The sequence below is a fragment of the Sus scrofa genome, chromosome 1, assembly GCF_054392235.1.
Source record: "Sus scrofa isolate SSC_HxYL_T2T_F1_AM1 chromosome 1, Sscrofa_HxYL_maternal_Yorkshire_Landrace_v2.0, whole genome shotgun sequence".
NCBI classification, from domain to species: Eukaryota; Metazoa; Chordata; class Mammalia; order Artiodactyla; family Suidae; genus Sus; species Sus scrofa.
The window spans coordinates 100,916,124-101,060,302 of record NC_139383.1 but is presented as its reverse complement, the minus strand read 5'-3'; the positions used below and the strand labels follow the sequence as shown (position 1 = coordinate 101,060,302).

The 144,179-nt window shown below is 36.0% G+C and overlaps 8 protein-coding genes and 6 pseudogenes across 8 annotated transcripts; 13 read left to right on the top strand and 1 right to left on the bottom strand.

The window, feature by feature from the left end:
* Positions 1-11,366: 11,366 nt before the first annotated feature.
* On the top strand, positions 11,367-12,323 carry LOC146406237 (olfactory receptor 8K3-like). Its single transcript, XM_085013515.1, has one exon. It carries the CDS (start codon positions 11,367-11,369, stop codon positions 12,321-12,323), a length of 957 nt encoding a protein of 318 aa, XP_084869641.1.
* Positions 12,324-22,903: 10,580 nt separating this feature from the next.
* LOC146406236 (olfactory receptor 8K3-like) lies at positions 22,904-23,875 on the top strand. The gene has a single exon (XM_085013510.1). The coding sequence runs from the start codon at positions 22,904-22,906 to the stop codon at positions 23,873-23,875; it is 972 nt and encodes a 323-aa protein (XP_084869636.1).
* Positions 23,876-27,901: 4,026 nt separating this feature from the next.
* LOC146406235 (olfactory receptor 8K3-like) lies at positions 27,902-28,869 on the top strand (annotated as a pseudogene).
* Positions 28,870-36,152: 7,283 nt separating this feature from the next.
* LOC146406234 (olfactory receptor 8K3-like) lies at positions 36,153-37,091 on the top strand (annotated as a pseudogene).
* Positions 37,092-51,887: 14,796 nt separating this feature from the next.
* Positions 51,888-52,829, top strand: LOC146406233 (olfactory receptor 8K3-like). The gene has a single exon (XM_085002955.1). The coding sequence runs from the start codon at positions 51,888-51,890 to the stop codon at positions 52,827-52,829; it is 942 nt and encodes a 313-aa protein (XP_084859081.1).
* A 6,920-nt stretch (positions 52,830-59,749) lies between these two features.
* LOC100152938 (olfactory receptor 8K3-like) lies at positions 59,750-60,690 on the top strand (annotated as a pseudogene).
* A 21,526-nt stretch (positions 60,691-82,216) lies between these two features.
* Positions 82,217-83,158, top strand: LOC146406232 (olfactory receptor 8K3-like). Its single transcript, XM_085002938.1, has one exon. It carries the CDS (start codon positions 82,217-82,219, stop codon positions 83,156-83,158), a length of 942 nt encoding a protein of 313 aa, XP_084859064.1.
* Positions 83,159-93,952: 10,794 nt separating this feature from the next.
* On the top strand, positions 93,953-94,897 carry LOC146406231 (olfactory receptor 8K5-like). The gene has a single exon (XM_085002925.1). The coding sequence runs from the start codon at positions 93,956-93,958 to the stop codon at positions 94,895-94,897; it is 942 nt and encodes a 313-aa protein (XP_084859051.1). The 5' UTR covers positions 93,953-93,955.
* A 3,717-nt stretch (positions 94,898-98,614) lies between these two features.
* On the top strand, positions 98,615-99,574 carry LOC146406230 (olfactory receptor 8K1). The gene has a single exon (XM_085013499.1). It carries the CDS (start codon positions 98,615-98,617, stop codon positions 99,572-99,574), a length of 960 nt encoding a protein of 319 aa, XP_084869625.1.
* A 5,375-nt stretch (positions 99,575-104,949) lies between these two features.
* Positions 104,950-105,741, top strand: LOC146406229 (olfactory receptor 8J1-like). The gene has a single exon (XM_085013490.1). It carries the CDS (start codon positions 104,950-104,952, stop codon positions 105,739-105,741), a length of 792 nt encoding a protein of 263 aa, XP_084869616.1.
* An 8,514-nt stretch (positions 105,742-114,255) lies between these two features.
* LOC146406228 (olfactory receptor 8U8-like) lies at positions 114,256-115,214 on the top strand (annotated as a pseudogene).
* Positions 115,215-123,445: 8,231 nt separating this feature from the next.
* LOC146406227 (olfactory receptor 8U9-like) lies at positions 123,446-124,403 on the top strand (annotated as a pseudogene).
* A 6,252-nt stretch (positions 124,404-130,655) lies between these two features.
* Positions 130,656-131,636, top strand: LOC146406226 (olfactory receptor 5AL1-like). Its single transcript, XM_085002901.1, has one exon. It carries the CDS (start codon positions 130,695-130,697, stop codon positions 131,634-131,636), a length of 942 nt encoding a protein of 313 aa, XP_084859027.1. The 5' UTR covers positions 130,656-130,694.
* A 7,170-nt stretch (positions 131,637-138,806) lies between these two features.
* Positions 138,807-140,048, bottom strand: LOC146406225 (olfactory receptor 8U3-like; annotated as a pseudogene).
* Between the last annotated feature and the right edge of the window lie 4,131 nt (positions 140,049-144,179).

Genomic DNA, 144,179 nt, shown 5'->3' with positions numbered 1-144,179 from the left:
GAAAATGACTTGAACATATTTCCTAAAATATTTGGAAAATGACCTCTTACCTGTGGAACAACAAATGCAGGCTTAAGTACATTGTGAATATGGTTCATTTAGATTGCTTATATCCATTTACTTAACTGTTGTTAAAACCCACAGGGAATGCCCCAAAGGGAATACTCCCCAATTATCTTCCTGCTCAAAATAGTGACATGGTAATTTAACAATAAAAATAAATAAATTATTTTGGAATAATGTACTACAGGTTGAGGTGTATAAAATGAATAAAGTTTGAGATAAGAAATCTCAAGCTATGAGACATATTCTTATACCATACCTCTGTAACTGGGTAAGCAGTAATTTTTTTGATAACCAGTATCCTCACTCTGGCAATATATGTTCTTTCATATCACAACAAGTCTATATGGTAAGCTACAACAATGTAAAACCACAGGAGTTCCTGTCGTGGTTCAGCAGGTTAAAAACCCAGCATAATTTCAGCGAGGATGTGGGTTTCATCCCTGGCCTCGTTCATTGGGTTAAGGGTACAGCGTTGCTGCGGCTGTGGTGTAGCCAGCAGCTGCAGCTCAGATTTAATCCCTAGTCTGGAACTTCCATATGCCTCAAGTGTGTCTCTAAAAAAAAAAAAAAAAAATACAGTGTATCTCTTGCAGAATCTAACAGATAAGTTTACAGTCAATCATATTCATTACACATTTGCTCTGTTCAAAATACAATGTGCTGTGGTTTCAATGAATAAAGCAAACATTTTGAGCTCATCAGAATATTACTATTTAAGGTAATAAGAAAAGTAAAAAAAAATTCCTGGAAATGTGGAGGAGACATCAAAAGTTTAAAGCCCTACAGTACTTTATAAGCCATGTAATTTGTGAATCCGGAATATTCACTTATAGTTCACTTAAATTAAATAAAAAAAGATCTACTATACACACATACAATAAGTACACATACACATACAATAAATACACACACACATCTAGAAGAAAGAGAGGGGAATTTAACATTTATGGACAATGGAGATCCAGTAGAATTCATATCTTTCTTCAATATTCCACATGCTCTCAACTCTTACCCAGGCTCAGAGTGTTACAAAGGGACTGTGGAAGACTAATACAGTTTTAAGGGTCATTGAGGATTTCATAAATAAGCAGCACATATTCCATCTGAAAAGGACAGGGTTTTACCTAGAGAAAGACAGTGCTGAGAAGAGTACCAATTGAATGGGGTGAGGACAGTAGGAAGGAAAGTTTCAACAGGGAGGGGCTTCTGGAAGATTCAGGACTCAGAAAGTAGTGTTAAAGCAACATACATGCTGCTTGGTTCATTTGACTTGGAAACAAACAAACAAACAAAAAACAAACAAACAAACAAAAAAGCAACATACAATGTCTAAAACCCAAGGTCCATGTTTGGAAAGCAAAATCTGTTCAGCCATGAGAAACAATAGGTAGACAGTACTTTTGAAATAAACTTAGCTCTGAGAATTAAAGTAGCTATGCAATAATATTCTAAGGCCATCAAAACACAAACAAAAAATGCAAGAGTAATTTCTTAAACATGAACCTAGAAAAGCTACCTTGATGTAATCTCCAACTTCCTGTGTCCCTCCTCTGATAGTCAAAATGCCCATTCTATTCAGACACTGAGAGAACAAAGGGATTGCTATTGAACTTCATACAAGGATATTTTATTTGCAAAATGTGGGGAAAAATTTACATCCCAATGTTACTAAAATCAGAGCATAAAATAAGGCTGTAAAACAATATAGAAGCAATATGTGGATTTAAAATAATATAAAGTGATTTTTAAAATGACTAAGCACTGGAGAGTTCCCTTCATGGCTCAGCAAAAACGAATCTAACTAGTATCCATGAGGATACAGTTTTGTCCCCTGGCCTTGCTCAGTGGGTTAAGGATCTGGTGTTGCCGTGAGCTGTGGTGTAGGTTGCAGATGTGGCTTGGATCTGACATTGCTGTAGTTGTGACGTAGGCCAGCAGCTACAGTTCTGATTTAACCCCTAGCCTGGGAACCTCCATATGCTGCAGGCATGGCCCTAAAAAGAGAAAAAAAAAAAAAAAGACTAAGCTTCAAGGAAATCAAAATGAGATAATGAGACACCAGGAGTATGGCAGAAGATGATTCAGAGTATTCAGTATAGTCATTCAAAAAATAGAAGATAAAAATTTAGAAATCAAGTATAAAGTGTTAAAATGCAACAGTGCCTAGTCACTATAGAACGCATATTTAATGAAAGAGAAGACAGAGAGATACAAAAAATACTGATTCCAAGAGAAGAAAAAATTAAATTGATATAAACTGCCATAACTAAATGTACTAAATTACAATTTTCAAAACAATTAAAACATGGCTCATAAAGGGTAATATTAACACATAGCAATAATTTATAGCCATCTCATTAATGGGCCTTTCATAAATATCATAGACTTAAATAAAGAGCATTGAAATAAGAGGCTTTCATAGAGTTTATTAGCAAAGTAACAACAAAATTATTTCAATTACTTTTTAATTTTATTAAAGAGAATATGGAGAAAAAAGTCCACCCGTGCATAGAATAAGTGTCAGTTTGAAGAATTTTTTCAAACTGAACATTACTCTACAAATGAGACCAAGTTTAAGTAGAACATTGGAACACATAATAATTCTCTCCTTTTGTCTTTGAGTTCCAATCTCCCCTGCAAAGATAACCCTATTCTGCAGCAAAGATTAACTTTAACAGTTCTTTTTTTTAAAGCCAAAGCTACTGAGTTTTCATATTAATATTAATTGCTACCAGTTATATGGATTTTAACAGACACATACAATTGTGTAACCATATTCATGAAATAGAATATTTCTATCATCCTTAAAAAAGTTCCATCTTAACCAATTTATAGTCAGTTATCTCCCTCCCCTCACCTCAGAATTTTCAGGTGTATTCCGCATTACTGCAATTTCATCTTGTCCACAATGTGATAAAGGTAGAATCACATTTATACATCCTTTTAGTTTGACTTCTTTCACTTAAAAAGATCCATCCTTGTACTCAGGTAATACGAGCCCTTGTTCCTATTAGTTGCTGAATTATATTCCATCCTAAAGAGGTACCACAGTTGCCTTATCCATGCAATAATTAATGGACATTTGGAATAAAGTATTTCTAGTTTTAGAATGTGGTGACTAGAACTGCTCTAAGCATTGGCATACAGATCTCTTTGTAGAAATGTTTTCTTTCCTCTTGGGTAAATAACACAGTGAGATTACTGGGTGGGCTGCACAACCTTGCTTTCCTACCTGCAGTGGATGAGAGCTTCAGTTGCTCTGCATCACTGTGAGTACTTTCTATTATCATTTAAAGCTATATTTTTAAAATTCTAGCTGTTCTATTAGATGCTATGGAATCACATTGCAGTTTTAAATTTTGTTTCCCTGATCACAAATGGTGTTGAAAGTTATTTTTTATCAGCTTATTTGCTATCTGTATATCTTCTCTGGGGAAGAGTCTGTTCAAATTTATGCTCAATTTTATTGCTTATCTTTCATTTTCATATTGTTGAGTTTTTAAAGTTCTGTGCTCTGGATTCAAACAGTTTTTCAAATAGCGGTTTAGCAAACATTTTACATAAATCTGTGGTTTCCTCATTTTCTCAAAAGTGTCTTTTACAATGCATATTTTAAATGTGATGATATATAATTTATCATTTTCCCCTAGGTTTCATGAACTTCGTGTTTTATACAAAAGTTTCTGACCAACCCACAGCTGCAAAACTGTTGTCCTATTTTTTTCTCTAGAAATATTATTATATTGAGGTCTAAGTTTCCTGCAAGGATTTTCCTGAACAACTTTGTCAAAGATAAATTGACTATATTAGGTGAATCTATCACTGACTCTTTTCTGTTCCATTGACCTGGATATTTATCTTTTCACTAACACCACACTCGCTTGATTGTTTTAATTTTGTGGCAATTCTTGAAATCAGATCATGTGCATATTACTTTATTCTTCTTTTTCAAAATTGCTCAGACCCCCTTAGATTCTTTGTCTTTTTTATAAATCATAAATCACCATGACAATTTTTGCAGAAATGCTTGCATTGCATATATAGATCATTTGGGATTACATTTAATGGATATATCCCTTGTCACAAATGGGCTGTGTATCAATATTATCTTTATTTCTTCCTTCTTTCTTTTCTTTCTCTCTTTCTTTCTTTCTTTCTTTATTTCTAAAATGAGATTCCATGGCCAACATTCCCTGTCTTCTAATTTAGAATCACTGGGTGTGAAGCTGATGTATCTATGTATTCTTCACAAGTTTTTAAAGATTCCCTTTAAGTATATACCCTAGTACTAGTCTATGGATAAGTCTAAAGGGTCTTTAAGACATGATGGTACACAGCTCAAATGCTGACCTTTATCTCTACTAGGTATTTAATATTCTAATGTCTTGTTACATAGAATATGACAATCATCTGTATAATGTCCCATTGCTATTGTCAGCACTTTTCTGTTCATCTATGTATATATTATTTACTCCATTAATTACAGAATGTTTTAAAATGTCTTTACTATCATTTAGCAGTGTAGCACCTTTACAGTTAAATGAGTATAGATATGTTTATTAAATGATTATGAATCCTTCATAGCTTATCATTTTGTATTTCCTTATGTATATGTTTATAGAAGTTTGAAGGAGGTAAACAGGTAATATCCCCAGGAAAAAGAAACTGAATTTCAGAGAATTTAAACTATCAATACATTGGCACATGCTTTTTAGTATCAGAGCTAGAAATGTGTCCCATATCATATTTTTTTTGTCTTTTTAGGGCTGTACTCACAGCATGTGAAGTTTCCCAAGCTAGGGGTCTAATTGGAGCTATAGCTGCTGGCCTACACCACAGCCACAGCAACGCAGGATCCTTAATCCACTGAGCGAGGCAAGGGATCGAATCCCCAGTCTCATGGTTCCCAGTCAGATTTGTTTCCCCTGAGCCATAACAGGAACTCCTGTCCCATATCATTAAATTTATTTTCCAGTCTAATGCATATACTTTTTCCAGTGAAAATCATTTTATACTGGAGGCCAAAGTGAATTCACGTAATAATTTTTATCATGAAGTTCCTTGCTTCAGAAACATTCTCTTGTTTATCATGGAAAAAAAAAATCCTCTGTTTCTTTTTGGTCCCAGGAGGGAATTAGTGTGTTCTCTCCTTGGGCCATCCTTGTACATTTCAGGAACTTGAGAACCTGGTATAAAACTCCAAAGGTTTAGTATCCATAGCACAGCTTAATTAAATGAGCAGTTCATTTCCACAGGTAAGATAAAATGTTATTCATTACTTACAAAATATATCAGAAGTTACAACCACGAATCTCAACCTAGATTATGTGTTTTAGTCTATAAATCAAGATCAAAAATTTTAGTTTACTCAGCATTTAATAAAAATTAAATGAGAAAACTCCAGGGAACCTAACAGGGAACATAGGAAAGACTCTTTACATGTTTAGGTCAATAGGTTTGTAAGTTAGACATTTTATTTAATTTCTTTGTTGGAAGATAATTTAAGTCAGAATAAAAGCAGTGAAAATAAACAGTTGAATTTCAAATTTAGAAAAGCTATTAAATGGAGAGAAAATGAACTATCAACCAACCACTGGGTATATGACCTTTAGGGATAATAATAATAATAATAATTTTTTTTTATTTTACTAGCTTGATAATTGATCTAGAAGCTATTCCAGGGTTTTATTTCTTTGTTTGCTTTTGTTTTGTTTCATATGACATGATACTATACATAGAAAACACTAAGGACTCAACCCCAAAACTACTTGAACTGATTAATAAACTCAGCAAAGTAGCAGGATATAAGATTAACATTCAGAAGTCAGTTGCATTTCTGTATACCAGCAATGAAACTTTAGAAAAGGAATACAAAAATATGATACCTTTTAAAATTGCACCTCACAAAATCAAATACCTTCCACCTGACCAAGGAGGTAAAGACCTATATGCCGAGAACTATAAAACTTTAATCAAAGAAATCAAAGAAGATGTAAAGAAAAGGAAAGATATTCCATGTCCCTGGATTGGGAAAATCCATATTGTAAAAATGGCCATACTACCCAAAGCAATCTACAGATTCAATGCAATCCCTATCAAATTACCCAGGACATTTTTCACAGAGCTAGAACAAACAATCCAAACATTTATATGGAACCACAAAAGACCCAGAATCGCCAAAGCAATCCTGAGAAACAAAAACCAAGCAGGAGGCATCACTCTCCCAGACTTCAAGAAATACTACAAAGCCACAGTCATCAAAAACAGTGTGGTACTGGTATCAAAATAGACAGACAGACCAATGGAACAGAAGAGAGAACCCAGAAATAAACCCGGACACCTATGGTCAATTAATCTTTGACAAGGGAGGCAAGAACATAAAATGGGAAAAAGAAAGTCTATTCAGCAAGCATTGCTGGGAAACCTGGACAGCTGCATGCAAAGCAATAAAATTAGAACACACCCTCACACCACGTACAAAAATAAACTCAAAATGGCTGAAAGACTTAAATATACGACAGGACACCATCAAACTCCTAGAAGAAAACATAGGCAAAACACTCTCTGACATCAACATCATGAATATTTTCTCAGGTCAGTCTCCCAAAGCAATAGAAATTAGAGCAAAAATAAACCCCTGGGACTTAATCAAACTGATAAGCTTTTGCACAGCAAAGGAAACCCAAAAGAAAACAAAAAGACAACTTTCAGAATGGGAGAAAATAGTTTCAAATGATGCAACCGACAAGGGCTTAATCTCTAGAATGTATAAACAACTTATACAACCCAACAGCAAAAAAGCCAATCAACCAATGGAAAAATGGGCAAAAGACCTGAATAGACATTTCTCCAAAGAAGATATACAGATGGCCAACAAACACATGAAAAAATGCTCAACATCGCTGATTATAAGAGAAATGCAAATCAAAACTACCATGAGATACCACCTCACATCAGTCAGAATGGCCATCATTAATAAATCTACAAATAACAAGTGCTGGAGGGGGTGTGGAGAAAAGGGAACCCTCCTGCACTGTTGGTGGGAATGTAAACTAGTTTATATTTTAGACTTTAATCCAGGCTCTGCTAGTAGCTATGTCTCCTAGAACAAGTTATAGATCAGGTGATTCTTAGATTTCTTATCTAGAAAAAGATAGAGAATTAGTTTGAGGTTTGCTGTGTATATCACATAAGATAATGTACACAAAATTTCTTATACATAGTGGCTACTTAATGGTTGCTGCTATCACAGCTTTCTGTCTTAGGCTTAGTGTTGGTGGCACTCTTCTTGTGGATGTATCATACTTTGTTTCCTGACTGTATGAGGGTTGAGGAACTAATTTGATTGTAGTTTTTCAGAATGATCATGTTTTGCTAAAAATCTGAGATCTCTGTTTTGATCTTTCTAGCCTCTCTTTCCTAAAGTGAAAAAGTAAGGCACAAACACAATCAGCTCCTTAATTACTGACAGAAATTCTTGCTTAAAGAGTTGTCTTCAAATGAGTAAATAAACCTCATAGTTTTAGCTATTATCCTTCAGGTTCCTTGAGTAAAGTACGTAATTGTTTAATGGGACATACTTTGGATTAAAATATACCTTCATTCATAAATCACCATCTTGAACTATAGATAAATCAGAGAAATTAAGGAAATTATCAAGGGTGAAATTTCCAGAGGAATTTAGGCAAACACACTATTATTTTACTGTCATCCCAAAGTCAGAATGCCAGGACAAAGCTGTATTTTTAAGGTTCTTGATACCGTAGAATATTAAGGTTCAGTGGGTTTAATCTCATGAGAAAGGTATTTTAATACAATTTAATATCATGTAACAACAATGATTAAAACAAGAAAAACTTCGGTTTGGTGCTCATTTGTTGTTCAATGATTTGATGAAAAACTTTTTTAATTCTTATTAATATTTTGTAGGTAATAAAATTTAGAAGTCTTATTTCACATGTATTCATCCTTCACATAAATGAAAACAATTTAATTTTACAAAACATATTTAATGCGATTCGTAAATAAGCACTCTGCAATCACACTATATTCATGTAGCTGATTAAGACATGCACAAAATTTTGGTCTATCTTGGTTATTCTTTAGTTTGAAGCATAAGGTTACCTTTGCAAGGTAATACTAGATGCTAAATCTGATATTTTAATATAAGGTATTAGAGCCAAAATTAACGTTCTTTATCTTCTACAATTGTGCTATCTCAGACACATCAGTTAAATAAAGGTTAGAATTGTAGTGAGGCTAAAAATACGGCCTCTATGTTGTAAAAACATGTTTTTTGATGAATACCTTTAGTAGATTACTCATTTATATATTTTTAAAAAATCGTTTGTATATTTTTACTTGTTTGCCCTGTGCTTATTCCTAGCTGCCTAATTTCTTCTTAGTTCCTGATACTTTTTCATAAATAACCCTTTTTTTTTTTTGTTATGTAACCCATCACTTGAAAACAAGAATGAGAAATGGACAAAGAGAGTGAGAAACTTTTTATAAATGATGTGACTATTTTAGGACACCAAAATAATACTTTGATACTAATTTGTATTATTACTTGATGATTTTATATTATTGTATTTAAACAGATCTAGAAATTATATTTGTGTTTATGTGTGTTAATGTGTGAGTTGTTTTTAAGTATACAGAAGTCAAAATTTAAATTTATTATTTTTTTACTCTAGAATTCTCTAAGAATTAAATGATGATTTTTTTTTTCATTTGATACTCCCACTTTTAAAAAAGTATGTATTCTTTGTATTAAAAAAAAATCATCCACATGGATCTGGGAAGATTTTTTTGGGAAAACAAAGACAAGTAGCTGCTTTCTTTTTCTTCTAAGAATAGTTTTAAGCTGATTTTCTGATTCCTTCTTGATGTATGTAAAATCTAAATTTGATAAAAATATAACGTTTCATGTCATGAATGTAAACTACTTATACTCCTTTAAATACATTTTGGTCTTTGACATACCATAGGGAAAATTAAGCTCACAGTGCTGAAATCTTGCTCCTAAATATGGTAGGTGCAATATTTATTATTTTTTCAATGATGAAGACTTTCAGTCCAGGTGCAGGAGACTCCTCAGTTTCTTTCTCTTTTTTCATCCACACTCATGGCACATCAATGTTTCCTGACCAGGGATTAAATCTGAGCTGCAAGGGCAACCTAAGCTGTAGCTGTGTGACAATGCCAGAGACTTAACCCACTGCACCTTAACCAGGCTAGGGGTTGAATCAGAGCTACAGCTGCCAGCCTGACCACAGCTACAGCAACATGGGATCTGCACCGTGATGAGACCTACACCATAGCTCATGGCAACCCTGAATCCTTAACACACTAATGCCAGGAAATGAAGTTGCAATGTCATAAATACTAGTCAGGTTCATAACTCGCTGAGCCACAAAGGGAACTACTCCTTCTGAATCTTTGAACCACTTCTAGGGTATGTTTAAAATGGTTTATCTTTATCTTTGGACATAAAACTTGGGAAGAAGCCATTGTGGAAAACACTGAATGTTGAAATAATTTGTGGGTGGCTTAGGCCTCTATCCAACAAACAATAAAGTCAAAACCAGATATTCGAGGAAGCGCAGTAAAACTAATAACAAAAGAAAGCATGCGAATTGTATTTAAAAGAAAGTTTCCTCAATTGGGAAATCAAAGATACCCTGAATAATTAGCAAAGATCAGATATCATTTCCTGTGCTCAGATGCTTTGGGAATAACCAAGACATTACATTCAAGTTCCCAGGGTACTGTCTCCAAGGGGAGAGCCACTCATAAATTCCTCTGACTGCAGTCAGGCTAGGAATCACATGGAGGAACACGAAGGCATCCCTTGTTTTAGGTGAGTAGATGGCACTGATTAGCATAATGACTAGGAGAGCTCCAGTGACAATTTTCAACCTCTGTCTTCAATTTAAAATTATAGTTATGAGTTTTAGTTGCTGATGCCAAACTGAACACACTATACCATTAATGTGATTTATCTTTTCATAACTATAATTCTGGAGAAAGCACATATTTTTACCACTGGTATTGTATACTTTGAAGGGAGTAAACAACCTTGTTTCTATATGTTATGAATTAAATGCAGGGATTCTAGCTCATAACCATTCTGAAGTTGGAATAAGTATTTCTTGAAAGCTCCACCCAAGATCTTGGCTAAGCAAAGATGCTGATAGTTAGGGAAGAGTTATTGATACTGTGTCTATGCCTTAGATTGTAACAGTTTCTGGTAGGGCTTTCAGTTATTCAGGAACATGACCTTACTATTAACTCTTTACATCATGCATTCATAGTTTTATTTGTGATGTAGATATCCGTGGCCTCTTTTTGTTATTCGTAAAAGAGACTGTATTTTCAGAGTGTAAATTTCCCCAAGACAAGACTTAGTCAAGGAGTATATAAGATTTATGTCATATATAATGTTTTTTGGTAAATGATTCTACCAAATATATGTATGTACATACTTGCTTTTTGGTACATGATACTTATTTGGTAATATATGCTTATTTGGTAAGTGATTCTAGGAAGAAAAGTGTGGGAAAAGGGTGTGTGAGATTGAGAATGGAGAAACCTAATAAAGGGTGCAAAAAAAGGAGTCAATTCCTATTGTATTTTTTTTTCACTTTTTAAAGTTTAATTGAAGCATAGTCAGTTTACAAGGTAGTGATAATTTCTGCTGTACAACAAAGCAATTTCATCAAACATATACACATCCATTCTTTTTCAGATTCTTTTCCCATATGGATTATCACAGAATATTGAGTAGAGTTTCTCTGTGCTATACAGCAGGTCCCCATTGGCCAGTCATCCCATATACCACAGTGTACATATGCCTATTCCAAACTCCCAGTCACCCTTCCTAGTCCCCCACAGCAGTGACAACACCAGTTCCTTAATCTGCTAGGCCACCAAGAAACTCACAATTATATATTTTAAATAAAAAACATTTTGAAAGATATCAATATTCCCACACTGATCATATATTTTTAATGATATTTTGCTGACAATCCATAAAAGGACTTTATAGACCTTGTAATGACAACCAGGACATCACAAAAATAAATAAATAAAATGGCTATTATAAATCTCAGGTTGCAAAGGTTTCTAAATTTGACTACAGGTTCAACAATGGAGGTGAGTCTTGTTTTAAATGGTTCTATGTACAATTATTGGATTTATCTTACACAAAATGGCTTTGAATACTAAACTTTTAACAGATGAGATCTCCTGAAACCCACCATCTCTTCCAATGGTTCTTCCCACAGTTATTGTCCTTAATGGCTTGGATGGACAAGTGGAATCAAACTGTGCTGAGTGAATTCATCCTCATGGGAATCACAGACCTGCGTGAGCTGCAGGCTCCCTTCTTTGGGCTGTTCCTCAGCATCTATGCCATATCGGTAGTGAGCAACTTGGGCATGATCATCCTCACCAAGGTGGACTCAGGTCTGCAGACACCCATGTACTTCTTTCTCAGACACCTGGCTTTCATTGATCTTGGTTATTCAACAGCGGTGGGACCCAAAATGTTGGTAAACTTTGTAGCTGATCGAAATACAATCTCGTATCATTGGTGTGCTATACAGCTGACTTTCTTCATCTTGTTCATCATCAGTGAACTTTTCATTCTGTCGGCAATGGCCTATGACCGCTACGTGGCCATCTGTCACCCTCTGCGCTACACAGCAGTTATGTCACAAAGAGTCTGCTGGGTGCTGGTAGCAGTCCCCTATCTTTACAGTGTCTTTCCTTCTCTGATAACCACCATAAAGATATTCATTTCGTCCTTCTGTGGCTATAACATCATCCGTCATTTCTACTGTGACAGTCTCCCCTTGTTAGCTTTGCTGTGCTCAAGCACACTGGAAATCGAGCTGTTCATACAGATCTGTTCAGTGTTTAATTTGGTTTCATCTCTTCTGATCGTGCTTGTATCCTACATATTGATCCTTAAGGCCATCCTCAGGATGAATACCGCCCAGGGCAGGCACAAGGCTTTCTCCACCTGTGGATCTCACCTGACAGTGGTCATTGTATTATATGCAACTCTATCCTTTATGTACATGCAGCCCAAGTCCAGCCACTCCTTTGACACTGATAAAATGGCCTCTGTGTTTTACACGTTGGTAATCCCCATGCTGAATCCCATGATCTACAGCTTGAGGAACAAAGAAGTAAAAGGTGCTTTGCGCAGGATATGGAAAAATCTGCACAAACACCCAATACGAAACTAAATTTGAATGTGTGCACAATACATTCAACTATACAGAATGGTTTGTTATATGTGATTAACTATTAGAAAGCTGTCTTGTGTCAAAACATGAAAAATAGAGACTTTTGTTTTCGTCTTTTAGATGTGCAGGTAGTGATGATCCCTTTTAATAATCAAATTAGTATTAAAATTTATGTGGAAATGCAAATGATCTAGAACAGCCAGGAGCAATATGTTAGTAGAAGAAAGATTCCAGAGGATTTCTAATAGCAGATACCAGTTCCTTAAATAAGACTAAATTATGTTCACAATTGTGTCACCAGTGCATATGTGGACAGAGATACCAATAAAATAAATGAAAATAAATTCAATAGACTCACCCATATAAATTCACTTGACTTAAACCAATAGCTCCATTGAAATATAAGAAGGAAAAAAGAGTTTTTTCAGTAAATTGACCTAGTTCAATTAGGTTTCCTATGAAAAACATGGACCATAGTCATTTGCTTGCTTCCTATGTAAAAATTAAATGAGATGTATAAACAGAAATGTGCAAGCTAAAATCACAAAGTTCCTTGAAGAAAGTAAAATAATATTTTTATCATTTGGGACAAGCAAAGATTTCTAATACAGGGTATAGAAAATGATAATACCAAAAGATAGATCATATCACTCTTTCCAAAATTAAATATTTTTTTAATCAAAATACGCAGTTCAAGGGGTTCCCATTGTGGCACAGTGAAAAAGAATCCAACTAGAAACCATGAGGTTGCGGGTTCAATCCCTGGCCTTGCTCACTGGGTTAAGGGTCTGGTATTGCCATGAGCTGTGGTGTAGGTTGCAGATACGGCTCGGATCTTGCATTGCTGTGACTGTGGGGTAGGCTGGCAGCTCCAATTAGACCCCTAGACTGGGAACCTCCATATGCCATGGATGTGGCCCTAAAAAACAAACAATACAAAAAAAACAAAACAAAATACACCATATGAGAGTGAAAAAGGAAATCCCAAGACAATGTATTTGAAACACATGAACCCCACAAACAAAGCACTGCTATGAGTAGTTTGTAAAAAATGAATCCAGAAGACATTAAATGTCTAACTTCTAAAATCAGTATGATCCAGGAAGTCAACTTATTAAGGAGAAAAAGGGCAAGGTATCTGAAGAAACACTTCACAAAAGAGTGTGTCAAACCATCCAAACAATACATGAATATGTTTCAAAAAATTATTGATTATTAGCTAAGTGCAATTTAAGATTATAATCTCATATCACTATACACCCATCAGGATCACTAAAACTCAAAAATTCTTTGAACAATTTAAAATTGCATATGAACATAAAGAAACTAATATTTTTCATTGCTTGATGGAGTGTTGCTATAAAATCTTTAGAAAAATAAAGAACAGTAAATACTAAATTTTAGTTGTGTATTCTCTGTGGTGTAGCAATTCCATTTCTAAGTGGTTAGGTCTGCTGGAAGATAAGTATTAGCTTATCTTGGCAGATATTTTCATTATAGATGTTAGGTAAAAACATCCCAGATATTATGGGTCAATATATAATGACACATTCAGTGTTCAAATGTCTTCCACCTAACAATGCAAGAAGGAGTAAGGGGAAGGGAGGGGCCGGGGGGGGGACAGTTTGAGGACAAGGAAGAGTGGGAGACAAATAAATAGATACAATATTAAGCAAAAGATAGCAGACTCTCTTGAAGATTACCAATATAAACAAATATGAAGGATACTGAACTCTACTCATAAGATACCAACTTTGTATGTTAAATATTTTTTTTGTTTTCATAATATGTGATACACTTAAAGGAGATATGTAAGCAAGAATGTCAGATTGATTTCACACTTAGAATTCAAGTAATGCAATTAATATCATTATACAATAAAAAATAAAGCAGGTTAATGAGAAAATTCAATACCCATTTGTAGTAAACTGGCTAGCAGGTCAGAAAAGCAAAAAAAAAAAGTTTATAATGATACTCTACAAAATTTCTACATATAGGGATAGGGTGAATAGGAAGAACACAGAAATTTTAAGGTAGTGAGAATACACTATATGACATTACAATGATGGTTATATATCATTACATTTTTTAAAATCTACATGAAATATCTAATGTAATAATGAAACACTGTAATCTGCTTCTCTGAAATTGATCTCAGGACTAGGAGAGCCAGTCTCACTATTTATAGTCAGTATATATAAAACACAGTAATTGGTTCACTATAATAAGGAAATAAAGGTACAAAATCAAGAAATCCCAAAGAGCCATTTAAAAAAATTGATGACTGTTACAATTAACAACAGAATGATCTCTACATAATGTATTAACAATAATAGATGCATTTAGCAAAGTTGCTGGATACAAAAATTTAGAAAAATCAATTTTATTTCTACATCCTACTCACAAAAATTTGAAAATAAAATTGAAGGTTTTTAGCACTTACAAAACTGTAAAAAAGAAACCTAATTTAGTCTAATTTAGGAATAAATATAGCAACAAAATTGAAACTCTCAGAAATCACAATTTAACACTTTTTTTTGGCCATTCTCCCACGTATGGAATTATCCTGGAATTGAACCACAGCAGAGACATAAAATCCTTAAACTGTTAAGCCAATGGGGAATGGTAAAACAATTTGACAAACATTAAATAAATACATATATGAAAACTGATACCAAAGTTGTCCATGAAGTGGAAGACATTACTGCAACAAAGTATAAAATCTTCAGATTGATCCATAGGTTCAATATTATGCCAACACATATCCTCCCTCCTTTTCCTCCCTCCTTTCTTTCCTTCCCTCCTTCTTTCCTCCCCTCCTCCCTCCCTTCCTTCCTTCCCTTCGTCTTCCTTTTAGAACTGTGAAGGCTTATTGTAAAATTGATTCAGAAAGTAAATCACCATAAATATCAAAGAGAATCTTGAAGAAAGAGAAGACATTTACAAAAGTTACATGTGACATGGCCAGATATTATGGCCTACTATAAAGGTTTTGTAATGAAGAAAACATTTTTGTGAGGAAAGACCAATCAATAAAATAAGTAAATCCAGAAATACATCCACACATCTACTGTTACCTGACTTATGCCATTTTCCAAAACAGAAGGAAATATTTTTTCAATAAATGTTATTAGGAAAGTTGCATGTTAATTTTGAGAAAAACGTAAAAGAATTGGACGTCTACACAAGATCCTGTACAGAATCAATCTACCTAGATTAAAGACCCAAATGTGAACTGCAAACAACAAACATTTGAGAGGACAACATGGTGGGAAATCTTTCTGATATTGGAATATGCACATTTTTTTAACCAGAACACACAAAGCAATAACGATATGAGATTTTTTAAAGATTAGTTAGACTATTTTAAGTAATAGAGTAGAATAAAAGAGAATGAATAATCTAGAACTACACATTACAACTTATTTAGTATATTAAGTAAAATAACCCAGATACACCCAAAAATAACATATTGTATTTCCTTTATAACAAATAATAAAAATAGGTGAAAATAATTTGTTGTTAAAAGTCAGAATATTATATTTGTGTGTGTGTTTGCATGAGTGTATGAATGTGTGTATAAATATAAGGGGACAGGGAGGATTAAGATGGCGGAATAGAAGGACTGGAGCTCAACCTCTCTCCTAAAAACAACAAAATTCACAACTAAAGACTGAGCAATCTCCACCCAAATGGACTGGAAACCTTAAAAAAGATATCCTACTCCAGAAGAAAAAGAGGAGGCCACATCAAGAGGTAGGAGGGGCGATTTCATGATAGAAACAACCCCATACCTCCCAGGTGGGAAGCTCCATAGACTAAAAACTAACTGGTTCACAGAGATTCACCTACAGGAGTGAGAGTTCTGAGCCCCACATCAAACTCTCACCTGCAGGGATCTGGCACTAGGAGAAAGAGCCCCTGGAGAATCTGGCATTGAAGGCCAGTGGGACTTGTGCGCAGGAGCTTCACAGGACTGGGGGAAATGGAGACCCCATTCTTAAAAGGCACACATGGACTTCCAAGTGCACTGGATCCCAGGGCAGAGCAAGGTCTCCATAGGAATCTGGGTCAAAGCTGACTGCAGTTCTTTAAAGTCATCCTGTGAAAACAGGGGTGAATGTGGCTTGTCTTGAGGGATGGACATTGAAAGCAAAGCTCTTGGGAATATTCAACAGCTGCCTTCCTCTGGAGGTGGCCATTTTGGGATAATCTGGCCCCATCCTTCAGTCAGCTTGAGAAGCCCCAGGGCAAACAACAACCCAGGTGGGATCACAGCCCCACTCCTCAGTAAACAGGCTGCCTAAAGACCCCTCAGGCACACAGCTGCCTCTAATCCCATCCATAGACAAAACCCCACCCACCAGAGGGATTAGAATCTGCTCCACCTACCAGTGGGAAAGCATCAGCCCCTCCCATGAGAAAGCCTACAGCAAGCCCCCATACAGACTTCAGTTACAAGGGGGGCAGATGCCCGAAGTAAGAGAGGCTACAACTCTATTATCTGTAAAAAAAGGTCACCACACAAAAAACCTATAAAAATGAAAGGACGGAGAACTATAATTCCGATGAGGGAGAAAGGAAAAACCCCAGAAAATCAGCTAAGTGATGAGGAGATTCTCAGCATCCAGGAAAATATCTTTAGATTGTTGATGCTAAAGATGATGCAAGACATTGGAAATAAACTGGAGGCAAAGATGGATAACTTACAGGAAACACTGAACAAAGAGATACAAGATATAAAACTTAAGAAGAGATGCAAAATACAATAACTGAAATAAAAAATTCACTAGAAGCAGCTAACAGCAGAATACAGGAGGAAGAAAAATGAATAAGTGAGTTGGAGGAGAGATTAGTGGAAATTATGGATGGAGAACAGAAAAGAGAAAGAAGATTGACAACAAATGAAGAGAGTCTCAGAGAACTCTGGGGCAACGTTAAGCGCACCAACATCTGTATTACAGGGGTGCCAGGAGGAGAAGAGAGAGAGAAGAGGGCAGAAAAAATATTCCAAGAGATAATAGCCGAAAACTTCCCTAACATGGGAAAGAAACTACTCACTCAAATCCAGGAAGCACAACTAGTACCATATAAAATAAACCCAAGGAGGAATACACTGAGACACATATTAATCAAACTGACCAAAATTAAAGACGAAGAAAATCTTGTCTTTACAACAAATACTAAAGGAACTTCTCTAGGCAGAAAAGAAAAGGCAGCAGCAGGAAACAAAAATTCCACAAATGACAAGGTTCACCAGTAAAGGTATATATACAGTAAAGATAGGAAATCGTCCATGCACAATTATACCACCAAAATCAGAAATCATGAGAAGAGGTGGGTACCAATGCAGCATACTGGAGATGAACTTGCAATTAGGAGAACAACTTGAAACAATCTCATATACATATAGACTCTTATATCAAAACTTCAGAATAACTGCAGACCAAATATCTACAATTGATACACAAACTAGGAATCTCTGGAAAAGAAATATATGTCATAGTAAATAAGTGTATAATCCACCATGAAAGGGGTCATTTGACATCATTCTTGGAATGCTGAAGTCTTCTTACATCTGATTCTGATTTCCTCTCCATCAAACAATTTATGATAATTATAGTTAAATAATGCAACTGTATGATTAAATAATACAGTTATACAACTGTATTATTAAAAACCATTTCTCTCCATGGTACAATGTAAGGTCTATAATGTCTCATTTATCACATCACCTAGAATGGTGTAATGCCTATATTGAAGAATCAATAAAATGTATCAAATTGTGAGGACATATTTATATAATTACACTGTTTTTTAACCAATTTATGCATTTTATATTTTACTTATTTTTGTTATTCTTACCAGCTAAATTATTCATTTTATTATGCTATATAAAATATTTAATGGTATATAAGGCTTTCTTCTTTGTGAAATTTAGTTGCATAATATACATGATTTTAATATAATGCTAATTTTTAAAGAAAAATTGAAATGTAATAGATAATACTAAATACTAAAAATGAAAGCCATACAAAATGGGATAAAGTATAGCATAAATTTCCTTTTTGTTTCAGCATATTTCCCACTCCATTTCTCCAGAGGGAGTCACTTAATCTGTTTACTAAGATCCATGATATAATAATCTGTGTGAATGTAATTGTGTTTAAATATATGTATTTAAAAAAAAAGAAAAGAAAAAAAATGTAAGGGGACAGTTCATGGGAGAAAGGAGAATAAAGTATTCTGGGGTCTTGATAATGTTTTAGTTTATTTTTTAATTGTTATCGCTGTTTAATCTGGATTCTGCTTACACAGCTCTATTATGTTTGTAAAAATTTATTTATTATGTATATGTTAGTGAATATGTATATTATACTCCACTAATATATTTAAAATATTACAAATAAGGGGAAAGCAGATACACATATATATAATTTTTCCCTTGTGAATTTTTAAAATAATGCCATAAGCATTGTTTAAACATTTCTCCATCATGTCCTTAGCTATAAAGTCATTAAAAGACAGTGTATTAAGAGGAGAACATTAGGGGGTGCAAGAAAAACTAAAATGCCTGTCCTACAGATACAGTGTTTTGATTCCAGATCTCTGGTTTGTGGTAAAGACTTAATGGAGAGAAACTGGAAAAATATCTAACCTACCTTTATTTGTATACAAATAGAAAGATCTCCTAAATAATTCCCAGATATCTCACGGGCTTTGTCTGAAACTTTAAAAGCCTTCAGGCATCATTAACAAATTGTGTTCTTTCTCCACAGGGGGAGTCTCATAGGAGTAAAGAAACCCATATATTCTTCTCATTGGGTTGTTAGGAACATACTGGGAACACACGGAGATTCCTCATTTGAGTTGGGAGTAAGCTGTACCTTTTCTGTGACACTGAATCCAGCGACTCTTCACGGCCCCACCTTCGACTTAAACCATTAGTCTCTAATGCCCCACCTTGGTGATTCAGCCATAGCTTTACCAATCTGCTTTGATAACAGCATTTGCTGGGCTAGTACAGTGTTCTAACCATCTTTATGATGATGCTTGCTGAAAGCTAGACATTTACTGTGAGGTAGTAAGATGTACTCTTTGAATAATAAAAAATAAACACACAATCTCTGGGAAGGGAGTTAGTATTAAGAAATCTCACCCTTAAGACCTTAAGCTTTTCATGATTCTCTTCTTTCAATTGGACCCTTAATCAAGGTGTCAAATATGATATTGCCATTGGATTTTTTTAGAATTTTTAACACCAAATTGTAACAGATTTCCAGAGGGTTTTCCAGCTACCTCCAAATTAAAGGGATTATTTCAGTGTGTTTATAGTTCTTGCAATTCCCCTGCTTCAAATATGCCATGTGTTTTCCAGATTTACCAATATCATTGAAAGGATCAGTGTCATTGGAAAGTTGCCACCTTTTGTTGGAGGTAATATCAAAATAAAAAAATGTTTTTGTTGTTTTTTTAGGACTGCACCCGTGAGATATGGAAGTTCCCAGGCTAGGGGTTGAATCAGAACTTCAGCTGACAGCCTACACTGCAACCACAGAAGCCTGGGATCTGAGCCACATCTGCAACCTATACCACAGCTCATGGCAATGCCGGATCTTTAACCCAATGAGCAGAGCCAGGGAAGGAAAGTGCATCCTCATGGATACTAGTCTGGTTCACTGGGCCAGGACAGGAACTCCTCTAAGTTAAATATTAAGGCATCTATTTGACTATATAGTGACTTCATCCCACCACAAGATCTGATTAGTAAGAAGACTGCTTCTCCCTCCTACCTACACATCTTTGATGCCATCAAATTGTCCCATGAATGGCAAAATGCGCATCTAATGGAGACTGAAACAAAATTAAAATCTGTACAGGAGTTCCCTGGTGTTGCAGTGGGTTAAGACTGTGTTGACACTCTAGCAGCTGGAGTTGCTGCTGTGGTGTGGCTTCCATCCCTGGTCTGGGAACTTCCACATGCTGCAGGCATGACCACAAATATCTGTACAAATACAAATTTAGGCAAAGGTCAGTCTTTGCAAAATTATAAAGCGGAAATATGTATTCTGCCTCAAATTAAGGTGTCATTCTCATTTCTCATTGATTTAGTAGCTCCTATTAAAAACTCTATGCTTGTCAAAAATGACTTTGGTGTTAAAAAAAATGTATGAATTGAAATGCGTATATATATATATATTTTTTTTTGCTTATTTATTTATTTATTTATTTAGGGCCTCACATGCAGCACATGGAAGCTCCCAGGCTAGAGGTCAAATCAGAGCTATAGCTGCCAGCCTACACCACAGCAACAGTTGGAACTGAGCTGCATCTATGACTTACACCACAGCTTACAGCAATATCGGATCCTTAATCCACTGAATGAGGCCTGGGATCGAATTTGCATCCTCATGGATACTAGTTGGGTTCATTACGACTGAGCCGTAATGGGAACTATGGAACGTGTATGTATATGTGTATATATATATATTTTTTCGAAATGTATATTTTTGATCACTCATTATAGAATACCTTTATTGTTACTTATTTTAGTGTTGAAAGGTATACTTGGGGGTGGAGGGGGTGCTGGGAATGATTCCATTTCTCTAACCTCTGGACTTACGATATTTTTATAGCGAAGGTCAATGTTAACTCTTGTCCATTGTATTTTGTACATGTTTTGAGAGTCTTCAGAGGAAAAAAAAAGATTTAAAAGTTCAGAACTGCAATTCTCATCATGGTTCAGTGGTAACAAACCCGACAAATATCCACAAGGACACGGGTTCAATCGCTGTCCTCACTCAGTGGGTTAAGGATCTGGTGTTGCCTTGAGCTGTGGTATAAGTCACAGAAGCAGACTGGATCCCTAGAGGCTGTGGCTGTGTTGTATGCCGGCAGTTCCAGCTCTGATTCAACCCCTGTCCTGGAAACTTCCACATGCCATGGGTGCATCCCTAAAACTGATCAAAAAAAAAATTCAGAACTAAGTCATCTTCAATAATCATATAAAATAATGTAAATATAAGTAGAATTTAAAAAATGTTTAATGCTGGAGTTCCCATTATGGCTCAGATTAAACAAATCCTACTAGTGTCCGTGAGGACTCAGGTTCGATCCCTGGCCTTGCTTGGTGGGTTAAGGTTCCAGCATTGCTGTGGCTGTGGTTGCAGACATGGAATGGATCCTGTATTTCTGTGGCTGTGGAAAAGACCAGCAGCTACAGCTCTGATTTGACCCCTAGCCTGGGAACTTCCATATGCTGCAAGTGTGGCCCTAAAAAGACAAAGGACAAGTTAAACAAATAAATAAATAAATTTTAAAACATAAAAAATGTTTAATGATAAGGATGGTGAGAAAATATTTCATGATGTTTCTCACATACAAGGAGACTAGCATTTATTCACACAGATTTAGAAAACAACACACTTTTTAACCTCATTTATTCAGTTAGGTGAGATCCATAATGCTTTCTCTACATATTGAAATCTGCCCCTAAAAGTATTGTCTCTTGATAATTAATTTCGTGTTCCTGAACAAGCCACAATAACTTGCTTTCTATCTCTGTGGATTTTCTATTTGGGGTATTTCATAGGATGGAGTTGTACAATATGTACAATATGCAGCCTTTCGTGTCTAGCTTCTTTCACTTGGCATAATGTTTCAAAGACTCACCACTGTTGTAGCATATATCAATACTTCTTTCCCTTTATGGCTTTTTAACATTGTATTTTATGGATATTCCACACTTGTTACCCATTCATCAGTGGATAGATGTTTATATTGTTTCTACCTTTTGACTATTACAAAAAAAATGCTCCTGTGAACACTTATGTACAAGGTTGTGTATGGACATTCAAGCTTTTTAATACTTGGAGGTTATATCTTAGAGTGGAAATGCTGGATTATAATGGTAATTCTATGATTAATTTACAGAGTAACCATCAAATTGTTTTCATAGTGGCTATACCATTTTATATTCCCTAAAAAATAGATCAAAGTTCTAATCACGCCACAATTTTACCAGCATTTGTACTTTTACTTTTTTCATAGCCACCCTAGGGGGTGTGAAGTGATACTTCACTGAGGTTTTGGTTTGCATTTCCTTAGTGACTAATGATGTAGAACATATTTTCATGAGCTTATTGGCCTTTTATTATCTTCTGTGAGAAATTTTTATTCATGTTCTTTGCCTGTTTTTAATTTGGGTTGTCTTTTTGTTGTATTACATCTTTACCAGATATATGGTTTTTACGTTTTCCATTGGGTGGGTCACATTTTTAATTCTTTGAGAATGTCCTTTGATGAACAAAATTTTATTTTTAATTTTGATAAAGTCTAATGTATCTATTTTGACTTCTATTGTTCATGCTTTTTGGTGTCATATCTAAGAAACCTTGTCAAGAGCTTATTTGACCTGGGAGAGAAAGATCTGAGCTTCCAGGTGCTGGTGTAGCCAATTCCATCAACAGCCATAAACAAAAAAATTAAGATTTTAATCACTTATAACAATGGTAATCTCATAATATCTTATGACAGTTAATAATTATTTTTTGTATTTATTCTCAGCTTGTGTTTCCCAAATGGTCTGGGTGGACAAATACAATCTGACCCTGTTGAATAAATTCATCCTAATGGGAATCATGGACATCCCTAAGCTGAAGGCTCCACTGTTTGGACTCTTCCTCATTGTTTACCTGATCTCAGTGATGGGTAACCTGGGCTTGAGCATCCTCATCAAGATAGACCATAGGCTACAAACACTCATGTACTTTTTCCTCAGACATCTGGCTTTCACTGATTTTGGTTACTCAACAGCTGTGGGACCCAAAATGCTAGCAAATTTTGCTGTAGATAAACCTACAATATCTTATCATTGGTGTGCTACTCAACTCATGTTCTTCAGTATGTTTATCACTAGTGAAATTTTCATTCTGTCAGCAATGGCCTATGACCGCTATATGGCCATCTGTCACCCTCTGCTCTACATGGGCCTCACGTCACCAAGATTATGTCAGGTACTAGTGACAATCCCCTACCTATACAGCCTCTTTTTGTCCTTGCTGACCATCATAAAAATTTTCTGTTCATCATTTTGTGGCTATTATGTCATTAGGCATTTCTACTGTGATAGTCTGCCTTTGATAGCTTTGCTCTGCTCAGATACACAGGAAATTAAATTGATAATTCTGATCTTTTCAGCTTTTAATTTGCTGTCATCTGTTCTGATAGTCCTTGGGTCCTATATTTTTATCCTTGCCACCATTCTCAGGATGAATTCTGCAGAAAGAAGGCTCAAGGCTTTCTCCACGTGTGGATCTCATTTGACAGTGATAGTCATATTCTATGGGACTCTATTCTTTATGTATGTGAAGCCCAATTCCAGTGATTCCTTTGATGTTGATCAAGTGGCCTCCTTATTTTATACTTTAGTGATACCCATGCTGAATCCTATGATCTACAGTTGGAGGAACAAAGAGGTAAAAAATGCACTACCTAGAGCCTGGAGAATGTGTGCAAATATTCTTTTTAAAACTCACTGTAGGATACACTAACAATAAAGCATGTATTAATCAAGGTATACTATCACTGGGATTGTTTTAGCCCTATGGGATTAACAAGAATCAATGTATGATAAATATAGAAATAAAATGTCTCACTATTTTAAACCAAAATCTATCACTAAGATATGGCTAATTCCTGCTCATATTTCAGATGTTTACCCACATCTAGTTTCATGTCCAGATAAGCTTCCATTCCTACCTATTTTCAGATGTAGCTTATTTGCATGTCTCCTACATTAAATTTTTCTTTCCTTCTTTTTCTTTTTCTTTTGTCTTTTTAGGTCCTCACATGTGGCTTATGGAAGTTCCCAGGCTAGGGGTCGAATTGGACTACAGCTGCTGGCCTACACACAGCCACAGCAACGCTGAATCTGAGCCACTTCTGTGACCTACGCCACAGCTCAAAGCAACACCATATCCTTAAACTCACTGAGCAAAGCCAAGGATTGAACCCACATCCTCATGGATACTAATCATTTATTTCTGCTGAGCCACAAGGGGAACTCCAAATATTTATTTTTATAAAGCCAGGGAATACATATTACATTAACAGCTTTATCTGTAGTATATAGCTCAGTAAAAGGCACAAAATAGAATGCTTGATAAATGTTGCATAAAAAGAATGTATATATCTGTATGACTGGGTCACTTTGCAGTACAGCAGAAATTGGCACAACAGTGTAAATCAAATATACTTTAATAAAAAGAAGGAAGGAAATGATGTCTTCCAGGGAAAAAAATATGTTTACAACATAAATGGATTTATTCAAGAAAATAGACAGGCATTGTTATTTTAACAACCAAAAATTCCCTCTGTGGGGCTTAGAGAAAATTCAGAAAATAAGAAGAATGAGAAGGGAGCCATAAAGTATTGAGGTTGATGGTATTGAGCAATATGAGAATTAAAAAGAGTAAGTATCCAAGATGGAGTTTAAATTTTTCTGGGAGTTGTCAGGGAGCTTTCTGTTAAGAATGATGTTTAAATAAACACTTGTGAAGTTGAGTGAGTGGAATAAGTGTATATCTAGGAGACTGTTCAGGGGAGAGATAACTGTCAATACAAATGTTTTTAAATGACAACAGGACTCTTGTGCTGAAGAACATCAGACTCAAAGGACAGGATGTTAGGTCCATAAAATGTTCTTAGGAAATAAAAGAGAGGATGATCTTTGGTTAAATGACAGTTATGACTGCTATGCAAATAACTGTAGGATGCTAAGATTTGGAAATGGAAAGTCCTAAGGGGGATTAATGTGATACTTATGGGAGAAAACAGGAGCTTAAGCCAGGATCAGAACTGTCAGAGGAAGAGAAGTGATTATATTTTTGACATTTTTTAAAATAAAATTTCGATAGTATACCTCATTTTCTGTGAAGATATAAAAGGCATTTAAAAAGATGAATAATGTTAAAATAATGGGAAGCCTAGTGGCAGCATTCTCCCTCAAGCATGTTAGATACCCTTTTCTGCCTTCAACTAATATGAGTAATAGAAACTGGATTTGTCCTCCCATTAAAATAAGAGGGGGAAAAAAAAAGCAAAGACAAGACAAGATATATGAAAGAACAGTTTTCAAAATCTTGACTTCAGGAAACCAAGGATAGTTTTCCTAGCAGATGAGGAAAAAATGAGGTAAATACTGAAGTCCTCGTAGACAAAAGTTTGCCTCCAGACTGAAATATAAAAACTTTACCTGTTTCTTATTTTTGTCCTCAAGACTGCAGTATCAACTCCACAGTGCCAGTATCCCCACAGATGTCTGCCTTATCCATCCAAACCACCCCAAGAGCCAATTCCTAAATCTCCATCTGTCTCTCTGTCTCTCTCTCTCTGTCTCTCTTTGTCTTTTATATATATAGAAAAGAGAAATTACATGTAAGTCATTACATCATAAGGGTTCATTGTGGCTTAATGTGCAGACTTAACATCCCAGAATCATATATATTTCTGTTTATAATTTGTATTTTATTTTCCCAGAATGATATTGTGTAATATAATGATTTTAAAGTTTTCTTTTTCTGTAGAGCATCTCTTTAAACTAAGAAAATGTTTATTAGACTTCATTTCATAAAGCCAGTTCCAGTTACATCACTTGCTCTCATTTTGCTCAATTTCCTTATACTATCTGAGGTCCTTCCATGACAAGATGTACCTTACATGTTACAAAGTACCTAGTAATGTCTGTTTTAATGAAAATACACTTGGAGAGGAGAAAATACTTTAAGTCTGAGGTAATTAAATATCACATATTTTTAAGCTCTAACTTAAAGCTAGGGCACATTGATGGTCCCGGTTGTAGTAATGAGTCATGGTGGGAGCCCAGGGGGTCTGTTACCTGGATAACACAGTAATCAATCTATTCAGAAGTTAAGTTACATAAAAAAATGCATATGTATACATGAAAAGATGACTCATTTCAAGTAACATATTGTCTTCATGAAGAAATTAAAAATAAACATATACAAAATTTTCTATGTATTTGATATTTGAGAGACATTTTCAGGTACCATAAATACATATATATGCTTAATTCACATTTATCTTACCAACACTCCTACAAAAAAACAGTTGATTTTGCCGATATGTGTAAAGACATGATAACTTGTATTTGTCCTACGTGCTCCTTTGTATATACAAAAAGTATAATTATAGGAGCGATTATATCAACCTATGTACTTTTCATAGGATATTTCCCTGTATAGACAAATTAAGTGTACTATGATCTGCTAAAATTTCTTTTTTTTTTTTGGTCTTCTTGTCTCTCTTTAGGGCCGCACCTGTGGCATATGGAGGTTCTCAGGTTATGGGTCAAATGCGAGCTGTTGCTGCCAGCCTACGCCACAGACACAGAAATGCCAGATCCAAGCCATGTCTGTGACCTACACCACAGTTCACGGCAACACTGGAACCTTAACCCACAGAGCGAGGCCAGGGATCGAACCCACAAACTCATGGTTACTAGTAGGATTTGTTTCTGCTGCGCCAGGACAGGAAGTCCAAAATTTCATTTTTTTACACCTCTATCTAATATGGTTTAAGTGCATTAAGCCTTTTGTGCGGTACTGCCTACAGACACAAGGGCTTTCAGATGAGTGTGTTTTAAATCAGGGGCTTCTAAATGTTCCCACACATAATTGGAATTTGGATTTTAATTTTTATGATGTGATTAGAATGTGCATTATGAGATTTTTAATTTTCTAAATTTTATTATGTGATTCTCATTTTATAAAAGAGGATACAATAGTGTACCTTCACCTATAAAACAACATTTACAATTTATGACACTATTTTTATTTATTTATTTATTTTATTTTTTTTTGGTCTTTTTGCTATTTCTTGGGCTGCTCCCATGGCATATGGAGGTTCCCAGCCTAGGGGTCCAATCAGAGCTGTAGCCACTGGCCTACACCAGAGCCACAGCAACGTGGGATCCGAGCCGTGTCTGCAACCTACACCACAGCTCACGGCAATGCCAGATCCCCAACCCACTGAGCAAGGGCAGGGATCAAACCCGCAAACTCCTGGTTCCTAGTTGGATTCGTTAATCACTGCACCATGATGGGAACTCTGACACTATTTTTAGACATGCTTCCTTCATTGACATTTTTATTAATCCATATCTATATCTGAATACATTTCAATCAGAGTTTGCAAATCTTGGCCATTTGGTTTTGGAGCTGTATAATTCTTTGTAGTTGTGAGTTGCCCTAATAAATTATAATCACCAGCCTCACTGGACTCTAACCACCTCCAGAGGTGACAACCAAAATACCTCCAAACATTATTGAATACTCTTTAGGGGATTAATCTCCCCCAGGGGAAAGCTACAACTCTCTCTCTTTCCCAAATATATTTTTATCTCTCTTTTTTATTTGTATATTTTTATTTTTTATTTACAGGAGATGGTGATTTTTTTCATTGTGCTTAAAAATATATTTAGATTTGCATATTTTTTGTCCGCTGATTTTATACATGATGCTATTGACTATGCTGACCAGGTTTCCTTATAAATCTTGATGGGAAAACACAATGGAATGGTGCTGAGTGAATTCATCCTCATGGGAATCACAGACCACCCTGAGCTGCAGACTCCATTATTTGGGCTGTTCCTGCTCAACTATGTGATCTCAGGGGTGGGCAATTTGGGCATGGTAATCCTCACCAAGGTGGATGCCAGCCTCCAAACGCCCATGTACTTCTTTCTCAGACACCTGTCTCTTACAGATTTTGGTTATTCCACAACTGTTAGTTGTGGACCCAAGATGCTAGTAAGTTTTGTCGTGGATGAAAATAAAATCCCCTATTATTTTGTGCCACACAGCTGGCTTTTTTCATCATGTTCTTTATCAGTGAACTTTTCATTCTGTCGGCAATGGCCTAAGACCGCTACGTGGCCATTGGTCACCCTCTGCTCTACACTGTCATAATGTCACCAAGGTTGTGTTGTGTACTAGTGGTGATCCCTTATAACTATAGTGTCATTTTGTCTTCTCTGAACATCCTAAAAATTTTAACTTCATTGTTCTGTGACTCTAATGTCATTAGGCATTTCTACTGCAGCAGTCTGTCCTTGATAGCTTTGCTATGCTCAGACACACAGGAAATTCGACTGATAATTCTGATGTTTTCTACTTTTAATCTGGTGTCCTCTCTTTTGATAGTCGTTGTGTTCTACACTCTGATCCTTGTCATCATCCTTAGGATGAACTCTGCAGAAAGCAGGAACAAGGCTCTCTCCACCTTTGGCTCTCACCTGACAGTGATACCTGTATTCTATGGGACTCTCTTCTTTATGTATGTGCAGCCCAAATCCAGTGAGTCCTTTGATACTGATAAAGTGGCCTCTTTATTTTATACTCTTGTAATACCCATGCTGAATCCTATGATCTACAGTTTAAGAAAAAAAGAGGTGAAAAATGCTGTATGCAGAACTTGGAATATGTGTGCAAATGTTCTGCTTAAAATTCACTGTAGGGTATACTAACGATCAATACCATATTTTCCAAGGTTATTATAACTAACATTGTTTTAGCCTTGTACATCTTCATAGGATGGACAAGAATCAATGTGACATTAACAATGAAACAAAGAAATATATCCATTATTTTCAAGCTAAAATTGATCACTGACAGATTGCTAATTCAACCTCATACTTCAGATGTTAACGTATTTACTTTCAGGTACAAATTAGGTGTCATTCCCACATGCAGTCGAAAGTACCCAGTTTTTATGTCTTCTGCAATAAACATTTATTTCCATAAAGCCAGAGACTCTGCTTATTACATTCATAATTTCATCTATGTCTTCTAGCACAGTGAAAGGCACAAAAAACTGCCTGATATATATTATGTAAATGGATTCATTCAAGGAAATAAACATATATTATTGAGTTTAACAACCAAAATTCCTCTCTTTTTAAGACTAACAGAAAGTACAGACAATAGGCAAATAAATATTGGGCTCTAAAGTATGATATTGAACATTATGATAATGCAATTGAGCATGATCAAATAGATACTCACATAAAAGTCCAATTAAATTTACATGAGGTACATAAGCAATTCAAAGAAAGAGTGCCCATTTAACAAATTGTGCTAGAACAATTAATTCATTGTCCACAGGAAAAGAAAGAAGACATAAAGGAAAGAAAAAAAGAAAGAGAAAGAGAGGAGAGAGGGAAGGAGGGAGTAAGGAAGGAAGGGAAGAAGGAAGAATGCTGAACTAAAATTAGTACAAAAATTAACTCACAATGAAACATGACAAATATAAAATGTGCAACTAAAATTTTAGAGCAAAACGTAAGAGAATATTCACTTAAAGGACCTAATTCTAGGTGAAAAGTCCATCAATATGACATAAAAAGATTCATAAAAATAAAAAAATTCTTAAATAGGACTTTTTTATTTTTTATTTTTATTTTTTGTGTCTTTAGGGCTGCACCAGCAGCATATGGAGTTTACCAGGCCAAGGGTCAATTCAGAGCTACATCTGCCGGCCTACACTACAGTCACAGTAACACCAGATCTGAGTCACATCTGCAACCTATACCACAGCCCAAGACAATACTGGATCCTTAACCCACTGAGCAAGGCCAGGAATCAACCCAGCATCCTCATGGATACTAGTCAGATATGCTTCCTCTGAGCATGATGGGAACTCCATAAATTAGACTTTCAATGAAGTATAGGTTTAGAAAGTCACCTTAGAGAACTGAGGATGATGTTTTGAGCTCAAACAATCACCTTTGTACAGAAGTTGATAGAACGCTATCTGTAATAGGTGAAAGTTGGAAACAACTCAAATATATTTCAGAGTGAATAACTGAACAAACTGTATGATCAATATCATGGAATAATAATGAACATAGTAATAAACTAATGATAAAGCACTAATAACTGATACATGAAAAAACATGATGAACCTCATGAAAATTACTGTGCAAAAGGTTACAAACGGTATTTCCTCATAAAATGTTTTTCAGAGATAAAATTATTGGGATGAAAAACAGATTTGTGGTTGAATAGGTTTAAAATTAAGGATTAAAGAAGGAAAGGGGCTCAGGTTATAAAGGAATGTCATAAGAAATATTTGTGGTGGTGAAATAGGTTGGTATGTTGACTTTTGTGGTAGTTATACAAATGTACACGTATGATGAAGTTGCATAATATGATATAAATACACAAAGGCATAGCTGCAGTACTGGTGAAATCTGAACAAAGTCAGTGGATTATATCAGTGTTGATGTGGTTGGGATATTGTAAAATATTTATGTAAGTTGTAACCACTAGAAAAACTAAGGACACTGGAACTCTCTGTTCTCTCTTTTGAAGTTTCTTATAACTTTATACTTACTTCAACATAAAATTTAAAAAAAAATCAAGTCTAGAGCTTCCCAGGAGAGCATGGGGTAAGGAAAGGGTAGAAAGTAAGTACTACCTGGACATTAAGATAATTTAGGGGTGATAGATAATGTTCATTATCTAGAAAGTTTTCATTCTTTCTCAGGTGCATATGTATGTTAAAAACCTAAAGTCTTACACTTTATATATGTCCGGTTCATTGAATTCAATGACACCTCAAAAAGGTGATCATTTACTCCTAAACAAGCCAAAAATCAAAGCATAAACAAGGGGGAGATACACCTTATAAAAATAAGACTTACCAAGAGAGAATATGATTTAGGTACCAGTCAGAGAGGTGATGATCCAGGAAACCTCATATATGATGGGTGAAAAAGTGTAGTTGTACAACCAATCTGAAATAGTTCACAAAAGAGTATTATCCATGTTATTATCAGGAGATCTCTCTACTATGTGAGTGGCTGAGCATGGAAATATGTATAGGAGGAAGTATAGATTTGTCTATTTCTTTATCTATACAGGAACACTCACAGAGGTGGATATGTGATATGTGTATCATGGAGAATTTGTTCACAACCTATTAATGTGGCAAAGTCAAGGCTTTTCATTAGGTTGTAGTAGAGTTAGTGATAGCTGAGGATGGAGAAAAACAAAATACTAAGGAAGAAAAGATCCCTTAATTTTAAATGTATTTTGACAGTAATGAATAAAAAAGCAGAGAAAAATAGTCACGATGTGGTATATCACAAATAGTGAAACAATTTTACAGCTCAATAGTGTACAAGAACAGTAAAATATATGCATATAAACATTGCCTTGTTGCAGAATATATCATGTAAGACATATATGAACTAGAGCAGAATCTGTGAATGTACAAGAAGAACTGGAGCAGGTACTGGACCTGATGGGGAAAAAATATTGAAACTTAATGAAGGTAAATATAATGAAAGAGAAATCTGAAATAAAAAGATGATGGTTCTGTGTGAAATGAGAATGAGAAATAGGAGTCACTAATTCCTCACCCAAGAGTTAAAAAAAGAAACAGAGAAGGAATCAGGATCTTTTCTAGATGCAACATATTACTCTGTTGGTGCATTTAAATATTTTCAATAATGCAATAAGACAGATTAAACCCGTTTCTATTGTGTCACCCACTTGAGGAGACCATGGCGGAGTTAGAGGAACACTGACACACTTGTTGTACAGATGAAATATATTACTTCAGATACCTAGATGGTTATATTTGACTATATCAGAAGACCAGTCTGTAAGAAACTAATCAACAGTAAAAGCTGGAATGAAACACACACAAGTAAACCTAACTCATTGGTGAATATAATTGTTTTGAACTGCTAATAAACACATTCCATCCCTTGTTTCTGTGAAGATTTCAATGCTTTGGAGACATTAAGGAAATTGTCTGGTATCTCCTAAGGAGGCCTCAGAGGGTGGAAAATAACCCATAAATAGTTCTCACTGTGCATGTCATGAAGCACATGGGGAAGCTGAGACAGACATTTTATGACAGGTAAATGGAATATTTCATGCAGTGTTGTACTGTACCAATATCCAGATGTTTTGGTGATTTTCAATGTAGTATTTCTTCTATGACAAAACATAGTAAAACATGAGAATTTCAGGTTCATTTCCATGAGCATCCTGCTATTGGTAATTCATCAACGTATCAGTATGGAGTTCCCTGGTGGCTTACTGGGTTAAGGATCTGGCGGCATCTCTGCTGTGGCGCGGGTTGAATGCCTGTCCTGGATGCTGCTGCTGCAGGTGTGGAAAAAAAAAAAGAAAGAAAAGAGGGAGAATAGGACTGTTCCTCTTTTCTTTGAGATTAATTATTCAAATATTTTCACAAATGCTAATGACGACTTTGGAAATGGCAGTGCCAAATTTTATGTAATATTTGTGTTTTCTACAAATACTTAATCACATCAATAAGAAGGGACAAAATTGAGAGGGAAGACGCTAACTAAAGAGTCAGGAATAAAAAAAGAAAAGTTATGGCAGAATTATGAAGATGCTGCCCGTGGTCAATTTCTAACTTAATGTTTTTCCAAATTCTTAGCCAGTTAGTGACTTTAAGATCTTCTTATTACCTTCTCACAAATATTGTATACTTAGTGAACATTAAATCAATGTATACTTGTGAATTTTTGTGATCTCTTGATGAATGAAAAGGGGGTTTCTATCTTGCACTGAGATGCGAAAAGCGATTTTTGGAGGCTAGGGATTTTGAGTACCCAGTGTTATTGGTACAATATACAGTATGTTTTGTGTCCAGTGAAAAATATTAGTGGATAATAAGCTATGAAAAAGGTAACCTAATGCCTTCCTCACAACTCAGAAACCGGTAAGAAACAGTTCTTCAATCCTCCATTATCTTATGGAAAAATCAGCACTTACCAATGTAATTTCTTTTCTGCAGCACGGTTGCGCTATTTCATCAGTGCATCAAAACAAGATGTATATTACTCTTCCATTTATTTAAAATGTCTCTTTAGAGCTCCTGCTGTGGTGCAGTGCGTTGAGAATCTGACTACTGTGGCTCAGGTCCTTGTGGAGGTGCTGATATGATCCCCAGACTGGCCTGGCCCAGTGTGTTAAAGGATCTGGCGTTGCCGTGGCTGTGGCTCAGATTCAGTCCCTGATCCAGGAACTTCCATTGTCCGTGGATGTGGCCATAAAATATTTTAAATAAATTGTTTTTCCTAATTGTAGTTCAGTATTACTGACAAGAAATTTATGTACATGGGGACAAGGTAAGATCTCAGAAGCTCATAACCTTATAAATAAGGTTTATGTGACATGTATTTCCTGTAAACTTATCTATAAAGTAATATGATAAATGCATTTTTTTTTTACTTTCTTACAACTTGGAGACTCCCAGCATTGCTATTTTTTTATACTTATGACCAGTTCTATTTTTTCATTTATTATTCTCTTTTTAAGTACACAGTAACACAAATTTTTAACTACCAATTCTTTACTTTAGCCTAATATCCTCATTCTAGTCTGGTATAACTGGTGTTGTTTAAATTGATAGCTTATTAGTGATATTCATATATATCTTTATTTCACAGGATTATATTTGCCATCCTTATATGCTGTACCATAGTATGGAGGAGTTCTTTATGGCCTTAATATAGAGATAGACAACCTTTATATGTTATACAGGGAAAATAAAGATATTATATATAACATACATAGATAATAAATATGTTTCTATATTAAAATATAAAACTGTCAGAGTTCCTGTCGTGGCGCAGTGGTTAACAGATCTGACTGGGAACCATGAGGTTGCAGGTTCGATCCCTGGCCTTGCTCAGTAGATTAAGTATACAGCATTGCCTTGAGCTGTGGTGTAGGTCGCAGACACAGCTCAGATCCCACGTTGCTGTGGCTGTGGTGTAGGCTGGCAGCTAGAGCTCCGATTAGACCCCTAGCCTGGGGACCTCCATGTGCCCTGGGAGCGGCCCTAGAAAAAGGCAAAAAAAGACAAAAAAAAAAAAATTAAATAAATAAATAAATAAATATAAAATTGTCTATGGATTTTATTTTGCCAGTATCCTATTGTCATATAATTATTTTAAACCTTATTTCCTGTAAAGTAGAAAATCTCTTTATCCCCCCCCAAAAAAAAATGTTTAAAAGACTTCGTTATATAAAACCAATTCCACTGACACATTTTTCTCTGAATTTGCTCCATGTTCCCATACTGGCTTAGGTTCCTCCTTGACAAAATATACTTTACCTGTTATACACACTTAGAATATACCAATTAAAATATATATAAACTTGGAGGGAAGAAATATGTTACATTTTAGGTAAATACATATTTCATATTTGAGGTAAGGCAGAAGATAAATTATCCACAAGAATTGCACAGTGATGATCCATCCTAAATTGTCCTAAATTTGAGTCATGTTTGAGGAACTGAGGTCTATTAGGTGAACATGGCAATCCATCTACTCATCATGATACCCTGCCAAAAAAAAAAATTGTCACACAAAAAGAATTTATCTATAAAGGTGTGAGGATAATCCATTTTAGGTAACATGTTTTCTCTACTAAGAAATTAAAAACAAAAACCACAGAAAAATCCTATGTAATTGATATCTGAAGGTATTTCTAGATACCATGAATCTATTGAAAGTTTTAATTCTTATCTTTCCTACAATCTTATAAGAAACAGCTATTTTAGCTGATGTGTATAAAGCGATTAAGACAGCTTACTTTTTCCAAAGTACTCCTTGGTATATACCAAAATGTAGGTATAACGGAGGTTATATAGACCTAAGTACAATTCTTGGAATGTTCCTTGTATAAAGACAAATAATATCTAATATGATCTGATAGTTTCTTTGCTTTGACACTTCTCTCCAATATTAGTCAAATGTGTTAATCATTTCATCCAGTGCTACCAACAGGAATAAGATCTTTCCAAAAAAAAATTTAAAAAGGGCTTTTATTTTAAAGCAAGGGCTTCTAAATGTTTCCATCCACAACTGGAATTTGGATTTTAAAATTTTTACAATGCAGTTAGAACATGAATTATGTCATATTATGGGATTATAATTATGTAGATATTATTACTTAAAAGACAATTAAAATTTATCTTCACCTGCTTAGGTAATTTCTTTTTATTTCTGCTACCTTTACATACCTTTATATCAGTCTATATACATGGGTAGATATATCAGGGTTTGCCAACCTTAGAGCTTTGGCTTTTGGGCTGTATAATTCTTTCTTGTTTGGGGCTACCCTAATAGAATACCATAATTAGCAGCCTTACTGGAATATAACCATTTGAAGGCAGAAGCACCCCTTCTCCAGCGGTGACAACCAAAATGCTTCAAAACATTATCTAATGTTCCCTGGGAGACTAAATTTCCAGTGGAAAATGTAAATTTCTCCCATCTCCAACTTTGTCTCTATTTCTATTTCTATTTCTATATATGCATGCTTTATTTCCAGAATGTAGATTTTTTTCTCTTTTCTTCTTTTTTTTTGTATTTTTAGGGCTGCATCTGTGGCATATGGAAGTTCCTAGGCTAGGGGTTGAATCAGAGTTGTAGCTGCTGGCCTACACCACAGTCATAGCAATGCCAGATCTGATCCACATCTGTGACCTACACCACAGTTCACGGCAACACCAGATCCTTAACCTACTGAGCAAGACCAGGGGTCAAACCTGCATTGTCATGGATGCTAGTCAGATTCATTCTCTCTGAGCTATGATGGGAACTCTGGTAGAGTATTTTAATAAAACCTAAAAGATAATTTTGGATTTATTTTGTTTATGCTCATTTTGAATACTAATACGTTACCAGAATTTATGCCATATTATTGACTATGCTGATGTCTCTATCCAGGATAGGTTTTCTGATAAGTTTCGATGGAAAAACACAATTGGACAGTGCTGGGTGAATTCATTCTCTTGGGAATCACAGATAGCCCTGAATTGCAGGCTCTGCTTTTTGGCCTGTTCCTGCTCATCTACATGATCTCAGTGGTGGGCAACTTGGGCATGGTCATCCTCACCAAGGTGGACGCCAGGCTCCAAACACCCATGTACTTTCTCAGACCCTGGCTTTTACTGACCTTGGTTATTCAACAACCGTGGGCCCCAAACTGTTGGTAAATTTTGTTGCAGATCAAAATAAAATTTCCTATTGTTTTTGTGCCACACAGATGTCTTTCTTCATCATGTTCATTATCAGTGAACTTTTTATTCTGGCCGCAACGTAGCCTATGACCGCTATGTAGCCATCTGTAAGCCTCTGCTCTATACTGTAATCATGTCAGAAAGGAGGTGCTGGGTGCTGGTGGCAATCCCTTATCTCTACAGCACATTTGCGTCTCTGCTAGTCACCAAAAGCTTTTTAATATATCCTTCTGTGGCTATAACATCATCAATCATTTCTACTGTGACAATTTCCCGTTGTTATCTTTGCTTTGCTTGAACACACATGAAATTGAATTTATGATAATGATTTTCTCAGCTTTTAATTTGATTTTCACCCTTGTGGTAGTTCTTGTGTCTTACCTGCTCATCTTTGCAGCCATTCTCAGGATGAACTCTGCTGAAGGTAGATGGAAGGCTTTTTCTACCTGTGGATCCCACCTGACTGTGGTAACAGTGTTCTATGGGACTTTGACATTTATGTATGTGAAGCCTGAGTCCAGTTATTCCTTTGACACTGATAAAGTGGCTTCCATATTGTATACCCTTTTTATCCCCATGTTGAATCCCTTGATTTATAGCTTGGGAAACAAAAATGTAAAACATGCACTACGGAGGATGTGGAATAAATTATGCAATGTTTTTTCTTAGAGATCACTGTCACTATGAGTCCTACAAGTTAGGTTAAGAAATTTCCACCTCATTGTGTGTGTTTTCAGAGAAGAAAAATAGAAATAAGTTTGTCATATATTTAGGGAATACCTTATACATGCTGGTCATACTTCCAAGTGCTATAAATCCATTAGTATAAGAAAAACAGAAAAAATTCTTTATCATCTCTGAAAAAAAAAAGATATGAAACATAAGCAAAATAATTCAGTTAGTTTTCAAGTACACTATAGTGAGTTAGGACACTGTAGACCATAGCAGCAATTATGGAGAGTGGGTATGCTACGTGGGTGTGAAGAATTGTAGGTACAAATGGGAATTTCAATGACTCTGTGGTATTTTCCATTTTTAGAATAAACTCTCAAGTATCAGTGTGTGTTTGTACACATGTGTGTTTGTGTTAGCTCATCCATTCTGTTTTTGTCTCCATATTTTTCCATGTGGTGTGTTAAGAGCAAACTTGTCTGTAGTTTCAAGGAGGCTCATTGGGGTGGGGCGATTTAAATCCAGCATTCATCTGAATTTGCTCAAACATCCCTCTTTCCAATGGGAATCTTAGGATCTTACTCTTTTCTCCTCACTGCCATTATTTTCACATACGAGTCCTAGAGGGCCTATGAACTCGATGTCATGGTATTTCAGACACTCAAAAGTTCAGCACAGCATCTAATTCTATCTAAATTACTACATTTGTCTACATTAGTGAGCATATCTATTATGGTAAATTCCTTAAAAACAAAAATGATTATAGTTTTAAAGTAAATATCTTATTGTATCTATTTGTGTAAAAAGTCTACTCTAAGATAAATTAGGTTTGTTGCTTCTCTTTCATGTTGCTGACTTTCCTCAAACTTGTGTCATTGAATGTGTATTGTATTTTGATTAGAAGCCTCTGTTTCACTGCATTGATTTGATAATTGCTCCTTTAAGAAGTTAAGGGGAAAAAATGGAGTTTCCATCGTGGCTCAGTGGAAACTAATCTGACTAGCATCCATGAGGACTCAGGTTTGATCCATGGCCTCATTCAGTGGGTTAAGGATCTGACATTGCTGTGAGCTGTGATGTAGGTCACAGACATGTCTCAGATCCCACATTGCTATGGCTGGTTGCTGTGGCTGTTGCATACAGCAGTGGCTACAGTTCCAATTTGACCCCTAGCCTGGGAAATTCCATATGCTGTGGTGTGGCCCTAAAAAGACCAAAAAAAAAAAAAAAAGGGGAGAAGTTAAAGGAGATAATCTCATTATTTGGACAATGCAATATTTCTAGTGAAATTGTAGCATCATATGTAGAAATTGATGCACATGTTATGGCTTGGACAAACTTCTTCCAAACCTCCATCAATTCCTCTATATTTTGGTTTATTTTTAACATTTTTAACCTTCATGACACTTTAATTTATACCATAGAGGGACTGGACTTGTTTATTTGTTCACAGTCAAGGACTAAATTATTTTTGCAGGCTAATATTTGAATCAACAAAAATTTATTGGAATAAAATATGTATAGTATATTGTCATAAAAAGATAAATATTATTAGTTGATTTTTAATTACTAAAAATAATATATCTAAGTGTGAACTATGCATATATATAATATAAGAAACTTTTTTGTTTTTAAAAAATCATAATGGACAGAGGTACAGTACAATGTTAATATTAGTGGTGGTTGCTGAAATTATAAAAGTGCTTAATTTAATGTTTTTGCTTATATGTTATCCCCTAAATATATTCAATAAATAATTATAACTTTTATAATAAAGAAGGTAAAAATCTTTAATACTGGATTTGAAAAAAAAATCTGTGGCCAAACATAACCCAATATCTCATTTCTAAAACAAATCTAAGTGTACCTTAAAATGACAGTCCCTAAAATGATGTACAAAAAGTAAACAGAATTCATTGAGATTTTACAACTGTTTATAATCTACTTCAAACATTTTTAGTAGACATACAATTTATCTAGGAAATTATCTAATTTTCCATGGAACACAAATATTTAAAAAAAGGAATTTGTACATAAATGAATCACTTTATAGGATATTTGTTGTTGTTTTTTGCCACACTCTCAACATTGAATGTTGCCAGGCATGGTATAGAAACCTAGCCACAGAAGTGATATCACTGGATCCTTAAATGCTAGGTAACCAAGGGAACACATTTTGAATGTCAATGAAATTTAATGCATAATACAATGATGATTTTTGAAAATCAATAGAAATTAGCAAAAGAAAAATATAAAAGAAATGTTACCAACACTAATATTGTCTTTAAAATAGCACTCTGTCCTTAAATCAGAATAATAAGAGGGGGTTTAATTTAAATATAGATAGATATATGATCGATAGATAGATAGATAGATAGATAGGTAGATATTCATATGTATGGACACGAAGAAACACACTATAATAAATTCAGATGATCTCGAAAATGAAAAATGAAAAAATCCCATTAAAAAATGAAGATGGGGAGAGAGGACAAGATAGCGGAGGAGTAGGGGGACATGCTCACCCTCTCCCACAAACACAACCAAAAAAGCACATCTACAGAAGAAATGACTCGCACAGAACAGCAACCAATCGCTGGCAGAGGAACCTAAACTCCAATAACGGCAAGAAGTTCGTGACATTATTGGGCAGAACGGGAGAAAAGAGGAGAGTGAGAGAAGGTGAATCCCAGCGGGACGGGCACTCCCGAAAGGGAACTGCAGAGGAGAAAGGGATCCCGCACCCTGGAAAGTCACCTACCGGGCGAAAGATCAAATGAACCGGAGGAATCCCCAGATGCAGAGAAGAGTGTAGCAGTAAGTCGGAGTACGGAAAAACGATCAAGAACCTAACGGACCATCTGAACTACGGGCACAGTCACCAAAAATTGAGACGCCTGGGTGGGGGCTGGGCACCGAGACCTCGCCTCTGAAGGTTAGTCCCCGAGAGGGGGCCGGGGGGTGCCTGGGTGGGGGCTGGGCACCGAAACTTCGCTTCTGAAGGTTGGTCCCCGAGAGGGGGCCGGGGGACGCCTGGGTGGGGGCTGGACACTGAGACCTCGCCTCCAAAGGTTAATCCCTGAGAAAGGGCCGGGGGACGCCTGGGGGGGGGGCTGGGACCGAGACCTCGGCTCCAGAGATTAGTCCCCGGGCTAGGGGGGCGGGGAAGAGCAGAAACTGCTTGGGAGATCTCTAAACCATTTGACGGGGCAGAGACTGCCTGGGAGACTAGAAAACAAAGCTGTTGCAGAGGAAGGGAGCAATACTCTAGGAGCGGGGAAGTGGAAAGCTGCATCAGAGGGAACCTGGGAGAAGAGCCTGGTCTGTGCCCATGCTGGGGAGGGGAGAGAAGAAGGGGTGGGTCCCCTTAGAATACCCCCCACACCACAGCAAGCTTACAGGCCCGCTAGCTAGCAGAAAGCTGTGCTTCCTAGTGCATTCCCTCCCCCCACCCCCACCACCCCCTACCCTCTCGCTGAACCTGGGGCTGCCTGCCATCCAGGAGGGCTGGCCTCAACAATTGCCTGAAGCCTACCACCGCAGGGGCTCTCCCTGCACAGGCCTGCTTGCCCTTTGGAGGGGCTACACTTCCACAGAGCAGCACCAAACACCACCAGCCCCCTAGAAAAGGCCTGCAGCCCAGAAAAGCTAGAACAAGCCTAGCCAGGCTGTGAATAGATCGGCCTAATTCTCCGACGGTTTTTCTGAAAAGGGCTGCCCTGGGGAGGAGCCTCTTGAGTCTCCAAGGGCCCTGCTACCCGCCCAAGCCCCCAGGGGGTGCCTGAGACCTAGTGGACCAGCTGCATAGGACTGCCAGCTCCAGGCAGGACCCCCTGCAGCCCAGAAAAGCTGCAACAAGCCTGGCCGAATCGGGAAAAGATCTCAGACGGTCTTTCTGAATTGGGCTGCCCTGGGGAGGAGCCTGTTGAGTCTTCAAGGGCCCTGCTACCTGCCCAAGAACCCAGGGGGTGCTGAGAACCAAGTGAAATCTGCTACCATCGTGGGGTAGACCTCCCAGTCCTGTCTGCCCTCAGGAAGTCCTCCTTTGCTTCAAAGAAACACTGTTAGTCCCATCAACCTCCAGAAAAGCCACACTGCCTCAAAAAAGATTGACCAACAACGCCAGCCCTCAGGAAATATTCCACGGCAGTGACAAGGCAAACACTACCCGATAACAGAGAGTACAACTCCCTCAGGAGAAAGAAGACAACAAGCAAGATGAAGAAGCTGAGAAACCACCCCCAGTCAAACCAACAGGAGAACTCACCTAAAACAGTCAACAATGAAACAGATCTCGGCAGTCAGACAGACCTGGAGTTCAAAAGAGAAATACTGAAAATACTGAAGGAATTAAGAGAAGATATGAACAGTAATGCAGATACCCTCAGAAAGGAGCTAGAAAAGATAAGGAGGAGCCAAGAAAAACTAGAACATTCATTTGCAGAGATGCAAACTGAACTAGGGGCAGTAAAAACCAGAATGAATAATGCAGAAGAACGAATCAGTGATATGGAAGATAGAATAATGGAAATCACTCAATCTCGTCAACAGACAGAAAACCAAATCAAAAAACTGGAAAGCAATATAAGAGACCTATGGGATAATATAAAACGGGCCAATCTACCCATAATAGGAATTCCAGGAGGAGTAGAAAATGATAAGGGGGTGGAAAATATATTTGAAGAAATTATCGATGGAAACTTCCCAAATCTAAAGGATACTGGGTTCAAGATACAAGAAGCACAGAGGGCCCCAAACAAATTGAACCCAAACAGACCCACACCAAGACACATCATGATAAAAATGGCAAAAGTTAGTGATAAAGAGAGGATCCTAAAGGCAGCAAGAGAAAAGCAGAACGTTACCTACAAGGGAACCCCCATAAGAATATCAGCTGATTTCTGTACAGAAACACTACAGGCCAGGAGGGAATGGCAAGAGATATTTAAAGTGCTCAAAGGAAAAAATATGCAACCTAGAATACTTTATCCAGCAAGAATATCATTTAAAAGAGAAGGGGAAATAAAAATTTTTCCCAACAAAAAAAACTTAAAGAATACAGCAACACAAAACCCAGGTTAAAGGAAATATTGAAAGGGTTTCTCTAAACCAAAAAGAAAGGAAGGAAAGGGAAGAAAAAAGAAAAGAAAAAAAAAAGAAGAAGAAGAGGAAGAACTAGGACTGAGGAAACTGCAATCAGAGAGCAGTCACTCAAGCCAGCATACAGATTTAATCATGAACGTGCTTCAAACAAAATAAAATTAAAAAGAAAAAAATAAAAAAGAGTCATCAAAACCATAAAACGTGGGCAAGGGATGTTAGGAGGTAAATAACCCTTTTTGTTTGTATGTATGTCTCTCTTCTTAATTTTAATATAATAATGAAGTGTTTGAACTTACAGAACCATCAGGCTAAAACACACAATTATGGGAAGGGGTTAGCATACTTAAAAAACAGGGCAACCACAAGCCAAAACCAAATATTGCATTTGCAAAAAATGAAAAAAAAATACACTCAAGCAGATAATAACAGGAGACCATCCAACCAAAAAAAAAAAAAAAAGAAAGGAAGAATGGAGAACCATAGAATCAACTGGAACACGAGGATCAAATAGCAATAAATAATCATCTCTCAATTATCACCTTAAATGTCAATGGACTGAATGCCCCAATCAAAAGACACAGAATGGCTGAGTGGATAAAAAGGCAAAAACCTTCAATATGCTGCCTACAAGAAACTCACCTTAGGACAAAAGATACATATAGATTGAAAGTGAAAGGGTGGGGGAAAGTATTTCATGCCAATAGACATGACAGAAAAGCAGGAGTCGCAACGCTCATATCAGACAAAATAGACTTTAAAACAAAAGACATAAAGAAAGACAAAGAAGGACACTACTTAATGATTAAGGGATCCATCCAAGGAGAGGATGTTACTATCATCAACATATATGCCGCAAACATAGGAGCACCCAGATACATACAACAAATATTAACAGACATAAAGGGAGATACTGATGAGAATACAATCATAATAGGAGACCTTAATACCCCCCTCACATCAATGGACAGATCCTCTAGACAGAAAACCAATAAAGCAACAGAGATCCTAAAGGAAACAATAGAAAAGTTACACTTAATTGATATCTTCAGGACACTACATCCAAAAAAAGCAGAATACACATTCTTCTCAAATGCTCATGGAACATTCTCAAGAATCGACCACATATTGGGACATAAAGCGAATCTCAATAAATTTAGGAGCATAGAAATTATCTCAAGTATCTTCTCTGACCACAATGCCATGAAATTAGAAATCAACCATGGGAAAAGCAAAGAAAAAAAACCTACTCCATGGAGACTAAACAACATGCTACTAAAAAACCAATGGGTCAATGAGGAAATCAAGAAGGAAATTAAAAACTTCCTTGAAACAAATGATAATGAAGACACAACCTCTCAGAATCTATGGGATGCTGTGAAAGCAGTGTTCAGAGGGAAATTTATAGCAATACAGGCCTTTCTTAAAAAAGAAGAAGGATCCCAAATGGACAACTTAACCCTCCACCTAAATGAATTAGAAAAAGAAGAACAAAAAAGTCCTAAAGTCAGCAGAAGGAAGGAAATTGTAAAGATCAAAGAAGAAATCAATAAAATAGAGACTCAAAAAGCAATAGAGAAAATTAATAAAACCCAGAGCTGGTTCTTTGAAAAGGTGAACAAAATTGATAAACCCCTGGCCAGACTCACTAAAAAGAGGAGAGAAAGAACCCAAATCACCAAAATTAGAAATGAAAAAGGAGAAATCACAACGGATACAGCAGAAATACAAAAAACCATAAGAGAATACTATGAACAACTGTATGGCAACAAGTTTGACAATCTGGAAGAAATGGACAATTTTCTAGAATCTTACAGCCTGTCAAAACTGAATCAAGCACAAACAGACCAACTGAACAGACCGATCACTAGAAATGAAATTGAAGAGGTCATAAAATCACTCCCTACAAATAAAAGCCCAAGACCAGATGGCTTCACAGGCGAATTCTATCAAACATATAAAGAGGAATTGGTGCCCATCCTCCTGAAACTCTTTCAAAAGGTTGAAGAAGAAGGAATACTCCCAAAGACATTCTATGATGCCACCCTCACCCTCATTCCAAAACCAGGCAGAGATACCACCAAAAAAGAAAACTATCACCCAATATCATTGATGAATATAGATGCAAAAATTCTCAACAAAATCTTAGCCAACCGAATCCAACAACATACCAAAAAAATTATACACCATGACCAGGTTGGGTTCATCCCAGGTTCACAAGGATGGTTCAACATACGCAAATCAATCAGCATCATACACCACATTAACAAAAGAAAAGTCAAAAATCATATGATCATCTCAATAGACGCAGAAAAAGCGTTTGACAAACTCCAACATCCATTCATGATCAAGATCGTCGCCAAAGTGGGTATAGAGGGAACATTCCTGAATAGAATCAAAGCCATTTATGATAAACCCACAGCAAATATAATACTCAATGGGGAAACACTGAAAGCCTTCTCACTCAAATCTGGAACAAGACAGGGATGCCCACTCTCACCACTGCTCTTCAACATAGTTTTGGAAGTCCTAGCCACAGCAATTAGACAAACAAAAGAAATCGAAGGCATCCATATAGGAAGAGAAGAGATCAAACTGTCACTGTATGCAGATGACATGATTCTATACCTAGAAAACCCTAAGGAATCAACCCCAAAACTACTTGAACTGATTAATAAATTCAGCAAAGTGGCAGGATATAAGATTAACATTCAGAAGTCAGTTGCATTTCTGTATACCAGCAATGAAACATTAGAAAAGGAATACAAAAATATGATACCATTTAAAATTGTACCACACAATATCAAATACCTCGGAATACACCTGACCAAAAAGGTAAAGGACCTATATGCCGAGAACTATAAAACCTTAATCAAAGAAATCAAAGAAGATGTAAAGAAATGGAAAGATATTCCATGTTCCTGGATTGGGAAAATCAATATTGTGAAAATGGCCATCCTACCCAAAGCAATCTACAGATTCAATGCAATCCCTATCAAATTACCCAGGACATTTTTCACAGAACTAGAACAAACAATCCAAACATTTATATGGAACCACAAAAGACCCAGAATCGCCAAAGCAATCCTGAGAAACAAAAACCAAGCAGGAGGCATCACTCTCCCAGACTTCAAGAAATACTACAAAGCCACAGTCATCAAAACAGTGTGGTACTGGTATCAAAACAGACAGACAGACCAATGGGACAGAATAGAGAATCCGGAAATTAACCCTGACACCTATGGTCAATTAATCTTTGACAAGGGAGGCAAGAACATAAAATGGGAAAAAGAAAGTCTATTCAGCAAGCATTGCTGGGAAACCTGGACAGCAACATTCAAAGCAATGAAACTAGAACACACCCTCACACCATGCACAAAAATAAACTCAAAATGGCTGAAAGACTTAAATATACGACAGGACACCATCAAACTCCTAGAAGAAAACATAGGCAAAACACTCTCTGACATCAACATCATGAATATTTTCTCAGGTCAGTCTCCCAAAGCAATAGAAATTAGAGCAAAAATAAACCCATGGGACCTCATCAAACTGAAAAGCTTTGGCACAGCAAAGGAAACCCAAAAGAAAACAAAAAGACAACTTACAGAATGGGAGAAAATAGTTTCAAATGATGCAATGGACAAGAGCTTAATCTCTAGAATATATAAGCAACTTATACAACTCAACAGCAAAAAAACCAATCAATCAATGGAAAAATGGGCAAAAGACCTGAATAGACATTTCTCCAAAGAAGATACACAGATGGCCAGCAAACACATGAAAAAATGCTCAACATCGCTGAATATAAGAGAAATGCAAATCAAAACTACCATGAGATACCATCTCACACCAGTCAGAATGGCCATCATTCATAAATCCACAAATAACAAGTGCTGGAGGGGCTGTGGAGAAAAGGGAACCCTCCTGCACTGCTGGTGGGAATGTAAACTGGTACAGCCACTATGGAGAACAGTTTGGAGATACCTTAGAAATCTATACATAGAACTTCCATATGACCCCGCAATCACACTCTTGGGCATCTATCCAGACAAAGCTCTACTTAAAAGAGACACATGCACCCGCATGTTCATTGCAGCACCATTCACAATAGCCAGGACATGGAAACAATCCAAATGTCCATCGACAGATGATTGGATTCGGAAGAGGTGGTATATATACACAATGGAATACTACTCAGCCATAAAAAAGAACGACATAATGCCATTTGCAGCAACATGGATGGAACTAGAGAATCTCATACTGAGTGAAATGAGCCAGAAAGACAAAGACAAATACCATATGATATCACTTATAATTGGAATCTAATATCCAGCACAAATGAACATCTCCTCAGAAGAGAAAATCATGGACTTGGAGAAGAGACTTGTGGTTGCCTGATGGGAGGGGAAGGGAGTGGGAGGGATCGGGAGCTTGGGCTTATCAGACACAACTTAGAATAGATTTACAAGGAGATCCTGCTGAATAGCATTGAGAACTATGTCTAGATACTCATGTTGCAACAGAAGAAATGGTGGGGGAAAAACTGTAATTGTAATGTATGCATGTAAGGATAACCTGACCCCCTTGCTGTACAGTGGGAAAATAAAATAAAAAATAAAATAAAGTAAAATAAAATAAAAATGAAGATCTCAAAAGAAATTTTTAGTAAAAATATCTCCATCGCAATATCAGGTCCAGGTGGCTTGACTAGAACACTATGTAACGTTTAGGGTAAAAGAAGTAATTATCATCTTATTCACTCAAAAAACTAAAAAGAAGGTGCATTTCCCAATTTTATTTGGAAAGATTTCTCCTAGTATTAAATGAAGAAGAAAGTATTATAAAATATAGTCTTGTTATAGCTCAATGGGTCACAAACTTGACCAGTATCCCTGAGGGTATGTGTTCAATCCCTGGACTTGGGCAGTGCTTTAATGACCCAACATTGCTCTGAGCTGTGGTATAGATCTTGGACGTGGCTTGGATCCCACATTACTGTGAGGCTGGCAGTTGCAGCTCCAATTCAACCCCTAGCCTAGGAAATTCTGTTTGCCTTGAGTGTGGCCCTAAAAAGCAATAAATAAATAATAAGAAAAAAAAACAAAACAGCAATACCAGGCAATATATATTCCAGAATTTTAAACAAAATTCTAACAAATCAAATCTGGCAATATATAAAAACAATAATGCACAGATGAGGGCCTGCAAACCTAGTGAAATCTGAATCAAGTCAGGGGATTGTTATCTATGTTAATTTCACTGCTGTGATATCCTGCTGCATTAATGCAAATTTCTACCTTTGTTACCACTAGAAAAAGGAAGTAAGGTACAAGAGCTCTCTGGGCTTTTTTTATTTATTTTTTTGCTCTTTAGGGCTGCGCCTGAAGCACATGGAAGTCCCCAGGTTAGGGGTCAAATTGGAGCTATAGCTGCTGGCCTACACCACAGCCACAAAAACACCAGATTTGGGTCACATCTGCAAACTACAGTACAGTTCATGGCAATGCCAGATCCTTAACTGACTAAGCGAGGCCAAGGATTAGACCAGCATCTTCATGGATGCTAGTCAAGTTCATAACCCCTGAGCCACAACGGGAACTCCCTGGACTTATTTTTTGAAACTCCTTGTAATTCTATAATTACCTCAACATAAAATGTTGAAACAAAACAAAACAAAGCAAAAACTCTCAAGTATAAGTTTGCCTGAGCCAGTCCAGTGTAAGAAAACGTGGAATGGGAGTTCCCGTCGTGGAGCAGTGGTTAACAAATCTGACTAGGAACCATGAGGTTGTGGGTTCGGTCCCTGCCCTTGCTCAGTGGGTTAGCGATCCGGTGTTGCCGTGAGCTGTGGTGTAGGTTGCAGACACGGCTCGGATCCCGCATTGCTGTGGCTCTGGCGTAGGCCGGTGGCTACAGCTCCGATTTGACCCCTAGCCTGGGAACCTCCATATACCACGGGAGCGGCCCAAGAAATAGCAACAACAACAACAACAACAACAACAACAAAAAAAAAAAAAGAAAACGTGGAATGGAAGTACTATATTGACACTCAGGAACTTTAGAGGTGAATATATGTTTATTACGTATATTGTTTTCACTGTTTCACATAAGTATACATATTGAAAAGTCATTAAATTTAATACATAACATACACACACTATATTTATTTCAGTGATGCCTCAATGCAGTGTTTTACTTCATTATTAAACATGCCAAGAATCAAACCATAAACAAAAGGAAAATTCAATAATAGATACACACGTCTTATAGTAATAACTAACAAGAAAGAACATAGTTTAGGCACCTGTCATAGAGGTGAAGATCCAGGAAACCTCTGAAATATTTTAAAAAATGAATTGACATATTTTATGTGTTTTTATCAAGACCATTCTTGGCTGTGTGAACAGGTAATCAAGGGAATATGTATAGTTCTGAGCATAGATGTATTTTCATCAATATCCACACAGGAACATACACGGGGGATATACATGATGTGTGTATCATGGAGAATTTGTTCACAGCATATAAAGGCTGTAAGCTCAACCTTTAATTGGACTATATGTTGTGGTAGTGTTAGTGATAGCTGATGTAGGAGAAAAACAAAGTATCTATAAATAAAGAAAAGATCCATGTTTTTAATGTATTTTTGAGTACAATGAAGACAGAAGCAAAAGTAAAATGTCACAACATGGATATACCACCAAAAACTGCTAAATGACACTCAACAATGCACATTTACAGCTCAATAACATTCAACAATGCACATTTACAGCTCAATAACATATATGCCTAGTAAAACTGATACCCACAATATAATACATTGTTGGAGAGTCAATGGATTCTACAGGGTACTTGAGAATATTTGCCAGGGCAACGAGAGGAATTGGAAAGGGTATTGGATACGATGGGAAAACAAGACAAAGTGAAATGCAATGAAGGCAAATAAAATGAAAGAAAAGCCCTCAACAGACAGAAGGCGACTATTCAGTATGAACTAAGAATGAGAAATAGGTGTCACTAATTCCTTGCCTTAGAGTTAATAAATGAATGGAAGAAGCAACATATTACATATACACAATATTATTTTAGTTCATTTAAGTATTTTAGGCAAACCAATAGGACAGTGATTGAACGAATCTCCATTGTGTCAGACACATGAGGAACCATTGCAGAGCTAGAGGAGTACTGATAGGCCTGTTATGTGGATAAACTATATTAATCCAGACATCTAAATGGTTGAATTAGTGTACAACAGAGAAAAAAATATATATAGGGGTATAGAGAGAGAGATATTAAGAAATTAGGTAATGTGATTGTGGGAGCTGCAAGGCAGAAATCTGTGGAGCAGGCTGGAAAACAGCAAAACTTGATGATGATGTCTGAATTACAGTGGTGGAAAACTCAGGCAGAATTTCTTTGAGGCAATCTGGAAGCACAATTTTTTTTTTTTTTTTTTGCATTGGGGTTCACTAGTCTTTACTCTTGATTGAAAGAGGCCCACCCACATTCTGGAGGGAAATCAGCTCTACCAAATCTCTCCTGATGTAAAGGATAATGGGATCTAAAAAAGGATATCCTCACAGCTACATCTTGACTGATGTTTGAGCAAACAATTGGCAGCATAGTCTAGCCACATAAACTCACAAAAGAAGCATCAAGTCAGGGGAAAAAGAAAGTTAATCGAGTAAAAAGTAGAAATTAAAGTAAAAAAAAAAAACATTTATTTTTGGTGTGATTTAAAGTAAAAAAAAAAAGTAGAAATGTAATACACAAAACTCATATATGTCCAATTCAGTGGGCAACACTGTACAAATTGTTCTGGACTACTAATAAACACAGCCCCCCCCCTTTGCATTCAGTGAAGCTTTCAAATTCTTCATGGACAATTAGGAAATTGCTTGGCATCTCTTCAGGGAGCATCTCTGAGGGTAGAAGAGATCCATAAATGGTTCACACTCTATGTGTTATGAAGCACATGAGGAGACTAGACAGAGATTTCATGACAGGTAAACAGACAATTCCATGTGGTGCTATATTTTGCCAATACCCAGATACTTTTTAGTATTAGCAATTAGCATGTTTATTCTATGACAAAGCACCACAGAATATGAGGATTTCTGATCATTTCTGCCTACATCCTGCCTTTGATAATGCATGAGCAGAAGAGAACTTCTCCCCTTTTTGTTGAGACCAATTTTGTTCAAGTATTTTCACAGACACAATGAGCATCTTTGAAATGTCAATGCCATATTGTTAATGTAATATTTGTATTTTGCATAAATGCTTAGCCTTTTTTTTTTTTTTTTTGTCTTTTCTAGGGAAGCACCTGAAGCATGGGTGGTTCCCAGGCCAGAGGTCAAATCAGAGGTGTAATTGCTGGCCTATGCCACAGGCACAGCAACACGGGATCTGAGCTGCATCTGAAGCCTATACCACAGTTCATTGCAACACTGGATCCTTAACCCACTGAGCAAGGCCACGGATGGAACATGCATCCTCATGTATGCTAGTCAGATTCATTTCCACTGAGCCTTGATGGGCCCTCCCAAAATACTTAATCTTACGTATAAGAAAGTTCCAGCTATGGGACAAGAAAGGCTAGCAGAAGAGTCAGGAACAAAAAATTACAATTATGGCAGAATTATGAAGCTGCAGGTGTTTGGTTTCTAATCTTATATCCTTGCAAATTTTCAGTCTGTTATTTACTCTTGGCTCTTAGGAAGAGCTCTCTAGCCTCCTTAGTTCCATCTCAAAAATATTCAATAATGCAGATTTAAAACAAACTATAAAGGTGCTTTCTTTTTTCCTCAGAAATTTTGATTAATGGAAAATCTTTCCACCTTAACTGATTGATAAACAATTTTTGGTCGTCAGGATACTTTTTAAGTACTCAGTTTTATGTGATGGTACAGAGTAGAGCATGTTCAGTTTCCAGTGGAATCTGAAGTAAACACATACAATTTTCCTGAAATGTATATCCTTAAAACATAAAAATCAGGTAATCAACACAGATAGTAAACTGTGAAAAATTAATTTTATGCTGGCCCCTGTTGTCTTAAGTTGGGGAGAGAAAGCTCTAATGTCTCTCATTTTATAATGAAATCAGTACTTAATAGAAATGTTTTAGCCTTTCATCACTGCCTGTACACAAGACATATTGCTTCTTATACCTTTGATTTAAAATATTTTTCATAAGAGTTTTTTAGTATTTCTAACCTAGAAAGATAAGCACATGTGGAAAAATATCAGAAGCTTATAATTTTATAAGCAACATTTTATGTGAGATAAATGTGTATTTCCTATAAATGCACACACACACACACACACAGTTTAATGCAATAAATATTGTATTTTTTAATTTGCTTTCTTAACTCAACAAAAGATTCCTGACACAGGTATATTCCTTGAAACCAGGTTCAATTCTTTCTCTCTTTCATCCTCTTTCTCTCTCTCTCTCTCTCTCTCTCTCTCTCTCTTGCATCACTAATTCTCTATCTATTATCTATCTATTGATTATTGTTATTATGTTTATGTTGCAGGTGGATTTATTTTAAAATACTCTGAATTGGAAATTTGGATGTATCATATTTGTTCTGGTTTTGAGTACTAAGACACTACCAAATGACATTACATGACAGCTATTGACGCTGCTGGTGTCTTTATCCAGAATAGGTTTTTTGATAAACCTGCATGGAAAAACACAATCAAACAGTGATGAGTGAATTTATCCTTATGGGAATCACAGACCACCCTGAGCCGCAGGCTCCATTATTTGGGCTGTTCCTGCTCATCTACATGATCTCAGTGGGGGGCAACTTGGGCATGGTCATCCTCACCAAGGTGGACGCCAGGCTCCAAACACCCATGTACTTCTTTCTCAGACATCTGTCTCTCACTGATCTTGGTTATTCAACCACCGTGGGACCCAAAATGTTAGAAAGTTTTGTTGTTGCTCAAAATACAATCTCCTATTATTTTTGTGCCATCCAGGGAGCTTTCTACATTATGTTTATTGTTAGTGAGTTATATATTTTGTCAGCAATGTCCTATGACCGCTATGTGGCCATTTGTCACCCTCTGCTCTACACCATCATGATGTCCCAAAGGGTTTGTCACATGCTGTTGGCATTCCCCTATTTCTATAGCATAGTTGTGTCTCTTTCCATCACTGTAAAGATATTTAATTCATCATTCTGTGGCTACAATGTTGTCAGTCATTTCTACTGTGACTGTCTTTCCTTGTTGTCTCTGCTCTGCTCTAATACATATGACATTGAAATGATTATTCTGGTTTTCTCAGTTTTTAACTTGATTTTGTCATTTCCGATGGTCCTTGTGTCCTACTTCCTCATCCTTGTGACCATTTTCAGGATGAACTCTGCTGGGGGTAGGCACAAGGCTTTGTCCACTTGTGGATCCCACCTGTCAGCAATCACAGTGTTCTATGGGACTTTACTGTTCATGTATTTGCAGCCCAAGTCCCATCATTCCTTTGACACTGATAAAGTGGCTTCTATATTTTACACCCTCATTACCCCCATGTTAAATCCTTTGATCTACAGCTTGAGGAACAAAGATATAAAATATGCTCTTCATAAGATATGGACAAAAATTCACCATATCTTTTCTTAAGTACCTTTTACTATGTGCTTCCTTTGAATCACATTATCATGTGTTCTCTCAGAGGGAGAAGGAAGGGTTAATGTATCCAACATATACTTAGAGATAGATTTCTATGCACCTGTCACACTTCTTAGGGCTCTAAATACATTAGTTAATGCACAATAAGTATCTTTGTGTTCCTGGAGTGGGTAAGAGATGAATTATAAATACACTAATTCATTATTTTCTAGTGCAGTAGAGTGATTTAGGGGTCTGCAAACTATTACACAGGAAAACATTTTGGGTATGCTGTGGTAGTGACAAACAGTATAGAAAGGGAATTAAAATGACTTGCGCTATTCTCATCTACTAGAATAAACTTTCTGGAGACTGTATTTGTGTGTATGTGTGTGTGTGTGTCTCTAGAGTTTATGTATTTGTGTGTGTTTCTGTAAGCACATTCTTTCTATTTTGGCTTCATATATTTCTATGGGGTGTGTTAAAACACACTTGATTGTGGTTTCTGGGAGACTTAGCGTATGATGCTAATTAAAGTAATCAGTTGTATGAATTTGCTCAAATGTTTCCTTTCCATGAGGGGGGATGTTTGCAATCTTGCATATGAGCTTTAGAGATTCTTTTAACTCAACAAACTTGGCACTTGAGTAGACCAGACAAACAGAGTATCTATTTTTTTCTAAATTGGTCTACTTGTCTGTAACAATGAGTATTTCAATTGAATTAATTTTCTTGTGGTTTACTTTTTTTTTCTCCCTTCCACCTTGATCTTGATTCTAACCTGCTTATTTTTATTGAATGCATTGTCACTACTTCTTATCTCTGTGAGAAGAAAAGAAAAATTTTTGTTTAAAAGTCATATTCTAATTGTTTTTGTCTCCTTGCATATGATGCCCACTCTATGAAAAATTGGGTTGTTGCCTCTCTTTCCATGAAATTGGTTCAAATGAGTATATACTGTGTTTCAGTTAAGATAATGTTTGACTGTATCTATTTGATGATCCTACTTGGAGGAAGCAAAAATGAGGTGATTCTATGATTCGGATGATGTTATACTCCTAGGAATGTGTAGTATTTTATAAATTTGTCATCTCTTTTGGACATACTTCCTATACAACCTTCCTCAAATTCTCTAATTTTTAAAAAAATTTTGTTACTTCTTAACACTCAGTAGACTTATTTACATCATAGAGATACTGGAATATTTTCTGAGTCCACCATCATGGAATAAAATAATCTATAAAGCCATTAACTTTGAATAAAATAATTTATAAGACTATATTTGGGTATAAATATTACTGGTATTTTATAGTTTATTTTTTATTTTTTTTATTAAAAAATATTTTGGCAACATTTGTGGCATGCAGAAGTTCATGAGGCAGGGACTGAAGCCATACCACAGCATCGACCTGAGCCACTGCAGTGACAACATGGGATTCTTAGCCCACTGAGCCACCAGCAACCTCTGATAGCTTATTTCTTAACTATTGAAACAATTAAATACCTACATATGAGCTATGTATATATAAATATAGAAATATATTTCTGAGATTATGCATAATGGTCATGGAAACAGTGGAATGTTAATAGCACATTGATTTGAAAACACAAACTGTCAATAAACTTAATCTAATATCCCAATTCTAAAATAAATCTTGGAGTATCTTTGATTATTCCTCAGCTTATAAAGCAAAAAGAAAAAAAAATTAGAGTTATGGGTTTTGATAATATTTTTCATTCATTTAGAAAATTAGTCCCTATTTCATTTTTAAGTAAATACAAAATTTGTATCAGAAAGTATTTTATTTCCATAGAATACACAAATGCAATTATTAGAAACCCCAACATAACAGACAAGTTTTCTGAGACATTAGTCATTAAATAATTTCAATTTCAATTTCAATGTGATAACACTGTAAATTAACTAGAATATCTAGCTGCTTGTGAGTATGTGGAGGAAATAAAAATTTCATACATTGTTTATAAAAAATAAAATACTATAAAGAGTTTAAAACCATTTGGTTTGTGATTCATTGTCTTAAATATTAAACACTGCCCTGTACTTACCCCAAAGAAATGACAACACATTTCATTGCCTATCCATGTGTGTAAATGTCCATAGGAGCCAGACACTAGAAACACTCAAACCTTAGAGTAGCCAGACATCAGACACACTCAAACATTCCTCCACTTGAGAAAGTATAGATAAATTAAGAGGTATCCAGGTACGTGAAGACCACCCAGAGACAAGGAGTAATACATTATTGGTACACACAATACGAATGACTCAAAATTTATATGCACAGAGGGCAGACTTAAAAGAATAAATAAAATGAAATTAAATGCAAAAATTTCTAAAATTCAAATCTTAAAGGAGATTGAACAGGAAAATCACAGAAATTTAAACAAACAAACAAAAAGGCATTCAAGGCATATAGTTTGGAGAAGAAATTAGACTGTCTCTAAACTGTAAAGGGCATGTTGCTAATAGAAAACCTTAGGTATCTCCCCACAAATGTGAGTTCCACAAGATCACAGGATAAAAAACAACAAACAAGTATCAATCTGTATATTTGTGTCTGTGTGTATATGTGTGTGTGTATATATGAATTAACATGCAGAAACCAAAAAAAAAGTATATATAATATGCATATATATATACATTTTTTATCACAAATTATAATGAAATAAATACTTAGTAAGAAATTCAGAAAATGTTAGGATATATATGTTGAAAAGTGTACTGATTAAGAAATCAAAGAAGATCTGAATAAATTGTAAGACATACTGAATTCGTAGATCAGTAGAATAGGTTGCTAGGAAGCAAAGAATAATTGGAGTGGGAATTGGATAGAATGGAATAAAAAATGTTTCAATATAGAAGTTGTAACTAATGAAAGATGGCCACATATTACGCAATTGGAAAAATGAGTAACAAATGTCCACCTCTGAAGGGGAGGAAAACAGCAAAAACTGTAGCTAAAGTCAAAGGAATAACAGGTCGTATTTGCTAGTACATAATTTTTACTCCATTTAAATTTTTACAAATAATGTAATAGGACAGAATTTCGACATTTCTCTACTGTGTCACCCCCTTAAGGAGATACTGTGGAAAAAGGGGACTCCTGATAAACCTGTCCTAAACAAATAAGATTTTAATCAACAGTCTCCTGTGGTACAAATGGAAAGTTAACTAAGAGTGAAAAATAGGTATACTATTTTATGAAAAAAAGCACATGCTCTCATATGTCATATGAATAATAAACACATTGCTTGGCATCTCCTCAGGGAGCATCTCAAAATGTGAAAAAAAAATATAAATTGTTCCCAATATACCATGTTAAGAAACACATAAGGGAGTCAGGACAGAGGCTTCAATACAGGTAAAAATGATAGCATATTTCATTCTGTAACACAAGCTATGAATATCCACAATGTTTCAGTGATGTTTGCAACATTCCACTTGAATTCCATGGTGAAGCATAGCAAAATGTGGCCATTTCTGATTCAATCCTCTTTTATTTCTTATAATTGTAAAGCCCAAGCAATAATAGGAATTCTCTCCTTTTTTCTTTATTGTCCTTTTTTGTTTGTTTTTCTTTTTGCCATTTCTTGGGCCACTCCCGGGCATATGGAGGTTCCCAGGCTGGGGGTCGAATTGGAGCCATAACCACTGGCCTACGCCAGAGCCACAGCAATGTAGGATCTGAGCGCATCTGACCTACACCACAGCTCACAGCAATTCCGGATCCTTACCCCACTGAGCAAGGCCAGGGATTGAGCCTGCAACCTCCTGGTTCCTAGTCGGATTCGTTAACCACTGCGCCATGACGGGAACTCCCATTGTCATTTTTTAATACTTTCACTTGGGTTGAGAGGCTAAATGCTCACATGCCTCTTTGAAATATCATTGTCATGTTTATAAAATATTTGTTTCAGAGAAATAATGTTATCTCAAGACCAAAACAAAGAGAAATAAAGCATGATGATAGAAATATAATTTTTTAATTGGAAAAATTAAGAAACTACAGGTATTCACTCTCATTTTGATTTCCAGTCAAATATTCATTTGGTGACTCTGAGATATTTCTGTTATCATCTCAAAAATACTAATTGATTTTTTAAATATTTAATTATTTAATGATTATTTAAATAAATATATCAAGATGATTCTCACCTGACATCTTAATGAGGAAAAAAGAGATTTACACCTCACATTGAGGTAAGGAAAGAACTGTTAGGAGACTGTTAAGTAACCAGGTCTATGATAACAAGCTACAATGTTCAGCATCCTCTTCATTGTCTCATGGGATGATCTCAAAGAGTATAGCTTTGAAAAACTAACAATTGAGTGTTAAATAGAGATAGTAAACCATGAAAAATAAATTTGTTTTTTCCCATAGAACTCCAAAGCTGGTAAGAGAAAATTATTTTATCTTTCCTTACCTTACAGGAAGGTTAGTACTCAACACATGCTATTTATTTATTTTTTATCCATCTGTGATAGTGAAGGAAAACCAAACAAAAGAAACAAACAAAATAAAAGATAAGAAAACAAGCAAACCTCAAGATTTATACTTCTCTTTATTGCATTGACTATTTCTCTAATATTATTGTCTCCTCGTACACATTTCCACATTTCTAATATAAAAGGGGTATATGCGTTCAATGAAGTCTAGAATGTCCAGAGGTCACAAACTTACAAGCAAAATTTTAAGTCATTTAAGTGTAAATTGCATGTGATTACCTTTTAATTTAATGTGCTGAAATTATATGATTGCATCTGCTTAGAGCCCACTCGGAGCCTCTTGACTTGCTATTTTATTGAAAAAGTAAAATTTTATTCCGTTTTCAAAATTTTTTATTAGAGTCAATTCATAATGTTCTGTCAATTTCTGCTGTACAGTAAAGTGGCTTTTTTTAACAGAGTGTTGATGCTTGAAATTTTTAGACTAAAAACAATTATCTTACTTTACATGTGATCCACCTCTTAGTCTGTTATCATTTTTATCTGTGATCTTTTGGGATATTTTAGATACATTTTATGTCATTAAAAAATGATTTTCTGCATTATGTGCTCTACTATGGTTTGAAGGAGTTCTTCGGGGCTTAGTGTTCAGTAGGATTTCAAATATAATTCTGGAATCCACATATATCTCATCTTTGGTGCATTTTATTTTGTCTCTAAGGTATTGTGTATCATCATGATTTTTAATATATTTTTAAAGTACTGTAGCCCTTAATCCAATGGGAATTTTTATGAAATCTTGTATGTAAAACAACTGCCAGTGAGCTCTTTTTCTCCCAATTGGCCCAGATTTTATACTAGTTTATTGCATAGCATAGTGTATCTGATTGGTTACATACAAGTTAGTGTCTTTCAATTTTAATGAAAATGCTGTAAGTGGAAAATATTTTAAGCCAATTTACATCAACAAACTTATATTAGGATTTCCTGTCGTGGCTCAGTGATTAACAAATATGACAAGGAACCATGGGTTGCAGGTTCGATCCCTGGCCTTGCTCAGTCGGTTGAGGATCCAGCGTTGCCATGAACTGTGGTGTAGGTTGCAGATGTGGCTCATATCCCGCATTGCTGTGGCTCTGACATAGGCCAGCGGCCACGGCTCTGTCAACCCCTAGTTTGGGAACCTCCATATACCACAGGAGCAGCCCAAGAAATGGCAGAAAGACAAACAAAACTTCTATTAAAGTTCTATTAAAATAGATTTAAAAATTACAAGATAAGCAATCCCCAAAACAAAAATTTATCATTCCAGTTTAATCGTGGAATAGGAGGTATAGCAGTGACCGAAATAAATCACATGTATTACATTCTGCTTGACCCATTCCTCCCCATTCCATCGCTATAGCACTAACAACGAAGTTAAGTCACAGTTCAGAGAGTGCATGTGTACTTGATATTTGAGAAGTATTTCCAGGTAAGATAACCTCAATGAATCATTGAATCTTCATTTATCTTTCCCCCAAATCCGCACAACGTTTTGCACTATATATGAGAATAAGAGTTTTAGATGACTTACATTATTTGCCCAAATTAACACTTTGTATAGATCATAAATGAAGGTACTACAGAAACTGTACGTATATATATTTATCTCCTAGTATACTTTGCCACATGAACAAAAATAATTCCCACAGTGATCCATTATAGTTTCCTATTTATTCATATCTGCCAGTTGTGCTACCTTTTCAGCCAATAGCACCTGAAGGCATAAAGTATTTCATAGCATAATTATTTGAGTAGCGGATATGAATTTATGGAGTTTTTGTTTGAAATTTTTATTATATAATTGGCATATGATTTATGCCCAAATATTGAGGTATTTTATAAATCTCATTATGTGATTGTATCATATAAATTGTAAAAAAAATTAAGCAATAGTAAAATAATTACCCATAAACTTAATATCTGCAGTTTTAATATTGTTTTAACTCATTTTGATTTTGCTTTGTTTTCCATGTTTATGAATTGTTTTTCTAGTCATCTATATCTATATCTTCAGGGTTTCTCAATGTGATATTCTTGTGACTACTAGCTGAATAATTTTATGGTTTGAATATTTGATATGGTAAGATACTGAGCTGACCTTTAATTGTTAGAAGTCAATAGAACCTCAATTCCTGATTGTGACAACCAAAATGGTTTTAGACAGTGGGAAACTATTCTTTGGAGAGTAAAATAATTCCAATTTAGAGAACCACAGATCTATTTTGATATCTCTTTCTATCTCTATGTATATTTTAATATGAGGCTGATGGTTTTATTTTCAAATATTCTAAATTGGAAGGTTTAAATGAATCTTCTTTATGTGAGCTTTGCATACTAAGACATCTCTGAGGAAAGAATACACAAAATCAATTGACTATACTGATGTGTCCATCCAGAATAGGTTTTGCAGCAAACCTGGATGGAAAAACACAGTGGAACAGTGCTGAATGAATTCATCCTTATGGGAATCACAGACCACCCTGAGCCGCAGGCTCCATTATTTGGGCTGTTCCTGCTCATCTACATGATCTCAGTGGGGGGCAACTTGGGCATGGTCATCCTCACCAAGGTGGACGCCAGACTCCAAACACCCATGTACTTCTTTCTCAGACACCTGTCTCTCACTGATCTTGGTTATTCAACCACCGTGGGACCCAAAATGTTAGAAAGTTTTGTTGTTGCTCAAAATACAATCTCCTATTATTTTTGTGCTCTGCAACTAGCATTCTTTCTTGTGTTCATTATTAGTGAACTTTTTTTCTGTCAGCAATGTCCTATGACCGCTATGTGGCCATTTTTCACCCTCTGCTCTATACTGTCATCGTGTCACAAAGGGTACGTTGGGTCCTGGTGGCAATCCCCTATCTCTATAGCACATTTGTGTCTCTTCTAGTCACTGTCAAGATTTTTAATTTATCCTTCTGTGGCTACAATGTCATAAGGCATTTCTACTGTGACAATCTCCCTTTGTTATCTTTGCTCTGATCAAATACACAAGAAATTGAACTAATTATTCTGATCTTAGCAGGTTTTAATTTGATTTCATCCCTCCTGATAGTGCTTGTGTCTTACCTATTTATTCTTGAAGCCATTCTCAGGATGAACTCTGCTGAAGGTAGGCACAAGGCTTTTTCAATCAGTGGATCCCACCTGACAGTGGTCACCATGTTCTATGGGACTCTGATATTTATGTATGTGCAACCAGAGTCCAGCCATTCCTTCGACACTGATAAAGTGGCTTCTATATTTTACACCCTCATTATCCCCATGTTAAACCCCTTGATCTATAGCTTGAGAAACAAAGATATAAAATATGAGCTACAAAGGATGTGGAAAAAACTATGCAATTTTTTCTCTTAAAGCTTATGCACAATAAGACTACTATAAATTAGCTTATGGGTTTAAAACTTTGAGTGTTTCTAAAAAGAATAGCATGCAAAAATGCATTTGCATATGTTTCAAGATTGTCTTCTATATGCTAGTCACACTTTTGTGTACACTACCTACATGACCACACACACACACACACACACACACACACACACACACACACACAAGAAAAAGCCTGTGCTTCTCTGAGAGGGAGAAGTGAATTATAAAAATAAAGTAAATGTCATCATAACTTAGAATGACTTAGGACATTAATGAGTACGTCAGGAGAGTGGGTATGCTGTGTGGAGTGGGGAATAAGAGTAGATCCCAAAGGGGAGTTCAAATGAGTCTCATTTCAACTCATCATCATCTGAATTTTTTCAAATGCTCCCATACCACATGGATGATCTTAGGATACTGCTTTATTCTTATCAGCACTGTTACTTTTATATAGGAACCCTAGGAAACATATTAACTCAACATACTTAGAAATTCAGTAGCTCACAACATCAGCATATCTTATTTATCTAAATCAATCTGTTCCTCTATACCAGTGGATGTACCAACTAAGATGTGTCTTTGATTGTAGTTAACAATATTATACTGCATATTTGAAAGTTGCTCAGAGTGTAGGTCTTAAAGAGTCTCACCACAAAAAGAGAAATTGTATTCATATGATATGGAGATGTTAGCTAATGCTAAATTATAATCATATTGCACTATATAAATGTATCAAATCAACATGCAGACCTCAAACTTACACTGTATTATCTGTCAATTATGTCACAGTAAAGCTGGAGAGGGGAAAACAGATAAATTTTTTGAGTCTCTTTTGGAAGCTTCCAATTTTTGATTTATATTTTATCATCTCTCTATAGGTAGCAAAGAAGATTATGTCATGATTTGGTCTATATTATATTTCTAGTGAAAATGTAATAAGATATGTAGCAACTGTATGTATGCTATGTTTTCTGAAAAAAAAAATCCTCCTACCCCTTCTAAATTTCCACTTTTTTGTTTGAGTATTTTTAACATGAAACTTATAAAGACTAAACTGGAGAGAGGACAAGATGGTGGAGGAGTAGGGGGACACGCTCACCCTCTCCCACAAACACAACAAAAAAAGCACATCTACAGAATAAATGACTCACACAGAACAGCAACCAATCGCTGGCAGAGGAACCTAAACTCCAATAATGGCAAGAAGTTCGTGACATTACTGGGCAGATCGGGAGAAAAGAGGAGAGTGAGAGAAGGTGAATCTGAGCGGGACGGGTGCTCCTGAAAGGGAACTGCAGAGGAGAAAGGGATCCCACACCCTGGAAAGTCACCTACATGGGGGAAAGATCAAATGAACTGGAGGAATCCCCAGATGCAGAGAAGAGTGTAGCAGTAAGTTGGAGTACGGAAAAGCCGATCAAGAACCGAACTGACCATCTGAACTACTGTCACAGTCGCCAAAAATTGAGATGCCTGGGTGGGGGCTGGGCACCGAATCCTTGGCTCCAGAAGTTAGTCTCCAGGAAAGGGCCAGGGGATGCCTAGGTGGGGGCTGGGACCGAGACCTCGCCTCCGAAGGTTAGTCCTCAAGAAAGGGACTGGGGATGCCTGGATGTGGGCTGGGCACCGAGATCTTGGCTCCAGAAGTTAGACCCTGAGAATGGGCTGGGGGGCGGGGCGGAGTGGAAACTGCTTGGGAGGTCTAGAAACCATTTGATGGGGCAGAGACTGCCTGGGAGACTAGAAAACAAAGCTGTTGCAGAGGAAGGGAGCAATACGCTAGGGGCGGGGAAGTGGAAAGCTGCATCAGAGGGAACCTGGGAGAAGAGCCTGGTCTGCGCCCATGCTGGGGAGGGGAGAGAAGAAGGGGTGGGTCCCCATAGAATACCCCCCACGCCACAGCAAGCTTACAGGCCCGCTAGCTAGCTGAAAGCTGTGCTTCCCAGTGCATCCCCTCCCCCCACCCCCACCACCCCCTATGCTCTCGCCGAACCTGGGGCTGCCTGCCATCCAGGAGGGCTGGCCTCAACAATTGCCTGAAGCCTACCACCGCAGGGGCTCTCCCTGCACAGGCCTGCTTGCCCTTTGGAGGGGCTACACTTCCACAGAGCAGCACCAAACACCACCAGCCCCCAAGAAAATGCTTGCAGCCCAGAAAAGCTAGAACAAGCCTAGCCAGGCCGTGAATAGATCTGACTAATTCTCGGACAGTTTTTCTGAGTTGGGCTGCCCTGGGGAGGAGCCTCTTGGATTTCCAGCAGCCCTGCTACCAGCCCAAGCCCCCAGGGGGTGCCAAGCTCTAGAGGATCAGCTGCATAGGACTGCCAGCTCCAGGCAGGAACCCCTGCAGCCCAGAAAAGCTGCAACAAGCCTGGCCGAGTCGGGAAAAGATCTCAGACGGTTTTTCTGAGTAAGGCTGCCCTGGGGAGGAGCCTCTTGGGTTTCCAGTGGCCCTGCTACCCGTCCAAGCCCCCAGGGGTGCCCTATTCGATCAGCTGCATAGGACTGCCAGCTCCCGGCAGGACCCCCTGCAGCCCAGAAAAGCTGCAACAAGCCTGGCTGAGTCAGGAAAAGATCTCAGACAGTATTTCTGAGTTGGGCTGCCCTGGGGATGAGCCGCTTGGGTCTGCAACGACCCTGCTACCCGCCCAAGCCCCCAGGGGGGTGCCGAGACCTAGTGGAGCAGCTGCATAGGACTGCCAGCTCCAAGCATGAACCCCTGCAGCCCAGAAAAGCTGCAACAAGCTTGGCCAAGCCGGGAAAAAATCTCAGACGGTCTTTCTGAATCGGGCTGCCCTGGGGAGGAGCCTCTTGGGTTTCCAGTGGCCCTGCTACCCGCACAAGCCCCCAGGGGGTGCCCCACTCCCGCGGAATAGCTGCTCAGCACCACCAGCCCCCTGGAAGAGCCCCTGCTGCCCAGAAAAGCTGCAACAAGCTCGGCCAGACTGTGAAAAGATCCGACTACATTCTCAGGCCGTCCTTCTGAGTTGGGCTGCCCTAGGGAAGAGCCTCTTAGGTTCTCAGTGACCCAGATAGCTGTTCCAGCCCCCAGGGGGGGGCTGCACTCCTGAGGAACAGCTGCACAACACCGCCAATCTCCTGCAAGAACCCCACAGCCTAAAAACACCAGAGCAAGCTCTGCATGACCAAGCGAAATCTGCTACCATCGAGGTGTGGAGCTCCCACTCCTGTCTGCCCTCAGGAAGTCCTCCTTTGCTTCAACGAAACACTGTTAGCACCATCAACACTCCAGAAAAGCCAAACTGCCTCAAAAACGATTGACCAACAACGCCAGCCCTCAGGAAATATTCCACGGCAGTGAAAAGGCAAACACTGCCCAACAACGGAGAGGACAACTCCCTCAGGAGAGAGAAAACAACAAGCAAGATAAAGAAGCTGAGAAACCACCCCCAGTCAAACCAACAGGAGAACTCACCTAAAACAGTCAACAATGAAACAGATCTCGGCAGTCTGACAGACCTGGAATTCAAAAGAGAAATACTGAAAATACTGAAGGAATTAAGAGAAGATATGAACAGTAATGCAGATACCCTCAGAAAGGAGCTAGAAAATATAAGGAGGAGCCAAGAAAAACTAGAACATTCATTTGCAGAGATGCAAACTGAACTAAGGGCCGTAAAAACCAGAATGAATAATGCAGAAGAACGAATCAGTGATATGGAAGATGGAATAATGGAAATCACCCAATCCGGTCAGCAGACAGAAATCGGAATCAAAAAACTGGAAAGCAATATAAGAGACCTATGGGATAATATAAAGCGGGCCAATCTACGCATAAAAGGAATTCCAGAAGAAGTAGAAAAAGATAAGGGAGTAAAAGATAAGGGGGTAGAAAATATATTTGAAGAAATTATCGCTGGAAACTTCCCATATCTAAAGGATCCTGGGTTCAAGATACAAGAAGCACAGAGGGCCCCAAACAACCTGAAAACAAACAGAACCACACCAAGACACATCATAATAAAAATGGCAAAAGTTAGTGATAAAGAGAGGATCCTAAAGGCAGCAAGAGAAAAACAGAACGTTACCTACAAGGGAACCCCCATAAGAATATCAGCTGATTTCTCTACAGAAACACTACAGGCCAGGAGGGAATGGCAAGAGATATTTAAAGTGCTAAAAGGAAAAATATGCAACCTAGAATACTCTATCCAGCAAGAATATCATTTAAAATAGAAGGGGAAATAAAATTTTTTCCCAACAAACAAAAACTTAAAGAATACAGCAACACAAAACCCAGGTTAAAGGAAATATTGAAAGGGCTTCTCTAAACCAAAAAGAAAGGAAGGAAAGGGAAGAAAAAAGAAAAGAAAAAAAAAAAAAGAAGAAGAGGAAGAACTAGGACTGAGGAAACCGCAATCAAAGAGCAGTCACTCAAATAAGCCAGCATAGAGATTTAATCATGAACATGCTTCAATCAAAATAAAATTAAAAAGAAAAAAATAAAAAAGAGTCATCAAAACCATAAAATGTGGGCAAGGTATGTTAGGAAGTAAATAACCCTATTTGTTTGTTTGTTTGTATGTTTCTCTTCTTAATTTTAATATAGTAATGAAGTGTTTGAACTTACAGGACCATCAGGCTAAAACACACAATTATAGCAAGGGGTTAACATACTGAAAAAACAGGGCAACCACAAGCCAAAAGCAAATATTGCATTTGCAAAAAATGAAAAAAAATACACTCAAGCAGATAATAACAGGAGACCATCCAACCAAAAAAAAAAAAAAAAAGATAGGAAGAATGGAGAACCATAGAATCAACTGGAACACAAGGTTCAAATGGCAATAAATAATCATCTATCAATTATCACCTTAAATATCAATGGACTGAATGCCCCAATCAATAGACACACACAGAGGGGCTGAGTGGATAAAAAGGCAAAAACCTTCAATATGCTGCCTACATTAAACTCACCTTAGGACAAAAGATACATATAGATTGAAAGTGAAAGGGTGGGGAAAAACATTTCACGCCATTAGACATGACAGATTAGCAGGAGTCACAATGTTCATATCAGACAAAATAGACTTTAAAACAAAGGACAAAAAGAAAGACAAAGAAGGACACTACTTAATGATTAAGGGATCCATCCAAGGAGAGGATGTTACTATCGTCAACATATATGCCACAAATACAGGAGCACCCAGATACATACAACAAATATTAACAGATATAAAGGGAGAAATTGATGAGAATACAATCATAGTAGGAGACCTTAATACGCCCCTCACATCAATGGACAGATCCTCTAGACAGAAAACCAATAAAGCAACAGAGATCCTAAAGGAAACAATAGAAACGTTAGACTTCATTGATATCTTCAGGACACTACTTCCAAAAAAGTCAGAATACGCATTCTTCTCAAATGCTCATGGAACATTCTCAAGAATCGACCACATATTGGGACACAAAGCTAACCTCAACAAATTTAGGAGCATAGAAATTATCTCAAGTATCTTCTCTGACCACAATGCCATGAAATTAGAAATCAACCATGGGAAAAGGAAAGAGAAAAAACCTACTACATGGAGACTAAACAACATGCTACTAAAAAACCAATGAGGAAATCAATGGGTCAATGAGGAAATCAAGAAGGAAATTAAAAACTACCTTGAAACAAATGATAATGAAGACACAACCTCTCAAAAGCTATGGGATGCTGCAAAAGCAGTGCTCAGAGGGAAATTTATAGCAATCCAGGCCTTTCTCAAAAAAGAAGAAAGATCCCAAATTGACAACTTAACCCTCCACCTAAATGAATTAGAAAAAGGAGAACAAAAAAGACCTAAAGTCAGAAGAAGGAAGGAAATTATAAAGATCAAAGAAGAAATCAATAAAATAGAGACTCAAAAAACAATAGAGAAATTTAATAAAACCAAGAGCTGGTTCTTTGAAAAGGTGAACAAAATTGACAAACCCCTGGCCAGACTCACTAAAAAGAGGAGAGAAAGAACCCAAATCACCAAAATTAGAAATGAAAAAGGGGAAATCACAACGGATACAGCAGAAATACAAAAAACCATAAGAGAATACTATGAACAACTGTATGGCAACAAGTTTGACAATCTGGAAGAAATGGACAATTTTCTAGAATCGTACAGCTTGCCAAAACTGAATCAAGCAGAAACAAACCAACTGAACAGACCGATCACTAGATATGAAATTGAAGAGGTCATAAAATCACTCCCTACAAATAAAAGTCCAGGACCAGATGGCTTCACAGGCGAATTCTATCAAACATATAAAGAGGAATTGGTGCCCATCCTCCTGAAACTCTTTCAAAAGGTTGAAGAAGAAGGAATACTCCCAAAGACATTCTATGATGCCACCCTCACCCTCATTCCAAAACCAGGCAGAGATACCACCAAAAAAGAAAACTATCACCCAATATCATTGATGAATATAGATGCAAAAATTCTCAACAAAATCTTAGCCAACCGAATCCAACAACATACCAAAAAAATTATACACCATGACCAGGTTGGGTTCATCCCAGGTTCACAAGGATGGTTCAACATACGCAAATCAATCAGCATCATACACCACATTAACAAAAGAAAAGTCAAAAATCATATGATCATCTCAATAGACGCAGAAAAAGCGTTTGACAAACTCCAACATCCATTCATGATCAAGATCGTCGCCAAAGTGGGTATAGAGGGAACATTCCTGAATAGAATCAAAGCCATTTATGATAAACCCACAGCAAATATAATACTCAATGGGGAAACACTGAAAGCCTTCTCACTCAAATCTGGAACAAGACAGGGATGCCCACTCTCACCACTGCTCTTCAACATAGTTTGGAAGTCCTAGCCACAGCAATTAGACAAACAAAAGAAATAAAAGGCATCCATATAGGAAGAGAAGAGATCAAACTGTCACTGTATGCAGATGACATGATTCTATACCTAGAAAACCCTAAGGACTCAACCCCAAAACTACTTGAACTGATTAATAAATTCAGCAAAGTAGCAGGCTGTAAGATTAACATTCAGAAGTTAGTCACATTTCTGTATACCAGCAATGAAATATTAGAAAAGGAGCATAAAAACTCAATACCTTTTAAAATTACACCTCACAAATCAAATACCTCGGAATACACCTGACCAAGGAGGTAAAGGGCTTCTATGTCGAGAACTATAATACTTTAACCAAAGAAATCAAAGAAGATGTAAAGAAATGGAAAGATATTCCATGTTCCTGGATTGGGAAAATCAATATTGTAAAAATGGCCATCCTACCCAAAGCAATCTACAGATTCAATGCAATCCCTATCAAATTACCCAGGACATTTTTCACAGAACTAGAACAAACAATCCAAACATTTATACGGAACAGCAAAAGACCCAGAATCGTCAAAGCAATCCTGAGAAACAAAAACCAAGCAGGAGGCATAACTCTCCCAGACTTCAAGAAATACTACAAAGCCACAGTCATCAAAACAGTGTGGTACTGGTACCAAAACAGACAGACAGACCAATGGAACAGAGCAGAGAATCCGGAAATAAACCCTGACACCTATGGTCAATTAATCTTTGACAAGGGAGGCAAGAACATAAAATGGGAAAAAGAAAGTCTATTCAGCAAGCATTGCTGGGAAACCTGGACAGCAACATTCAAAGCAATGAAACTAGAACACACCCTCACACCATGCACAAAAATAAACTCCAAATGGCTGAAAGGCTTAAATATACGACAGGACACCATCAAACTCCTAGAAGAAAACATAGGCAAAACACTCTCTGACATCAACATCATGAATATTTTCTCACGTCAGTCTCCTAAAGCAATAGAAATTAGAGCAAAAATAAACCCATGGGACCTCATCAAACTGAAAAGCTTTTGCACAGCAAAGGAAACCAAAAAGAAAACAAAAAGACAACTTACAGAATGGGAGAAAACAGCTTCAAATGATGCAACTGACAAGGGCTTAATCTCTAGAATATATAAGCAACTTAAACAACTCAACAGCAACAAAACCAATCAAGCAATGGAAAAATGGGCAAAAGACCTGAATAGACATTTCTCCAAGGAAGATATACAGATGGCCAACAAACACATGAAAAAATGCTCAACATCGCTGATTATAAGAGAAATGCAAATCATAACTACCATGAGATACCACCTCACACCAGTCAGAATGGCCATCATTCATAAATCCACAAATAACAAGTGCTAGCGGGGCCGTGGAGAAAAGGGAACCCTCCTGCACTGCTGGTGGGAATGTAAACTGGTACAGCCACTATGGAGAACAGTTTGGAGATACCTTAGAAATCTATACATAGAACTTCCATATGATCCCGCAATCACACTCTTGGGCATCTATCCGGACAAAACTCTACTTAAAAGAGACACATGCACCCGCATGTTCATTGCAGCACCATTCACAATAGCCAGGACATGGAAACAATCCAAATGTCCATCGACAGATGATTGGATTCGGAAGAGGTGGTATATATACACAATGGAATACTACTCAGCCATAAAAACGAATGACATCATGCCATTTGCAGCAACATGGATGGAACTAGAGAATCTCATACTGAGTGAAATGAGCCACAAAGACAAAGACAAACATCATATGATACCACTTATAACTGGAATCTAATATCCAGCACAAATGAACATCTCCTCAGAAAAGAAAATCATGGACTTGGAGAAGGGACTTCTGGCTGCCTGATGGGAGGGGGAGGGAGTGGGAGGGATCGGGAACTTGGACTTATCAGACACAACTTAGAATAGATTTACAAGGAGATCCTGCTGAATAGCTTTGAGAACTATGTGTAGATACTCATGTTGCAACAGAAGAACGGGTGGGGGAAAAAATGTAATTGTAATGTATACATGTAAGGATAACCTGACCCCCCTGCTGTACAGTGGGAAAATAAAAAACATTATTAAAAAAAAAAAAAAAAGACTAAACTGTTTTCTTTTTCCACTATCATGGAATAAAAATTTTCATGCAGACAAATTTGAATGATATTTGAAAAAAATAATTCATTCGATAAAAATTGCATGTATATTTGCAAATGTGATTAAATATTACTAAACAATTTATGCAGTTAAAACCCGAAGTTGGTATATAATTGAAATATTTCACTTGATATGAAGAATATTAGAATTTTTAATTATTATAATAAACAATGATTATTACATTAAATAATAAATCATTAATGTAATTAAAGCATTATAAGAAAAATTGTAATAAAATATAAAAAATATAATAAACAATGTTATAAAATTTTAAATTATAAACAAACATTAGTAATTATTATAATAAACAATAATTTAATAAATTATTTAATTTAATTAAAACATTATAAGAAAAAAAGAGAGCAAATAAGCCAGATCATTTATGCAACAAATCTAATAAATTTCTAGCAAATCAAATCTAGCAATATGTACAAAAACAATGTATCATGTTTGGCTGAGCTCAAAATGGTTTAACATTCAAAAATAAAATCACCATATTAAGAAACTTATAAGGAATTTTTTTCTGTTCTCCCAATAAAGGCAACAAAACATTTTAGGATCCAATATGCATTAGGATTAAAAATTTTAACCAGGCTAGATTAGATGTAACTTCCTAAACATGACTAAGGGACCAATGAAAAACTTATATCAAATATATGCCATATTAAAATATCAAACACATTTTCACTAAATCAAGGAAAAAGGCAAGTAGGTCTCTTCTTTCCAATTGTATTCACCATTGTACTAAAGGTACACAATGTGGAAAGTAAAAAAAAAAAGTCCAGTTTTGAAAGGAGGAAGTTAAACTGTATTTATTAGTACATGACAAGATTGTGCAGGTGGAAATCAAATAGAATCTACAGAAAAAAAGATTAAACTAAAAAAGAGAATTTAGTACAGTTTCAAAAAAATAGTATACATAAAAATTTTTATTTCTGTGTACTACCAATGAAAAATTAGAAAATCCAATGTACCACAATTATAAACTATGTAAAGGTAAATCTGAAAAAGAAAATATATATAAGGTCTGGACACTAAAAATTAAGAAACATTCCTAAAAGACATTACTGAAGGCCTAAACAAATGAAAGCTCTACCATTTTTTTTTACTGGGTTATTTGATATTGTTAAAATATCACACTTTCTGAATTCAAGCCCAAAAAATCCAAACAGGTATAATTTTTTGATAGGAATTGAGACTCTGAAACCAAAACATATAAACAAATGCAAAAAAGCTAAAATAGCAGAATTAACTTTAAACAGTAAGACAAATACTAACTAATGTGTAGTCCTATTCTAACGCTATGGTTATTAAAAAAAAGTGTGGTACTGGTATAAAAATTGACAGGTCAATGAAACAATACTGATAGACCAGAAATAGGCTCATGCATATACAAACAATGAATATTTCATGAAGCCAAAGAAGAAAGGTCACTTCATGGAGAAAGGATGGTCTTCTCAACAAATGGTGATGATTAAGTATTACATACACTTTATGCAAAACATTGAACATTGATCCATAACTTCAACAAAAATTCACAGAAAATGGATTTTAGGTGTTAATGTACTACTTAAAAGTCCAAAAATGTCAGGAGAAAATGTAGTAGAAAACATTTATGACCTTGAAATATTTAAAATTTCTTGAGCTACCAAAAGTAAAGTCAATAAAATAAAAAAGTGCTACTTACATTCAATAAAATTAAACACTTTACTCCTCAAAAGATTTAAGAGGGTGTAAAACCAATATTTATTTTAGGATACAATACCTTCAAGTAATCTGTCTCATAAAGGCTTGTTCCATAATACATAGAGAGACCTCAAAACAAAAATAATAGTATTGACAGAATGGGTAAGACATTTGAACAAATTACTTCACCAAATAACATATAAAGATGGTAAATATGCACATAAAATTTCTGGACATCATTCTTAATTAAATTCGGTTTAAAACATTTGGGGGGGAGGGATGAGTTGAGAGGATGGGATTAACACATACACACTAATATATATATAAAATATATAACTAACAAGGACCTACTGCATAGCACAGGCAGGTCTACTCAATGTTCTGTAATAACATAGGTGGGAAAAAAGAATAGATATATGTACATGTATAACTGATTCACCTTGCTATACACCTGAAGTTAATACAACACTGTAAATCAATTATATCCCTATAAAATTAAGAAAAAAATATAACATTTTATATCCCCTAGAGTATTTTGAGGTTGGTGAGTATATGGAGACACAGAAATGCTGGCACACTGTTAGGGGGAAAAAAGTAAAATAACAAACGTGTTTGTTATAAGCATCAGTGTCTTCAAAACTTAACATGTATTTAGCATAATATTCATCCATTTCACTTCTATGTCATTACCATAGAGGAAGGACAGAATATTTTCTTATGACTTGTGTACAAATTTACATGAGAACTGACGGAGTTCAGGACACATCACTCCAAAATATGTTATTTTAACACATTGATCATTTTGAGTTAAAGACACATGAAAAATAGCAGGTGCAGGAAGGACACTCTGAACTCTTTTCTTTTTCATGAAAGTAGGAGATTAAATTATCATGTTAAAGATGCCCTCTCTATACCAGAAGGAATGAAGAAAAAAAATCCTTACCATCAGAGATGGAGACTTAAGCCAAGAGAAACGTGCAGAAAAACACTATTAAAATTACACTGATTTAAAAAAAAAAAAAAAAAGGGAGTTCCCGTAGTGGCGCAGTGGTTAACGAATCCGACTAGGAACCATGCGGTTGCGGGTTCAGTCCCTGCCCTTGCTCAGTGGGTTAACGATCCGGCGTTGCCATGAGCTGTGGTGTAGGTTGCAGACGTGGCTCGGATCCCGCGTTGCTGTGGCTCTGTCATAGGCTGGTGGCTACAGCACCGATTAGACCCCTAACCTAGGAACCTCCATATGCCGTGGGAGCAGCCCAAGAAATAGCAAAAAAAAAAAAAAAAAAAAAAAAGACAAAAGTATAAAAAAATAAAAAATAAATAAAATTACACTGATTTGCCTTTAGTGTTCCCATCCATTTTATTAATTTTTCTGCAATTGTTGCTCTTGGTTAATCTAGTATAAAAGCACTTAGACTTACATATTTCTTGGGTATTAATTTTTCTTATGATGACACCTATATGCATGTAAAATTATTAAATAAAATGTGTATATGGGTTAGTCTTGTTGTCTCTTATGTCAGCTTAATTCTTAGGCTCATTTGTACATTTTAAGAGGTTAAAAAAAGAAAGAGAAAGAAAGAAATGTTTACTCCCCTACAATTTCTGGTAACAGGGAAGGGATAGAATTGACTGAGACCCAAATCCCTGGGAGGCTGCACCTGAGAGGTCCTGCGATTTGACTAAGGCCACCAAAGGTAAAAATTCTCAACCATGTCATCCTCTCAGATCATTGTTTGCAGTGCTAAGTTAATAGAGAAAGATAGAAATTTCCCCTTGTCCTTTTCCAAATTCAGATTGACAGCAGGAAACTATTTATAGGAATTAATTCTTTGGATGGTAACCCTTGTGAATTTGGTTTTGCCAATTTATGGTTGGAGTCCCAGAAAGAGTCGTTTTCCTTTATCTCTGTCTTTTGTGTCATTTGTCATAAGGAAGAAAATCAATAAACGAGGGGCTCCTTTCATCTTGTTTTATGTCCTGAGAGCTTGCAACCAGGGGAAATGTCCCTACTGGTTTCTACCCACTGAGGGTGAAGGTTGACAGGCTTGCATCAGGAAGCTGGCCAGCTGGTTGAGGGCAGTCAGGAAGTGACAGGCGGCTTTCTCATTGTCTGATCATGCCTGGTCTCAGGGGAGTTAGTCTTAAAAAGGGGTTTCAGTTCATAAGGGAACTTGGTCACTTTTATCTTCATTGCCTTGTAAGTTCCAAAAAAATCCAACCCTGGTTGCCTAACTATCATCACAGATTTGCCATTCTGTGGCAGGAGGCACACAAAAACCTTTGTTTTCTTAGGCTGTCTTTGGGAGGAACTCTGTATGTGGGGGAAGAATCTAGGTCTTTTGCCCATCTTTGGGAACGTCTCTTGCTTCCATAGTTAAACCATGAAAAGTTTATTGATTTTAATTACTAAATAGTCTTACCAGTTTGAAGTCACATTAAAAATGTATATCTTTAAAGATTTGGACTTTATTTATTTTTTTTGGATCTGTGAGGTATATTTTTTGTTTGTTTGTTTTTTGTTTTTTGTTTTTGAGACTTGGACTTTTATATTTAAAAGGGTTGAAGAAAATTCTCATCCTAAATAAATATCCTATTGCACCTATGGTAAAGTCAGGTTGAAAAAAAAAAAAAAGCCAGCATGAGGATTATATGCACCCTGATAGTAAGGAAATAGCTTTGGGCAAGTCACCTAAAATGTGCAGGCCTTCCCATTCTAAGCCCTTTGTGAACATGTTGGGACCATTTCCACAAATAATGTATTGGTTTATACTGCAAAGTTTAGTCCACAACCCCCTTAAATTACCTATCAAGGACAGGTTACCTACCATCCCCTTAAATATTAAAAAAAGCACTGGCCATCTGAATAGATAAATTTAACTTGTTCTATATGCATGAAAACTGTTTGAGTCCAACAGTTCTTGTATAAACTCTTGTTTTGCATCTGACACTAGTCTAAACATTTTAATAAAGACTATAAGATCTCTGCTTCTGTTTTTATGTATGACTATAAGGATATGTTATATATAAGTAATATTTTTCTACCTCCGGATAATGTCAGCCATATTTCCAGTCATTATTCTACAATATTGTACCAGAAATAACCAAAATTAATTATTATTGTATCTAAATAAATTCTTATCAGATTTTTGACCATGGCAATTTTAATTCTTCTATTATGCATGGATAGTCATTGTTTTACTCTGCTTTTTCTAAAAAAAGAAAAAATTTAAATTACTAACTTAAGATCAAGCAGAATAAGAATTAATCACATTGGACTATTAATTCACTGATTAGAATGATTACAATTTATGACTTTTTGTTGAAAGAATTGCTAGTTCTTTAATGCTTTATTTTCCAGATATAAGAAACCCTTTGTCAACTGAAAAGAATAATGCACAACTAAAAAGTTGAGAATTACATTTTATTCAGCAGACATACAGAGAACTTAAGCCAGGGAGATAGACTCTCAGATAACTCTGAGGGACTGTTTCTAAGAGGTAAGGGAGGATCCAGGTTATACAGAATTTTCTGCAAAAAAGAAAAAAAAAAAGAGAAAAATGTAGTTGGAGCATCAAAAGATGACTGTTAATTAAAGAAAACGACATCATATGATAATGAATTTAGCAATTTACTATGTATGGGGCTATGCAAGAGTCTTGGCTCATTGAGATTATTCCTTTGATATGCACCTTAACTAGCTATGGTCAGTATTCTATTTCTCCATCATGAATCCTCAGTGTAAGGGGGTAGCTACCGTGTCCACAACATTCTTTGTTTACTGATGTGGCAGGTGGCATTCTTTGTCCACAGTCTTTTTTCACATATGCTCTCTACAGCTTATAGAAACCTAGAAGATTATATTTGTATAAACAAAATAGAAACATTTATCTTTCTCTCCCTACCATATCCCTCCAAATTTCAGAGACTCTTGAGTATTTTTACTCTTATGCCAATATAGTCATTCACATGCATGCAGTAAGATTCTGTTTCCTTGTAACAGTACATGATTGAAAGCATTGTTTATATTGCCAGAGCTTCAACTGGAATGTTTTACTTTCAGATGTGATCAGAGAGATTTAAGGAACTAAGATTAACTTAATGGACACAATATTTACAAAGACCTCTCAAGTTGTTACCAGAGAATGGGGTCTTGTCTGCTTATGAAAAGAATTCAGAGAGGAGACAAGGAGGTCAAGAAAGCGAAGTGAACATATTATGAAATGATAGTAACTCTCAAGGTGTATCAGGCAGATTCAGGTGAGTAGCTGCCTTGAATTTCTTTGGCAAACTGGTTTTATGGGATGTGAAAATGAATGGGTGGTATATTCACCGAGGAAAGAGAAGGTAGGGGTTGTACTTCCCAATTTTCATTCCAGTTCCACCTCCCCAAGGGGAGGAAGCATTTTTTTCCTTATTTAATCTTTATCAGAAGTGTCATGGGCATCAGTGCAGGATGGGTACTTCTTATCTGCATAGATAATTTTATTATTATGTTATCATAATGATGCATGAGAAATGGATGCCTTTGCCCACATGGGTTTGTCTGCCCCCTGGCCACCCCAAATTTGTGACTCCCTGTCAGTTTGGATGTTCCTGCTTTTCTCAGTCTGTCCAAGGACCCCCCTGTTCACAAGATGTACAGTTTCCTACCATTTGGCCCATGCCCCCCCATTTCTCTGCTCATATCTAGCCAACTGCCTGATCTAACAGAAATACCAGTGGCTTACAGTGTTCTCAGTTTTCTGCTTGAGTTTAAAATTTCACATCCTAGAAGCATCAGGAGATTCAGTGTACTTTAGAGACCTCAAGAAGAGATAAATAGAAGAATTCGCCCAAATCTATAGGTATTAAATACAAAGTCTCATGGTGGATATTGGTCTTGGCTGGCCTAAAAAAGTCTGTTAAAAATCTAGAGCACTTAAGACATTAAAGAAGGCCTTTTTCCCTCTTCAGCTTTATTGAAGTCTCTTTGGAGTGGCCCAAACCCAGAAACATGCCAAATATTTATTGACTTGAGAATGGATAGACAGATGGTGGGGTATCCAAGCAGGGGAAAGCCACTAGCTATAAAAAGTAACGAGTTGTTGGTGCCACAAAATATGAATGATTTAAAAATAACTGTGCTGAATAAAAGATGGAAGAATAAAAAGAACAAACATTTTATAATTATGCTTACCAAAAAAAATCTCAAAATGCAAATTCATCTATAATTAGACAAAGCAAATAAATAGGAATTCCCAGAAAGTGCAAAAAAAAGAAAACAACATAAACTCCGTAGAACTTGAAAAGAAAGAAATGAAGGCATTAGATAACAAAAGATTTGTTATCTAATAGAAAATCTCTCGACAAATCTGAAGGAAAAAAAAAAACAACCTGGAGCAAAAATGTGAGTTCAGAAAGGTAATGTGAATAATACCTATATATAATATATATATATATATATATATTTACAATCACTCTACATCTAATAAACTATGTACATAGAAACTAACAAAATATATACAGCATCCATATGCCAGAAGGTACAGAATATTGATTAAAGAAGCCAGAGAAAATCTGAATGATTTAGAAAGTATATTTACTTAAATCAGCATACTTAAATTCTTCCCAAACTGATCTATAGATTTAATGTAAACCTAAATATATTCCCAGCAAGATTTATTGTAGAGGCAATTTTATACTGAATTTTATTCAGAGGTCAAAGACCTGTCATAAATACATTTTAGAATGTAACATAGCAAGGAAGAAACAAATCTCCTTTATGTTGAGATTGACTATATAACCACAGTAGTCAAGACTGTTTGATATTGGTAGAAATACAACTACATAAATTAATGAAACAGAATAGGCAACACAGAAATAGATCTTCACAAACAGTTCAACTAATTTCTCATAAAGATGCAAAGGTGATTCCATAGAAGGAAGGTAAACTTTTAAAAACGTGGTGCTGAGGTAATTGGAAATACAAAGGCAAAAACAAACAAACAAATAATATTGACGTAAGCCTTATACAAAGATTAATACAACATGAAGAACAACTGTAAAATGCTAAAGTATAAAACAGTTAGATTAAAAAAAATAGGGAGAAATTTCTTTCTAGGACCTAGATCTGGTGAAGACTTTATATACAGGACACCAAAAGCATAATCCTTAAAGGTACACATTGATAAAACGTATTTCATCATGGTTAAATCAAACTACCGACCACACTGTTAGATACTCATCCCAAGGGACTGAAAATTTACATCGATATTAATGGGGCTTGGAACATACCACCCCAAAAGGTGGCATGGTGACATATTGATAATTTCAAATTTAAGATACTTCAAAAACATCAAGGTGAACACACTAACCCTCCTTTGTTCTCCTGAGAGCAGGAAATAAAGCTCCCATAGGGAGATATCCCCCCTATTCTTGGAGGATGAAGGATATCCTTATCACAGGAGATAATAGGTTCTGTGCAAGAAAGCTGTATAAACACATTTGTTACTTTTTCATTAATTTACTACCCCAAGCAAAAACCCTTTGATTTTGTCAAATCTTCATGTCATTCTTTGTCTAAAAAGATATATAAACAGCTTAGCTTCAGTCACTTTCCAGGTCCAGAAATTATAGAGCCTCTTCATGTAAAAAAAGTGAATTTTGTTGTTTTTCTTCTGTTAATCAGTCATATGACCAGTTTTGGAACCTTTGATTATTAAACTAGCCAAAAGAACATAGAAGCATGGAGGAAAAATTTAGTGCCTACAATAGAATCATCATTAAGTGAGGGATCCTGGAAGTTTTATTCGTCATAGTTGAAAAGTGGAAGGAACCCATATATCTATTAATGAGTGAATGTTTCAACAAATTATCATGAAAAACATGAAATACTACTCAGCAACAATAAAGGAACAAATGATCAATACATAGAGAAGCATAAAGGAATCTCAAGAGAATTACGTTCTATAAAAATGCCAATCCCAAACAATTAAAAATGGTATGATATTACTTATAAAATATTTTCAAATGATAAAAACATAGTGGGAGAAAGCAAATTAATGATGACCAGGGGTTAGGAATGGTGGCAGAGGAGGAAGTGGGTGTGGTTATAAAGGGTAGCCAAGGGGAACTTGTGATTGAATAGGTACTTATTTGTATGGAGGTTGCACAGAATAGAATGACTAAAATGGTGCAATATTCAGTAAAAGAAAAATAAAAGCAAAACAGAAATAGTAAACAGACATATGATAGAATCCATGAAATAAGAAGTAACAGTAACTAAGGGATAGGAATCCCTGTCTCTGAGGGATAAGTAAAAACAATCGCATGAGCAACAAATCATGAGGCAGCACCTCATATCCACGTAATGTACTATTTTAATTCCCTAAACATTTTAAATACTGCAATAGGACAATGTTTAAAATTTCTACTCCTACTTTTGAGGAGACCACTATAGAAATGTTGATTTTTCATGGGTAAGCCTTACAGACACATTTTTGTCAAGACTCTTGTGTGCTACAAAAGGAGTTAACTGAGAGTGAAAAAAAGAGAGGAAGGAAGAAAGAAGGAAAAAGGAAGGAAATGATTAAAGGAGACGGTCAGGAAGGAAAAACAGAAAGAAAATGTCTCAGGCAATTAAAAGACAATCTCCAGACATTTTGTTACACTCTCAATACTTTAGGGATTTGCTTGGTATTTCCTCAGGGTGTCTCCTAAGGTGAAAGAAATCCATAAATCATTCTCACTTAGCCATGCTTGTAACAAAGGAGGGAGTCATGACAGAGACTTCATTTCAGGTAAAATGATAGAATATTTCACCTGACACCTTTTGTTTCCAATATCAACAATTTAAAGTAACATATCCAAAGTTCCAATTTAGTTCAATGGCAAAGCCTAAGCCAAATGAGACCATTTCTGATTCATTTTTCTTTGTTTTCCACTGCTCAGTAACTGAATGCCTGCTCTTATCTCTTCATATTCATTTTTTGAGTATTTTTGCATGGATTAACACATTAAATGATGAAAAGCATCTTTGAGACATCATCATGATATTTATTTATATAAACAATGATATTGCTAATGAGTCTAAAACTGAGAGCAAATGACGTATAATTAAAGAGACGTGCATTCTCAGAAACTGGAAAAATTAAGAAGCTATAGGTATTCAGTCTCTCATGTTTATGTCCTTCCAAATTCTTAGTTATTTAGTACCTGAGATCGCTGTGATCCCTTCAATAGTAATTTAATATTTAATGATTATTTAAATAAATGTATAAGTATGATTCTTTCCTGATCTCTTGAAGAGGCAAGAGATTTCCACCTCACGATAACATGAGAAAAGTGTTACTGGATATTAGCAGACGTTTAAGTAATGGTGCAGTGTTCTTCAGTGTCAAATGGAACCTGAGAGAAGCAGATGTAATTATCTCATGGAGTACAGCTTTAAAAAATAATGATCTTTGGTATTCAACAAAGATGTTTAACTATGAAAAAGGTGTCTCTCTTCATAGAATGCTAAAGCCTGTGAGAAAACAAAAGCATTTCTATTTTTTCTTATCTTACAGGAAAATTGGAATTTAACAAGTCTGAATTTTCTCAGCATTTCATATTGCAAAAAAACCCTAAGGAACAAAAATAAGATTTATACTGTGTCTTAATAAATTTGTTAAAGATATTTATCTAAAATCACTATCATGATGACACACAGTTCCATATTTATGATATAAGGTGACTATCAGGAAGTCCCACAATTGTAAGTGATATTTTAAGTGAGTTAAATGCAAACTTTATGTAATCATTTTCATATTTAATGTTATAAAGCATTTTATATTTATTTTCTTATAAATCATTTAGAACCTACTGTCATTGTAATTTTCATTATAACCAGCATCATTTCTATTCTTTTAAAGAAAATATTTAGGCTTACAGTACTTTAAATTTAATAATTCTCTTACCTATATCTGCTATCCACCTCTTACTCTGGTGTATTCTTAATCTATGAATTATTAGGAATGTTCAGATACATTTTTAATGTTTGATATAAACACATTTATTTGTGTTTTGTATTATATCATAGTTTGAAGGAGTTCCCATAGCCTTAATGGGGGGAATAATTTAAAGTCACATCCAAGAATCCACATGAAGCCTTTCTTTATTGTATTTTCTTTCACCTCTATAGTATCATGTAACATAGAGACTTTAACCATTTTTAAAAAGTATGATATAGCTTTATCCAAAGGAAGTTTTTATGACATTCACATATTCATATATTCAACAATGCCAATAACTCCCCTTTGTTCCAGTTTGCTCAGATTTCTTCTATTCTCCTGGATTCTTGCATGATGAAGTGCACTTGATTGCTACATACAAGTTAGTATACATCAATTAAAGTGAATATGCCCTGATGCATTTTAAGATTAATATTTGAGAATATTTGTGTCAGAATAAACATATTTATATCTTATTAAAATAGCTAAGAAATTGAGAAGATAAATAATCCAAAATAATTGCACTCCTATGCCCCCGTTTTAGGCCCAGAGAAGGGGGAAGAACAGGGCTTGTAGTTAGTTACATGCCTTCTGTCCTCCTTCCCTTAACTGTCAACTCTTCATCATCAGAGCCTTGACAAAGAAGGAATATCACAGTGCAGAAGAATTTACACACAAATACATTAATAAACGCTCTTTAAGATACATTATTATCACCATTAAAAAATTAAAATTAAAACTCCTACATACTCGACTTCAAGGTAGTACAGACACATAGAATCATCTAATCTTCATTTACCCAGTCCTGTATGTATGGACTGGTTTTGCATATGAGAATAAAGAGTTCCACATAAGTTATATTATTTGCCAAAGTAACCCTTTTTAAATACCATAAAGGGAGATGGTAATTAAAGCAGAGATCCCATGTATCTGTGTTATCTTTGTATGTATGTATGTTTGAATCTATCAATCTAACATCTGTCTATAGTAAGTCTCATATATTTCTTTACATAAAGACTAATAATACTCACTGAAACTCATTATTGTGTTCTTATTTATATACCTATTATCTGTCAAGTATATGAACTTCTTCAGCCTGTATCACCAGTATATAGGACTTTACAGAACTATGTGTTAAACCAGTGGGTTCTATAATTTTTTGAAATTTCTGGCCTTAAATATTATTATAATCATTATTTAATTGTATAATAAACTTTATTATATAATTGATATATTGTCATTTTATTAAATGTGATTTATTCATGTCACTATGTGATTGCAATTATATAAATGACTAATAGAAAACTAACAATAATAGCACATTATATGTAAGTGACCCCAATTTTTTAACTTTTTCCTTTTAGATATCTGTGTCTATATATCTGTATCCATACCTCTATATGTATCTACATCTATCTATGTATCTATGTTACTTGTTTATCTACCATCTAGCTATACAATTGTAGTTTTTCAACCTTTGCATGATTGAGATTTCAAACTGATATGGAACATTGTAAGATGTTTAGAAGCATAATTGACCTCTAATCACTATCTGGAAGTATCTCCCCACTCCCAGTTGCGACAAGCATGCCTTCTAAACATTGACAAATGTTCTTTGGTTAGTGAAATAACTTCCATTTGAGAACCAGAAAGTGTCTCTGTCTCTATCTTTATTTATGTATATTATTATATGTAGAATATGGGTTTATTTTCAAATACCTTAAATTGGGAAGTTTAGATATATCTAATGTATACTAACTTTGCTAATTAAAGCCTCCCAGATGATAATACATAGAAGCTATTGACTAATGCTCTTGCTATTTTTTCTATCCAGAAGAGGTGCTCTAACAACCAGCATGGAAACAGAAAATCTAACCACACTAAATGAATTCATCCTTATGGGAATCACAGACCGCCCTGAGCTGCAGGCTCCATTATTTGGGCTGTTTCTCCTCATCTATGTGATCTCAGTGGTGGGCAACTTGGGCATGGTCATCCTCACCAAGGTGGACTCCAGGCTCCAGACACCCATGTACTTCTTTGTTAGACACTTGGCTTTTACTGACCTTGGTTGTTCCACAACAGTAGGACCCAAAATGTTAGTAAATTTTGTTGTGGATCGAAATGCAATCCCCTATTATTCTTGTGCTACACAACTAGCATTCTTTATTGTGTTCATTATTAGTGAACATTTTATTCTATCTGCAATGTCCTATGACCGCTATGTGGCCATCTGTCACCCTCTGCTCTACCCAGTTATCATGTCACAAAAGGTATGTTGGGTGCTGGTGGCAATCCCCTATCTCTATAGCACATTTGTGTCTCTTCTCATCAGTATAAAGATATTTAATTTATCCTTCTGTGGCTATGGTGTCATCAGGCATTTCTACTGTGACATCTTCCCTTTGTTGTCCTTGCTCTGCTCAAATACACATGAAGTTGAACTCATCATTCTGATCTCCGCAGGTTTTAATTTGATTTCATCCCTCCTGATAGTGCTTGTGTCTTACCTATTTATTCTTGAAGCCATTCTCAGGATGAACTCTGCTGAAGGTAGGCACAAGGCTTTTTCAACCTGTGGATCCCACCTGACAGTGGTCACCGTGTTCTATGGGACTCTGATATTTATGTATGTGCAACCAGAGTCCAGCCATTCCTTTGACACTGATAAAGTGGCTTCTATATTTTACACCCTCATTATCCCCATGTTAAATTCCTTGATATATAGCTTGAGAAACAAAGACGTAAATTGTGCCATACAAAGGATGTGGAAAAAACTATGCAACTTTTTCTCCTAAAGCTTATGTACAATATGATTCCTATAAATTGCATTCTGGGCTTCCAGCTTTTCTCTGTGTATCTCTAAAAGGAATAAAAAGCACAAATAAATTCAACATGTATTTATAAATTGTCTTCCTTGACTCTATGTGCTGTACTTACATGACAACACAAAGCAGGAAAAAAAAAAATCTGCCTTTCTCAAGAGGGAGAGATGGATTATAAATAATTAAGTAAATAGTATAATACCTTAGAATATGTTATGTGAATAGAATACACTATTGACAATAAATGCTTGTAAAGAGGGTAGGTATATAGTGTGGGAGTGACGAAGAATACTAGATATGGAAGAGGAGTTCACATGATTGTTTTTTATTCTCAGCTATTAGAATAAAATTCATTATTCCTCCATGTGTGGCAGCTCCAGCTTGGACTGAATCCTTGGCCTGGGAACTTCCATATGTTGTGGGTGCAGCCAAAAATGAAAAAAAAAAAGATAGTTGATAGATAGATAGATAGATAGATAGATAGATAGATAGATAGATATTGACAGTACCAGATTTCTTTGTAAAGAAACTTTTGTTGTTTTACCAGCAGGAGAAAAACCATGGAAATTTTCTCTAAAACATAATTTAATTATTATAACTAATCTTAATTTTTTAAATCTTTCTTTTTGCATAGCTTTTCTTTTACCTCTCTTACAGGTTTCATTTAAAAAATTTTGCTAATAACAGTAAGGGCTTTGCTGACTTTTCTTATGCTTGTCATTTTTGCCTGTTCATTTAGCCACCATCTCTGGTATAGGCATAGGGCTTCTTCCTGTTAATACTTGGTTAATTGTTTATATATAAGTGGATGATATGCAAACCATTTTACCTCTCCATTTTCCAATTGCCTAGACAATGAAAATCCATAAATTCCAAGGTCAGACTAAATGGCATTAATCCCAAATTGTGAACCAAAGAGAATTGCTTAACTGAATCCTACCTGAATTGTTAACTGAACACAACCTCTGTGAGCCAAAAACAAAAGCTGTTGTTATTTTTAATATACTAAATAGTGGGATGGTTTGTTATGTAGTATATTAATCAGAATAATAAAAACAGATTGGAGCTGTAGCCGCTGACCTACACCACAGCCACAGCAATGCAGGATCCAAGCTGCATCTGCGACCTACACCACAGCTCAAAGCAATGCCGGATCGTTAACCCACTTAGCAAGACCAGGGATCAAACCTGCATCCTCATGGATTCTGATCAAATTCATTTCTGCTGAGCCATGATGGGAACTCATATAAACATATCTTTAAATAAAAATTCCCCTTCCATGTAGGGAATTCTAAGTTCTTGTGGGGCAATGGTCTAGCTGGTGAACTGCAACAAGTTATGAAATTTTTAAAATCCTACTTTAGGTCATCAGTTAACTGTAAAAACAATTTTTTGTGTGTTTTTTCCATTTCTTGGGCCACTCCCGGGGCATATGGAGGTTCCCAGGCTAGGGGTCGAATCGGAGCTGTAGCCACCAGCCGACGCCAGAACCACAGCAGCACAGGATCCAAGCCCCGTCTGCAACCTACACCACAGCTCACGACAATGCCGGATCCTTAATCCACTGAGAAAGGGCAGGGATAGAACCTGCAACCTCAAGGTTCCTAGTCAGATTTGTTAACCACTGAGCCACGATGGGAACTCCCTTTAAAAACAATTTTTATATGAACTAAATTGCAACTGACAAATATTTTTTTCAAAATAATAGAGAATCTCCAATCATTATTTTCCTAGAGGTGTTTGCCTAATCTGACACAGATGCTTGTCATCAGTTTGCCCATATCAATAACTGAAAACCTGCAAAGCTTTGTTGACCAATGCGGATTTTGGCAAATTCATAATTTTTTAAAATTCAAATGTATTTTAGGTTCTTCACAATGAGACATCTTTGGAACTGGAAGTAGATTAGAGACGTGGACCATATCTGTGAAAGGCAGGCTTAAATGTATTTCAGTTACATTCATGTATTAGAAATGAATTCTTTCTAGTAAGATGCATTGATTATAATATATACATGGAAAATATAAGGGGTCAAGAGTAGCTAAATCCTTCTTAAAACTTTGACCAAGGGAGAAGTACCAGTTTACATAGATACCAAGATACATTAGGTAGAATATTTGATACAGGGTAATATTGGCACAGGAATAAAAAATAGTTCAACAGAACAGCAGATTCATTGAATTAGAATCTTTTATTTAGATGTATATGAATCCTTGAAATATGAAGAATTGGTACAAAATAGTAAAAACAGCTGGTCTTTTCAATAAATGGTGCTTTTATAGTTGGCTGTTCACTTGGAAGAGAAGGAGGGGAAACAATTTTTTTAGGTGAGAAAATACCTCTTTATTAGACTCAGGTCAGAAAACTCTAATTGTAAAAGAAAAAATGATAAACTTATTTATGCTGAAATTGCAAATTTTTATTGTCAGAAAGGAAATAAATAAATACAGGACAACCCAAGATGGGGGAAACATTTCTTTCTTTTTTTTGTCTTTTTGCTATTTCTTTGAGCAGCTCCCATGGCATATGGAGGTTCCCAGGCTAGGGGTCAAAACGGAGCTTTAGCTGCTGGCCTACGCCAGAGCCACAGCAACGCGGGATCCAAGCCGTGTCTGCAACCTACACCACAGCTCACAGCAACGCCGGATTGTTAACCCACTGAGCAAGGGCAGGGACCGAACCCGCAACCTCATGGTTCCTAGTCGGATTTGTTAACCACTGTGCCACGGTGAGAACTCCAGGGAAAACATTTCTAATGCACATCAACTAACAAAGGATTTGAAGTTTGAAGAATATTTTATTTATTTATTTATTTATTTATTTATTTATTTTTGTCTTTTTGCCTTTTCTAGGGCCACTCTCGCGGCATATGGAGATTCCAAGGCTAGGGGTCCAATCGGAGCTGTAGTCATCAGCCTACGCCAGAGCCACAGCAGCAAGAGATCCGAGCCGCATCTAAGACCTACACCACAGCTCACGGCAATGCCAGATCCTTAACCCACTGAGCAAGGCCAGGGACCGAACCCGCAACCTCATGGTTCCTAGTCGGATTCGTTAACCACTACGCCACGATGGAAACTCCTCAAAAATATTTTAAAAATTAATGAAATAGAGAACAAAGAGCTACCAATTTGATTATTTATATCAAGGTTTTCTTTGAATATCACTACAAAGTGTTCTGTGCAAAACTCTTCTTTATTTTTTTCTCTTGTGACTGAATTTTTTTATGATTTTTCTTTTTTTCCATTATAGCTGGTTTACAGTGTTATTGACTGATCCATTTAACTAAGCTCGAACAATTCAGAGTAGGCAAATGTTACCTGCCAAAGAAATTCTCACTCATTTTCTTAACTTATGTTCTAAATCTGAATTCCCAGTACTGTAAAAATCTAAAGAAAAAATAGGATTTCTACTTAATCATTGTAAAGTCAAAGTTTATTAACTATAAATATTTTCGCATTTAGTTCTGTGTGTGCATTAACATTCTCAATCACATTACTCTCTGCTTAAATGTAGCCAAAGTCACAAATGTTGTTTTCTCACTGAATCATTAGTTCTACAGAACAAATACAAGCACTTCCAACTACGAACACGCATTTGATAGCATGCATTAGCATATCAGTTGCTGTTTTTACTGTTTATGTGTATAATCTCTATTTACTAAAATACAGATGGGAAAAAAAAATCTAGACCATTCAGTGGCAATGAATGGCAATGGAAGTTACCTAAAGAGAACTGGGGCAAACTGGTTTTCTTTCATTAATCATTGATTTTTTTTTAAATTTTAATCCTTTGTATATGAATATACATATAAATATATAAATCAAAGTGTAATACTTGAATTAAGCATATTACTGCTATGAACTATTATCACCATTACAATGATAAAAATAGTTAATATATTTGAATTACACTTTTATGGAATTTACATAAATGAACATCACATTTCTTTAAAAATCAATTATATCAAACTATTTTTCATGCCCAATGTGTTGCAAAATGTAAATGCAAAGACAACTACTTTTAAAGGAATTTTATAGTTTTTGTTGTCCATAGAAAATATGATTCCTTTTCTTGTTTTAAATCCAATCATTTTTGCTAGTATATTGACTGTGTCTTCATTGTGAAGTATGAACTAGCAAATGTAAAATTTTTTAACTAATTTAAACACTTTCTCATTAGTTTTAAATACCTCAGGCTGTATCTTGTGATATAAGTAGTTAACAAAGACAGTAAAATACAGAAAACTGTACATAATGCAAGTAATTTTTATTTTTGAAGTATATGCAATATGATTCACAGTACCTTTTGTAACAGAAAAAAATTTCTAAAATGATGAGAAGTTATGGAGTTATATGCTCAAGTAATATTTCAGAACAGAACCCCTAGGCGAGCAGTTACACCCATCATATGATTAAAAGATTGCTAATTTTTTTTTAATCTTGAAGGACTATGAAGTAGATTCTTAAAGTCAGAGATGGATAGAAAGGATGCTGAATTTTACCTACTTCCAAATAGATATAGATGTGTCAATCTTTTTAATTGGGTTTTTAGGTGTACATTATTGCAAACTGAAAATTATAATAGGGTCAATTTTTCACAACCTATCTTCTGCTGCTGAGGTCAATGATGTCTAAGAAGAGGAAGAAAAATAAGCAAATTACCACTAGTTAAAAAAAACCTCATTTGGAATCGTGTTTTACTTTTTACTTAACAAGGTGATTTACCAAATTTAAAAAGTATTACACATTTTAAAAAATAAAATACATTGTTATGTGAACTATTATTATGATTTTCTGAGTAAATAATTTTAAATATTTAGAAAAAAATTTAATTCTTTATATCTCCATTCATATATTTTCAGTTTTACAAATATCAGAAAAGATGCATGGAAATATATGGATAGATAAAATGAATTTCATTAAATTTATTTTATTAAAGTTGATTGCTGAGGATGTTAATAATCTAGTGTTTCAGGTGAGCTACTTTAAGTCACCTTTCCTAGAATGCAGTTGTTCATTACATCACTTCTCCTTTCTAATCTTCACTTCCTCATGTGAAAAGAGGTACAGAATACAATTACTTTTACAATACTTAAAAAGTCTAGAATTCATTGAATTCTTGTGAATGGTAATAAGTGAATAACTGGTTGAATGTTGTATGATTAAATGGACTGAAATTAACAGAGGAAATGCCTCATTTCTATGGCCCTTCTCACAGCTTCCTTTACCTCTTTGTTTCTCAGACTGTAAATCAGTGGGTTTAACATGGGAATTACTAGTGTGTAGAACACAGAAACCACCTATACTTGTTCCACAGAATACTGGGAACTTGGCTGAATGTAATTAAAACTTAATGTACCATAAATATGGTCACGGCAGTCAAGTGAGAGGCACAGGTGGAGAAGGCTTTCTGAAACTCTCTAATTCACTGATAGTCAACCATGAATTGTGAGGCAGATTCCATTAAGCCAGACAAAGCTAGAAATATGAAGGAATATCTGTATTCTACCCATGAGACAGAGTTTGTAGTTTGAGTCAAACTATGTTAATTTTCTTCTAAAAGAAAATAGACAAAAATACATAGAAAAATCAATCCTCTTAAGAAGAATAGAATAATATTCAGACCATTTCATATCATGATTTTGTAATAACCAAGATAGAATCCAAAATTCCTTGGCACATCAATGTCCAAGAAAATTATAAAAAGCCTTGAAATGTTAGTATAAAGTAGTTCTTAGTTCTTCTGCTCGCTTCTCAATCTTTAGAGAGTTAATCTCTGTTCCTTGGGTTATGGCTTTAGTAATTTTATGACCTCTGCTACCCACTCCATCCCCTGCATCCATTTCTGTTTATTTGTGGGAGAGAGAGGTAGCACAACTATACTTTATATCACTGCAGGATTTTGGGCAAAAGAATTAAAGCAATAAAATTTCTAGAAAAAAATTAAATAAATATTCAAATAATATGAAATTAAAGCATCATCTTTAAATAAGTAATATATAGTCTTTGTCCTTTTATATGGCAAAACTATAATAATGGTTGTACTGAGATGTGCTATCATAATGATCTCAACCCTACTCTTACCTGAGCTGAGATCCCACCAGTCTTGGGATCAGCAAAACCTCACTGAGAATAAAATCTAGGAGTTCCCACCGTGGCTCAGCAGTAATGAACCCAGCTAGTATCCATGAGGATGCATGTTTGATCCCTTGCCTCACTCAGTGGGTTAAGGATCCCCTGTTTCCATGAGCTGTGGTATAGACCAGCAGCTGCAGCTCTGATTCCATGCCTAGCCTGGGAATCTCCACATGTTGCAGGTGCAGCCCTATATATTTCATATTTAAAGATGAGATTTTAATTTCAAATCTTCCAGTTATCAGTTGTGCACCTTTGTTCAAATTACATGGTTTATCTGAGCTTGATGTCCTCTGAATATAGGAACACTATTTCTCTTACATATATTTTAACACAGTGCCCACTACATATTTTATTTGAATAATAAATTCAAAGAAAAAATATTATATGGTGAGGATGATGCCATTTCAAATTTATCATGAGGAGTTCACATCGTGGTTCAGTGGAAACAAATCTGACTAATATCCATGAAGATGCTGGTTCAATCCCTGGCCTTGCTCAGTGGGTTAAGGATCCAGCATCGCTGTGAGGGGAGCTCTGGTGTAGGTCACAGTCAGGGCTTAGATCTGGCGTTGCTGTGGCTGCGGTGTAGGTCAGCAGCTGTAGTTCCAATTCAACTCCTAGCCTAAGAACTTCCAAATGACACGGGTGTGGCCCCAAAAGACAAAATAAATAAATAAATAAAATTTATCATGACTTTTGGAACTCTTCTAATTTTACTAGAATGAAGATGAAGTCAAAGTGTTACTTTAATTATTGACAGTGTTTTGGGGAGTGAGTAATTTTATGTTCTCCATGACCTGTACAGTTCATTTATGCTGTTTTGTTCCTTTCTTAAAATTATCCCTTACGTTTTTTCTCTAGAGAGTATGTAGGGTGTCCTAGATAATTAGCAAACACCATGGGCAATTTTTAAAAATCACTCAGATGATTTGGGCATAATCATGTGAATCAATTATATGCTATTTCCTCAGGGAGCATAGCAGAATAAAGGAAGGCATATATTCTTCTTACCCACAGAAAAAGCAAAATTTATTTGAAGAAGAAAATCCAGTTCTTCATTAAAGGTGAGTAGACAGGAATTGTTGATTTCAGTTATCACCTGTGTGTAGGTAATTTCCAGTGGGTTCTGGATTCTGACTATGGACACTCCTATGGTCATTGACAGATGATTCTTTACACTATAAAAATTCATTGTCTCCCTTTTTAATTGCAGTATTTGAGAACATTAAATCCCACAAATTGACTAGATGTCATATATCCATTTGATTTGGAAAAGTTGATAGTGCATTTGGATAATCCAAGTGAAGAGAAAAATATATGAAAAAAATCATTACTGGTCTAAGCTATTATAATCTATTAAGGTTAGGATTTCCAGACAAAATACACAATTCCCAGTTACATATGAATTTCAGATAAAAATATTTTTAGCCTATGTCCTATATACTACTTGATAAATATTATTTTATATAAATATATCTAATGTAATGTTTAAAAAATAATACATCAAAATATATATTATACCTTATACTATTTTATAAAAGTATGCAATAATTTAAATGAAAATAATTTCAATAAAAGTGTTTAAGTTCTTACATATAAGGACGGACTCTCATGCATGAACTTGTAGGTTTTTTTAGTTGTTTGCTTGTTTTCCCTCCTGGTTGCTTACTACATTCCCCCCCCCCCAGAATAGGCTTTATAAACTGAGTGAGTAGACTGGAAAATAAACAGAATGATTTAAGAGTTATAGAGAAAGCCCTGAACCCCAAATAATTCCTAACTGCTATCACGAGATTTGAAGATTAAAAAGTCAGTCATACCTTTGCATCCTTTTGTATTCTGCCTGCTGTAATGGTTAGTTCTAAATGGAAGTACATAAACTGTTGCATCAAGATGTTAAAAAAATGACCAGAGAGGAGTTCCCTGGTGGCTCAGTGGGTAAACGATCTGGCATTGTCACTGCTGTGGCTTTGGTCATTGCTGTGGCACAGGTTTGATCCCTGGCCCAGCATATGGCTTCCATATGCTGTAAATGTGGCCAAAATTAAAAAAAAAATAAAAGGTGACCAACGATATCCTTTCTCAAATAAGAATGGGCAAGGTGTTCATATCATTTTGGAGTTCTTGACACCATTCTTTTCAATAAATACCCAGAAATGAGCATTCCTGGATCATATGGGGAGTTGCTAATGAACAGATACAAAATTTTGATCATGCAAAATGACTAGGATTAGAGATCTGCTGTGTATCACTGTGCATAGAGGTAATAATATTGTAATGAACACTTAAAAGTGTTTTAACAGGGTAAATTCTCATATTAGTGTGGGAAGGGTAAGAATCATTTGGGGTTCCCATTGCGGGTCATTGGGTTAAGAACCTGATATAGTGTCTGTGAGGATGTGGGTTCAATCCCTGGCCTCACTCATTAGGTTAAGGATATGGTGCTGCTGCAAGTTGTAATGTAGGTCAAAAAATACATCTTCAGAGGGAGATAATAACTGACAATGAAAAAGGAGATAAGCTCAGTAAACGCTAGAATAATTCCTAGCAACGTATTGAGGTCTTCTAAGTTGTAGGATTGGTACTAGAATTTTGAATTCATTTGCTTGACTCAGTGTGTCTCCCACTGTGCAGGAAACCTTTGATAGCAGGTCTTGCAACATTTAGTTCTTGTTTGTAAAATGGGAAAGAAACTTACCCATAAAATGGCTTAGTAATCTCCAGTATTGCATTTCTAGTCTTTGTATCAAACTGACTAACTCAACACTAAAAGTTAGCAGATTCCTAGAGTTCTGCCAAGTGTCACTGAGTGGCTTCAAACTCCACTCACTTTAGGGGAGCAACATTTGCTCCTCCCCCAGTCAGATGTCTCTTTGGCTTGTGGATTATTTCCAGTTGAAAATAGTCAAGACCCACAAGACTCTGAAAGAATTTTTGATCCTGCCCTCTATGGCCTGAAAGAATTTACGTAAAGGGCTTTTTCCCAAAATAGAACTATCACCAGCCATACTTGCAGAGAAAGTCTGCTAGTGGCAATGGGGGAAAATCAGGCAGAGGTCAGAGTCCATTCTGTACTATGGTCTCGCATGGCCCAGCAAATATTTATTTACCAAATATTTACTTCTCTATCTCCATGTGAACTGCCTCTCTCCCCTTTGAAGTCCCACATCACTATCCCCAACATACTCTTCTGTCTTTAGCTGAAGATTATGATATTTAAGGTCAGGGCTTTGGCCATTTTGATGAGTTCCTCAGGTTTCCTGGGTCTCTCTCATAGGTACATCTTCTACAACGTTGTTTGATTCTTTTTTTCCTGCTAATCTGTCTCTTGCAAATTTAAATCTTAGACCAGCCAAAGAACCTAGAAAAAAAAGGAGAATTTCTTCCTCCCTGACAGCACCAATGAAATAAAAATGTGTGTTCTATGTCAAGGCAGAAAACTTTAAACAAACACTTATTTCACTGTCCTTTATCCTATTTCCACTTTACTGGGCATTGTGTATCCACATTATGCATCAACCAGACCTCCGGGTCAGCAGAACTACCTGCTCAATCATAAAGAGAAACATTCTCCTAGCATTAACAAGATAACTCCTCAGGAGATAGCCTTCCTTCTTAATTTTGTACAGGGCCGTGATGACCCAAGACTCATTCCTTGCTTTGCATTCATAGATCAGGATTGTATGAACTGTCAGTAATCCATCATTTAATGCTCAGCCCTCTGTCTCAATTACTTAAACAACTGTGCTGTTACCTTTAGTCAGTAGAGCAGTTCTCAGCACTTTCTGAGAGGCTCTTCTTGGGTTATAATACTTAATTTTGTTCAAATAAAATCTTCCATTTCTTTTTTTTAATTTGGTTCAAATAAAATCTTCCATTTCACTTGATGGGAGAAGTTTCTGACTTCGCTCATTTGGACTGTGCAGGCTAAACCAAGCATTCCATTACATTATGGTGATTATAGCCTGCGTTTAACCTGTTTGAATATTTTGAATGCTAATTCCTCCTCCAGTTTAAAATCATGCTTGCAGAGTTCCATATTTTCATGGAGGAAAAACAGAATGTGAAAGGAAGAAATCAAGGTGGAGTAAGCCAAAGCAGGTTCATTATTTTCATTCAGAGCAGTTCTACTTGGTTTTACTGACTTCCCATGCAAATTTTATGAAATGCAGAGGGGGGCACTTGTCAATAAAATATTTTTAAAATTACAGTGTTACACTCTGTCTGTACTCTATTGAACAATTATAGAACTCCACAAGGATTCTCAGACAAAATGGAAATGTACTAAAGAAACATTTCGATGCCATTGCAGAGAGATGAAATAAAGTCTAATATTTCTATATTAATGCCTATATTGTGTTTTTAATCCAAGAATATGTTCCAAATATTGCGGACTCTAGACTTTAATCTGTAGTAACTGTGCTTGTAGTTTCATATGAATCTCTCTCTTTGAGAAGTAGAAGATTCTGTTATTTATTTTAGTTTCAAAATCAGATATGGAAATTATTTTTCTTTTCCAATTATGAAAAAAAATCATTCTGTTTACAAATATCATACTTTGTTTAGATGACACCACATGAAAGCTAATAACAATTTCTCTGTTTCTTCCCAGAAAAGCTAACTGGACTACATGGGCCAACAGAATCTATCATTGCTGACTGAATTCACTCTAATGGGAGTCACAAGGCTGCCTGAGCTTCAGGCTCCCCTTTTTGGAATCTTCCTCATCATCTACACCATCACAGTGGTGGGAAATCTGGGCATGATCATCTTGACCCAAATGGATTCCCACCTACACACCCCTATGTACTTTTTTATCAAACACCTGGCTTTCATTGATCTTGGTAATTCTACAGTCATTTGTCCCAAGATGCTTGTAAATTTTGTTGTGGATGCAAATACCATTTCCTATTATGCATGTGCCACACAGTTGACCTTCTTCCTTATGTTCATCATCAGTGAATTTTTTATCTTGGCAGCCATGGCCTGTGACCGTTATGTGGCCATCTGTAACCCCCTGCTCTACAATGTCATCATGTCCCAAAGACTTTGCCATATGCTGGTAGGCATTCCATACCTCTATGGTACTTTTCAGGCACTAATGTTCACTATTAAGATTTTTACATTGACCTTCTGTGGCTCTAATGTCATCAGTCATTTCTATTGTGATGATGGTCCCTTGGTACTTATGCTCTGCTCAAATGCACAAGAAATAGAATTGTTGATCATATTATTTTCAGCATTTAATTTGATCTCTTCCCTCCTGGTCATCCTAGTGTCCTACCTATTGATCCTGATAGCCATATTTCGAATGCATTCTACAAAGGGGAGGAAAAAAGCTTTCTCTACATGTGGTTCTCATCTGACAGTTGTGGTTGTGTTCTATGGGTCTCTACTATTTATGTACATGCAGCCCAAATCCACTCACTCCTTCAATACTGATAAAATGGCCTCTGTGTTTTACACTTTGGTAATCCCTATGCTTAACCCCTTGATCTATAGCTTAAGGAACAAAGAAGTAAAAAATGGCTTCTACAGGGTCTTTAAGAATCAATGCAAGCTTTGTATCTAATATCCAATATGAAATATTATTTTAATAAACAAGAAAAAGGCAAATGTCACTTGATAATGTTTCTAATAAATATAATTGCATTCTTTTCATTTCCAGAGCAAAGGCTAATTAAAATGCACAGATAAATAGATTGTTTCCCTTGTTTTCAGCCATAATTTAGGTCTCAATTTAATGACATTTCCTTCCCAACATTCCTTATTATTGATTCAATATTTACTTTACTGATTCCACATAACCTCACATCTCACCCAATGGAAACACTTATTAAATTCCAAGTCAGTAAACTAGGTGTTTGTTATCAGGCAAAGACTTTAAAACTTACTATAAATATGTTCCATACACTGATTGATTTAATTAAAACCTTAACCTTTTGAGGAGACAAAAAAAAGATTAAAAATAACCCAATGGGAATGCTGAAGATGGAAATTCAATATTTGGTAAGAACCAATATTTACTGAATGAGAATAATAGCATATTATATACTGAAAAAGAAATGACAGCTACACTTAAACTCATCACAATAAAGGCTACCGAAAGTGAGGTCAGAGGAAAACCAAATACTGAATGAATATTATAAAAATAGCCTCAGTGATCCATAGAGAAACAGCAAGCTGCATACAGTACATTTAAATGTAGGTTTAAGTGGAAAGAAGAAATTGTATGGGGCAGAAAAACCATGGGGAAAAATGTTCACCAGCATTTTTTTCCAAACATTAAAAAATTAAAAAAAAAAAAACTATAAGCCTAAGGTATAAAAAGATTAAATACTTCTAAGCAGGATAAACAGAAAGGAAATTACACCAAAGCAAGACCTATAAGATTTCTGAAAACTGAGGATAAAGAAAAACCTTTAAAAAATATAGGGAAGAAAGATATCTTATGAAAAGATGAAGAAAGGATTTACCACTGATCATTGGCAAAAATAATGTCATAAAACCTAGTCCTATGTCAACTTATAATTATATATCCATCAAAATTATTCTTGGCTAATCAAGGCTGCTTTGTCATAATATTGTATCATCCTTTTATGCAAAGTCATTGTTTCAGTTACTCATGCATTGTGTATGTATGTGTGTATATAAAATATACTTAACTGGTGCATTATGTTGTGTAATTGAGATGCTGACAAAGGCATATTTATGTTTTCCAATGTTTAGTGCTATTGTACAATTTATTTATTCAGTTAGACCCTGGCACAAAATATTTTTGACTTTTCCTAATGGTACCTTTGCAGAATAATTAACAAAATCCAGGGTACTCTCCCTTGGTAATTACATGCATCTTTTTTTTAATCCTTGAATGAGATCAAATCTTTAACAAAATGAGTCTCAAAGGGGGTTGAAAAACACTTCAAATATTCTGCAGCAGACAATGAGGATTAAAACAACAGGAAGTCAAAGCAGAATCACCAATAAGGTAAGTAGCAAACACTGATCTTTGAACATTTCTCAGGACATACAGCTTAAACTCAATCATCACCAAAATCTTGAAAGCATTATCCTGTGCAAAACTGTTTCTTTCATTTCAATGTATTTATATGTCATCAATAGCATCAAGTGTACAACAGACCAGTTTTATAGTCTTTGATACTCTGTGTTGTGCATTTAGATCACCTTAGTTTTTTAAATGAACATAATGTTTCAGTTATCTATTTTAACAAGGATCTTTGTCTATCCTTATTTACCTGGTATCTCTCCTGTCCCACTTTTTATTTCTTATGTTCTCAGGTGGACCTTAATAGAGCAGAAGAATGCTGTTATGTTTATACAGATATATTCTGAAGACAGAATAGCTTTGAATCCTGACTCTCCCACTTACTATCTCTTTGGTTAAATTAATTCACTCCTTGTGCTCCCTATTTCCTTAACCATCAGCTGACACTTAAACAACATGGCACTGCAGGAGTCCACGTAGACACATATTATTTTAAGTTCATACATTATTATGTTTACCAGTGGTGGTTGTTTGAATCTGCAGATGCAGAATCCCCTGAGGGTAAGGCAGGTGGACTATGAGGCTTGAGCACCTGCAGATCTTGGGATCTGCAGCAGGCCCTGAAACCAATACCCTGTGAATGCTGAGATGACCGTACTATCTACTTCCTAGAGTTATTGCGTGGATTAAATAAATTAATATACATAAAGTGCTCAGAAAAAATGCCTGGCGCATAATGCTTTCTCTGTTGGTGCTTGATATTCATTTGTAGTCCTCTTTCTACTGGTCTCTTTATATGAATCTCCCTAAGTCATCAGCATTCATAAATAATAAGAATGGCCAAGTCTTTTTTTATACAAAAGAGGGACATATGATTGGAAGTTCATAAGAGGTAATTTAATTGTCAGAAATGACAGATATGGCAAAGGAGAACTACTATTAATAGCAAAATTCTAAAATCAACAGCATTAGATTTTGAATTGGACAAAAAAGCTGACTTTATAATAAGTGAGAATAATATAAGTGAGAATAACTGAAATTTGTATACAGTGGTTAGAGGTTATCTAATCACCACACAATTCATCACTCCACCAATAGTTTAGAATGTCTTTCTATGTATTACAACTTTAAACAGATATAATGACTGTTGATAATGTAAGTTTTATGGCTTGAGTGTAGATTTTTGTTTTATAAATTACTTGAAAATTAAACAAAAAGCAGAAGTATGATGGATAGGTATTTGATATATTTAAAAAAGACTGGGTAACAAGAAGTAGGCCATGGTAGCTGTATCAAAATGATCACTTCAAAATATCTTGTCCCTTTAAGGCATACTTTACAAACGTTTCAGTGAATGTGTGTTTTGTGATTATATCAACTAGGAATGCCGATGGACATTCAAGTGGGCCTTAATATTTGTTGAGAGCCCTCAGGGACATTTCCCTTGGCCAGAGCTAGTGCTGTGGCTGGGTCAGCCTTTGTGATTCTTATGATGATTGTAGAATGCACCCCCAAAACAGTTATCAGGGAACCTTGAAAAACAAGGCTTATTAGGCATACCTTGGAGACTACATGACTCACTTAGTGCCACACAGAGAGGTTGAGGGGAGACACAGAGAAACACCCTGGGTTCTGCTTTCATTGTGGTCAAGGGCAGGACACCTAGATTCTCTTTGTACTGCTGAATTTAAAACATAAGAGCCAAAATTAATGTGCAAGAAGGGAAAAGCAGAGTCAATCAAGCAGTCATTTTCCAAAGGGAAGCCTTATGGATGGGGCAGCCTGGCTCTTGATGAAATTGTGTGGCTGAAAATGTACTTATTCGAGGTCAATGGTTTTGAAATGGACTGTCCCCATAATCAAAAACTTAATGCCAGGAACTTGCATTACAATCAGAAAAGCTAATCAACAGGCACTTAGGTGGCCATATGAATGTAGGTATGTGTGATTTTGACCTCATGGGAAGAAGAATCTCTATAATTTGAAACAAAGAAAACAATTCTATATCTCATACATTAAATTCTCTTAAAAGAGACTCTCTTGGAGTTAAGGATCTGGCATTGTCTCTGAGGCAGGGTGGGTTCAATCCCCAGCCTGGCACATGGGTTATGGATCTGGTGTTGGGGCAGTGTGGTGTAGGTCACAACTGTGGCTGGGATTCAGTCCCTGGCCTGGGAACTTCCATGTGCCAGCAGGTATGTCCATTTAAACAGAAAAAAAAAATGAAGTAGAAGAGAGCATTTCAAATGTACTAAGTATTGATCTTATATGCAGGTTACCAGGATGAATCATATGGAGAAACACAACCTTACTGCTGTACCCAAGGTGACTGAATTTATTCTCATGGGGATCACCGACAACCCTGGGCTGCAGGCACCTCTCTTTGGAATCTTCCTGATCATATACTTGGTCACAGTGATGGGAAATCTGGGCATGGTTATCCTGACCCATTTGGACTCCAAGCTACATACTCCCATGTACTTTTTCCTTAGACATTTGTCAATTACTGATCTTGGTTACTCCACTGTCATTGGCCCAAAAATGATGGTCAACTTTGTCCAGTCCCAAAATACAATTTCCTACCATTGGTGTGCCACCCAACTAGCAGTCTTTGAGGTTTTCATCATCACTGAGCTGTTTATTCTATCAGCGATGGCCTATGATCGTTATGTAGCCATCTGCAAGCCTCTTCTCTACGTGGTCATCATGGCAGAGAAAGTGTGTTGGGGGCTGGTACTCACTTCCTACCTCTACAGCACGTTTGTGTCACTGTTACTCACAATTAAGTTATTTAAGTTGTCCTTCTGTGGCTCTAACATCATCAGTTATTTTTACTGTGACTGCCTCCCTCTGATGTCCATGCTCTGTTCTGACACACACGAATTAGAATCAATCATTTTGATCTTTTCTGGGTGTAATTTGCTTTCTTCCCTCTTGATTGTTCTTGTATCCTACACGTTTATTCTGATGGCCATTCTCAGAATGAACTCAACTGACGGAAGACACAAAGCCTTCTCTACCTGTAGTTCCCACCTAACGGTGGTGGTTGTATTCTATGGGACCTTATTGTTTATTTACCTGCAACCCAAATCCAGCCATGCATTTGCTACGGATAAAATGGCCTCTGTGTTTTACACCCTGGTGATCCCTATGCTGAATCCACTGATCTACAGCCTGAGAAACAAAGAAGTAAAAGATGCTCTGAGGAGAACTTTAACGAATCGATGTAAAATTCCCAATTAATGTCTTAATATTCATTTGCAAAGGTGGGTCCAAAACCTGTTCTTTAATATTCTGTCAGTCCAATTATAGCATCAAAAAGTAGAAATGTCGTACCACATTACTTTCCTTTTTTTTCTTGGTGAAGCACTTCTTGCACTGAATAAATATTAGAGCCAGATAATTTAAGTCTCAAGTGAATTTCAGGATCATTTTGGAAACTATATATTTAGAAATAGGGCAAAGCATACCAATTTTTTTTTGTCTTTTGTCCTTTTAGGGCTGCACTCCTGGCATATGGAGTTTCCCAGGCTAGGGGTCTAATTGGAGTTATTGCTTCTGGCCTGCATGCCAGAGCCACAACAATGCCATATCCGAGCTGCTTCTGCAACCCACACCACAGCTCATGGCAACGCTGGATCCTTAACCCACTAAGCAAGCCCAGGGGTCAAACCCACAACCTCATGGTTCCTAGTTGGATTTGTTTCCACTGCGCCATGAAGGGAACTCCCATACCAAATTTTTGGTCAAACTCAACATTCACAGAGGTTAAAAAAAAGTCTCAAATAGTCAACTAGAAAATTAGTACTGTATATGTTATAGTGAACTAGAAAATTAGTACTGTATATGTTATAGCAGTCCCTGTGTATTAAAAATAAGCAAAATTGAACCATGAAGAATATGTAGGAGAAAAGTGGCAAGAAAGTAAGTAAATCTGTGATTACAATTCAACATGAACAAGCTGCTTCAAGAATCTAAACTGCATAGGCAATAAAGCCTGCCAACTCAGAATGAAATTGTCGGTCGGACTGAGTTAAGATTTTCCATTTCATAGCTTGAGTGGGCATTTGGGAATTTTTTTTTAATTAAAAACCATGAGAAAAATTTTGGCTAGTTCTGGATATCTTTTCAGAGACCCTCACACTACAGCTAACTTAGTTTAGGATAGCTTCTGGATAAAGAAGTTGATTTAGGATTGGCAAAGTCAAGATAAAGGTGTTATCTGGTCATTTCTTAAAATGACTTCACTATTTTGAAAAGCTGTAGCATTGATAACAAAGGTTAGTGATAACAAGGGTACACTTTAGGGCTAATTGCACTTTCATTATGTATCCTTTGACTCCTTCGTGAGCTTCTATGCACAGAGCCGATATTTTGCTTGGACTCTGCTAACACAAGGCTTCGTTCCCCTTTTCAGTTTCATATATTTCATCTACTCTGTCTATTTTTTAATGTGCTGTGGTCTACTTTGTTAAGAGAGTTCATCTTAAGTGTTTTCATCACAAAAGAAAAAAATTATCTATGTGAGCTGATGGATTAGCTAATCACTTCACCGTGTATATATCAAAATATCATATTGTACCCTGGAAACATACACAAATTTTATGTATTCATTGTAACTTCTATAATGCTTGAAAACATATAACTTTTTAAATACAAATGAAATAAAGTAAAACATAAATTAAACAAAGTAAAAGAAATATAAAATTGTATTCTCCAAAAAAATCAATTCTGCTTACCATGTTAGCTTTGGATCCTGTCTATACACATATATATTGTCATGAATAAATTTTATTTTTGAGACTAACATTTAATATTATACTGAGGACTTTTCATCTTGTATACTTTCATCCAAATTTTATCATTTCCATACTTTTCACAACGCCCAAGTAAATATAAAGAATATTATTCACATCTGCTGTATCACCCATATAGAAAGAATTTTTAAAAAAATCATAATATATCAAAACCCCTAAACTTACTTTTCTAATTTGAGAATTCATCATAAGCCTCTTTCTTATGCAGTAAAGTTTTTTTTTTTTCCACTTTCAATGTCAGCATACAACTGTGGAGTATAGATTAATCACTTTGTATTTGGTCATTCTTCAGCTGATGGACACTTGGTTGTTTGCAGGTTTTTATTTCTTTTACCACAATTAAAAAATGCTGTAATAAATACAATTGTGCTTATAACGTGATATACTCATGCTTTTCATTTCTAAAATAAATTCATAAGTTTCTTCTATAGTCTAACTATGTGTTGCTGGGTGAATGACTTACATATTTGCATAGCAATTTTAAATAAAAAATAAAACCTTAACAAAAAGTGCCACACATTGTGATTTTTTTTTCCAAGTAGTATTTTTTCCAAGAGAGGATACTGACATTTACTGACATATCCTTATCATTGTATGATGACAAAAATTGCAAAATGGCCGTAATAGATGAATAACATCAGCTATTCAATGTCATAGGTACAGTCTTTTAATGTGTAAACTGTATACTGGGTCACTTTGTTGTAGAAAATTGACAGAACACATTAAACCAACTATAATGGAAAAAATAAAAATCACTTAAAATAATAAAAAAATAAAGAAGCCAAATTAAAAAAAAGTGCATCTAAAATATTCAGTGGTTGAAAATTTTATTTGTGTGATGAGAAATGTATAGACATGATGCAGGAGCTTTATTTTTAAATATTGTGTTGGAATTATATTCTTCTACCTTTTCTCACCTGAAAGAAAATCATAAAGAAAATATTAAAATAATACATTTATTACTGAGGATTGTTTTTGGAGGGAAAATACTCACTTTGAACATCCTTTTTACCCCTTTCCTTGAAATAATGACTATGCTAACTTTATATCATTGAAGTAAAAGTGGAGGAAAAAACCCAACAGAGAGAGTGGCATAACAGAAATACAAATTATTCATGGACTTTGTTCTCACTTCACTGCTAATCCTCTGGTTTCTTGCTCTTTAATATTATATTTTTGCAATAACGAATCTCAATGCAAATGAGCTACTCTGACAGGTACACATTCATCAGATGTCATGGAATCAAACTCACTTCAAAAATGTAGGTCCAGCCTACCACAGAGACAGACAAACAGACACACACACGCACTCACAAGAAGACTTCTGGGGTGTCTGGATGAACTACTGGAGGGACATCTTGTTAAGGAGTCAATCCCAAATGAAATCTTCCCCAAGGATATGAAAGACAATTTGTGGATGCTAGAATCACATGTGCTTCAGAGTTAGGCTCTCAAAGGTTTATAGAGCTCCACTAACTCTCACTGCCACAGCCATTCAGAAACTCTATGATGGGGAGTTCCCGCCGTGGCGCAGTGGTTAACGAATCCGACTAGGAACCATGAGGTTGCGGGTTCAGTCCCTGCCCTTGCTCAGTGGGTTGACGATCCGGCGTTGCTGTGAGCTGTGGTGTAGGTTGCAGGCGCGGCTCGGATCCTGCGTTGCTGTGGCTCTGGCGTAGGCCGGTGGCTACAGCTCCGATTAGACCCCTAGCCTGGGAACCTCCACATGCCGCGGAAGCGGCCCAAAGAAAATAGCAAAAAGACAAAAAAAAAAAAAAAAAAAAAAAAAAAGAAACTCTATGAGGCTGAAACAGATTTACATTAGAGGTGGGTAGACAATATTTACATTATCATTGTATGGCTTCTAAAAATCAAAATGATACCCTAAACTGAGCCATTTCACTTTCATTTTGGAAGGCAATGGGCATTATGGAAAATCAAATAATACAATACTTAAAGCTTATTTCCAAGATTTAGAATATTTTTGGAAAATAGATGTTGTAAAATATCATCCTACTATTTATGTTTCAAAATTAAAACTGGCATCATTAGGTTTTAGGTATTTAAGTAGGTTATACCACTACTGACATAATAAATTTTTACTCACTGAGATTATTTATATAACAGATTTATTTCTGTGATACTAGCTAAAATTAAAAAAATGCAAGTTTCACAAGAATAAACTGTGAAAGAGAACTGGGTACACAATTACTCAAACTTTAAATGATGTTCCTTTTTGTGAATATAACTCTACATCACAAATTTCCTCAAGAAAATTTCATTAACTCTGGTAACATACAAATATAGGCAAAAACATATATGGAAGAATAGTATATAATCAATGTATAATAGAAGATCTTTAGATAAATAAAGTAAAATAAATCAGCCAACATTTAAATTAAAATGTTGGGGAAAGGATCCAACACTGTCATTGCTGTGGCTCTGGTTACTGCTATGGTGTGAGTTCAATCCCTGGCCAAGGATTTCTATTTGAGGAAAGACACTGCATAAACAGGATCAAGATATTAAGAATCTGCAGATCCCCAGATTCCTGGTTTGATTGGACTCAACCTCTATGACATTCTCAAGTGGAAAAAGAAACCCAGGAAGAAAATGTTCATTTACTAGGAAACCTTTGGTTCAAGTAATCCAAAATAAGGTGTTCAAAAATAAATTTACTTGAACAAAAATCCAGTCTCGTAAATTTATAATAAAAGAAAATTCTAAGCTCATGGAGACAATTTTAAATACATTTTTAAGGTTATTAATTATTCATTAGCCATAAAACATTGGTGATAGTTTAAAGACAACTCACTTATTTTTTTAGCCTTCCTGTTGCTTATTAGTACTCTTAAAAAGATTGAAAAGGCCTACAGTGTGACCAGGAATGACATTCTTCAATACTCCAAATTCAAGGTTGGTAGCCTCATTTGACACACTACATTTATTCCAGTTTCTGATGGCAATGGAAAGGTCACTGCTACAAATAATGAACAATCTTCTTTCAGATTACATGTCATTATTTCTCTCTCTCTCTCTCTCTCTCTCTCTCACTCATACACACACACACAAACAGAGTAGTCTCAGAAGAATAAATAGGAGTAAGAACTTGATCCCCTTGCTGTACAGTGGAAAAGTAAAAAAAAAGTAAAATAAAATAAAAAAAATAAAAAAAAGAATTCGAGGGGCCAGAGATAAAATTTTATATTCAGCACACGTCTGGTAAGACAGTAAGAAAAGAAAAGTGATATGGACCTGATTATGGAAATCACTGAAAATGAAGCTACAGATATTTCAATTATTCTAAAAACACAACTTAGAATAATTACTCAAAAAAAGCTTTCCTACTATTATTTGCCTTCCAACTAATATGAGAGTCTTGACATGAAGACCAAAGATACAATATAGTCAATAACAGTATTAATAACCTAGGGAAATATCAACCCAAGAGAAGAAAAGAGGGGATACTAACTTAGAATGGCAAAGCATTTTGGGAACTGGCAAACATGATACAGCAATTTGAAAGAGAAAATTAGAGGATGAATACAATGCTCGTGATTTAAAACAGATGCCATATAAAATTTATTTTTGCAGTTTAAGATAAAGTATGTAACCAGCAGCACATTAGATTTCAGACAAAATAGAGGAGCTGATAGAATTTGGCAGCATAATTTTGCAGGAAATCTCACCCAAGGAATCGCCCTCCCTTGCTGTCTATCTAACGACAGTCCTAGAAAATAAATCTGTAAAGTTTAAATCACTTCTTGTCTTCTCCAAACAGATGACCATCCAAACTCTAACATGGCTCGTGGAAATTTCATGTGGGTCTCTGAGTTAATTCTCACAGGTTTCTCAGAACACCCAGACCTACAGCTTCCGCTCTTCTTTGTGGTCCTGGTCATGTACGGGCTGACCATGGCTGGGAACCTGATCATCATCACTCTCACCAGTGTGGACCCTCGACTGCAGACCCCCATGTATTTCTTCCTCCGACATTTGGCAATCATCAACCTTGGCAATTCAACTGTCATTGCCCCTAAAATGCTCACCAACGTTTTAGTAAAAAGGCACACCACCTCCTATTATGAATGTGCCACCCAGGTGGGAGGGTTCTTGGTTTTCATTGTGGCTGAGGTTTTCATGTTAGCTGTGATGGCCTATGACCGCCATGTGGCCATTGGTAACCCATTGCTCTACATGGTGGTGGTATCTCAGCGGATCTGCCTTCTGCTGGATTCCCTCACATACTTCTATAGCTTTTCTACATCAGTTGTGACTTCATCTTCTGTATTCTCAGTGGCTCATTGCTCTTCCAATGTAATCAATCATTTTTGTTGTGATACTGGACCTCTGTTAGCATTGTCCTGCTCTGATACTTCCTTTCCAGAAAGAGTAGTATTTATATCTGCAGCTACAAACTTGGTTTCTTCCATAATTATAGTTGTGGTATTTTATTTCAACATCGTTTTGTCCATTCTAAGGATATGTTCAACTGAAGGAAGAAAAAAAGGCTTTTCCACTTGTGTATCACATATGATGGCAGTGTCAGTTTTTTATGGAACACTAAAAGGTAGTTTTAAAATCCATTTCTGATTTGTAAATTAATTTAAGTGAAAACAGTAAGAATGTAAAAAAAATAATTTGTGGCTTCTGTAATTTTTATGCTGTATACTACTTCTGGCAGTGAGTTAAGCAATTTGTAAGCATCATTTATTTCTACAATTACATTAATCCATTTTTTTTAATCCAATCGAGTATCGTTTGAATTTTAAGCCAATTTTTAGATAAGATAGTAGTGCTTTTGAGAAGAGTGATGGCCCAAATTTACAAGCTAATAAATGATAGAATTGGGATCCAAAACAAATTTAACTCAAAAGCCCACACTCCCAACAATTACATGAACATGCATAACAAACTGTGTATAGTTCATATTTTCATTACACAAAGTTCAACTAAACTTAGATATTTATAGTATATACCTAGGAATTAATGTATAATTTTATAATTAAAATTTTACACACCTTTTATAATGTCTGGATAAATTGCGGCTTAGCCACAAAATTTAAAAAAGTTGTTAATTGGTGATGTTTTAATAGCTTTATTTACATATATACCATGAAATTTATCTATTGGAAGTAAATTCATTGTAAGCAAAATCATTTTAGTATTTTTTTTAGTAAATCCATTGAATTATGCAACCATACCATTATCTAGATCCAGCTCCAAAGTTGTGACTTTACAAAAGTCAATATTTGTAATAAAATTGTGCAAATATAACCATGATCCAGTTGTAGATATTTATTTGCCTTTCTGCCCATTTCCAATTAATATTCAGTCCACCTATACTTTCAAGCCACTAGTGACCTACTTTCTGTATCATGTTTTTTTTTTCTGTTTTAGGAATTCTCATGTAATGGAATCATATAATGTATAGATTTTTATGTCTGGCTTTTTTAACTCCACAAAATTTTTTGTTTATTTCATGGTGTACCATGTATTAGAAATATGAAGCTTTGTATTACTGAGTAGCATTTTCATGTATGGATATATTTTGTTTATCCATTTACCAATTGATAAACATTTGGATTGTTCTATTGTTTGCATTATGTGAATAATGTTGCTATTAATTTTGCATAAGGATGTTAGGTTTACACACATGTTTTTATTTTTCTTGTATTGATATCTTAGAGTACAATGTGCTGGGGTAATTGGATAAACTTAAAACTACCTTTTATAAAACTACCAAAAAGTTTTCCAAAGTTTTTATTCCCACAGAAAAATGAGTTGTCCAGCTTCTTCATAATACTTAGTATTGGCATTTTTTTTTTATTAGAGCCATTTTAGTTGATATGCAGTGACACCCTGGTGTGTGTTCTGGTTTTGGTTTTTTTTTTTTTTTTTTTGGCCCTTTAGGGCTGCACCCACAGCATATTGAAGCTCTCAGGCTAGGGGTCCAGTCAGAGCTATAGCTGCCAGCCTATACCGCAGCTAGAGCAACATGGGATCTGAGCTATGTCTGTGACCTACACCACACCTCATGGCAATGCCAGATCCTTAATCCACTGAGCAAAGCCAGTGATCAAATCCTCTACCTCATGGTTCCTGGTTGGATTCCTTTCTGTTGCACCATGACAGGAACTCCCCTGCTGTGGTTTTAACTTGCCTTTCTTAAATGGCTATTACTGAGCTTAATCTCTTTTATGCTTGCACTGATCTTCTAGTCTGTTGGTTATACCAACCAGTATTGGACCAGAACTGGACCTCACCTTATCTACAACTTTGGTCTTTCCAAGAAGAGCCACTAAGATCACATTTGTTTTGAAAACAACTCTGTGAATGGGCTTTTTCAAGTTCCACTCTGAGTCAAATTAGCCCATCTAGCAGCAAATCTGAAGGTCCTCATGACTCCTCTCAAAATAACACTTCTGTATATTTACATGACAAATCTGATTTATCCAAAATGAAATTTGGTTTTTTGTCCATTTGTATAATGGAATACTACCTAGCAGGAAAATGTAGTGACTTGTCAAAGTACAAGTTGAGATTGGGCATTTGGCCAATTGTGGTAGATTCATTTGTAAAGTTAATCAATGAAATAAAAAAGAAATTATATACTCATAGAATAATTATTTAATATACCAAATATATAGTTTCCAACTATATAACTCCTATCCTGATCATATTTGGCACATTATGTTTCAGTGAAATCTTTAGGGTCTATGCATCATGTTTAAAAAAACTTCTGTCCCTCTCCCCCTTATATTTTGGACCAGTATTATAATATTTTGAAGTTTATTTAATATAAACTATGTGGTAGATTTACCAGATATGTTCTGTGTGGGTAAATCAACTGAGCAAATTGTTAACAAAATTTTTCTTGTCTAGCTCTATATTATAAAGAGAAGGAGGATAAAGAGAAAGTCATGTTACTCCTAAGAGAAATAGAGAATAAAATCTTTTGATATTTGTCCTAAGAGTAAGGAGATTAATACACTTTATGTTAGAAAATCAGTGAAGGAAAAGTCTTGGAGGATGAGAGACATTGCTCTGAGATGGTTACAGGAAGTGGTGTTTGTATATGAAGTTGAGAGAAGTGTAGATAGGGGCTCCTTAAACTGTGCTTATGCGCCATTAGCATATTTCACAATTTAGTGAATCTTTACCAGGATTCCCTGATGAAACAACATAGAAGGTAGTCGGGGAGAATGCACAGCAGAAAGGAAGTGCATCCCAGGTAATGAGAGGAGAGTGTGTGCATATAACCAGGAATGAGCTAAGATGCATGTTCACACCTTGAGACTGGAACACAATTGCCTTGTTTTGAAAGCTTCTTGAATGCCAAAGTTTTGTGATCCAGTGGTTTAGACAAGAGTCTTCAGTGGAAAGCAGGTCACTTTGAAGTTCTGAAACAAAGACTCATTATTCTAGAGTCTTCTTCTACTACTAACCAGCCAAGTGAGGGAAGGCAAGGACTTACAGATCCTCAGAGTCACCTGACGTCATCATTATGTTGAAATGGTTCTACTGGAAAAGAACACACTGGTCAGCAATGTTGATTCCTCCACTATGACAGAAGAGCATAACATCAATAAAACCATCTCTTACTTTCGTCTTCCACTGGGAGGTCTTTACCCATTAGGCAGATACCAGTGAAAACAGACAAATCTAGGAAAAGAAACTTTTGAGCAATAACCTGTTCCTTACTAATTATCTTGTCAATTTTTACCCAAAGGATTTTCTTCTAAACCTCCCAGTTTAAGGAGATTTAATATGAGACATTCCAAGGAAAATACCTTTTTATCAGTTACACTAACTTTGTGACAAAGTATTTAGTGCCTATTTTGCACTATATCTTATTTTTTTAATATTACAAAATTATTGATGAATGGCCCTAGTTTAAGAATAGACAACCAGAGCAGAGGTTTTGGTAAGCATGGAGGGTGTATGTTCTTTGGAATCTTTTTTATTTCCCCTGGAATTAAGTATGAGAACTCATAAATCCCCTAAAAAATAAGAATGACATTATGCAGTGTCTTTTCATATACACCCACTAGTTAATCATCTCTAAAATGTTGATATATTGATCCAATCTAATGTTTCAGGATGGAAACCTTCATTTACTACATTACAGATTTTTTGAGTAGCCGAGTTCTGTTCAATGGACATGGTGTTTATTACATGTTTACTCACAGACACTACGCCCTATAAATCTTGTTTGTAATGAGCTATGAGAAAGAGCAATGTGTTGCAGGAAGAATTAAGCCCTGAATTAAGTATGTATACCTCCAGTGGTTACTACAGCTTTGGGTAGAAATCTATGGATTCATGTCAAACAGGACCATCGGGAAATACAGAAAGGATTTACCGTATAAACTTCCTGAACGCTCACATAAAATGTCGTCTTGGTTTTCCATGGCCATCTATAATACGTCCTATATCCTTTTTGCTTTGTTTAATTATTTAATGTGATATAATAGTATATTTTAAGATTAAAACAAAATTGGGGAATCAATGTAATTTCTGGACTCTATTTCTAATTCATTAGTAATGGTTTCCTCTTAATTATATTCAAGGTTGAAAGGCTTGCCTAGGGACACTATTTGGGGTTTTGTTTGTTTGAAGAATCATACTGTAAATAATAGTCAATATGTATCCCAAAGCCATCCTAATTCCAAATCAAAAATCATGGCATTTTCTAACAAGGCGTAAGCAGAGTTGAGACATTGAGCTATTTGTACTATATACATCTGGTACAATTGTACCAGATGCTCCCTGATGGAAAAAAAAATTAGAAAAAGAGAGAGACTATACATTCTTAAAATAGTTATTTAACATCTGCCACATGAAATTCAAACATATAAACTTCCTATCTAGATCATCATCTACACGATGGAACCAGGTTGTGATGTCTAAGCCTTTGCTATATTTACTTTTTAAGTCAAAGTGTCCTGTTTAGACAGCATGAAAAAGAAACACAAGATTTTACTCCCCTCTTTATTATATTGCAAACAAGTGTTAAAGTATTTAATAGAAAACTAAGGAGTATATTTTATAGTCATAACCAGCATATAAAACACACAATCCTATTCTAATCTCCCCAAACACTAAATGGAATCATATTTCTTATTCATCACATAACTCAGAGTGACTAAGGTGTAAGTTGGTGCCCAAAGCTTTTACCAAATGTCCTGTGTGTGCTGTATTGAGGATCATGCCCTTGGAGGACCTGGATGCACATCTCCTAGGGAGCTATTTGTAAAAATTTTAAAATGGTAACCCCTGCCTGATTTAAAATCCAAATTTCAAGACTGACACTAATAATTTACAACAAAAAATCCTTTGAAAAATAAGCTAATAATATTTTGAGAATTAGGAAAATCTTAGAGCAATCATGCTATACCAAAGACAGAGCTGTAGGTAGGCAGATCCTCAAATACAAGGGATTGCATCAATAAATCTTCAGCCTGCCTTGGCATCGCAGTTGAGCAGGGACTGTAATTTAACTTTTTTTTTTTTTTTTTTGTCTTTTTTTGTTGTTGTTGTTGTTTGTTGTTGTTGTTGCTATCTCTTGGGCCGCTTCCGCGGCATATGGAGGTTCCCAGGCTAGGGGTTGAATCGGAGCTGTAGCCACCGGCCTACGCCAGAGCCACAGCAACGCGGGATCCGAGCCGCGCCTGCAACCTACACCACAGCTCACGGCAACGCCGGATCGTTAACCCACTGAGCAAGGGCAGGGACCGAACCCGCAACCTCGTGGTTCCTAGTCGGATTCGTTAACCACTGCGCCATGACGGGAACTCCTGTAATTTAACTTTTTTGATGATCTTACTTGCATCATACTCTGAGAAACATCCTCTGGGACATAGACACTGATAAAACCAGGCAGTAATCTGCTATCCAACCAATTAGGAGGATAAATAGGAATACCCTCTTCCCAAGTAGGTTAGAGAAGTATATTTCAAAATGGTGAATCTGACTCACTGATGTGTAATAACATGGCCAGAACAGCTCAAGATAAGATTTTTAACTTAAAGAGTATAACACAATGGAGTAGGATGAAAACATCTGACGTACATTTTGCAAAATAAAGGTAAATGGTATTTATTCACATTTCATATTAGTTTTGTTGAAAGTATCAAGATCATCCAAGTTTGAAGTGAACAAGAACAACTAAAAGAGTGGGAATGAGTGAAGAGATAACCTAGTCTAGTTGCTTTTTAAATATGAATAAATTGGGCTTCAAAATGTTTGAGTAAGTTTCCCAAGCTCAAGTTGCTAATTAAAGTCAGAAAAAGGTCCAAAATTTAAGGTTGAATGGGTGCAGTGTATTCATATGTATAGAATTTGGAGAAATTAGACATGTACTTAACCCTAGTTTTTTGCATGTTCTCTTTTTGAAACTTTATTTGCCTTAAATCTTTCTTAAATGTTAGTTTTGATGATGTTTACCTAGGTAAATCTTCCTGTAACCTTTCCCCTGTCAAAGTATTCTAGTTACAAGGCCTGCTATTATAAGTATTTTGGTTTTCAGTAATTAACTCCATCAGATTATTATAACTCACTATTCGGAATCTGCATAATTGCTACCTTCCTCTGTTTATACACTAAGAATTTTTGTTTTGTTTTGTTTTGTTTTTTGCCCTTTTAGGACTGCATCCGCGGTATATGGAGAGTCCCAGGCTAGGGGTCTAATTGGAGCTATTGCTGCCAGTCTTAGCCAGAGCCATAGCCATGCCAGATACGAGCCACATCTGTGACCTACACCACAGCTCATGGCAACACCAGATCCTTAACCCACTGAGCGAGGCCAGGGATTGAACCGGCAACCTCAAGATTCCTAGTCGGACTCATTTCTGCTGCGCCACGATGGGAACTCCACTCTAAGCTTCTTGATGGATGAATTCTAACCTTTATTTATGGTCACCAAAACTCCAAAATATAGTTGATACAAGTAGGAAGTAGATCAAGATGTTTTAATGTATAAAAATAGCACATTTGGGACTTCCCCTTATGGCACAGAGGAAATGAATCTGGCTAGGAACCATGAGATTTCAGGTTCCTTCCCTGGCCTTTCTCAGTGAGGTAAGGATCCGATGTTTCCATGAGCTGTGGTTTAGGTCACAGACACAGCTTGGATCTGGATCTGGCATTGGTTGGCAGTTATAGCTCCAATTAGACCCCTAGCCTGGGAACCTCCATATGCTGTGGGTACAGCCCTAAAAAAGATAAACTAAAATAAAAATAGCAAATTATACAATGACTTACATTGTGTCTATATATATATATATATATATATATATATATATACACACACACACACACAAATATATATATATATGTATTAAGAAAATAAAAATTCTAGTTTAGAATCTATGAGAAGATTTGGAAAAAGTAGGCCCATGATTGACCAGATTACAATCTATTTCAAAACTATGCTTTCTACATTTACATGAGCTGGAAATTTTACTGAGGATTAGAAGGGAGGCTAAAGATCACCATTATATTCATAGATATATCTTCCAAAGCAAAGAATACATTAGGAATAATTGAAAGAAATGTTCAAATACATTTATTATGTTATTAATCTTAAATTAGTTAATGTAAAAATAATATTTAATTCCCCATTATCTAATATTTAGAAAATACTTTATTAAAAAATTGAAAAAAAAAGCAGCAAGGCAGTCAACCAAAATGTATCTAATGTTTATCAGAGGGAGAGGTATGGGAATAGAAGGTTGTTATAAATGTGAGAGAAAATATAAACGAAGTATGTCTAAAGTGATTTTAGAACACAAATGTGAAATATATTAACTCAACTTGGGATGTAACTCTTCAAGGAAGAGAGATGACAATTAAACAGGCTTTAAAAAAACAAATAGAGTTTTCCCTTTAACCATTTTTTCTTGTAAAGAAGTGTACAAAGTTTGGCATGTACAGCAGAAGAGAAACATTAAAGGACATCGTTGTTGACAAAGAGGCCAAAAAATAAATAAACGAAGTAAGAAGACAAAAAGTATAATTAAAATATAATGTTTCTATGATAAAAGGTAAACAAGTTGAAAGAGACTTATAACCTAACTTATAAAGAGACAATCATTTCCAAATCCCTTGGAAAGAATATCAACATTATTCTAAATTACAATGTATCAAAATTTTACCAGCATTCATTTCCTTTGATCATGTAACTTCATCCTTAAAAGATAACGATGTTTGTGTAATATTATAACAAGAAAAACCTGGACATAATTTAAGTTTCTCACAACAGGACAGATAAGATCTACCATAGTGCCAGCATAATAATGAGGTGTGGAATTTTGAGTCAGAAACATATGGATTTAAACACAACTAACTGTACTCAAACCAATCTTCTGACTTTGTTGGGGGGGTAGTATTTATGTTTCAATTTTCTCTTCCTCATCTATAGATTGGGCATAACAATATGGTTTTTACATAAAGATTTAGCAAAAAATTGGAGTAAATAAACTCATTATGCCTTCCATATGTACCCATTTTTTTACTAAGATAACTGTGAAGATAATTTGCAATCTAGAGTGATCTTTAAGTAAAACATTTTTCAAACAAAGCAAAATGCAAAATATTTCTGACAGCATTGAAACAATGTAGAGTTGTGTCTGCACAGGTACAGTGAGAGATCCATCAGAGACAGGAGCCACTGAAGAAAATTTGTTTTCCTTTATGCTATTCATGTTAATATTTTCCCTCTTTTTTTTCTTTTTTTTAACATTTTTTTTTCAATGAAAACAATAGATAAACCTCTTCACAAGTCAGGTTAAAGTTGCAAATAGCTTAATGCCCAGGACCTTTCAACAGAAACCCAGGCGATGAATGCAGACTCTTCCACAGCTCCATTCCTTGTGTAGACAACGGAATTGGGAGAACAGAAATACGGCTTTCTCATACATATATATATATATATATATATTCCTTTTGTCTCTCCACCGACTCCCAGAATCCCTATATATTAACAATCTCAGTATTAGCACCAAATTTCTGCACAAGATATTCTCATATAAGAACACTACTTATATAACGGCAACTCGAATTCAGCTCTTTTCTCTACTTCTCAGACAGATTCCTTAAAGATATATGCCTCAGATCAACTGCACCCAGGTCCAGGAGTTTATTCTCATTGGCCTCACAGATCAAAGAGAATTGAAGATGCCTCTCTTTGTGATCTTCTTGTCCATCTAACTCTTCACATTAGTAGGCAATCTAGGTTTAATCCTAGTCATTGGAACAGATCCAAAATTCAACACACCAATGTACTGCTTTCTTAGCAACCTGGCTTTTGTTGATTTCTGTTATTCTTCCGTCATTACACCCAAAATCCTTGGGAACTTCTTGTACAAACAAAACGTCATCTCTTTCAATGCACATGCTGCTCAGTTAGGCAGTTTTCTCACTTTCATGGTGTCAGAGTGTTTGCTTCTGACTTCCATGGCATATGACAGATATGTGACCATTTGCAACCCTCTCCTCTACACAGTCTCAATGTCCTTGGGAGTCTGTATTCAGCTGGTGGAAGCCCCTACAGCTACAGCTTTTTGATGGCACTGTTTCATACCATCCTCACCTTCCGCCTCTCCTACTGTCACTCTAATATCATCAACCATTTCTACTGTGATGACATGCCTCTCCTCAGGCTAACTTGCTCTGACACGCACTCCAAATAGCTCTCAGTGTTGGCCTGTGCTGGCGTTACTTTCATCTGCTCTGTCCTGGTTGTTTTTGTCTCCTACACATACATTATCTCTGCCATCCTGAGGATATGCTAAGCTAAAGGAAGACACAAAGCCTTCTCCACATGTGGCTCCCACATGCTGACAGTCACCATATTCTATGGCACCCTCATCTTCATGTACTTACAACCAAGCTCTAACCATTCCCTCGACACAGATAAGATGGCCTCGGTCTTCTACACAGTGATCATCCCCATGTTGAATCCATTAATCTACAGTCTTAGGAACAAGTATATAAAGAATGCCCTGAAAAAAGATATCATAAATAGAAACGAGGCTTTTGTCTTTATAACATTTAAAAAATAATTTGAATAAACAAAAGAGGACTTTTTTTAATGATCTTTTTTTCTCCCCTTGACTATTAAAACTAATAGAGTGCCTTGCTCTTACTTAGTATCCAATAAAATTTTATTTACTGTAAAATAAAATAATTCTCTGAATTTTTTGTGGTCAAATTTGACTTCAAATTATAATTTATATGCATAAATTACCATAAGGATCTGTGTCATAGCATTTCTCAAATTAAAATATATATATATATATTTTAAAAATTCACCATTTCATCTGATAGCTGCATAGCTAGAAACTAAACAAGAGCAGAAAAAAATGGAGATACCTTGAACACAGGTTAAGTTTATAAAAATGCTTTAATGATGAATTGTAAAGAATGCTTTAATATATTTTCCTGATTAAATGCTTAGAGATAACTGTGAAGCAGTGGTCTTAACCTGGAACAATTTCCTCCCCCCAGAGCATATATAGCAATGTCTAGAAATATTATTGATTTTCACCAGGATGAGGTGGTATAAAGGAATACTATCTGGACAGCTGCTGCCTAAACATTACTATCTAGATAATTGAGCCTAGGGGCCTGTTAAATTACAGTGAACGAGGAATTCCTTCACAAAAAATCGAGTCCAAAATGGTAATAGTGCCAAGATTAAGAAAGCCTGCCCTACGAAGTTCCCTTCATGGCTTAGTGTAAACAAGTCCAACTAATATGTATGGACACAGGTCTGATCCCTGACCTCACTCAGTGGGTTGAGGATCTGGTGTTGCTGTGAGCGTTGGTGTAGATTGCAGATGCGGCTCGTATTCTGAATGGCTGTGGTTGTGGTGTAGGCCGGCGGCTATATCTCCGATTTGACCCCTAGCCAGGGAACTTCCATATGTCTAACAATTGGCCCTAAAAAGACAAAAATAAAAATAAAAAAAGAAAAGAAAGCCTGCACTAACAATTATTTACCATAGTGAGCTCCTGGTGCGTTTTCCCACGTAAGAGTGGGTGTCTGTATCTCTTGGAGAAGTGCGTCAGGCTGCCTGAAGAGGCTATGCCTGCATCCCAGTTAAGGCAGAAGTTACTGGAAATGTACATCCCACAGGGGGCAGCTGCTCACCAATGACTGACATCTGACAGGAGTATAAGGTTACCCTTGAACAATACAGGTTTGAACAGCATGAGTCCACCTTTACATGGATATTTTCCACTAGTACTTACTACAGTAGTACAAGATCCATGGTTGTTGAATTGGAGGATTTGGAGGAACTACTGAGATCCATGACTAACTATAAGTTATAATCAGATTAACCCATGCATTTATGGGTTAAGAGTAGCTCAAGGGTCAATTTTATATACCCAAGCTCCTTTGTCCACTCAGAGTAATTCCAAAGTTTGATCTACTCTTTCTCCAGAACTATTCCATGGAATCTAACCAAAATTATTATCATAGGATTTTAATGCTATGCCTTTGCTTGGCTTACTTCCTTAACAGTTTCCACTTCCCATTCAACTCAACAATTCTTGGGAACAATTCCTAATAAATCACATTTATACAAATCATTGACTCAGCATCTTCTTCTTGGGGGAACCAACTTAAGATGGTATTATCATTTCTATGTACTACATTATTTGTGTAATGTTCCAGAAAAGTGTTATTTTGATAATAAATATATTTTGAAATATTATTTTTTTTCACATGCATAAACGTTTCTCAGTCTACTGACTCCTACTTGAGTTCTTCAGTACCTCTTCCTATCATAGAATGGACTCAAAAATTTTAAAACAAGACTGGAAAAGTAAATGTCTGAAGGATTCTTTAGAATATATAGTCAGATTTTGTTTACTCTTAGCCACAAAAGTATAGCCTCTTTTTCTTCTTGGAGAAGAAGGACAAATGAATAGATATGGATGTCAAGAGATACTTTTTCTGTGCATTTTTGATGTGGCCACAGATTGGCTAAGAAAACAAAGTGGAAGAGTGCTGTTTAGACTAGGTCACCAAAGATATTGAGTAATAATGGAAAGAGACAACCTTGAAGAGAAAATGACTACTTCATAAGCATTTTAAGGATTAAGTAAAAAATGTTTTGTCTTAAAATATTCATGAGTAGATTCTTGGGAGAGTAAGGTATTTAGTTCTTTGAAAGACATTTTTTTAGAAAGGTCACAATGTAATCCTTATCTTTATTCAAATCTTTATTCAAAAATAGATTTAAGGAGTTCGCGTCGTGGCTCAGTGGGTTAACAAATCCGACTAGGAACCATGAAGTTGAGGGTTCAATCCCTGGCCTTGCTCAGTGGGTTAAGGATCCCGCGTTGCCGTGAGCTGTGCTGTAGGTTGCAGTCGTGGCTCAGATCCCACATTGCTGTGGCTCTGGCATAGGCCAGTGGCCACAGCTCTGATTTAACCCCTAGCCTGGGAACCTCCATATGCCACAGGAGTGGCCCAAGTAATGGCCAAAAAATAGATTTAAATCCGGGTGTTAATCAACAGCAACAACATTATGAACAATTAAAACAATAACAAATCAATAATAGTAGTTCAAAAAATTGGGGAATATTAGGGCATATTAAATGCAAGGCTGAAGATGTAAGATTCCTCAAACACCTGGGAATGATGCTGATTGATCTCAGCCTGAATCGGGATTCCCATGGGATGTGGAATATAATTTTTCTAATGATCTTACTAACATCATACTCTGATTCATTGGGATAGGTTATTGACAAAACCTTGTAGTTTGTTGCTACTCAAACCCACTTGGAGAAGACATAGGAACTCCTTCTACCCAAGTAGTTTTGAAGGCTGTATTTAAAACTTGGGATAAAAATGAGTATTTATTAAATGAACTGGAATATAATTGATGTTATAATAAAGCATTTTTGGTGGCATTTTAGTAACAAGGGTAAACTGTTTCCTCTAATTTATTTCATGTATGTATATATGTCTATTACATAAAATATATTTTTTATTTGTTTGGAATAAAAGAAAAAGATTTGAGATCTCCAAAGTCTATTCAGCCATTTGGACAAGTCAGGGATTTAATTGATTATATTGTAAACTATGTCAAAACTGTCCTCATTTTTGCAAAAGCTGGTCATTTTATCCAGAATATCACTATGTCTCTTATAATATTTGTTGTAAGTAAAGAACATTAATAATGAGCAGAGGAAATAAATTGAAGTAAAATTATAAACATTAATCTTTAATTCCTCATTACCAAGCATCTAGAAGGGGCTACATTAGGAAATAAATGAAAAAGTCATGGCATCCACTCATGAAGTCGACAATCTATGTAATAGTCTACATATATCTATATGTATATAGATGGAAACCATAAGTGATATTTAAATTGAGTTATGTATAAAATGTTTCCAGCACACAAAAATGAAAATCAGTGGGTCAAAGAGCATGGGAATTGGAAATTAGGGAAGCTGGCATTTGGGTAGGCCTTGAAGGATAAAAATGAGTTTTTCCTCCAAATCTTTATTCACCATACACCTGGTGGAGATGAACGTAGGAAAAAGCACACAGGAACTAAGGAAGCATGAGAAGTCATGTGGGAATTGAGGACCACAAGACAGTTATTCCAGTTAGATTATTACATGTTGACTGCAGCAGAAGAGAAGGGATGTTAGTGGAATTCAAATATAAAATATCATGGATCCGATCATAAAACATCATATGCAATATTTGAATACCTTCAAGATGAGATGAAATGGTATACTAAAGTTTTAATACCTGCTAAACAGTGAACCCTGAGCCAATATCTTGAGACTTGAAAGCCAAATTTCTAAACAAATAGTTGCTTAATTATTTTAAAATGGAATTTATATATTTGTGGAACTGTAACTAGGCTTTTAAACACATTGATGATCTTTACATCTCGTGTAATGATCATTATCATCAGAAAGCATACTCTTCCCACAGGATGTTGTAGAAACATGCATTTATACAAAGCTTAAAATTATATTTGATTGTGATATCCATACTTTATGAAGAACAACTACCTTCTGCTGATATATTCCATCATCTGTTTTCTGACAATGTACATCAGCCGGCTATATATTTCTGTTGTTAATTTATTCTTTGCTGAGTTTATATTTGAGAAGCTAACAATAAAAATAAGACAGTTTTTTCTGTAATTGAAAATACATATTGGATATAAATCTTTATAATTATCTGCAGCCAAAAGTTAAGGATTTTCTGTGTTTTTCTTATTTGGTAATCTGCCTATTCCAGCATCTTACCCTGACCCTGACTAAGCACTGTCTATCTTGCCTCCAGTGAATTTTAAAAATGATTGCACTGACTTCTATGTATAAATAGGTTAGCAGAGCAACTTTTTTAAATGATTTTTATTTTTTCCATTAAAACTGGTTTACAGCATTCTGTCAGTTTTCTACTATAATTTTTAACACAATGTTTTCTGTTTTAAAGTCTATTTTATTTCAATATTCAAAATCCTTTTAGATATAAAATAGTGCCATTTACAGATCAGGAAACAGGAAGAAACCAAATTTTTGTTTGTTTGTTTATCTTCTAAGGGCTGCATCTGTGGCATATGGAGGTTCCCAGGCTAGGGGTCTAATCGGAGCTGTAGCTGAAGGCCTATGTCACAGCCACAGCAATGCCAGATCTGAGCCACACCTGTGACTTGCACCACAGCTCATGGCAATGCCAAATCCTTAACCCACTGAGCAAGGCCAGGGATCAAACATTCAATCTCATTGTTCCTAGTTGGATTTGTTTCTGCTTCACCACGACAGGAACTCTGAAAATGAATTTTTGACATGCTATGTTTCTGTAACTGGAGAGTGACAGAACCATTCAAATATAGGTGTCCCAATTTTATTCAGGGTTCTTTCTACTATATCTCACTTGGCATCAATCTCAATGAAATGGTACTTTTCAATACTTACCTGTCATTAAAGAAACAACTGTGCAATACTTTCTTTTCTTATATACAAAATAGCATAAGTGAATTCAAATGGAAATTTTACATTTACATTTTAAGGAGGTTGCCTCTGTTATTTCTTTTAGTAAATAAGCCAAGAAAATTTGAGTAATATCACTAAGGAACACGATAACTAACACATGACATTGCCATGATTCAAAATCTAGTCTCATATTTTTAACACTACATCATACTGTCTTTTAATATAAAAGATCATTACCATCCTGATGAAATAAATGCTTTTAATGTAGCACTAGTAAAAAAGAAACAGAATGCCTGGGGTGACTATTATGTGAGTTAATTGACAATGGAAATAAAGCTTGTTTGTATACAGTTAAGACAGAAACTTCAGTCTAATTTAATGAGTATTCTCTGAGGACCTCCTGAACATTTAGTATGTTGCTAGAAGTTCAGGAGAGAGAAAAGGTAAGGATAAGCCTTTCTCCAAAGATGATTAAATTCCCTATGGTTTTGATTCAATAGTGGCAGGTGCTCGATTAGCAAGCAGATATTTCCATGTATGTATATATGCATATGTACATACACACACACACACACATATATATATATACATTTACACACACCTATGTACACACATTCCTTATAAGAAGAATGTAGAATAAAATGTTCGGTGCTGGTATTAAGTACAAGAAAAAAGTGACACTTTATATCAGAAAAGGAATAAAAGAAATTTGTTTGCAGTTTAGGAAATACAAACTGTAGCAAGCTATGGAGGAGTCCATGGAGGGTTTATGGTAGACTATATTTAAGGAGGGTATCTGAACAAGGGAGAGAGAGTTCAGTTAGAGTCTGCTAAAATCAAAAACAAACAATGAGCCCTGAAAATGCTCTGAGCCAGACAAAGTCAGTTTAGTTACACAAGAAAAGGTCAGTCAAGCCCATTTTGTGAGCCCAATCCCACCTGGGTCATTTTGTGTCTATGCTTCTAGAAACTATAAGCAAAACTTCCCAAGGAGTTCCTGCTGTGGCACATGGGTTAAGAATCTGTCTGAAGCAGCTTGGGTTGCTGTGGAGGCCTGGGTTTGATCCCTGGCCCAGTACATTGGTTTGAAGGATCCTGAATTGCTGTAGCTGCTGTGTAGGTCACAGATGCAGCTCTGATTCTATCCTTGGCCCACCAGGAACTTCCATATGTCACGGGTATGTTCATAAGCATTAAAAAATAAATAAATGAAAACTTCTGGAAATTGATATGAGGCAACTTTTGGTTAATTCCATATCCTTTAAGAAAATGCCAATAAACCAGTCAGTGTGAAGAGTAAACAATCATTATTTTCTCACTACATAAGCTGCTTTGTAACAATACACCCCAAAACTCATTCCCTGTTTTGGCTTGATATCACAGAGCCCAGAAATTGTCCCCTTGATATGTGCATAATAAACGTCTACCAGTTACTATTGACTAGTTTTACTCAGGCTGTTTCTGAATTTTGCAAGACCAAGAAGCAAATTTATAGGCTCAGCGATGGGGAGAGATTCTTGGGTAAGTTTCAGTGTTCTGGAAATCAGACATTTACAGGAAATCGGTCCCTCACTACTTAGCAGGTCTTTATTTTATTTTATTTTATTTTTTTCTTTTTATGGCCCTACACACAGCATACGGAGGTTCCCAGGCTAGTGTTCCAGTTAGAACTGCAGCCGCCTACCTATGCAACAGCTGCAGCAACATCAGATCCGAGCCATGTCTGTGACCTACACCAAAGCTCATGGCAACACTGGATTCTTAACCCACTGAGTGAGGCCAGGGATGGAACCCACAACCTCATGGTTCCTAGTCAGATTCGTTTCTGCTGTGCCATGAGAGGAACTCCATCCTATCAGTTCTTAAGTTTTGCTTTCCTGAGGGCATATGTGGGAGATTTTCCATTTTATATCTTCCTATTTAGATTGAAATTCTTTTTCATCATTTTATATCTTCCTTTTTAGATTGAAGTTCCTTTTTAGATTGAAATTCTTTCACAAAAATAATACAAGCAAAAATTTAAAATTAATATAAAATAATCCAAATCTATTTATTTTATATATTTTAAATAATGCCAAAGTAGTAGGAGCCATGTAAATAATACAAATCTATTAGAAAGCATATAACATTTTATTTTAATTAAGCAAAATATTTTTAAAATTTGCAGATATTCATTGAATTAGACTAGGTAAGATGATCCTTTACATGGAAAGATGTCTGTGAAATACTCTATCATGAAATGCTTGCTTGGAGGTGTTCCCATTGTAGCTCAGGGGTAAGGAACCCTACTAGTATCCATTAGGACGCAGATTTTAATCCTGGCCTTGTTCAGTGGGTTAAGGATACAGCCTTGTCTTGAGCTATGGTGCAGGTTGCAGGTGTGGCTCAGATCCAGAGTTGCTGCAGCTATTGCGTAGGCTGGCAGCTGAGGCTCAGATTTGACCCCTAGCCTGGGAACTTCCGTATGCCACAAATGTGGCCCTAAAAAGCCAAAGCAAAAACAAAAGCAAACAAAACAAAACACTTGGAGAAATTTAGGCACATGCCAATGGAATAAAATTGGGAGTATTGGGAACTTAATAGTGGGTGGATTCCTGCCTCAGAAAATCACAAGTTTAAATTACAGCTGTACTACAGACTGGCTGTCCAACCTTATTTCAAGTACTTTACTTTTTGGACATCTTTTCCCCATCTGTAAAATGGACATATAAGAAAAGAAGTAAATAGATAAACTATAAGTCTTGTTACAGTGTCTTTCAAATTGTTACCCATTTTCAGCATTTGTATTACTAACACAATTATGAAGATTATGTAGCAGTCTATGGTGACATCTTTGCAATAAGTAATAAATATAGAATAGATGAATATAGCATTCTACCTCCGTCAACTTGCAGCAATGGGGAGTCTTATATACGGGCAAGCCTATAAGAGTGATATCACTGCAGAAGAGTCACTTTTTTATGTTATTAATATTAGCATTTTTTTCAATCGAAGCAACAAAGTTTTAAAAAAAGCAATGATAAATTTTAAATAATACAATACATAAGTGCTTTGAACAAAGAGTCAATGTGGAGTGAATCCTGTCCGACAGATGTTACTTTTATAAATAGAATGTATTTGGGGGAGAGAAATATGTCTTTCCCGTAAAACATCTCCATTTACTCTTTATCTCATGCCCAGACTCCAAGTATGTAATAGTTTTAATGTTAGCACTTTCGTGCTAACAGTAAAAAAGGCTTCAGAAGATATTAAAATCTAAATTCAATTTAATTAAACTGGATTTAATTTTCTTTTCTTCATCCAGACACACTGAGGACACATGACCCAGATAAACTGCACCCTGGTAACTGCATTGATTCTTGTGGGTATCACAGATCGTCAGGAATTAAACATGCCACTGTTTGTGGTTTTCTTGTCCATCTACCTCTTCACAGTAGTAAGCAACTTGGGTCTTATCCTAGTCATTAGAACAGACCCAAGACTCAACACACTTCTTTCTTAGCAACCTGGATTTGTTGATTTCTGTTATTCTTCTGTCATTACACCCAAAATGCTTGGGAACTTCTTGTACAAACAAAATGTCATCTCTTTCAATGCATGTGCTGCTCATTTAGGCTGTTTCCTGGCCTTCATGACAGCTGAGTGTTTACTCCTGGCTTCCACGGCATATGACTGATATGTGGCCATTTGCAACCCTCTCCTCTACATGGTGGTAATGTCCCCGGGAATCTGCATTCAGCTGGTGGCAGCCCCTATAGCTACAGCTTCCTGGTTGCTCTATTTCATACCATCCTCACCTTTCGCCTTACCTACTGTCACTCTAATATCATCAACCATTTCTGCTGTGACGACATGCCTCTTCTCAGGCTAGCTTGCTCTGACACGTACTCCAAGCAGCTCTGGATCTTTGCCTGTGCGGGTATCATGTTCATTTCTTCCTTTCTGGTTGTCTTTGTATCCTACATGTACATTATCTCTGCCATCCTGAGGATGTGCTCAGCTGAAGGAAGATGCAAAGCCTTCTCCAATGCAGCTCCCACATGCTGACAGTCACCATATTCTGTGGGACTCTCATCTTCATGTACTTACAGCCAAGCTCTAACCATTCCCTTGACACAGATAAGATGGCCTCAGTATTCTACACAGTGATCATGCCCATGTTGAATCCTTTAATCCATAGCCTTAGGAACAAGGAGGTGAAAGATGCCCTGAAAAAAGTCATCATAAATAGAAACCAGGCTTTTATATTCACGAAATTAAGAAGGCGACTTGAATAAATAAAAATGGAATTTTCTTCATGACCTGAGTTTTTCCTCTTGAAAAAGTATTAGAGCTGAATAAAATAAGAAAGGTGATAGGACTTACTCTACTTCATTTGGGTTGTTAGAGACAGGCCATTTGAGCAGGTGACACTTGGAGTTGGAACCCACTGAGGTAAGGAACCAACTGTGGAAAGAATGTACCTGTGAGGGTTAATGAGGAATGTCTGGCCGGTGGCTGGAGCATCATATGTGAGGAGGATAACCGTGTAAGAGGGAGACAGAGGGTCAGGCAGATGTGGGCTGCAGAGTCCTAGGGGCACTGTCAGGGTGTTTGGGTTTTATCCATAGGGTAATGGGAACCTGGTAACGGGAGCAGTAGTTCAATGACTTGATGATGTTTGGTTGACATTCTGTCACTCTCCACCCTGTCTCTGCTGGTGATAAGTGGTTATGGCCACTCAAGGCATCACATCTACATACATGGCAGATTCTGCTTACTTCACACCAGTCAGAATGGCTCTTAGCAGCAAGGGAGGTTGGAAAAGGGAGTCAGGTATAGGAATGAGATTCTCTGTCCTTGGAGTGGAGGCAGGAAGGAGTGCTGGGGCTTGAGTCAGGGTGAGGGTAAGATGGCCAGGTCTGCCATACTGGTGCTTCTCTACCATGCACAACCAGAGGATGCTCCAGGCTGAGCCTGAGGTGCTGCATCTCAGAAGACCTCTCTAGAGTCTCAGATGCTGCTGGTAGGCCACCTACACTTCCAGGATCATGACTGAACACTGCTGGAGAGTTCTAAATAAGAGAGTAGTTACCTAATTTTTATGGTTTCATGGAGGATACAGTGTAGGATACCAGAGGGGACACTGGAAGGCCAGTTAAGAAGCTAAAAGTCATGGTCACTTGATGGCAGGAGAGATAATGTAGTGGCAGGAAAGATAATGCTGGTGGGTGTTTAAATTTTTTAATTCAGAAAATTGTGGTAATATGTACACAGCAAATTAAAAAAAAAACTATCAGAATGCCTTTTTTTTTGTCTTTTTAAGGTCACACCAATGGCATATGGAGGCTAGGGGTTGAGTCAGAGCTGTAGCTGCCAACCTACACCACAGCCACATCAATACAGGATCCAAGCCGTTTCAACGACCTACCCCATAGTCCATAGCAACACCGGATCCTCAACCCAGTGAGCGAGGCCAGGGATTGAACCTGTGTTTTCATGGATATTAGTCAGGTTCTTACCTCTGAGCCATGTCAGGAACTTCAGAATGCCTGTTCTTAATACGTGATTTCTATATATCTGTTCATTGTATTGCAAAATTTTCCAGTTTTCCTTAGAATGAGATTTGAGATATAAAAGTAACCATAGAATTTTTGCTGATTCTATTATTTTTCCAATGAAAATGTGTTAAAATAATTCTCTGGTCCTTAAGAATACAAATTTTCCTATTTCTCAATTGATGAATTTCATAACAAACCATTATCTGAATATAAAACCAGTTACAGGACATATTTGCCCTCTCCATTGTTCCAAAATCTTCAGTTCTGGATTCTCCAGCTGCATTAACAATATCCCATGTGAAAAGCATAGATTCACAATATGAACATTTTTTTCTCCCTAATTTGTTTGTTTCTTGTGAAAAAAAGTGGCAATATAAAACTGTTCAATGAGTTCGTTTGTGGCTCAAGGGGTTAAAGACCTGGCATTGTCATTGCTGTGGCTCAAGTCACTGCTCTTGTGCTGGGTCAGTCCCTTGCCCAGGAACGTCCACACGCCAATAATTCAGCCAACAAATAAAAAAACTAATAACAAAACTGTTCCATATTTACACATTTAATGAATTGTCTTTCTTAAAGGGAACAGTACTATGGACGCACTTTACCTATGCCACTAATTTAACATGGCCTGAAATCTGGTCTGGTCTCAAAAGACTAACTCTTAAATGAACTGATTTTTTTTAAGCCTATGAGATCTCATTATGTTTTTTCCAATTATTTAAATAATAAGAATAATAATGTAATTTAAGGATGGAATCCCAGGAGAAGAATACATTATAAATAAATATATTCAAAATAATTGACACCAAAGATCATTTTGCCAGTAGCAAGGATCATATGCAGTTATATTGGGCAAACTCTGGGTAAGTTGTTCATTATTGGCTAAGGTATACCTTGTAACCCATTGCACTCATTAGGCAATGTAGCCTGGTGAAAAGAACATAGGTGTTATAATCAAAGGATAGCATTTTACTGTGTGGGATCTCTAACTAGTTTACTTATAGACCAAATAAGGGCAATGTTACCAAATTTTAAGTATTAAACAACATAGAAAAGGGTGATAAGAAATGATAGGCACTTGCATATCATCTATTTTCCTTCTATCAGCTAGCAACCTGAGTTCTAGTCCAAACTCTACTAATAAACTTGAGAGAGCAGTTAATATATGAAGATTACCATACACAGCAGACAACAAATGAGTTAAGTAGCTAGGGAGAGGGATAGATAAGATTATAGGTATGCATATAGAATTTCAAATAAATGTAGTGATAATTTTACACTTTTCAATTACCTAGAAAATGATCTTGACTTTGCAGCTCATGCACATATATTCTACATTCTGTCTCCTTTAACAATCATCTAGGAGTTCCCACTGTGGCTCAGTGGTTAAGACCCCAACATAGTGTCCATGAGGATGCGGGATCAATCCCTGGCCTTGCTCAGTAGGTTAAGGATCCAGTATTGCTGCAAGGCAAGCTGTGGTATAGGTCACAGATGCAGCTCAGATCCCACATTGCTGTGGCTGTGGTGTAGGCCAGCAACTGTAGCTCCAATTGGACTCCTAGCCCAGGAACTTCCATGTGCTGCAGGTACAGTGATAAGGAAAAGAAAAGAAAAATCATTCAGACTACTGAGCATGTTGGAATTTTTACCTGGAACAAATCCCTTCTAAATCAAAAGGATAGAAATCTGAGAATGGTCCATTACACCAGCAAGGATTATTTTTCCAATATGGTCACCATAAATAAGCATGAATGAAGTCCTTAGCCCACAGAGTGGAAGATTATCCAGCATAGATATAATGGAGATAAAAATATGATATACTTCTATGCAAAATTCATGGCCAAAGGCAATAATTTGGAAGTGACTGAGTTCGTCCTCTTGAAACTTCAAGCTTCAAGCCCTTCTTTTGGAGATCTTTTTAGTGATCTACTTATTAATGTCATAGACAATACTGGATTAATTATGTTAATTTGTGTCAGTCAGTTCTAGCTCCACACAACCATGTATTTTTTCCTTAGCCACCTAATTGGTTGATTTTTGCTACACCTCCTCTGTTACTTTTAACACACTAGTTAACTTCCTCCAAGAAGCTAAAAGAATACCCTTACCTGCTTGTGATGCTCAGTTGTGTTGGCTTATGTTTGTTCTTTGTGACATGTATATGCTCCTAGTCATGGGATGTGATAGGCATGTGCCCATTAGTAACCCTTTATTTTATTTCATTGTCATGAACGAACAATGGTCAGTATTTAAATGGTAGTTAAGGAGTTTCTGTTGTGGCTTAGCACTAAGAAACCTGACTAGTACCCATGAGGACATGGATTCAATCCCTGGCTTCTCTCAGTGGATTAAGGATCTGACATTACACAGAGCTGTGGTGTAGGTCTCAGATGGAGCTCAGATCCTGCATTTCTGTGGCTGTAGAGTAAGCTTAGAGCTATGGCTCCAATTCCACCCTTAGACTGGGAACTTCCATATGCCGAGGGTGTAGCCCTAAAAAGACACACATACACACAAATGGTGGTTCGTACATACATGTATGGTTTTCCTATTTCCAATTGAATATTGTTATAAGGACAGGAAATCATAGTAAAAAAATGATTGGTCTTTGATTTGGAAAATTGAATGGATAATGGCACAGTTCATTGACATAGAAAGTGTATATACTAGGTCTTAAATACTGTGTCCAGAGGGCAGAGATACCAAGTTCTTCTCTCTGTGTAATTCTTTTTGATGAACAACTAGAATATCTAAGCAGTAATTCATGAGAGGCATTCAGACACATAAAGCTGGAGCAGAGAAAAAAGAATCTGGAATAATAATAACATATATTTGTACATAATCAGAATATAAATGCCTTTGACATAGGATTGGATATCATCACTGAATAAGAAGGTGTAAAAATGAGGGGATGGGGGATGCTTTGGAGAGAACATGAAGAACATGTCTCCCAAAGCATAGTAATAGGGACAGAGTCTCAAATTCCCAACATGGTGCAGTGGGTTAAGAGTGACTGCAGCAGCACAGGTTGCTGTGGAGGTGTGGGTTCAATCCCCTGCCAGGCACAGTGGGTTAAAGTTTCCATCATTGCCACAGCTGCAATCTAGATTCAATCCCTGGCCAGTGGACTTCCACATGCTGAAGGTTCGGCCATTAGAAAAAAATGCAACAGAGGTCATTTCTCCAAGGTTGAGAATCAAAATGGACAATACTAAATTTAGAGACTACTTTATTTGTGAAACCGAAGTTGTATTCAATAGAGTTTGGTGCTACAAACTGCCAAATAAAAAGAAGTTTTAATGGAATTAGGAGTTGGGAAGTTGATAGTAAATTTGGTGAGAGGATTTCTTGGTTTAATGGAAAAGAAATGTGGACTATACTTGGTTAAGTTATATATATGATTGAGAAATTGGGGGCAGATATCTATCCTAAGATATGGGGTTGAAAAGTGGGGATGGGAGGTAAAAGATGAAGGAGTAACCAAGATAATGTTTTCAAGGAAGTGTCAATCCAAATTTAAACTGGGAGGTGCTTTTTATATTTTATCTTTTACCTGTATTAACTATTTATAAGTTGCATATGATGTAACTTGAGACAATATAGTAATAAAGGAAAATCGATGGATGCAACTACATATTCTCATACTAAATTAAGTCAGAAAGAGAAAGATAAATACCATATGATACCACTTACATATGGAATCTACAATATGCCACAGAGGAACCTATATACAAAATAGAAACAGATCGTAGACACAGAGAACAAACATGTGGTTGTCAAGGGGAAGTGGGGAGGGCGTGGGATAGACTAATAAGAGTTTGGTATTGGGAGATGCAAACTATTACATTTAGAATGGATAAGCAATGAGGTCCTATTGTGTAGCACAGGAAATATGTCCAGTCTCTTGGGATAGACTATGATAGGAAATAATATAAGAAAATGAATATGGGAGTGCATATATATATATATATTTATATATATGTATATATGTATATAGGTGTGTGTGTGTGTGTATATATATATATATATATATATATATATATATGGTCATTTTACTGTACAGCAGAAATTGGCACAACATTGTAAATCAACTGTGTTTTAATTTAAAAAAAAAAGTTAACTTATTCTCCAATCTGCTTAAGGAAGAAGGGGGATGATTTCAATATTGCTAGCTTTCAAGCATTGAGAAACTAACTTGGGTTTGTGGAAATGCTCTGTTAAATTTAATTCTTCTAAATGCTGCCCAAATGGTATTTTCTTGGGACCCTTTAGAAACTTGAAGATAGGGGCTAAAATGGCCTTTCATAATTACTTAAAATTATTTTACATCTGGGATATTGTTTGCTGGTGTGTATTTTGCCAAAAGACAGCCAGAAGAGTCACAATAATATTTTTGGTAATATCTATATTACTCATGGACTGAAAAAAAATAGAAAATGGAGGTAAGGAAAAAGAAGAAAAATTTAAAATTACACCAAACTGTGATGCCTGAAGAGAAATATTGTTAGTATTTCTATTTTTACTTGCATTTTTCATACTCATTTTGGTAATTTTTAATGTTCTTATGAACTGAGGAAATGATAATTCTATGAGATAAGCATAACTTACATTCTGAGATCAAACAAGATCAGACAAGATGCAACAGGTTCAGAGTGCTATAGTGGTAGATAGCCACTTACATTCTGAATGTTGTAAGAACTATAAGTTAAACAAAAATGCAATACAGAGTTTGCTATTTTATTGATTATAAAATTTTAATTGAAATATCCCCTTTCTTATTTTATAGCTCCTTAGTGGATTTCATATGTTGGAATTTTTGCCTGTGCACAATCTGTTTACAGTGAAAGCATAAGTAAATTCACATGTAATTCAGAGTGCTTATCAGGATTCTACTTTGACTGAATTTAGCATAACATCCTGGAGAGCCAGAGCTATCTTCTCACACTAAGTGGGTTACTTCTTACAGAGTCAAGATTATTCTGAGTGTGTGTTCTGGAGGAGTTTATTGTTAAATTGTATATCTATTTCATGGCAAAAGGCAATTATTCAACGATCACTGAGTTCATCCTTTTGGGTCTCACAGATAATCCAGAGCTCGAAGCCATTCTCTCTTGTGTTTTCCTACTGATGTACTTGGTTGCCGCCTTGGGAAATCTTGGTTTGATTGTGCTAATTCAAATCAGTCCTCAACTTCATACACCAATGTATTTTTTCCTCTGTCACCTGGCTTTTGTTGATTTTTATGGTACTTCTTCCATCACTCCCAACACCCTTGTAAACTCTTTACGTGAAATTAAAAGTGTGTCGTTTTATGCATGTGCCACTCAAGTGTGTTGCTTTATCACATTTTCAGTTTGGGAACTATTGATGCTGTCTGTCATGGCTTATGATCGTTATCTGGCCATCTGCCATCCATTACTCTATGTAGTTCTCATGCCTAGGAAGCTCTGCATTCAAATGGTCACAAGCTCTTATATTTATGGGTTCACTGTGGGACTCGTCCAAGCAGTGGCTACCTTCCACATGTCCTTCTGTGACTCTAATGTGATCAATCAGTTCTACTGTGATGACGTGCCCTTGATTGCTCTGGCCTGCTCTGACACGCGATTCAAAGAACTGATGGTGTTATTCATTGCAGGGTTCAATGTTTTTTGTTCTCTTATCATTGTTCTCATATCCTATGTATTCATTGTCTTTGCCATCTTAAGGATCCCTTCTTCTGTAGGAAGACAGAAAGCCTTTTCTACCTGTGCCTCTCACTTACTTTCTATTACTATATATTATGGGACTCTCAGTTTTATGTACCTGCAGCCCAAGTCAAGCCACTCACTAGGTAAAGACAAATTTGCCTCAGTATTCTATTCAATAGTGATTCCCATGCTAAACCCATTGATCTACAGCTTGAGGAATCAGGAGGTAAAAAATGCTTTGAAAAAAATTATCGAAAAAGTGCATTCTAGTCATCATTGATGATTGTGTTGTTACTAAAAAATGATGGATATAGAATTAAGAAATAGGAAATCAAAGCTTGGGGAGTAGTACAGCACCAATAAGGGTAGAAATCCATATCCTCTGGTATTCGGTTTTTCTGATCTCTCAAAAATGGGTATATGTGGTTTGACTTACATAGTAGATATTTCATAAATATTTGTTGGCCTAATCATTGCTTTTGAAAAGAAAGAGATAAGGAGTTCCTGTTATGGCAAAGAAGAAATAAATCCAACTAGTAATGAGGATGCAGTTTCCATCCCTGGCCTTGCTCAGTGGGTTGGGGATCTGCCATTGTCAGAGCTGTGGTGTAGGCCACAGAGAGAGCTTGGATCTGGTGTTGCTGTGGCTATGCTGTAGGCGGGCAACTATAGCTCTGATTTGACCCCTACCCTGGGAAATTCCATATGCTGTGGGTACAGCCCTAAACACCAAAAAAAAAAAAAAAAAAAATAGAAAAGACAGAGATAAAACTCATCCATTCTCAGAGATACTTCAACAATAGCAGTGAAGAATCAAGTACCTTAAAATTATAACTTTATCTTATTTCACTGTGACATTGATAATTTTAGACTATCTTGAGATACATGAGCTATGCAAATAGTACAAATATCAGGTAAGATTTTCTTTCATGATTGAACTGGAGGAAAAATATGAGGCTCATGGTTGAAGTGTTTGGGTTTAAAACTGCCTAAAAAATGACCTTATTCTTCACTTAACAATATCCCTATTACTATAGTTGAACATTCTTTAAAAGATAACTTTTTAGAGCAGTTTTAGGTTTATAATAAAACTGAGAAGGAGGTACCAAGATTCTCTCATACCCACTATTGACACATGTGCATAACCTCCACGTTATCTAACAAAATGGAATATTTGTTACTGTAGATCTGCATTAATGCACCATAGTTACTCAAAGTCCATAATTTACCTTAAGGTTCATGCTTTGTGTTGGGTATACTGTGGGTTTGGATAAATGTGTAATAACTTGAGAGTTCCAATTGCGGTTCAGTAAGTCATGAAACCGACCTTATCTGTGAGGATTTGGGTTCACTTCCTGGCCTTGTTCAGTAGGTTAAGAATCTGGCATTGCTGTGATCTTCAGTGTAGGCAACAGGCACAGCTTGGATCCTGCATTGCTGTGGCTGTGGTGTAGGCAGGCAGCTGCAGCTCCGATTCAACCCCTACCTGGGAACTTCCCATTGTAATATTATACAGAGTATTTTCCTTTCTCTAAAAATCCTCTCTGTTCTGTCTATTCATCTCCCAAACACCACCCTAACCGCTGGAAAACACTAATCTTTGTATTGCCTCCATTGTTTTGCTTTCCAGAATATCATAGTGTTGGTAGCTTTTTCAGATTGGCTTCTTTTAATTAGGAACATGTATTTAATCCTCCTCTTTCTTTTCACAGCTTGATAGCTCATTTCTTTTTAGCTCTGAATAATGTTTCATTGCCTGATGTACCATAGTTTGTTCATTCATCAACCAAAGGACATTTTCATTGCTTCCAAGCATTAATGATTATTAATAAAGTTGCTATAAATATTCATGTTGTATTTTTTGTGTGAATATAAGTTTTCTACTTCCTCACAAGTCAATAGATTATTTAATTTCAGATATATGGTCAGATCTTTGTTGAAATCTAAATCATCACTTGGTAGTTTTGTAAAGACCAATAGCAAAAATTAATTCACTCATTTAATGCACACCAGGACCTCTTGTTAAAATTCAAAATTTAATAAAGCCCATACAAAATTATATGAGGTAAATAAAAATAGTTAAATATTTTCTGAGTTATTTTCCCATGTGTTAAAATCGTCTATGTCGTTAGTTATCAATACTTTATTACACTTAATTTCAGTATAATTATCTGAAATTTTAATTGATTGTTCCTTGCCTGTTTAGAAAACTGGATCCCAAAAGGTTAACTATAACATAATTGTTCATGCTTGTGAGACATCACTACATTGTTTTGTTCAGTAATTGCTTAAAATGACATAGTACAAGGGAATAGTCTAAAGGGGCCAAGAAATAATACAGAACATACTTACCACACTTAAGTGATGTTAAATATTTTTGGCATTCACAGAGTTGGCCTCATGATACTCCTTTTGGATTTTGCCATGGGTCACATAAAGTCAGCAGATAGTGGGGAAAAATCAGTGCAATTGAGGTAGTAAAAAAGGGTAAGGAGTGACATACAACCTGTATTTATTTGTTCCATTATTCCTCTAGTATATTTGGGACTTCTACTAATTGAATTGTTAAGTCCTACTACATATGGAGAGGGAGTGAAAAATAACTTTGTTCACCAAGAATTTGAAATTTAGAGTAAGTTACAAATTAACTTGTGAACAAATTACTGGCTATAACACACCCCTAGGAGAAAACAAAATGTTACCTGAGATCTGTGGATAGTAGCCATCTAGAGGTATAAAGATAAAGGGAGTATTCTGCTTCAACTATGTACAAAAATCCATGTTCACATTTAAGAACTGACAGTACAAGTAATGGCTGGAGCATGGAGATTACCTGAAACATGTCACAAGAGGTGAGACTAGTGTGCAAAGAAAGAAGGTGCTTTGTTTTTAGTTTTGTTTTTCTTCTTCTTCTTCTTTTTTTTTTTGGTTGTTGTTTTTTAATCAAAAGTTGAATTAGCTACATCAAGAAGTTTGGACTCCAGCCTATGGTCAATGGAAAATAGCAAGCAAGCTAAGATTTGCATGATAGAAAGTACACTAAATTGCTATGTGCACAGAAAAGGTGGTATGACTGGTGGATAAGATAAATATTAGAAGACAGTAATCCAGAAAGTTGTGATAGAGACTTAAATTAGAAATAGCTTTGGGGGAAAAAAAGATTAAATTGTTGGTAGTATTCAAGAAATAACTATGTATTAGTGGGAGGTAGAGGGATATATGAAATGTGTTCTTAGTTTTTTACCTGGATAATTGGTTGGACAATGACGTCATTCAATGAGTTAGAAAATACATGCTCCAAGGCATATGATTAGGATATGATGGGTTTTGAATTCTATTTTGAATATGTTAAACAGGTATCTTGGGAATATCTAAATGAAGATATCTGGGAATCTCTTCAATATATACCTAGAGTTCAGAGGAAAAGTCTGGCCTAGAAATTTAGACTTGTGCATCACCATCATGAAAATGACAATTGTCCCCATAGCATCAGATGTGAATGCCCCCAAAAGAGTGTGCAAAAATTACAGGAGTTGGCTAAGGAAAGAGCTGCAAAAAATAGTTTATTTAAAGCATAAACACAGGAGGCAGAGCTACCAGGGGAAGTAAAAGTGGATGGGAAAATATGGGAAAACCCCACGATTCTGGTGACTTGGAATCAAAAAACAAACAAACAAAAGCAATGGTTTTCATAATGAAGCTAATGTCGGAGGTGTCTGGTACCACGGATATGTCATAAAAGATGTTTTCATTCCCTTTGGAAAGAAGGAGATAGCTAGCTGGTGAATTTGGAATGAATAATTGTATTATTATGAGTAATTACACTGAAGATGAATTTCAGAATACTATAATATATATATATATGATATATAAATACTAAAGACAAAGTGAATGACCTTCCAAGATATTTAGGACTGAAGAGATGCAGAGAAGAATGGGGGTTAATGGATAAAATTAAAGGAAGAGAAGTCAGAGGTCACTAGCGATGTTTTTGCATATATCTTGTTTTTATATTGAGGGGAAATATTGAATAAATTAGTAGAGGAAGAATATGGGATACAAAAGAGTTTGGGAATCAAATTATAAATGTATACATTAGAAAAAGAACACCACCAAAAAAAAAAAAAGAAAAAGAAAAAACTTTAAAGAAAAGAAAAAGAACACCACCACCCACCTCACCACCCCCCTCAAAAATGAAAAGAATAGATGTGGCGGAAGTAGTTTTGTGTGAATGATGACAAGAAGTTGAGAAACAGTTCCATTTCATTACTTACGTCTCCCTCTGATGTTGCAATTGTTAACAGCTATTGATAGCAAGGGGTGTGGTGTAGGGGAGTAGAGAGGAACTCAAGAGTTTGAAATAGCTATATACACACTGGGAAGACAAAAACACCTACTTAGGAAAAAGCTAGTCAAGTAAGACACTACTTGATTTTGAACGTGATAAGTTTGTGATAATTCACTTTTGCCTAAATATTTTATTCTTGGCATTTGAGTGATGATTGCAAAGAGAAAACATTTCAAAATAACCAGGTTTTGTTATATATGGAAGGAAATAGGGTGAGGAAGTTTTGGAAGTTGTAAAGAGTAGCTGCAACAGCAAATGGAGAGTTTAAATTGTATAGCGTAAAAATTGAATCAAGGAAGTTACCAATAGATAGAGGATATTTAGTAGGGTTAAAGGAATTGTGATATGAGTGGATACATAAATAGTTGTGTCATGACTGAAGTGAAAGGAAAGGATAGAAAGTGTGGTTATAAGATAATGTTTTACTTTGGATATTTAGCTTTTGACCGGTTGCTATACAAAACAATTTACAAAATGGAGCCATGGAAGTGGGAAGTTCAAGTGGCTGTGGGGGGTCACTGAAACTGAGATCAAGGATCTGAGAAGCCATATTATTAAACATGTGGTGTGCATGGGTACTGATGACAACTTTGTGGGCGAGAAACAGAATGATTTTAACACCACAGTCTTCAATGACCTGGATGTATATGTGAGAACAGTGAATATGGGTATAAGCCTCAAAGCATGAGAGGAATGCACTCAAATGTAAGAGGTAGAAATAAATAAGGAACAATGAGTTTCCAGCATGAACAATTCTTTATTTCACCTGCCGGAGTTTCCAATGGAACAGCCAGTGGAGCAGTACGCTGGAGAGAAGTAGGTTTTCAAGGGAGAGCCAGGTTTCAGTTTAAGGAAAAGACACTAAAATGACTGAAGATAATGGGCCAGTTTGTTAATGTCAGAGCAAAAGCTCACAGGCTCCAATACATCAGAGAAATATTAGTACTAGAAAGAGTAAGAGCCAGGAAAGACAATGATAGCTTGCAAGTCAATGAGGCAATGGCAGAACACTGCATAATATTGCAGAAAGAATAACATCCTACGGTCATCAGTGTGATGGGATTATACACGGATTCCTTGAGCTTAAACTTAAATCAAAATATTATTAATACTACTAAGAGCTTAAACTGATTTACTTACTGCTTAATGTAAGAAAGGCACATTTCTAAACACTTGACGTGATAGACTGATAGATTGCCTTTCCAAAATTGTCTTGATGTCTAGTTAATGCGGTAATTCTTGCTTCTCTGAAAAGAGTTCATTTTCTATAAACTGCGAATTGAGGTTAAGGAATCAAGGACTAGTGAGGTATTTTGCTTCCCACCTACACTACCCATGAAACTGAGGGTTTAAGCAACCACCCTCAGTTTCATCTGAAAATGGAGATGATAGTTATTTCACCAAATCTCTAGGGTTGATGGAAGGATGATCCAAAATTAAATAGTGAAAAGAAAAATCTAATGTCTATCTCTTCTGCTCAAATGAAGATCATGAAAAACCTCACCGTTTTAATTAGCCAGAAATCTGTTTGTATTTCTACCAACTTATCCTAATTTTTTCTCTTCTCCTCTTTTGTGTTTGGGTGTTTGAAAATACATCGTAATGTGTTTTCTGAATCTCTTAGTGTATTTTAATCATATTATACATATTTTGAAAAAGACTATCCATATTCCCAAAGATTTTTCCCTTTAATGTACAAGTAATACATAACAATTGAAAAATAATTAGGAATCATAGTAAGAGAAAAAAAATAAAAATTATCCTAAATATTTGATATGGATATTATTATTATATTTTTGTATTATATATTCTATATAATATTTTGTATATAATTATATTCTATATTTAATATTATATATTATTTTGTATATTATTATAAATTTGTATAAAGTATTCAAATAACAAACATTGTTACATGTGCTCAAATAACTCAATATTTTTATCTTATTAAAAATAAGTAATTTTTTTAAATTTCATGTCATGATCCTATAAGAGTGACTGAACAAATGACATAACTTTAAGTTATTTCTATTTGAACAAATATGCAAATATATTGAAATTTTCATTTAAAAACACAATTTTTTTTTATTTCTTCTTCTTTTTTTTTTTTTTTTTTTTTTTTTTTTTTGGTTTTTAGGGCGGCACCCACAGCGTATGGAGGTTCTCAGGCTAGGTGTCAAATTGGAGTTACAGCTGCTGGCCTATGCCACAGCTCATGGCAATACTGGATCTTTAACCCATTGAGTGAGGCTAGGGATCAAACCTGCATCCTCATGGATACTAGTTGGGTTCATTACCACTGAGCCACAACAGAAATTCCTAGATTGTTCATTTTCCTGGCTTGATAGCTTAGACAATTTATAAATAATTGAGGCTGAGAAGTGAAACCTCACACATATCTTAGATTTGTTTTATTGGAGTAAGCAGTGACACTTGATTAAGTGGCTCACAGTAGTAGAAACCTAACCAGGCTTTGTTCTTCTTAGCTAAAGACAAATTTTGAGAGATCAATGAATTAATGTTTAATTACATATAACAAATATTTATGTAACAAACACTCACATAGTGTCACAGGATATCACAGGATATTCTTCTCACAAATATCACAGGATATTCTTCTAAGTGTTCCATAAATACACCTGTTTTGGTCTTCAAAACCAACCAATAAGTTGGGTCCTATTATCTTCCAGAAGTGGAAAGAGAATCACACTGAGTTCAGGTTAATTGCCCAAGGTGAATTTTGTGTTAATTGCACAGCTAACAAAGGAAGAGGATAGAATGGAATTCAGGAAGCCTGGGCTCCTGAGTCCTCAGGTCCAATAAAAACATGCTTCTTCTTTTGCTTGAGATACATGTATGTGTATTTGACAGGATATTTGTGCTTGAATTTGAACCTAATTCCAGCAATATCTAAAGGTTAAAGTGGCCTGTCCAGGACTCTTTGAATCAAACTGATTTTCCAGAATTGGCCTGTGTCCCTGTAGAAGTATCAAGGTCTGTAGAAGTAACAGTCATGTTTTCAGTTGCTTGCTAAAAAATTACAAGAAATGTCAGAAAAGAAAGCTTGATTTTTTTTAATATTTTATGCAGAATTTATTATTACTATTTTTTTCATTTTAGTATCTTTAAAATTTCACAGCCTTTTTCTGAGGCTTTCTTGGAGGCATCTTTCACCTCTCTGTTCCTTAAACTGTAGATCAGGGGGTTCAACATGGGGATCACCACTGTGTAAAACACAGATGCCATCTTGTCTGTGTCCAGGGAGTGGTTTGATTTAGGCTGTAGATTCATAAAGATGAGGGTGCCATAGAAAATAGAAACAGCCACCTTGTGGGAACCACAGGTAGAAATGGCCTTGTGGGAGTTCCTGTCGTGGTGCAGCAGCTGGCAAATCTGACTAGGAACTATGAGGTTGCAGGTTCGATCCCTGATCTTGCTCAGTGGGTTGAGGATCCATCGTTGCTGTGAACTATGGTGTGGGTTGCAGATGAGGCTCAGATCCCATGTTGCTGTGGCTCTGGTGTAGGCCGGTGGCTACAGCTCTGATTCGACCCCTAGCCTGGGAACCTCCATGTGCCATGGGAGCAGCCCAAGAAAATGGCAAAAAGACAAAAAAAAAAAAAAAAAAGAATGGCATTGCATCGCCCTGGGTAGAGTAGATCCTTAGGATGGTGGCAATGATGAAGATGTAGGAGGTGAGGACAATGGAAGAGGAGCAGATCACGTCAAAACCAGCAAAAGAAAAAATCAAGAGTTCCTTCATGTGTGTGTCTGAGCATGACAGAGCCAAGAGAGGGAGGTCATAGAAGTAGAAATAGTTAATAACATTGGGGCACAGTAAGTTAGACAAAAGGTGATAATGGAATAGGTATGGAATAGGGCAACCAGAAAGCTGTACATATATGGAACTGCTACTAGTTGAATACAGATTCTTTTGGACATCCATGTGGAATAACGCAGGGGACTGCAAATGGCTACATAGCGATCATAGGCCATGGAAGCTAAAAGGAAACACTCCATGATCATGAAGATGAGAAAACAGCCCAGTTGGGTTGCACAAGCATGGAAAAGAATTGTGTTGTGTTCCACAACAAAGTTCACCATCATCTTTGGTGTGATAGTGGAAGAGTAGCAAAGGTCAACAAAGGCCAAGTGACTGAGGAAATAGTACATAGGTGTGTGAAGTCGAGTGTCACTTCTGATTAAGGTAATAAATCCAAGGTTGCCCAACACTGTGACCAGATAAATGACCATAAATACCACAAATCATGGGGCCTAAAGCTCTGGCCGGTCTGTAATTCCCTTGAGAATGAATCCAGCGATGTAAGTACTATTGCCAGCCATGTATTCTGATGGATTTTTGCAAATTCTGCTGTATGTTGAAGAATAAACATGATGCTTTTCATGCCCCTGCCAGTGTTGGGGGAATATACTTACTGGTATCTTCTAGTCTTGAATCATGTCATCCTGTGGGCAAAAAGTATGTCTTACTCTCCAATGACATGTCATTCTTGCTCCAGGGAAAGGAGTCCTTCAAACTCAGAGTACTCTTCGTAAGTATTAATTTGCTTCGTGATTTTAGAAAATATAGGGAGATGCTGGTTAAAAGATAAATATTATCTGAAAGAAAGCACTTGAGACAACTAACCATAACATTTCAGTGTTTTTGGAGCCACTAAATCTGACAGCACAAAGTACATAAATCATAAATGAAACTATGCTTATAGTCTGACTGTTTTTCAATTTTGTGCATGTTCCCACAGCTTTAAAAATACCAAAATGATCTAGCGTGACTTACTCACTTTCCTACTTTCCCTCCCTTACTTATATAAAATAAATATTTGATGCTATAGATGTTAAAAGAAAATTAATAAGAACTAGAAGAAAACATACAATTTTATTCTCATAAAGCATTAAATCGACAGAAGGTCCCCATGTGGCTCAGTGGGTTAAGAACCCAACATAGTCTCCATGAGGATGCGGGCTCCCTGGCCTCAGTCAGTGGGTTAAGAATTCAGTGTTGCCATACACTGCAGCATAGGTCACAGATGCACTCAATTCCAATATTGCTCTGGCTTTGGTGTAGGCCAGCAGCTGCAGCTCCAATTCAACCCCTATCCTGGGAACTTCAATATGCCTCAGGTGTGGCCATAAGGGAAAAAAAAAGAAAGAGTTAAAGAGACATAATTATTTTCTGACTCAAAATTTACAAGTTCATTTCTCAAACTGTTAACATTAGGTAGTTTATTAGATAACTTATTCTAAATTACATGTAGATAAAAATCTTTCATCATAAATATGTGTCAATATATATCAACATCTTAAAATATATAGGTAGGTTGAGGCATGCTTCAGAATAATTGTGATTATTTGTAGTTCTGCCAGCTCTGAAAAAGGGGAATAATCTCATTCAGGCCTATGTTATCCTACTTAATTTTATTTTGGCTCCTTGCTTAATTTTCCATAAAGTAGAACCATAAACTATCAACAAAGAAAGGAGACTTGAGAGATTATCATATCTAATTCCTTCATATTTCAAATTTTATTTAGAACTATTATTATTATTGATCTGCTGCATTCGAAGACTGCAGTTGTGTTGTGTTCCACAACAAAGTTCACCATCATCTTTGGTGTGATAGTGGAAGAGTAGCAAAGGTCAACAAAGGCCAAGTGACTGAGGAAATAGTACATAGGTGTGTGAAGTCGAGTGTCACTTCTGATTAAGGTAATAAATCCAAGGTTGCCCAACACTGTGAGCATAATCTACTTAGGGTAGATAATCTACTTAGGGCAACACATATGTTAATTTATCATCTACTTAGGGCAACACATATGTTAATTTATGATAGTCTCTTGCTAAGGTTATGACTGAAGTTCTATTACATCACCTCTAATTATCAATAGAAAAAAACCCAGGCTTAGGTCTACTATCCTGCAGAATAGATTGTATAGTATGAGTGTGACCTGGTTTGTTTGCCTGAAAAGCCCATATTCCTAACCATCAAGCCATGCTGCCCAATGTGCAGCAATGCTGGCAGATACATTCATTTACTATAGGGTGAAGGAAAATGCATAAATATTAACAAAATGTGAAAGCCTTGGAAAAAGCTTACAAAACTTTAAAGATATTAAAATTAAGAAAATAATAAAGAATTTATTGTTATTATTTTCAGGTGTAGATCAAAGAGAATTAGCCATATCTCTTTTTCAGATTCTTTTTCCATCTAGGTTATTATAGAGTATTGAGCAGAGTTCCCTGTGCTATACAATAGGTCATTGTTAGTTATCTATTCTGTATATAGTAGTATGTATATGTCAGTCCCAAACTCCTGATTTATCCCTTCTCCCCATGTTTCCCCCTTGGCAGCTATAAGTTTGGCTTTGAAATCTGTGAATCTGATTCTGTTCTGTGAATAAATTCATTTGTATCTTTTTTTTTTGTTTTATTTCACAAGTGATATCATGTGATACTTGCCTCTCTCTGCCTGACTTCACTTGGTAGGAGAATCTCTAGGTCCACCCATGTTGCTGCAAATGGGATCAATATTGTCAAGATGACTATACAACCCAAGGCAATCTGCAGAGTCAATGTGATCCCTATAAAATTACAAATGACATTTTCCAGAGAACTAGAATATATATATTTTTAATTTGTATGGAAACACAAAAATACCTGAATAGCCAATGCAAACTTGAGAAAGAAGAACACAGCTGGTTCCCTGAATTCACGTGATACTACAAAGCTATAGTCATCAAAGCAGAATGTTGCTGGCACAAAAACAGACATTCAGATCAATGGAACAGGATAGAAAGCCTAGAAATAATCTACACAACTACAGTCAACAAATCTATGACAAAGGAAGCAAGAATATAAAATAGAGAAAAAACTGTCCCTTCAATAAGTGGTGCTGGGAAAACTAGACAGCAGCATGAACAAGGATGAAATTAAAATATTCTCTAACATCAAATACAAAAGTAAACTCAAAATGGATTAAGGACTTAAATGTAAGGCATTAGTATTTTTAAACTCCTCAGTTGGTTCCAAAGTATAGCCATGTTTGAGAATCACTAGTCTAAAGAACAAATTCAGTAGTTAGAATGGCCAGTGGATCTTACCCATACTTCAAACTTATTTTTTCTTTTTTGGTTTTGTTTGTCTAACCTATGGCTGAATTGGTTTGGCATAACTCTGTCATGCTGGTCAAATTCAAATTGAAGTATGCCTATTTATTTTCATATGAAGAGATTCACCAAGGGTTTGGAGGACAAGATCAGTTTTACTAAGATTAATTTTCAGTTCCTCCATTTCCATATCTGTTTCTTTATGAAAATTATTTGCCTGAGAAAGCACCTGTATTTTTAGTCTTTTTTTGTGTTCCTTTTCAAAATCCACCCTACTCCTGTTTTACAAATGAAAATATTTCTAACTCACCTGAAATCTTACATAATTTCTTGCTCCAAAATAGAAAAATACTTAGAATTCTAAAAAAATGAGGCATTGGGTTAATTCCATTCAGGAAGACCCTCCCATCTCATTAATAAAACAGATTTCAAACAAAAATGAGTGTTTAATGATGATCATCTAAATGAAAATATGCAGGCTATTTTAATCATTATATACTAAGAATAATTATAATTATAATCAAAATGCAAACAGAAATATTTTACTGCTATAGTATATAGTAACTTATAGTTACAAGAATAAACCTGTTTGTGTGTGTGTTTGAATTTTAGAGAAGTAAAGTAAGAAGTAAGGTAAAATAATCAAAGAAACAATGTCAGTTGTAAAAGTATGTTACTTTCACATAGAAATGATTTACACAAAAAGTGTTTAATCATAGGAAAGGGAAACATATGGTTGTTAGGGAGTTTCTGCTGCATCCTGGTGGGTTAATAAGCTGACAACAGCAGCTCAGTCACTGCAGAGGCACAAGTTTGATCCCCAGCCTGGTGCAATGTTGCTGCAGCTAAGGTATAGAGCACATCCGTGGCTTGGATTCAGTCCCTAGCTCAGGAAATCCCAAATGCCACAAATGTGGCCATTAAAAAAAAAAAAAAAAAAAGTCTTTGGGAAACTTCCTCTCTCCTATACTCTACTTTGTTAATCAAGATTTTTTCCTGATTTGGAGTTCCCATCATGGCTCAGTGGTTAACGAATCTGACTAGGAACCATGAGGTTGTGGGTATGATCTCAGGCCTTGCTCAGTGGGTTAACCATCTGGCATTGCTGTGAGCTGTGGTGTAGGTTGCAGATATGGCTCAGATCCCATGTTGCTGTGGCTCTGGTGTAGGCCAGCGGCTATAGCTCCCATTCAACCCCTGGGAATCTCCATATGCCACAGGAGCAGCCCAAGAAATGGTAAAAAGGCAAAAAAAAAAAAAAAGATTTTTCCTGATTTGCTCACTGCCTACCTTGCTCATGTCTTGCCACATGCTTTGCCAGAATCCACAATGGCTTTTCCAAGCCAGTCAGTT

Bases quoted from the DNA above. Each gene is read 5' to 3' on its own strand.
- LOC146406237 (XM_085013515.1), top strand. From the start codon at position 11,367: ATGGCTTGGATGGACAAGTGGAATCAAACTGTGCTGAGTGAATTCATC.
- LOC146406236 (XM_085013510.1), top strand. From the start codon at position 22,904: ATGGTCTGGGTGGACAAATACAATCTGACCCTGTTGAATAAATTCATC.
- LOC146406233 (XM_085002955.1), top strand. From the start codon at position 51,888: ATGGAAAAACACAATCAAACAGTGATGAGTGAATTTATCCTTATGGGA.
- LOC146406232 (XM_085002938.1), top strand. From the start codon at position 82,217: ATGGAAACAGAAAATCTAACCACACTAAATGAATTCATCCTTATGGGA.
- LOC146406231 (XM_085002925.1), top strand. From the start codon at position 93,956: ATGGGCCAACAGAATCTATCATTGCTGACTGAATTCACTCTAATGGGA.
- LOC146406230 (XM_085013499.1), top strand. From the start codon at position 98,615: ATGAATCATATGGAGAAACACAACCTTACTGCTGTACCCAAGGTGACT.
- LOC146406229 (XM_085013490.1), top strand. From the start codon at position 104,950: ATGGCTCGTGGAAATTTCATGTGGGTCTCTGAGTTAATTCTCACAGGT.
- LOC146406226 (XM_085002901.1), top strand. From the start codon at position 130,695: ATGGCAAAAGGCAATTATTCAACGATCACTGAGTTCATCCTTTTGGGT.